The sequence below is a fragment of the Emys orbicularis genome, chromosome 2 (genome assembly GCF_028017835.1).
Source record: "Emys orbicularis isolate rEmyOrb1 chromosome 2, rEmyOrb1.hap1, whole genome shotgun sequence".
In the NCBI taxonomy this organism is placed as follows: domain Eukaryota; kingdom Metazoa; phylum Chordata; order Testudines; family Emydidae; genus Emys; species Emys orbicularis.
The window spans coordinates 83,364,131-83,508,309 of record NC_088684.1 but is presented as its reverse complement, the minus strand read 5'-3'; the positions used below and the strand labels follow the sequence as shown (position 1 = coordinate 83,508,309).

The 144,179-nt window shown below is 42.6% G+C and overlaps 1 protein-coding gene across 1 annotated transcript; it reads left to right on the top strand.

Annotated features, from left to right (window-relative positions):
- Nucleotides 1-26,651: 26,651 nt before the first annotated feature.
- GREB1L (GREB1 like retinoic acid receptor coactivator) lies at nt 26,652-140,473 on the top strand. The gene is made up of 32 exons (XM_065398316.1): nt 26,652-26,808; nt 27,064-27,261; nt 38,499-38,675; nt 41,477-41,653; nt 42,461-42,583; nt 50,764-50,898; nt 52,086-52,223; nt 52,591-52,710; nt 55,663-55,800; nt 57,533-57,718; nt 67,796-68,122; nt 69,082-69,210; nt 70,027-70,161; nt 86,045-86,242; nt 92,188-92,368; nt 94,520-94,712; nt 97,856-97,989; nt 100,115-100,454; nt 109,848-109,963; nt 110,384-110,628; nt 112,465-113,024; nt 113,525-113,627; nt 116,509-116,664; nt 116,868-117,007; nt 118,672-118,833; nt 119,162-119,366; nt 121,439-121,604; nt 122,757-122,984; nt 125,928-126,069; nt 127,328-127,528; nt 137,914-138,052; nt 140,310-140,473. Exons 1-32 carry the CDS (start codon nt 26,652-26,654, stop codon nt 140,471-140,473), a joined length of 5,913 nt encoding a protein of 1,970 aa, XP_065254388.1.
- The last annotated feature ends 3,706 nt before the right edge of the window (nt 140,474-144,179 follow it).

Sequence of the window (144,179 nt, the reverse complement as noted above, 5' to 3'; positions counted from 1 at the left end):
TGTATTTGCATGTAATGAATTATTTGCTTATCAAACGCAGCAATCTGAGTCAGACAGTAAACTGAAATGATCTGTACAACAAATCTTAAAATCATTATAGGTCTTTAAAATGTCACAAAGATTCAAAGGGAAAGCGGCCAATTTGCCTGGTAAATTAGCTGCAGTCAAGAACGTGTTACCTTCAGTAGCTTGTCTAAGTCTCAGCACTGTCATGGCTTCATTGCCTCAAATGTCACTTAAAGTAAGAGTAGTTTTTATAACTACACATAAAGGCAGGATGGCTTAATGAAGATGATTTCTTCATGTGTCAGAATGACCCCTTTGTTTCTCATCTGACTCTTTTGTTGCCTGCAGCTAATCTGCTTTTGGGTTATCAGATCCAGGGATCTGACAGTGCTGATTCTAGCAATGGCATTCATCTGGAATGCTGCCTTTTGTTTACTGGTTTTACCAGGCCTCAAATGCTTTCTTTGGTCATCTGGTGTCTCCACTAATGTGATTTGCACTCTCACGCTCTGCAGGTAGTCATGAGGTTTTATATGGGAATTAGACTATGGCCTGCCACCCTGGTTGCTAATGAATCCACAGGGTAGTCTGTTTTTGTTTTGCTTCCAACTTTCTTTTAAAAGACAAACTATATTCTGTTTGTGTTTTTATAATCTTCTCCTCATTGCTTTGGACTTTAACTTTTAGAGTAGATTTACCAGCTGTGTTGTAAGAAACGTAGTAAATTCCATTTCTTATAGAGCCATTTACTTTTGGTTCAAGGCTTATAAATGTATACAGAAAGATATACTGCTACTTTTAGATCTTCAGAGTTTCTTTATAACTATCATTTGTTTTAACAATAAATATCCCTCATACTTTTGGATATCTGATTATAATACTGGGAGATGGATCACTTAAAAAAAAAAAAGAATTTTGTATATCTAGACTAGAAAAGTGAATCTGTATAATACATAAGGAAATGGAAGTGTTTTAATAATTAGGTTGCAACTGAAGTCTTAGCATTCCATAAGCACATTTCAGGAAAGAGTAAAGTAAATATAAATAAATTTATATTGTTGTGCTAGGTTATGATCTTGAACCACCATAGACAAAAGAAGACAGCTGAGGGTAAACACAAGTATAGTTGGGTAATAATGGGCAAAATTACTAAGCTTTTTGTTGTAATAGTGGGGAAAAATTACTAGTGATTTTCTTTGTGGTTTGCTTAATTTGAAAAGAGAACAGGATTGAACGTAACACCTGAGATTTCATATATCAAATAGCAGATAGCAGATGTGCATTACGTAATGTTAGTAACTCCCCATCCCCTTCTTTTTCACATTAGGGAAGACAGCAGGCTCTCAAATGCTTAGGCCTGGTCTATACCTAAAACTTAGGCCTTGGCTACACTCGCGGATTCACAGCGTTGCCGCGGCAGCGCTGTGAAGCGCGAGTGTAGTCGCGCTGCAAGTACTCCACCTCTCCGAGGGGAATAGCTTGCAGCGCTGCGAGGGAGCATGCAGCGCTGCAGGCGCTGATTACACTGGCGCTTTACAGCGCTGCACTCGCTGCGCTCAGGGGGGGTGTTTTTTCACACCCCTGAGCGCAGCAAGTGCAGCGCTGTGAATTGCCAGTGTAGCCAAGGCCTTAGGTCAATCTAGTTATGTCGCTAGGTAGCTGAGAGATGCAGTTAAGCTGACCTAAGCCCCCATATAGAAATTGCTCTTCCATTGACCTAGCCACCGCCTCTCAAGGGGGCGGATTTACTCTAGCAATAGAAAATTCCTATAGCTTTGCTTCTGTAGAACTTGTAGAATAGATATAGCCTTAGGCAGGGCCGGCTCCAGGCACCAGCTTACCAAGCAGGTGCTTGGGGCGGCCACTTCGGAGAGGGGCGGCACATCCAGCTGTTCGGCGGCAATTCGGCGGACGGTCCCTCACTCCTGCTCGGAGCGAAGGACCTCCCACCAAATTGCCGCCGCAGATCGCGATCGCGGCTTTTTTTGTTTGTTTGTTTGTTTGTTTGGCTGCTTGGGGCAGCCAAAACCCTGGAGCTGGCCCTGGTCTTAGGTGTTACATTTGGAAGAAGGTCAGATGCTGAAGACAACATGGAGTCTGAGCCTACAAACCCTCACTCAGTCCCATTGATTTGAATGAAGCTACTAGAGTGATTAGGAGTTTTCAGGAGTAGGCCTACAAGTATGTAGAGGCTAGGACATGACTCCAAAGTACATCATGAGCACAATGTGGATAGTTTTAACTACCACCTTCATAATTTTAATTTTTCTCTCGATATATAGTATAATATTTACATTTTTTTTTCTGAACACAGAACTCTAAATGTTTTCACGATTAAAGACTGAGCATAACTGAGTGAACTATAAAGGGTATAGAACAGGCATGGCCAAACTGCAGCTCGTGAACCTTGTGTGGCTTTTTTACAGTTAGTGCGGCTCGCTGAGCCCCCCGCCCATCCCCCATTCTCTACCTACCAGACTGGGGGCGGGAGCTTGGGGCTTCTGCCCTGCAGCAAGGTTGTGGGGTTAGGGGCTTCGGCCCTGCAGGGGAGGGGGGTGTCTCAGGGCTTTAGCCCCGCAGGGAGGGATCAGGGCAGAAGCCCTGTGCCCCAGCAGGTGGTGTGTGTGTCTTGTGACTCTCAAACTTCTGAAGATTATTGTATGCAGTGGGTCAGTAAGTTTGGCCACCCCTGGTATGGAATCTTTCTTGTGAAAGACTTAGTATATGTAGGAATATAAATTCAACAGTAAGGTGGCAATAAAACTTCCCACTAGCCTAACTTAAATCTTGAGCCATGGTGGCGAGAGCAGCTATGGGGTTTGTTTGTTTTTTCTTTCTGCTTGTGTCTTTTTAGATTGAAAAATTTGAGATATCCATTTAAAAAAAAAAAACCCACCCTCAAAATCCAAAACTTTGTGCAAACAAATGGTCCTTTCTTACTCAAGGAACAAAATAATACAATAATGAACAATAAAAATAGGAGTTTGTTCTCTGACGGACCAGTCCTGTACCATTTAAATAAGTGGAAGTTTTGCCATTGACTTTAGTGGTATAAGATCTGGTTTTTAAAATGGAAGGATATATTGGAAAAAATAAGGGTTGGGGAAGTGTCATTCATAACCGACAGAATTTGTCCTTGATAGTTTGCCATATTTTTTATGCATCACAATTGACGACAGGAGCTGGAATTTCTGATCAAAGAATAGCAGCAACATTGTTCAGTGTTTGTTTTACTGAAGAAAAATGTTACTGTGTAAAGAATGCAGTTACAGGATGTATTTAATAATGAGGGTAGAACATATAAACTAAGAATAAATCGATTGAGTCATAGTGGCCTGACAGCTGCATAGAAGGTCCTTGTGACCTAGAGGTTTGTGACCCATGAAATTCCCACTTTCCTTGGAATAGGTAATCTATATTGAAATGCAGAAGTTTGAGGAATGCTTTGAAAGTTACATATTGCGTGGCCTGAAGCATCAAGTAAAAGTATAATTGGGATATGACTATTAAGTTGAAAGTGTATTATGCTAGTTGATGTTATGGTGGGGCTGGATTCTGACTTCACATAGGTGTTACACCAGTGTAATTCCATGACTTCAGTGAAGCAACAACCGATTCTCAGATGTGTGAGATCAGAATAAGGCCCATTATTTTTGTAGTCAAACTGCATGCTAAAATAATATAAACTTCAAACATGGTGGTTCATCCTGATGCTTGATTGCTTTTTTACTTTATTTTATGAGCTTGTGTGCCAAGGAGTTGAACCCAAAATTTTGCTTTATAAGTAGTTTGTGCATCTGACTGAAAGAGACAAATTATGCAAGTAAGGGCTTGAGTCAGAGTTGTTTATAAAATGGTATATATCCAAGGCTACGGGATTTTTCTTCTTAAATTGGCAGACAGTCCAGAGGCCAAAAGGAAGATAAATCACAACTGGCCCCCTCTCTCATTTTTGAAATGGTTCAACCCTGGGGTTTAGCTGAAGGACTTAAGGAGTTTTTGAAATGCAAATCGGTTGGTGAAGGGTAAACCTTTTCAGAGTTTCATTTTGATGGATTTTTTTTTCTGTGTGGATTTCTGGCACCGGCTGTGATCTGGGAAGGCCGAGGTTTTTTTGTTTTGTTTTTGATCAATCAAGCAAGAAGAACTTGCCATGGGGGCGTACATTCTCTGCATGCATATTGATCCTATTGTGTTTAAAAGTATTTAATTTAATCAAGGCTTTTTGAAACCCTCCCCAATAAGACTTGCATTAATGGAGCTGTCATTTCAAGGTCATGCTTCAGTGTCAGTAATTAGTATTAATGACAAAAGTTACCTGTAAGTGAAATGTTGTTAGCTGTTACATTTACTTCTTATTAGGTTGTTGGGCTAATTAGGGTGAGATCAGGTTTTTAAATAAATGCATTTTTTAAATGTTCTGTGTGACTAAAAATGGTGCACTGTCATCAGGTTAGAGATTAAGACTATCTTGATTGTTTTCAAGGCATCTTTTCAGTGGTATTGGCTCAAGTCAGGTATTGTTGTAAAGCACATTATTCATTTTACAATTGAGATTTTGCAGTATAACTAGGGAAACATATCTAGCCCCCTTTTTTAACTCAGACATGTTTTAATATGAAATGTATATTTGAAGAGAAGTTACCCAAAAGTGCAAACTGCCTGTGCCTTCCATCAGTTTCACTTGAGCTAAGGGAGGACAACTTACTTAGTGGCTCTTAATATATAACTGATTATTTCCCCCAACTAATACATTTTACCTATATGATGTGTAAAATTAAAACTTATGAACTATAACTAGTTCTTTGTTGGTAAATAGGTTGCCAAGTAAAATATTCTAAAAATTGTGAATGTGTGTAATACAAGCACGCACACATGCACTGGAATGAAAATAATTTGAAGTTTTATAAGTGGCCCATTGGCCATAAAGCCACTAAAATAAATTATGAACAAGCAAACCACTTCCACCCCCCCACACGCCCTCCCAGTGTTCTCTGTTTTTTGCAATAGGTTTGTCCCAATGTTTATTTTGTCAAGGTGGATGTGAGCTGCAAAATTCAGATTTGGATTTCACACACCCCAATATTCAGTGGTGTTTGGTTCCAGATATTTGGTTTGTCCTGTCATGCACAGTTTTGGATTCCCCCATTCTAGTCTCCTCCTTCTTCTTCCAGATAAAATGTCTGCAGAGTTCACTGCTGGGGTTTTTGGTTCAGTTCTATTGCTATTATTTATGACCATCTGTGTCTTTTTACACAATCTTTAAAATAAGTAATTTGGAAAAAATGGATGGCTTCTACAAAATTGTGATAAATGGCAAAATTGGAACCCAGTTCAGAGAGGGGATGCTACTCCACTGCATTTCTCCCCATTTCTTTCACCTATTGGGACACTCCTCCTCTTCCCCTCCCCTGCCGAGAGCTCTGCCTGGATCAAGATCTGTATGAGCTGTGGTGTAGATTGGGCAGGCCAGCGGGGTAAGACAACTGCATGGTTTATTCCATGCAGCCCCCTCCCCATCACACACACCAAAATGAAGTTTTTCTGCAAAGTTCCTCCTTACAAGGGAGCACTCAGTTGAAAGTGAGGCATTGGCCAACAATGGAAGCCTTGGCAACATGGCTCAATGGCACAACTCGGGGGGTGGAGGGAGCAGGGATCTTGGAGAGGATGTGGGAGCATGTGGGAAGGCAAACCCCACCATCAATGGACCTACTTGGGAGGAATTCTGTGAGGTGATAATCATTGGGTCTTCCTGCTCTTTGGGGTTCTGGACCATGGTTTTTACTGAAGAAAGACAATCTGGTCCTTTTGTTATTTAACTTTCCATACTTTGGATGCTCTTAATATGAAGAAATGAAACCATATTACATGGCACCCTATGTAGAAATGATTATTTATATTAGAGCTTGGGGTACCGAGGGCCCAATCCTGTATCAGGATCTGCTAATGCGGACCTTTGCATCTGCTGAAGTCAAAGGGACGCTGTATAAGTGTAGGGGGCTGTGCTTGGTGGATCCTGATGCAGGGTCAGAGCCTAAGGGCAGGTTTATACTTAAAACCCTGCAGTGGCAGCTGTGCTGCTGTAGCGCTTCAGTGAAGACACTACTACACTGACAGGAGAGCATCTCCCGTCGGCATAGTTAATCCACCTCCGCGAGAGGCATGTTGACAGGAGAAGACCTCCCATCAACATAGCGCTGTCACCAGCGGGGGGGACGGTTAGGTCAGTTATAATTACGTTGCTCAGGGGTGTGGATTTTTCACACCCCCGAGCGACATAGTTATATCAATATAAATTTGTAGTGTAGACCTGGCCTAAGAAAGTAGAATTTCCCAAGCATGACTCCAGTATTTATATAAAAAATAACAACAAAAGCCTCCCAACACATTGGGGAGGATGTATCTGATGGTATCTGTTTTATAAAATCTTGTTTTCTGCTCATTTAAAAAAAAATTGAGCTATGTTTGGCATGAAGCAAATTGCATCTGACAATTGAATTTATGGCAGTGTTTTGTGTTCAGCTTTTTTATTGTTTTCTCTTTACAGACAGCGTACCAATTGTAAATTGCCATACGACTAATAAATATGGTAAAGAAGTGCATATTGTAATAACATCTAATTTTTTCTCATGAGTTACTATTGATCACAAGATGTTGGGTTAATTGAGGCCCTGTCTTGATCTTTGTTCTGTTTCTATATGGTTTTTGTCTATAATACTCATGTGACCTCAGTAATTTTGTATTCTGCAGTCAAGGTTATTTGCCATTACTGGGTGAAAACTGAACATAAGATGCTTTTTAAAACCTTGATGCAAAGAAGGAAAAGATTTCCTTGCCTCCACACCATCCCTTTCATCAGAGACGAAAGATTGAGTGTTCATGTCATCTCTCTCATTAGTTTGTGGCTGGAAGATGTTAATATAACCTTTTTGTTGTTGTTGCAGAAGAGTTTTATAGCACCCCCCAGAATTGTTTTTATTTTTTCTCCTGAATTATAGTTTGTGTAGTGAATGCTGTGCTTATTTGATGAGTCAAATGTTTATATTCCAGATTGAAATTGCAAGATACATTACGGTCTGTCTTAGGAAATATCTCTTAAAATAATTATTCTTTGCTATTTTAATTGAAAAATCTGTGCTAAAATGTGCAGGGAAACGGAGTTAAAATGTTGTTGAGCTGTGGTGTTGAACTGTAGTTAGGGTGACCAGATGTCCCGATTTTTATATGGACATCTCCGATATTCGGGGCTTTTTCTTATATAGGCGCCTATTACCCCCCACACTCTGTCCCGATTTTTCATACTTGCTATCTGGGCACCCTAACTGTAGTAAACATGAGTTATTTGTGAACCACATATTTAATATTTCTGGGATTAAAATAGTTACTTGAAGAAGCAGCTCAATCTCTGTCTCACATGCGCGCGCTTCCTGTGCCTGTGAATTTTCCCCAGAACACAAGTTCCATAAAGATAAAAAGTCCCACAGAATTTAATTCATAGATGACTTGTCTGTAGAAATTTTAAACCATCCTGTAAAATTTAATTACCAAATAATTGTGTTCTTGCTATAGAACTCAATAGCATGAGTTCTATACATTTAAAAATTGTATAGAAAAGCCATCATTCTCTTAAATTTTGTATAGCTTTTAGAGCAATTTATATGGAATCCTATCTAGTTCCTGTTTAAATCTATTAGTTTCATCCCAGTTAAATGTTACAGGACTCTTCCATAAGAGTAAATAGTGAAAAGGCCATCGACAACAACAACGGGGGGTGAGGGGGAAGCACTCTTTTGTGCCTTTGATTGTGTCAGATTCCGTTTCTTTGCAGTCATTTTCTTTTTTCACTTGAGAGGGGTTTATGGTGTAGTGTCCGTCAGGACAACCCCGTCTTAAAGTTGCAGTTGTATTTCTCTCTTGAGTTTGTAGAGGTGATGTTATCTTTTGTTCACTCAGCAGTATGGTCATTCCTAAGAGCATCTGTCACTTGAGGCATTATAAGATGGATGGGTCTCAAGTGAACTGCTGGCTGAAGCAAATGGTGAAAATAAGAAAAGACAAGGGGGTTGGGGGCCTTCAGAGATCAGAGAGGACAGACAACAAGGAAACACTGTTAAAAATCAAGAGTAAGCCAAGCAATACTAGAAGAAAGAATCAAGATTGATCACATGTTGTCATATTCTAAGTGTCTTGGAAACTAAGATTCTTCTATGGCTGTAATGATGCGAGGAAGTCTTCTATATCATGGTAAACATTTATTTGCTTGGCTTTTAGATTTTATTTGGACATGGGGGATAGTCAAAACAGTGTGGTGGATTATCAGGAATAAATTGTGCTTTTTGTTATAGGTTTCATTCTAACTTTAGGAGAAATTTTAATTTTGCAATACTGAAAACAACAAAAAAACACCCTGCCCTCCTCCAAAAAACCCCCCAGCACATGCTGGTGACACGATTTTGTTTATTTTGGTGTGTCTGCCTATACTGGATGTGTGTACATGTATCAATCCCGCCTCCCCCCCCCCTCCGTTCTGTTATATTGAATGCTAATTTCATTTTGTGCAACAGCAGTAATCCAAAACCAAGAATATCAATAATTCTGTTTTTGGAGATGCAGATGAAGCTGTTGAATAAGCAGATTGCATCTCATAGTGTTTAATGTAAAAAGGAAACCGTTATAATACAAGTTCTCTGACTTAGTTGGACTAATTAGGTTTGACATTTTGAACTGAAAATGAAAAATGATTATATTTTTTTAAAGCAGCAAAGGTCCCAGTTTGAAGATCCAGTCAGATAAGGACAAAATGAGTTTTTACTTACAGAGGAGCCAGTATATGACAAGGGGTGGGGAGGGATCTAGGGGGATGTTGACTTGAAAAATGATTTTGTCACATTGTTTGGCGTTGGTCCATGAGGGGAAGCACGGGTTGAAAGGCAAAGAAATTAAGATGATTAGAAGCTTTAAAGCTTCACAAATGGTAGAGTATCTCCCTTCTCAATGGGTGTAAATAATAGATGAAAGACTAAGAGTGACAACAAAGGATCAGGGCATTTAAGAGGATGTGTGCAGCCTGAATAGAGGTCTGTGGCCTAGGGCCAAAGGTCTTAGCTTTGGGTGTAATTAGAAGAAAATACAAAAATGTCATTACTAGCAGGTGAAATGTTCAGCACGTGGCCAAAAAATAGCAATTTCAAACCCGAGAGCTGTTCGAATTGGATTATGGGCCTGTTAAAAATCATGAAATTCTTTGCGGAGTCTTATGGTTTGGTCAGAAATGATGTGGTTTAATCTTATTGACCATCTGTGATAGACTTACTGTTTGTAGCATGGTGAGGTAGTGCAGCTCAGAGTAAGAACCGTAGTTCAGGGGAATGTGTAGGATTTTTTTGTGTTGCAGTGAAACACATTTCTCCCGATTAAAATAAGAAATATCAGGTATAGCATTTTGATCTTTAACAGCCCATTCCTTTTTTAAGATTGTGGAAAAGAAGAAACAACTCAATTATATTGCTGGGGAAAGCTTTTATTTAATTTCAGAGAGATGTTTTTGTATTATCAATGTGCTTTCTAAAATCATTTTACACGTTACCTGACAATATTGGGCCAAGTTGTGTCATCCGCTTTAAGCAGAATATCCCACTTGCAACCAGTTAGGAAAGTTCTCCTTTAAAATCCGCTGTCACAGTGTGGCCCATTATTGTAAAGAAAATGAATTGTCTGGAGTGACTAGGAAGCACTTGTGTGTGAAATATAAGCCAGTCAACAAGAAGTCTATTTAAGGCTTTCTCCTCTGATAACAAATCTTACATACTATAATACATGTTTTAGAACATGACATTTTTACTTGCTGTTTGCTACAGCCCTGTTGCCATCCTCTTGGGCATTTTAAGTAAATTTATTTTGTGTTAAATAGAATTTTTGCTGAAATTATCTTTACAGAAGCAGTTTGCGTGTGGGGGAAGCGAGAAATCAGCAATCCATCCTTTGACTTAATTTTTCTCTGGAAATAATTTTTGATCATTACTGTATACCCTAAACAGATATAAAGATATATTATTAAAAGCAATATGTGTGAAAAGTAATCTCCTTAGGTTATCACTAAGTACCGATTGTTCTCTGCTTGGAGAATTTTCCTTTAAGTGATCATTTCTTGAAGTACTAGGTCCTAATCTGGTTACCATTGCAGTGAGTAGCAAAGTTCCATTTGACCTCAGTGGTGATGGATCCGATCCTTACTCTGCAAAAGGAACTGATTGTCTTTTGTTGTTTAATGGCATAGAAGGAGCCACAGACATACTGCAGAAAGTGCCATATAGATTATATGGCCACTTAAAAAAAAACAAAAACATTTTTCTTCTTTTTGTCAGCTTGTGCGTAAAGTGAAGAAAGTGCTGTAGGGTCTGTAAACGTATAATTAGGAACAGGATCTATCTGAGAAAATCTCTGTACTGACCAGTTTAGCCATATGTGAACCTTGATAGGCATGTTTTAATGTCGTGTTGAGGCAGGTTTTAATGTCTTGTTGCTAACTGTATAATATGTTGGATCTGAACTGCCATCAATTATTTTGTTTTTTCCCCCCTCATTATTTTGCAGGTGTTTAAGAACTTTAAACGACCTAGATAACGTGGCAGCAGATTTCCCTAAACTCTTAACTACAACCCTTAATCATGAATGCATTTCAAAAAGGTTAAAAGGAATACAAGAAGGTACTGTACTTACCACATTCATTATACAGAATATGTGATGTTTGTTTTTATATCCCTTTGTCTTCAATGTCCACTTTTTAAAATCTGTGTTTTGAGAAATAGGAACTGTAAAAAGCTGTTTTATTTCTGAACTATTGTTATGCACTTATTCCAACCCCCCACCCCAAAATCAATTCACTTAATTAAAAAATGTTCACTAGAAAAAGCTTATCAGTATTGCCAAATATGTTCTTTTCTACATATCAAAAATAGCCTCAACTTTATTATTTTGTTATAATTATTTGATTTCACTGCCATCCTTTGCTTGATGTTTGACCTCATAACTCTGCAAGTTTCCAACCCTGCTAGCCAAATGAACGCTTAGGAAGTTGTGTGCATATATATATTATATGTGTATATACTACACACACACACACACACACACACACACACACACACACACACACACACACTGTATGTTTTTTCTGCAATCTCAGAAGGGTTAAAACAATTTGGATGAAGAATTTGAGTTCTCTAGTTGAATTTTACAGTTTATAAAAATAGATGTGCACTTCCAATTGAGAGCTTCACAGTAGTATTTTCTGATGTTGCTGTGATTGGGAGAGGCTTGACTTATTCAAAATAGGACATTGGACTCCTATAGTTTCTTGTTGTATTTAAATGACCCAGCATTTCCAGGAGGCCAAAGATCTATTCCTGTTTTATGACCTGTTATATCCTTGGGGCAGGAGCTGCACTGAGGCCCAAAGAGCAAGAGGGTCATTGCCACAGTCCAGGTCCTAATTGTTGCTTCATGGTTACCACATAGATACCAAAACCTGCTCTCTGTAACATTGTAGCTGGGAACATCTGGAACATAGTAGTAGTCTGAGAGGAAAAAAAGCCTCTTGCATTTTGTTTCACCAGGTGCTAGGAGGAAGCAATATTAGACTTTTTGATATGGGAGGCAAATTCTGTGGCCCCTGAAGTTAGGCGACAACAATTGAAGAGGTCAAAGGACAGCTGAGTGGGGTCAATGAGACACCATGGGGTGTATTTTGTTACTTAGTAAAAGGAGCAGCATCCTAAAACCTTAAAGGATTCTCTTGAAAATCTATGTTGTGAAAAGGTTTTATGAGTCTGATGGCAAAAAGTGCTGATTTATCTACGGAATGCTTGCTTTTGTCTAAATGAAAGGATAATCCTTACCAAATGTTGTCAGCTATCATAGTGCAGTCATTACAGGTCTGAAAGGACCGTTTAAGTGTACTTTGGCTTCCCAAATGATTATCATTGTAATGTTTCTTTGTCTGAAAAGAATTCTGAACTATTTATTTTCTGAGCTTTTCTCTGTTGATATCAAAGTTAACACAGTGAGCAAAATATTTGAAAAAGCTGAAAGAAAATTTTTTATTAATAAACTAAAGATTTCTATTCCTTAGGGAGGTTTCTTAGCTTCTGTAAATTCTCTCTGTGTTTCTTCTAAGAGGAAAATCTTAAATTACCAGCATATAGTCTAGTCTAAACTGTAGCTGATTTTAATCCATTAATACTTGTTCAGTGAATGTTTAAACTTGTTAAACTAAGCTTTTATTTGTTTGTTTAATTTGTTCTGTGTACTTGAATAAAAGAGAAAAATAGTTTTTGACTAAGGAATGCCTATAATTTATTTGGCATTATCTTTTTTTTTTATTATCCACAAGTGATTAATTCTCAACACTTTTCACTGAAGCAGATAGGAAATCAATGTCAGAGTCAAGACCTTGTAAAATATAAGAAAAGAAAATGTAGTAAAGGTTGCCCTCTTTACAGGGAAGGAGGTGGAGGAAAGTATACCGTATATGCATGTGGTAGAAAAGGGTTTTGCCGCAGCTCACAACCCAAGGACTCAGATTTTGACCCTACCATCTTATACAAGCAATCATAGTCACAGTAGGAAGAAATAGGTGTTCAGGAGATAGGAGGTGATGGTATTGTTGTTATAACAACTATACTGTCTTGATCTTTACAAGAATACAGCAGAAAGAGTGGAGATGAAATAATCTGTGTAGCTGTGAAAGAATAGCAATCAAATAAATATATATAGTTTCATATAGAAAAAAGAAATGCTTGTCTTTTTTGTGAAGCACGGTTGTCCAAAAGGTTTAATTATTAAACTTTTAAAAGTAATGTATACAGATGCTTGGCACGATTTATGTCAAGGTTAAGGCACCTTTAAACAAATATCTTGGAAAAGAGTAAACCTACTAAAATGCAAATTGCCTATTAAACACAATCCCTGTGTAAATAACACTTAAGTTTGCTTCAAAACTGGCACATGCTATTAAATTTTCTTGATACTCCATTGTCTCCTGATGAGTTTAGGATGAGGTATATGTCTGAGGAGTGTGCAAAGGGGAGGCACAGCAAGTTGGAATGTCAGCCTTCACTTTGATTTTCCAGGCCTCCACCAATTAGTGTTGAATTTCTGTACAACAAAATAATGATGAAAAACTAGTCTATAGTAACAGATAAAAAAGTGTTATTTACACAAGAGAGTGGGCTGGATTTTAACATAGAAACTGGATGGACCTGACTTTTCCAGGCTTGTACCAGATTACCAGTGTCTCTAAATACAAAGCTAGAGTCTTACAAATAAATGTATAGGAACTTGTTAAGGAATACATATCCACCCAAGTTCACGTACCTATTTGAAAAGGCATAGATTAGAGAGACTGCACCAGTAGTTGTGCTAAGATCTTTAAAATTGTTTGTGACAATGACACTTAACATATATAAAATGGAGATCATATAGACCTCTGTTAAGTACTTAGCCATCCACTGATGAAAAGTGCTCCATAAGTATAAGGTATTAATTTTTTTAAATGGAGTTTGACCTGCTAGACAGAAAGTTTTTACAGGTAGCATTTATATTCTATTGTGTAAATATGCAAGGTAAAGTATGGTGAGGTATATTTTCTTCCTATTGGATGCTGACATTTAATGGAGGTTTTATCTTCATGAATCAAAGTGTGAATAGGGCCTATGTGTGGGAATTATGACTAAGTGATGCTGGAGTGGCAGCTACATTATGTCTAGATTGTAAATACCATTAAGAAATGTTACTTTTGGGAAAAATGAGTAGAAGACGCACAGCAAAATGTCTAAAGTAAATAATTTAGTCCTGTATAATTTTTTCTTCCTCTTATCTGCAAAACCCAAATGCACTAGTTATCGTAGTGAATGATGACTATTTATAATAGGAACAATACAAGCATTTGAGATTGTTTATTCATTCATATATTACATAAATTTGTTTGGTTTAATTTTTTAGTTAAAAACTCTCCCCCCCCATCATGAACCATTGTATGACATTTTATAGTTTAGAAAACAAATAAAAATCCTGAAAATAATTGTTTGTCTTGGGATTGTTGAGGTGGCCTTGCCTAAGAGAGGTAGCACAAATGCAGATGGCTACACTTTTTAAGAAGCTTCCCTGTATTTACTGTTTTAGTTTTAGTTTTGCCTCTGTGTCAGAAAAACTGGTCTCCTGTGACACCTTGGAAGGTTGCACAGTGCCTACTAATGATTTGCATCTTTGATCTCTCACAGCCTCTGGTAGTTCCAGATATTCTTGACAGATTTGTTTATTTTACAGAAGAATTTCTGGTATTTCTGGAAAAAAGAGAAAGTAAAGACTCAGCCTTGACACACGATAAATGCATGTTACATAGAAGAATAAATAAGAAAAAGCCAATAGAAAGAAATCCACAAAACATTCAGCATTTTCTGATCATTTCCACCAGAAAGTAATGAGAGAGAAGGATTTATTTAATAGAAATGAAATGAACCATGTGGCCACTCTTACTCAACAGTGTAAGGCTGTTTCACAGAAAATTGCTCATCCAGCATTAACCTTGACATAATTTTGAGTTTAGTGGTTTTTAAGATCTCTGTATACCCATATTTTCTTTGTTTGCTTTATTAGTGCACTGTTTTTGGCAAAGAAATGGCCATGAAAACAGATGTCCAATAATTTTATTTTGTTGTTTTGAGCAATGGCTGAATGTGCTTAAAAGACTTGTGATTTGTTAATATGCCTGTTGACTGCAGAAGACTATCACATACTAAAAGTAAAGAACAAAGTGTACTTTTTGTTCTGTTCATTTTTTTTTAATGAAGAATTTTGAAGAAAGATGATGTTTATGCATTTGAAGAGAATTGTCTTTGAACAGTTCTTATTTATAAGCAGTTGAGGATCCAGTCAGAACTGAATTTATAAGAAGTCTGGCACAAACACTTAGCCAAAGATGTATTTTCTAACTCCCTCAGTGATACTTTTTTGAAGCCTGATTAAAAACAAGGAGAAAAGTATTTATCAGCATTGCATTGTTTTTACACAAGGCTGTAAGGAATTGCTAATAAATTTGCTTACTTTTATCCAAGCCTGTTAGACGTGGCAATTTGATTTCTCTGAGCTGTTTGTATTTTTTTTTTTTTTATGTAAAGAATAACTTAGTGGATTTTTTGTTTGTTTGTTTTCAAATTTCTTTTTTGATGGGGAACATGAGAGAACAAACCTCGATTGTGTTTTTGGTAGAATTACACAATTAGCAGATGAAAAGGAGGTGTAAGATACAATGTGTCAGATCGTTAGGTGCAATATGGCCAGTTTGTGCCACACCTCACCTCTGGCCCACTTTGGCCACAAAATTTATCTAATTCTGCCTGGGAGAATAAATAACACCAGTGTAAGAATGATGCTGAAGTGGCATAAAGCCTGATACAGGAGCTCATGTGCCCCACAGCCACACCCTATCTGTTGTCCGCATAGTACGATAAAGCACGTGTGCTTAGAAAAGAATGAGTGTAGTTGAAATACCACTACTCCTGCTGATCCTGGGCTGCATTTTCAGTCCTTTGTGGCTATTACAGACCAGCCAAAGTCTGTAACATAAGGTACGTCTACACTGTATGCCATTGGTGGCAACATTTATGCAGTGTTTCTCAAATGCGGCCACCGTGGCCCCGTGTAGTCACCAGGGGCTTTTCTTGCGGCCACAGCCTCTTGGGCAGTGATTGGGGGGAGCAGCGGAGCCACAAACACCAGAGGAGCAGGCAGCCAGTGTGAGTTCCCCACCTTCCCAGGGACAGTGTGGGTCAGGCTTCTGGCTTCAGCTCTGGGGTGGCAGGCTCTGTCCTCCAGCTACACGGCAGCAGGCTCCATTCTACGGTTGTGGGGCTTCGGGCTGTGGCGCCAGTCCCGGGCTCACCACCCCATCGCCCCTGGGCCCCTGCTGTCTCCCTACCCACCTCCCCATCCAAGGCTTAATTTGTCCTCCGGCTTACCAGTTGAGTAAGTCTGTTGTTAAAAGTGGTATTTGTATGTTTGTTAATATCACTTTTCAGTATCTTCTAGCTATCAAGTCTGCTGCTGTGAGAAGTGATATTAACAAACATACAAATATCATTTTTCACAGAAGCAGACTTACTAACTACCAAGTCATAAAAAGAGCAACCCAAAAAAGCAAAAAACAAAGAACCAACCAAGAACAAAAGACAAGAACATGCAAAGCACCTTATTTGTGTTTCTATTCTGTTTAGATCCAGTAAAGAATACATACAACTGTACATTATTTTTGTTATTAGATCTGCAAAAAAACCCACATACTGACGCTCCCCGACTTACGTAAGTGTTCCGTTCAGGAACACCTTGGCGTAAGTCGAATTTTGCGTAAGTCAGGGACGTATACCCGACAATTCCCGCCGCCCCCCAAAAGCTTACAGAACTTTTTCCGTAAGTGCAGGTTTGCGTAAGTGCAGGTTTGACCCGGGGAGCGTCTGTAAATAAATTACACTGATTGGACCTGTATATGTGCATATTTATTTGTTTTTTTTTCTAAAGTTAATTAAGTATTTTAGGAAAAAGTGTGAGAGCAGCCACCAGCAAGAGTTCATGGCCACTCTGAGGCCACCAAAATTTTTGTTGTGAGAACCCCTGAGGGTATGTGTAGCTACAAGCTGCAGTGAAAAGTGAGCTGCAGCCACATGTGGTGTGTAGCTACATGTGTGCAGGGAAAGGCTCTGGCAGCCCCCTGCTGTCAGAGCTGTTCCCCACTGCAGCAGGGAAAGGCTCCATCAACACAGAGCTGCAGGAGCCTTTCCCTACTGTCTCCCCTCAGTCAGAGCCTTTCCCTGCTACTGGAGCCTTTTACTTCAGAGGGGAAGGACTCCGCCAGTGGGGAAACAACAGGACGCTATGCTATGCTATAGACTGGGAGGCACTGCTTGGTCATGTAGAGAGCCGTGTGAGGTAAATACCGTAACGTTCTGGCATGACTTTACTTACCTAAATAGTGCTTCATTGTCTACACTACTAGGGGTGTGTGAAGTGTATGTATTCTACCAAATCTTTGCAAGGAGTGTAGACGTACCCTTTGAGTAGCCCTCAGATCATAATCGTCTTAGTTTGCAACTAGGGAGATTTAGGTTAGCTATTGTGTGGGGGAAAACTTTCTACATCTAAGGAGAGTTAAACCCTGGAACAGACTAACTAAGGAGATTGTGAAATCCCTGTCATATGGAGGTTTTTAAGAACAGGTTAGACAAATCCCTGTCAGGGATGGTCTAGGTATGCTGGTCCTGCCTCAACACAGGGGGAAAAGGCTAGATGACCTCTTGAGGTCATTTCTATGATTCTGTATAAAATATAGTATGCACATAACTAGCTGTGTACTTTCATGTTACGATACTTAGTTATTCATTCATTCATTCATTTCATTGTCAAAATATTTGCATTAAAATTGAGCAAAACTCAGTAATCACTTCAATGCCTGTCTTGCCCTTTTAAGGACAACAGAATTCGGTCCAATGTTATACATTTAATTTTACTTTAAATCGGAAAGTACTCTGTATGTATGTGTGTCTTTAAGTTCTTTTAGCACCACATTGCTTCTGTTCAGACACAAGTACCATCCTTCACACAACCCCTGCCTAGTGTTTTTGCTCTATGAGAGCTTATGTTGAGTGTTCACATAAATAAACTAGTGGAGTTAATGTTTTTCTTTTCCTTCCTTCTATTGTTGTTGGGCCTATTTACTAAGGAAAACTGCATTCCATGAATCTTGCAATGTGCTTAATTCCTAAATCATCTCTATGCCATCTAGGAATGTCCGATCCCTCAGAATAACCAGCTGGTTGGTTACACCAGCTTTCCTGTCCCTTTCTGCCATGAGAGCAACACAGAGGGGTTGGAATGGGACCAAGGATATGGCCCCTGGTTTGATTGAGATCATAACCTGAAGTCCTGAAATCGGCAAAAATTCTCATCTTGTAATGTTTCCTGTCCAGGAAGTGGAAAGTACAGAAATCTCACTAGAAGATTCCCAGTTCAGTTTTGAAGACTCAAGCAGTTTAGATAAGATTATGAACTACATCTAACTTTATGCACAAGGCTCTATATGGGACTACCTAAACTACATAAAATTACTATAGAGCATAGTGACACATTTTCAAAATATAAAATGAAAACAAGCTGGAGCCACTGGTTGCCCACCACTGTGAACAATTTTACTGGACAAGACTTTGCTATTGAATTCTTTGCCTTTGTTGCTTATCATAGGACAGGGGTGTAGATTATTCTCTGTTATAGTGGACTCTATATGACCCCCATGCATTATAATTAGGTGAGAATCTACTGACCTTTGACCAAAACCGCACTGAAAAAGACTCTTCAAATGTTAGTGAGGTAAGAAAAATTCTGGTAATGAGAATACTCTCAAATTTGAGTGGTCCTCATGACCTGTTTCCTTAGTAAGCAAGTCTTTTTCCCAACTGCTAGGGACAAGGCTGGTTATCTCCTTTAGACGTAAAAGCCTCCACTTTTAGCTCTGACAAGGGCAAACTGTTTGCTAGCTGTATGTGTTTGTATGGTAAAAATAAAGAGAGAGAACCTAATGGTACACTACTGTAGGGAAAGAAAATGTTTTAAAAACAAAATCCCACCCAGAGCATCAAGTAAAAGGGATGGTACTGTATTGATGAAACCGTACAAATTACTAGATACAAACTAAACAGCAAATTCCAAATAATATGTTACAATCAGTTTTTGGTCTTCCTTTCCCTGTGAGCTTCCCTTTGAGGTATAAAAGTCGTAAATAGATCCAGAAGTAGCTCAGTGCTTTTGCCAACGAACCTTTCTTTCTTTTGAAAGGAAATTTTCCTTCAGGGTTGGACTAGATCAGATCCTCAGATTATGCATTTTAGAGAACACTGTTAAGTTATTAGGCTAAAAGCCAGGTAAGGACTTTGATATATCCAAGCAAGAGTGGAGTGTTTGTATCAGACTTTGCATTTGTTATCAGGGCAATTGTAAAATTGCTTAAAAAAAACAAACCCTAACTTCATCAAAAACCCCACCTCAATTCTTCTTCATAGTCTTTGAGGTCATGACCCACCCAGAGGCCAACCGGTGTGTATATCTAGTTTATACTGATGACCTGATTTATTCGGTAGCAGGTCCTTCACTTAATGCATGGCTTTACCCTGAAAAGTTACTGAGTAACATCACACTTTCCTATTCAACAGATCTCATTGTATGTGTGTGTTCAGAGGTATGCCTGCCTGCTTTTCTGACTAAAATAATTTAACTGCTTTTTACTCCTGCTGACACTGCAGAGCCAATACTGTAGAACTATGAATAGAACTCCGTATGCGTCACCATTAGTGTTGGCTACTAAATTACAATGTCTTACACCTATGCAAGCCTGTTGAAAGCAGTGGGACTGCACAGACCACACAGATGAGATCCTTGCTTGAAATGACAAGGCTCTTCTAAGAGTTGAAAGGAAGCTGGTCTGCAGTCATGGTGAGCAAGCCACTACATATTTTCCTGTGGTGTTCCAGGACAGTTTGGAGATACAGCCCTAGAAAATGAATCCTTTTGAAATGTTAAATGTTGTTAGCTCTAATTTTCCACCTTCATGAAAGACAAGGAAGCTGGAATGATGAAGGCTGCTGCAAATCATGGATTGTCCCCATGAGTAAATCAGTGTTTCGCTGTCATTGACTCCTAGTATTAAAAAGTTTCCTCATTAGGGAGCAGGTGATGGAATCTCAAACATAAATAAATAAATTAATGGAGATATCCCATCTCCTAGAACTGGAAGGGACCTTGAAAGGTCATCGAGTCCAGCCCCCTGCCTTCACTAGCAGGACCAAGTACTGATTTTGCCCCAGATCCCTAAGTGGCCCCCTTTGAAACATGAAACATGTCTGCTTCTGTTCCATTACAGGGCCTCAGTAGTGTGGTGCGAGCTCAAAGACCCCGTCCAGCTCTCCTGGACTGTTGGTGCAGGAATTAAGAGAAATCTTCCAGCTGCCTGTAAATGCTGTACAGTGAAGTTTTCAGCTATTGAATATTACACGAGAGAGATTGGTTCCATTCTGTTGTGCTTTTGCACTGTCCAGTGCTGGCAGGGTCCCAAGACCTCCCTTGTGCAACAGACAGCATAAAATAATCATGATGCTGTAGGACCTGGAGCACCAAAGCCATAGCCATATATTCTCATTCTAAGTATAAAATGTGTCTGAGGGAGAGAGGAATTTCAGCAAACCATGGATGAACTTGACTTGTATGCACTACTCCTCTTAAAGAATGGATTTCTGCTGATATTTTATCTTACAGGGATATATTAATTTTCAGGTTACAGGAGGCGAATTTGATCTTCCTGGAAATCATAGAGCTATACGAAGACCTTTTATTTTTCTTCAGAAATTCTCTACAATTCACCAAACCACTTTAAAGAAAACCATCTTTGAGCTCTTGTTTGTAACCAGTTACTCATTTTGTTCTCAGATTTCCGTCTCCCACCTTAACTTCCATAACGTCCCATAAATAAGCAATAGCACTCTTTTTCTTCTCTCATCTCTGGCCCTTGGCTTGTCTATCGGTCTCTTTTCACCAAATTACGTTTTCCTAAGCTGTTTCTCATATGCAATATTTTTTTGCCCTTTCCAGGTCAAAATCCACTCAGATATAAAGCTATAAGATCTTGCACAGGGTGACTGAAAGGACAGATGATTTTCCCTCTCCCCGGTCTCCCTTTCATTCCAGCTACCTCAATTCAACCTTTTATTCAATGGGATAGAGCACTTCAAATGAGACCTGGAAGAAAACACTGTAGCCCTCCTCTGAAAAGGTGTGATAGTGATGGACATAATCATTGCCTGGCAGATGGTGGTGATGGGGCAGAAGCAAAAAAAATTTTTTTTTCCCAAAGAAGTACGCTCCAGAATGACAGAGTTTGGGAGGTGAAGATGAACGCATACTTTAGAGGATGGAAGAAAATGCAGCACTTTTATGACTGTATCTTACTACAGGCAGTGTGGATAAGATTTGAGGCAACCAAAGCAAAAAAAAATTTCTACAAAACCTTTGGCTTCACTGGCATTTTTTCCATGGGCTTGCTAAGGTGTTAGAGAGCTTTCAGGCCCGTAAGAAGTTGTCCTCGCACAATGACGATCCTTGGTCTAGAGCAGGGGCTCTCAACAAAATTTTTGGTGGCCTCAGAGTGTGGCCACCAACTCTTGCTGGTGGCCACTCTGACAATTTCTCTTAAAATACTTAATTAACTTTAGGAAAAACAAATATGCACATATGCATGTCCAAATCATTGCAATTTATTTGTTTTTTTTCAGACTCAATAATAAAAATAATGTACAGTTATCTCTATTCTTTACTGGACCTAAACACAATAGAAACATCTCCCTGCCCCCATTCCCCGCTATGTCCCCCCATAACCCAGAACTCCCTTCTGCGCCCTTGCAGCCCAGGCTCACCCCGCTCCTTGCCTTTTGACTACGGTGCCCTGTGTGGTCACCCACCCGTAAGGGAGGGGAGGAAGAGCCCCGCAGCCCCACTGCCCCTGAGAAAGTGGGTCAGGTGCTGAGTCCAAGGTTCCTTCCCCACTACATACACCAGCCCCACGTGTCTGCAGAGATGCTGCCTGGAGGCCCCAGGAGGCTGCGCAGTGCAGGGTGCCGATCCCTTGCTGGTGGTGCCAACAAACTCCAAGGCAGCGCATCCAGGAGCAACAGCTGGGGGCTGCAGGGAGGGGCCGCTGCTTTGCCGCACTCCCCCACCTCATCTCCACCCAGGAGACTGTTGAAGCCACAGAAAAATCTGCTGGTGAGTGTATGCGGCCATGGTGGCTGCATGCAGGAAATGCTGGTCTAGTGGTCCTAACAGGAGCTTGACTGAACTGACTTGCTGTATAAATAGCAGTGTAAAATTCATGACTTTGTGAGAAGTACCACCTGCATAATATTTTTTTAAATGACAGCTGAGATTCTAGAGCTCAGTTCTGTGGCAAAGGGTGAATTCTGCAGCAGTTTCAGTGGCTGTGGAATTGGGGAGTGCTTGAGGCTCTGTATGTTAACATGATACATGTTCAACCGGGAGCCCTAAGACTCTTGTACTCCTGTATCTCAGAGACACGGTGTAATGGTGTCTAAGTTTTATATTTTCAATAGTAGAGACACTCTTCCCTACCCTTTAGTCATATTGTGCATTCTTCCATGCCAATGTGTAAATCATCCTCATTTTGGGCCACCTACACAAACATTCTTCTCCATTTCATTACTTCTGTATAAGCCAAGATACTTCCAGTATCTTCTTGTCCAGAGCTGTAGCCAGGATTGTACAGGGTCCAAGTGAAACTATCAACAACCCCCTGATAGGCATCGGGGTGGGGTTGTCTCTGCAGCAGCATTTTAAATCAGGCACATCAGACTGTTCTTGCTCCTTTTCCTCTTCCCTCCCCCAAATCCTGTTATTTTATCCTTCTCCCTGTCTCTTTACTGCACCATCCTGGCTGTAGTGTATCTGGAACCCATATGGCAAATTTTAATTAATTTTTAATTCCCCTGTTACAGTCTGATCTTTTCTCCCTTAGTCCTCCTGCTTTTTTTCACTCTGAAGCAAGCACCTCAAATTCACGCCAGGCAGATTCCAAATATTTGCTAGCTCTATACTGTGCTCTGGTTTTCCTTCTCTGCACCCAGCAAGCTAGTACTCCTATAACCCTTCAGCATCATTTTCTCCTCTCTTCTCCTGCTGCCAACAGAGGTGAACTAAGGCCATCCTTGCATGCAGGGCTGGCTCCAGGGTTGGCAGCCAAAAAAAAAAAAAAAGCAGCGATCTGCGGCGGCAATTCGGTGGGAGGTCCTTCGCTCCGAGCGGGAGTGAGGGACCGTCCGCCGAATTGCCGCCGAATCGCTGGACCTGCCGCCCCCCTCCGGAGTGGCCGCCCCAAGCACCTGCTTGCCAAGCTGGTGCCTGGAGCCGGCCCTGCTTGCATGATCTTTCATAAAGCTGTATTTCTCCCTTAGGCCTGCCAACATGTGTTGGGTGCTTGAGCGTAAGGGAGGGAGAGACATGGAGGAGCTGCCATCACCTCCTACTGATAGAGAAGAGCAACCTTAAAAAATGCTGAGAGTCACTACTCATTCTCAGCTCCCCTGCAGAGTTTGGGCATGTGACAACAGCCCTGCTTGTGTTTGTACTGTGCTTTAGAAGAGGTAAACTATTTTAAGTATTGAATATTATTAATATTATTATTACTGTTGTCTCTAGCAGTGTTGTGGTTCAGTCCTTGTGAATCACCCAGTTGTCAGCCCCATGAATTACTCACACATTATTTAAGGGGAAGAAAATAATATTTGCAACAGAACCATGCCTTTATTAGTATGTTCAGTAGAAGAAACACAAGGTTATTAATGTCCTGAATCACTTAAGATGCCATAGTTTTTGGGGGGAGCTCAAACAAATAATCTAAATTAGGCAAACTAACCTAGACAATGGCTTGTTGTGCAGGGTGCTGAAGGCTAGGACCTACCCAGACTCCCATTCCTTGCAGAGGCTTCCCTACTTCTTCTTTTCTGAGGAGCCCTGCCCTTTTAAAGTTCCCTTGAACTCCAAACAAGGCCCAGCTGTCCTAATTGCCTCAGGCTTTGTTAAGAAGTCAGCTGCCTTGTTATATCTTTCCTGCTCTAAGGGATTAACTCTTTGGGAGCTAGCTTCTCCCTTCTATCACAGCAGAAGCTACCCTGCTTAGTTCAGCCAAGCTCCTCCTATTAGTGCCGTTAGACCAAGAATTGTCAGTGGGCACCCCATTTGAGCTGGGAAGCCCTATATACTGTCCACCTGCCACAAAAAATTGAAAACAAGCCTCTCTCCTAACTCACTGTCTTGCAATGACCAGACCAACGTTTTAACATCTTGCAGTTCACAAACACCATCCTTTATCCACCATTCCATTATAAACCACAATGCCCAATCTGTCTTACCTACTTTCTCTCAGCAAACTAGAAATGCTGCTATACTTATATTAATCAGTCTCCTGATATAGTTCCATGACATCATCACCATCCACCAACAAGGCTATTTATGCAGACCCTACTGTACCTCATTTTCCACAATAACTTAAACAGACTATGACTGTTACAGGTAAAGGAGAGTTGTCCTGTGTATAAAATGCATTACTTGATTATTAATAATTTCCAGAATTTGAAAATAGTCATGATGCTTATCATAGATTCATATTTAACATAGTATAAGCATGGTTGGGAGCATGGGCAGAATTAAGCTTTAAAGCTGTTTTTTGGAAACTTACTTCTGAATTTTGAGACTTTCAGAAGTTCAGGTTTTTTTAATATACCATTCTAATAAAGTTCTTTTTGTTGAAATTATGTAGATACAAAAATATTGTACAAGTTAAAGATGATGTGCTTACAACATACATGACACACATTTTGGAAGCAAAGAAATGAAATATTAATCAGCTTAACTGTACATACTGGGTGAAGTCCTGCCCCTGTTGAAGTCAGTGGAGTTTTGCTATTGACTCTGTTGGAGTCAAGATTTCACCCACCATGTGTACAAACATATGCCACAGACAGGTCACAACAACCTTAGTTCTGCTCCAGTAAGGATGTCAACTTTCCAGCACCTCTTTCCCCACCCTACCTCCCTAACAATGTTTTACCATCACCATATGTATGCATGTTACTTTACAAATAGAATGAAGACAGCAGTCTGTCTTGGTACTTCTATGGACCCCATATCCTTCTCAAAGCACCTCACAATCTTTTTAATGTATTGACCCTCACAACGTTCCTGGGAGTTAGGGAATTGCTGTTATCCATATTTTATAGATGGGGTGCTGAGGCATAGAGAGACTGAGTGACTAGCCCAAGGTCACACAGGAAATCTGTGCTAGAGCAGGGAGTTGAACTCAGGTCTCCCAAGTTCTAGGCTAGTGCCTTACCACAGGACCATCCTCCATGTCTAAATGTCCTTCTTGACATAATAATTAATACTTTATATAGCGCTTTTCATCAGTAGTGTTTAAAGTGCTTTACAAAGGAGGTCCCATTATTATACTCATTTTACAGATGAAGAAACTGAGGCTAGAGAGGTTAAGTGGTTACCTACCAGGCCAGTGGCCAAGCTAGAAACAGAACCCAGGCCTCCTGAGTCCCAGTCCAGTGCTGTATCCAGTAGGCCACACTGCTTCCCTAGTCACAGAACTAGATGACATCAGGAAGGTGGAAGGGGAATAAGGTCGAGTGGTAGCTTGTTTTGCACTTGTTCCTTTTTTGTCTGATTAAATAAATAGCTAAAAGTTAACTTAGTTGGAATAAAATTCTACAATAATTCAGTCACCAGTATTGCCTATTATTAGAGGATGCTGAGTTGTCATTGTGTCTCTGGAATACATTGTGCTGTGAAGACCCAATCAAATGATAGAATTATAATTTGGCATGTCTTTCCCAATTCTCTGTAAAATCTTACTTGGCTGCTCTACTACTTAATGTTTACTTAATGAAAGAGTATTCAGCACCATTAGAGACAGCGGTGCAGTAGATAACAGCTGCAAACTAGCACTTAAGAATGCAGAACAAGTTATGGTTTAAAGTACAGTTTGTCCTTGACTAACTTCATGTATTTTAATACATTCACTATTGAATAAATGAGCGGAAAAATTAACACTTGAGAAATTTGATTGGTTAAATGTGTGCTAGTGAAAAATGTAATGTGTAGCTTAAAATAAAAACATTTCACAGCTTTGTCTGTATACTGTACTGATGTTTGTATTCATTGTGTGATGAAAACTTGTTATATCATTAGTTGTATGATTTAGATTGTCTAGTCATAATTATATTGATAACAATGTTGATAAGTACAGAAATACTATAAACCCTGCCACTTGCAGTGTATTAACCTTGAATCCTTTAAGAAAAAAGGTCAAGAATCCTTAGAATGAAAATACTGACCTTTCAGATACTTTAACTTGATGTTGGCAGTGACAACAGACCCAATAAGATGCCTGTGCGTACAATTGCTCTGGTAACATAACTTCTCCATAAATATAGTCATGCAGCCACACAGCTGGACAATTACTGAAATAAGCTAATTTGTAAATTCTGCATGTTCCTATATTCTCTATCACAACCAACCCTCTCAAATCCCAGAAGATACAGGTAAAGAGAATAAAAGCCGGATTGTGTACCTCGTGTACTAAAACTCAATTCACATCACTTTAGATGATTTTATCTACCCTCCATTAAATTCTGCATCAGGTAGACTCTTGAAGTTGTTGAGGTAAAATTTAAGGGGAATTAGTGTATAACCAATGTATTTGAGATGGGCTAACTGCAGTAAGTAGCTCTTACTGAAACAAGCAAATAATGGAGGCTTCCAAACCCAGACAGGAACAAACTGTACTATTTCAAGATGTTTTTTTCACTGCATTTTGCATTAACTACTAAATGCTACTGCTAATGTTGATCTTTCATGGGTACTATATGGGCTATTCATTCATTCATAAATGATCTGTTTGAACAAATGGTATCTGTGTATATATTTCCCTACCCCCTTAATAGCCAATCCCTCCCTTTTTTTAAATTTGGTAGATCATGGGGAATTCATATGCAGGGCAGCTGAAATCAGCCCGTTTTGAAGAAGCTCTTCACAACTCTATAGAAGCCTCTCTGAGATGCAGTAGTGTTGTCCCACGGCCAATCTTCTCTCAACTCTACCTGGACCCGGACCAACCTCCTTTCCTGCCAGAAGGTAACTATGCAAGTATGGCACACTTCAATTTGTCATTTTTTTTCTGTAAAGGGGCCCTCAAGCACTGGGGGACTGCGATTATAAAATATTACAGTTCAGTTCATTCTCTGACATAAAATCCATATGCCTTATGACATAAAATCCATCTTTTGTGCCTCTTAAAAGAAAGAGGGTTGTGATATTTTGTTTCCAAGTGTAGTATTGCTTTGAACTGCTGTGGATGTAGAGATGATTCTGTTTTTGTATTCTTTTCAGATGTGAAACCAAAGGTGGAAGAATTGGACAAAGAGTTGGTACATCGTTACACACAGAACGGTAGTCTGGATTTTTCTAATAACCAAACTGTTAATGAAATGGAAGACGAAGAGGAGGATGAAGACATGTCAGATTCAAGTAGTCCACCAATCCCATATTCACAAAAACCTGCCCCAGAAGGGTCTTGCACTACTGATGGTTAGTGCTTAAATCAGTTCTCACCATAATCTGTAGTGTTTAAGGTTAAAAACTAGTAATAATGGAAACTGATCAAATGAATATGCTGAATTGTGATATTGCCTGGTGACCAAGGGAATGATTTTTATAAAGGGACCAGTAGTGCAACCCTTACTTGCATGAGTAGTCCTGCTCAGAAATTTGGAACTGTGATCAAATTTTGGCTTTGGACCGAGACTGCATTTTCAGTTATAGCCCAAAACAGAATGTAATGTAACATTTTCAAACATAAATTTAACTAGAGGCTTTTTAAAGCATTCAAGCTATTTTTAAATGTTTTTAAAGTCTATAAAAATTATACCAGTTGACTTGCATGAATAACTAACATAGGCAGTCAGCCACAACCTTTTATATGACTTTGTAGAATTCCAAAAGATTTTAAAATAGCTGTTTAAAAATATAGCTAACAGTGATCGGGGCAATATTGAAATAAGAGGGTTTGATACAGAGTATAAAAAGGGATGTATTATTTGTGAGAAGTGGCTAAGGCTCATTATGGCCCTTATTTAGCTATAAGAGCCAAACAGTGAACAACTTCTTTACATTAGTGAGTATTTACTCAGATGAGTATTATCATGGACTTCGAAATGGGTGCTCGCATGAGTATCTGCTTACCAGTGTAACAGGTTCAGGGTCACCCCTAAACTTTTTAAAAGGATAAATGGAATTGTTGACAGTGCTAATTACTGAAAATATGAGCAGTAAGGAAATGATGTTGGATACTATGTGGATAGAATTGTTGGGGAGATAGAAGTTGTTAGGAGTAAATATTAAATAACTGGTTTACATTGTTATTGATATGATATCTTGCAGACCTAAAAATTCCTTAAAGAAAAGAACCTATTCATAACTATTATATAAACTTATTTATGTTAATGTTAAATTTCTGTTGGTTTGTTGGCCTCTTTGCAGTAGTTGTTATTAAATAGTCATTGTTTGCCAACAGCTACTATACACATCTGAAATTACCAGTTTTCTCCCTATACTTAGAACAGAATTTCTGTGGTAATTGGTGGCAAATGTTGACTTTTTAAAAAATTCTTATATATTGGTCCCTTCTGGATCAATCTGTCTTAGATGGGCATGCTTGTCCTCCAAAACAAAGGAACCCCAAAAGCCTTGAATCCAAAAACACTGGGCTGTTATCAGAAATTGGGGAAAGTTATTGAGAGAGGTTTGTTGTGATATAGTATTCACATTGGCTGGTGTTTTCAGAGGTTTTTTTGACTACTTTCAGATTTTAGACATGGGAATGGCACAGAAACTAATTTGGTCTCACTGGTTGATGGTCTTGTAGCAACAGACCAAGATCAAGTACCTGTGTTGATTCACTTAGATTTGTCACAGCATAGGATGCCATTTATCCTGATGATGCAGCACTGACATGTCTGTGTAACTTGGCAGAGATAGATACAGGGGCTTTGTTGTTTTTCCCCCAAGTGGACTCCGATAGCCTTTGAGCAATTGCTTCCCTGCTCCTAGGTTCTCTCATTGGAGTACACCGCTACCTCGATATAACGCGACCCGATATAACACGAATTCGGATATAACGCGGTAAAGCAGCGCTCCGGGGGGGCGGGGCTGCGCACTCTGGTGGATCAAATCAAGTTCAATATAACGCGGTTTCACCTATAACTGAAAATAGCAATATGGATATTTGGCTCAGGCGGAAGCTTGAGCTTGGGCTCTAGGGCAGTGGCTCTCAGACTTTTTTACTGGTGACCCCTTTCACATAGCAAGTCTGTGAGTGTGACCCTCCACCCCTTATAAATTAAAAATACGTTTTAATATATTTAACACCATTATAAATGCTGGAGGCAAAGCGAGGTTTGGGGTGGAGGCTGACAGCTCGTGACCCCCCATGTAATAACCTTGTGACCCCCTGAGGGGCCCCGACCCCCAGTTTGAGAACCTCTGCTCTAGGGCGTGGGGTGGGCTTCAGAGCCCAAACTCTAGCCTGAGCCATAATGTAAAAGCACCATCCACACAGCTATTTTAAAAACATTAGTGCAAGTGCTACTAGCACGGGTGTGTGGACCCGTGGTGGGAGGCTCACTCCCAGATGCTGTGTAGACGTACCCTATAAATACATCAAGGGGGTAAAAGACAGGGAGGGAGAAGAGCTATTTAAGCTAAATGGCAATGTTGGCACAACTGGGTATAAATTGGCCATGAATAAATTTAGGCTGGAAATTAGAAGAAAGTTTCTAAACATCAAAGGAGTGAGGCTCTGGAACAGCCTTCCAATAGGAGTACTGGGGGCAAACAATCTAACTAGTTTTAAAATGGATTGTGTTGAATTTATGAATGGAATGATATGACAGAGTTGTCCAGAATAGTAGCGGATTAGACTCAATGACCCAGGAGGTCCCTTTCAGTTCTATGCCTCATATTCCTATTAAGGGTTTTCCTGAAGGTGCTGGGTTGGTGGGGAGGGATTTTATTTTTTGATTGTTGCAAAAAGAGAGGGAAGAAATTTTAAAACATTGCTGACATTTCATAAGAGTAGTTGTAGACTGACAAATTCATTGATTCTAAAGCCAGAAGGAACCATAGTGATCGTCTGACCTTCTGTATAACACAGGCCATAGAATCCCCAAAATGATTCCATTTAAGCTAGAGCATATCTTTTTTTAAAATCCAATCGAAGTAAAAATTGTCAGTGATGGAGACTCCACCAAGACCCTTGGTAAATGGTTCCAATGGTTAATTACCCTCATTGTTAAAAATTTATACCTTATTTCCAGTCTGAATTTGCCCAGCTTCATCTTCATTGGCTCTTGTCTGCTAGATTGAAGAGCCCATTATCAAATATTTGTTCTCCATGTACATACTTATAAACTATGATTGAGTCACTCCTTAACTGTCTGTTAGACTCAAGTAGCCTCAAGCCTATCACTATAAGGCATGTTTTCTAATTATTCTCTTGGCTCTTCTCTGAACCCGCGCCAATTGATAGATTGTGTGTAATTATATGTATTGTAAGTGCATGGGTACCCAAACATGTTCATTTTCTACACCACGTCTAAACAAAGAAATTGACTCGGTGACCACCTTTCCTCCTATATGTGATCATACAGATCACCTAACCTTCCATTTTCCATTGCATGACGTCTCTGAACCAACTCAGCAGTTGCTTACAAAGAAAAGTAATAATAGGATTGAATTCAAAATAATAGATGAAAAATTGAAAGTTGAAGTCAGTGGGGCTGCTCAGGGTGCTCCAAGCTGAACGTGTACTGGATTGGGTCCTTGGTGCCTGAGTCTGCAATTCATGAGTTTTACTGATTATACAGCTACTTTGGGTTAAATGTCTCAGGGGTTGTACTTTATGTGGGGTGAAATCCTGGTCCTATTGAAGTTAATGGTAGTTGTGTCATTGATTTCAGTGAGGCCAGGATTTCACCCATGGTCATTTCATATTCCATATAACATCCTAATTTTTATTAAGAAATACATAATTCCCCAAATTCACATGGCTGAGTCGTAAATCAGTCAGAAACACATCAACTGGTTTGTATTGCCTTTGATAATGAATAAAATGCAAGTAACATTTTTGCTGAACATTCTTCTTAACTTGGCAGTAGAGGGAGGTCCTTTAACCTTCTTGTTGGAAGACCATTGTAGGGTGACAAGTCCACATAATTATTCTGTTTGTAAAAATAAAGCCTTTTTTAGCAATAAGCATAAGTGTTTCTTTTTGGTTTTTGGCAGAAGTTTTAGCTTCAAATGGATTTTTATAGCCCAGTTATAAACTTCTGTGAAGGTTACAATGGAAATACTGACCGCTTTTAGCATAATGACCTCAAATGTACAACTAGATAATACAGTAAACAGTTCTTAACCTCTTGATTGCCATGCCTTTAAAGCATGCTTGTCCTAATTTGTGGAATGGCATTATATGCAAGATGTGTGAAACACAATAGTAGCACCTTCCTTTTGTTAGTAAATCCTCAATTTACCTGGGGTCTAAAGGAGGTCAAAAGTAATTTCAGAGGCAATTAAGTAAGCAGGTACTTAACACCTGATCAGTTACTGTGAAGTTACAATAGTGAGTGACAGTGAACTACAGTTCATATGTAATTCCTGGAAGCTAATTTCTTATGCAAATATATTTTATACAGGTTTGTACCCCACACTAAGGCTGTTGTTTGTTACCTTTAGGTGAAAAACAAAAACAAAATAGAAGATCTTTGCTTTCAAAAGATTTTAGCACTTTTGCTTGTATTTCCACAGCTGTGCGGACAAGACAATTCCTGATTGGGCAGACAGGCCTGTTTAAATTAAGAAATGATTGTAGAATGCAAACATGCTTGCGTGAAGGAAAACATTTGAATTTTCTTCCAAAGAAATGCAGATGATGTCCCTAAGAGCTATTCATTATTCTTCTTTCCCATTGCTTTTGGCACTTTGCAAATTACTAATCAGGATTTAAGTGCCTGCTGCTTTTTAAAACAAAGCTGAGGATCCCATGGTCAAATCTTCTTCTTTTTTTTTTTTTTTTGGAGGGGGAAGGGAATCAAACAGCTCATTTGTATACTTTTTATTTTTTTTAATTATTTTCTAAACATTGTAAGGATTATAATGGTTGATTTTGTTGGCCAAGTGACAGGTAAAAGGTGTTTTTTTTTGTTTGTTTTTTGTTTTTTTTTAAGGGCTGTCGATTTAATCGCAGTTAACTCACGCGATTAACTCAAAAAATTAATTGTGATTAATCGCAGTTTTAATCGCAATGTTAAACAATAGAATACCAATTGAAATTTATTAAATATTGTGGATGTTTTTCTACATTTTCAAATATATTGATTTCAATTACAACACAGAATACAAAGTGTACAGTGCTCACTTTATATTATTATTATTATTATTACAAATATTTGCACTGTAAAAATGATAAACAAAAGAAATAGTATTTTTCAATTCACCTCATACAATACTGTAGAGCAATCTCTTTATCGTGAAAGTACAATTTACAATTGTAGATTTTTTGTTTGTTACGTAACTGCACTGAAAAACAAAACAGTGTAAAACTTTAGAGCCTACAAGTCCACTCAGTCCTACTTCTTGTTCAGCCAATCACTAAGACAAATAAATTTGTTTACATTTATGGGAGATAATACTGCTGACTTCTTATTTACAATGTCACCTGAAAGTGAGAACAAGCATTGGCATGGCAGTTTTGTAGCCGGCACTGCAAGGTATTTACGTGCCAGATATGCTAAACATTCGTATGCCTCTTCATGCTTCGGCCACCAACCAATTGTTTTATTTTTGAATGAGTTATTTTTTTGTACATAATTCTTCCTTTTTTAAGTTCAACTTTAATGATAAAGAGATTGTATTACAGTACTTGTATGAGGTGAATTGAAAAATACTATTTCTTTTGTTTTTATAGCACTAATATTTGTAATAAAAATAAAGTGAGCACTGTACACTTTGTGATCTGTGTTGTAATTGAAATCAATATATTTGAAAATGTAGAAAACATACAAAAATATTTAAATAAATGGCATTCTAATATTGTTTAACAGTGCGATTAATATTTTTAATCGCTTGACAGCCCTAGTTCCCCCCCCACTCTTCATGTGTACCTATACATAAACAGATACCTGTATCCATGCAAATAACAATAAAGGGCTAAATTTCCAAATCTGGCCTGTATTGGTGAATGCATCATTTTTATAGTACGAGTTGCAATCACTTGTGTAAACAACTTGTACGTACTGTCACTTGACAGAATTTTCATGTATAAATCCCTATATAAATGAGCGTATATATAGTGCAAATAGACTTGATATGAACCAAATCTAAAAAAAATTATGCATGCAAGTTACACAAGCATAAATTAGAGGTCAGATTTTGAAAATGTGTCCCTTATTGATGTTTACATGGATATAGACGTATCTATTTGATATTTAATTATCAACACAAAATCATGGAGGAAAAAAAATTAGCGCTCTGAACTTCTGGCTAGCCAGAAAAATAAAATGTTATGACTGGAATTTTTTGAGAAAACAATTAACAAAAATACTCCATACAAATGAATCGTTTTATTGCTAAGGAAGTGATCCTTGTATGGGTGGGAAAGAAGAATAATGGATGGCTCTTGGGGATACTGTCTACATTTTTTTGCAAGAAAATTCAAGATTTTTCTTCATAGAGCAGATATGTATTCTCTGATAATCTCTTACTTTAAACTAACAGAGAAGTACCTGGCCAAAATTATTAATCTACTCTTTCTGATTCGGCTATTGATCTGCAAACACAAAATCCCCTAAAGTCTTTGTAAATAAAAAATATTTTCTTTACAGACATGTCTCTAACAGCTATCTATTAAAGCTGCTCGCACAAATGGAAACCAACTATGGATCCCTTTAAAAGTTCAGCCTTAAAGAGTGTGAATTAAATGCATAAAACAAGAAAATCAGTCCTGAGTGCAACCTGTTGCTGTCATTTCTTCAACCTCCTCCCTGGCTCACCCTCAGCATAAAGACAAACTTTTAACATCAGCTCTGTTTTTTCATGGCTTTTAAAATTTTTAAGCTAGATGGTAAACCTTGTTTAAATGTTGGTTTTATGTTCAAATATCTTTCTGGTTTTTGCATTTGTGGAGCTATTTTTTTAGTAGCATAAACAAAAGATAATACAAGAGAACAATTATAAAGGTATGCGTGGTGACAGTATACTATACCAGTTCCATAAGAAGTGTTTGCAGTTTACTGTGGAACTTGTGAATATCAAAGTATATAGTAATGGCAGCTTCTCATCTATTATCTTGTGTAAATATTAGAAGACGTATCTACATTGTAGTATGTACCATTATAGGCTGTGTATGTACAGCATTTATATAATAGAATTTATTTATCCTAATTGAATAGGGAGCATGAAATTTATGTAGATAAAACAGCCTCTCTGATAAAACGATACTATTGTCTCTAGACTCTATAGTATCAGCCTCTCATACATAGGCTAGTTTCAATCTGTACTGCTAAGACAGTGGTCCCTAAACTTTTGAGGGTCCTGCTTCCCCTTACCCCTGTCAGTTCCCCCTCTACCCCACCAGGGCTGGGAGCAGGGCTGTGGCTCGGGAGGGTGGGGGACATGGACAGGGGTAAGGAGTAAGGGGGCAGAGGCTGAGGCTGCAGCTGGGGGTGGGTCTGGGGCCAGGAGCGGGGCAGTGGCTGGACTGTGGTAGGGGCTGGCAGCCAGGCCGTGGCCAGGTGTGGCTCTGCTCTGGTTTTGCCCTCAGCCTCGGCCTCAGGCCAGGAACAGAGACACAGCCAGTGGCTGAGGCTGGGGACGGGAGCCAGGGATGCGGCTGGGGGCCGGACCAGAGCAGGGGAGGGGACTGGGTGGCGCTCCCTCCCTGCTCCCCATGGGGGTTGGCCCAGGCTCCACCATGCCCCACCCCCCGGATGGTCCTCCATGCCCCCCCCAGGGGGCGCACCCCACAGTTTGGGGACCTCGGTGCTAAGATATTCTGGTGTAACACAGATGTGCCTTGGTGCAGTGGTACATGCTCAGAAGATGACTGTTAAAATGTTATGAACTATTCCTGGTTGCTTTTTCCCGTTGGGGTTCCTTCTAGGGCTTTGAGGATCTCCTGTTCTCTCCTTCACACTGAGACCTCATCAGAACTGATGGTATGAATCTGTCCTAAACACAGTTTAAATTGTGTTCCTGCTAATACCTTTTCAATGTGATTTGTTAGGCCTGTCTCAGTCAGGGTGTTGTGCATGCTATGTAATTTTATCCAAAAATTCCTACCAGTGCTAACCTGAGTTCAGTTGAATTAGTGTTAGAACATTAGTAGTCCTGCTTTAGGTGGGGTTTTAGCTGCTAACAAGATTTTTAGCACAGTGATGCCTACCTATTTTGGCAAGTCAGATTAAAACAGTGCTGAAAACTATTGACTGCCAAAACCCTGGGTACCCTAGATATCCTAGTGTTGCTAACAATAACACATTTTAGCATAAAGCACCAACAGTCAGTGTTAGTGCAGTTAGGAACTTTTTGATAAAATTTCCTAGTTAAGACCATACTAAAGAGTAATTGTTAAAACCCTATTTAAAACAATCACATCTGTTGTATCATAAGCCTTGTGTATAATAGCAAAATTACTCATTGCTGACCCCTGTTGTCATCAGTGGGAAATTTTGCCATTTTAGACCAAGGCATAGGCTGGTATTTTCAAAGGAACCAAAGAGTGTTAGGCACACTACTTCCATTGAATGTCAGTGGGATTTGAGTATCTAATGAACTAAGGCTTCTTTGAACATGTTAGCCATAATATTGCAATAGTATGTGCCACCCACAGCTGGGTAAGCAGGCACTTTACATTTTGAGTAAAATACAATTTACCCAGAAGAGCTCCTTTTATCTACAACCGGGTTACAACTCCACCTGTATGATGTCTACATTGATAACTCCCCTGATTACACTAAACTTGTTTATGCTGAAATATTACCTGTCTTCCATTTGACTCAGCAAAATAGGATTTTCCATCAAGCAATGGTGTAGTAATACTGAATAGGCTGTATGCTACCAGAATGCCTTCACCTGTGTGAACTTGTGCACTTATGTGAGTTAACACTGTGTGGAGGATGCCATTTTGGCACTACTTAAGGGTAAAGTTATCTAGATGCATGGATTTTTACAGGATCAGGGTGTACAGTATCAGGGCCGGCTCCAGGGTTTTTGCCGCCCCAAGCGGCGGGAAAAAAAAAAAAAAGCCGCGATAGGCGGCAGCTCAGCCGCACCGCTTTCTTCTTCGGCGGCAATTCGGTGGCAGGTCCTTCCCTCCGAGAGGGGAATGAGGGACCCGCTGCCGAATTGCCACCGAAGAGCCCGAAGTGCCGCCCCAAGCACCTGCTTGCTAAGCTGGTGCCTGGAGCCGGCCCTGTACAGTATTAAAGTACATATGCCTTTTAGTATTTACATCATAGATGGTAATACCTTGGATGTGGCTGTTAAAATTGAATTAATAATAAGGGTTTATAATAGTTTGCTACAGCCGATACAGTAGAGCCTTTTGAAACTGTGCTTTGGTAAACTATACTGTATATGCACAAATGGGCACTGGAAAAGGATTTTCAGGTTTACTTCGGTGCACACCAGGAAGGTTCTGCTACTGTGGCAGAGGAAAGACCATGCTCCCTGTCAGCCAATAGTGGAGAGCCCTGTCACCTGCCTACCCCATATTTGCTAATGCCCTGAAACAAAACTACTTACCACCTTCTGCTGCAGCTGACAGATGGGCGAGCTTTCCTGCATCTGTAGAAGTGAAAATTAGGTAGGGACGTACTAGCATAGAGCCAGATTAGCAAAATGGCTTATGAAGCTATTGTGTGTGCTCTACATTAGCAAGGCAACCTGTGCTGAAATTGTGTTAGCATGAGCCATTTATAAACGTGGCTTTATAATGCTTCCACTAACGGTTTCATTCCCTATGAAGAGAGAGACCCTTCCTGTGGAGGAGGAGAGGAGATGAAGATGGCTCCCTCTGGTGTCTGTCATCTCAGTCTTCAAAGCAGAACTAGAAGTTAATCAGGGAGAGAGTAGGACAAGATTTTGTTCTGTTGTAAATAGTTTGGGATCCATAATGGAGCTGCCCTGACTTATACCAGCAGAGGAAGTGGCCAGTCATTTTGATCCCTGTAAATCCAATACAGATGCAGGTTGACTGGCCCATGAATGGGTTTTTTATTTTTAAAGTTAAACACAAACACACACAACTCAACTTCACTATCATGTTAACCTACATTATGAACCAATGATAACATTACAAATTCCCTCTCTTTCTGATTTGTTCTTAACTCAGAAATTGCTTTTTATTTTTTTTTTAAATTGGAAATTTTGAAAATGCCTAAACAAACAAGTTGTGAATTTTGAAAAATGTCTTCAAGTCTGATATGGCTGAGTTTAGTTGTTTAGGCCAGGGGCAAACAAACCGCAACAGTCTTCTGAAAAACCCACTGCTGAACTGAGTTTTTACGTGCCTCTTTTTCTTCAAAGAAAACGTATAAACTTCTGAAAAATGGAATGCATCACATAAGCCAGTGGCTCTCAAACTTTTTTACTGGTGACCTCTTTCACATAGCAAGCCTCTGAGTGCGACCCCCCCCTTATACATTAAAAACACGTTTTTAATATATTTAATACCATTATAAATGCTGGAGGCACAGCAGGATTTGGGGTGGAGGTTGACAGCTCGTGACCCCCATGTAATAACCTTCCAACCCCCTGAGGGGTCCCGACCCCCAGTTTGAGAACCCCTGACATAAGCAGTAACAGTTTATAAACTTATCTATCTATCTATCTATAACCATCAATGTAATACACAGATGGAAAATAGAAACTGGAGCCCCTCCCAAAACTTCTATTTGAATAATAATCATTGAATTTTTTTTTTATTTGTGTCCTTGAGTATAAAGAGTTGGTGTAGGTATAATTTAGGGTCAAATTTCATAAACTACTGAAGGTGGTTATTTTTCTTAGTAAACACTGGATATATACAGTCTTTTTTGTTATTAATATGTTTGTTTGGCACCAAGACACAAAGTTAAAGACTGTCCCCTTTATAAAGCTTACAATCTAAAGAGAGATACAGAGAAGATAGAACTCCCTGGGAATAATTTAAGAGGTTTGTTTTGTTTTGTTTTTATGAACTCATAACTTTTTTTGTTTAGTTTCAAGTGACATGTGCGGTATAGATGGAAAGGAAACATGGGGTGAGTTTTGCACACCGTAGGGTTTTTTCATAAGTTTGAGTGTTTTAGTGTTTCTTCTATTTAAAACTGGGCTTGAACAGTGGAAAAGGTATCAGCTTCTTAGCCATTTGATTTCTGATCTCCATAGTTTTACTTACTTTCTCCAATCAGAAGCCTTTTAGGTAAATAATGGCTATTTATTTTCTCTGAAGCCCCCTGCCAGTGAATCTGTATCCTTATTAAGGACCTGATCCAAAGCCCACGCTGAGCTCAAGGGAAGTCTTTCCCCTGACCTCAGGGGGCTTTGGATTAGACCCTAAATGATGATACATTTACACAATGTAAGTATTTTCTAAAAAAAAAAAAAAAATTAAATTAGATAATAACGGGAAACATCTTCCTTGGCTGCTTTGCATAGCTGAAACAAACAAAAGAGAAAGTGACCGCAAATCACTCATAAAAGTTTAATCACATATCTTTTCTTTTCAGGTTTTTGTCAAGCAGGCAAGGATTTGCGGTTAGTATCGCTGTGCGTGGAACAAATTGATATCCCAGCAGGCTTCCTGCTGGTAGGAGCCAAGTCTCCAAATCTTCCTGAGCATATTTTAGTCTGTGCTGTCGACAAGCGGTTTTTGCCAGATGATCATGGAAAAAATGCACTTTTAGGTAAATGGTTTTCATTATTATTCTTGGTACAACAATTGATAACTAAAGGTTGGTTTAAAGTTATACTAAGTTGACTCAATAAATGAATTTTTCTTAGTAGTATGTTGAAGAGAGTTCTGTATTAATGAAACTAAATCTATAACTGAACTTCTTTGAAAAGCAAGTTCAAAATAAGGCCCTGGTCCTGCAATTAACTGCGTGGGGCTCTACGTAGGTACAGGAGTCCACCTGCATGAAGTCTGTTGCAGCTCTGGGGCATAAATGTGAAACATAGTCCATTTTTAACCTCCAGTCAGTGAGTAAAAATTTCATTTCATGAATAAGCAGACACAGATTATATTTATAATAATTAAAAGATTAATCAACACAGTAACGTTTCTTGGTAATTGGAAACGCGCATCTGCACACCTGCCTTGCCTGCTTGGCTTATGACTGCTGGGTAAACAGACCAATAAAAATGATGTGGGGTTGTTGGTTTTTTGGCACCATCAATCGCCATCTTGAATCTCCTCTCTCTCTTCCCCATTGCTGGGGTGCCTGGAATACATTGAGGTGGACTTTTCAATAGACAAGAAATTACGCTAAAGCTTTAACGGATTTATTTAGCTAAAACTCTAGTCCAGGCCATCATTATCTTACATCCTAACTATTGCAGCTTCCTCGTTTTTGTCCTTGACAAATGCCATATTGTTCGCCTGTAATCCATTCAAAATGCTACTGCCAATATCATCATCTTGGCTCGTTGGTCCAATCACATTACCCTACCTGCCCTTTCCCCCGTTGTATCCCTCCTCTGGCTCCGCCTTTTCCACTTCCGTGTTACAAATTACTTGTCTTTCCTTTTAAGACTTTACCTTCATAGTTTAGCCTCTTCTTGCCTATCATCTCTTATTTGGTAATGAGCCAACAACTCATCTCTGCTCTGCCAGTGAGCTACTAAAATTAAAAAATTAAAAGTCTATGGGACTGGGTAATAATATATACAAGAGGTTTAAAATAATTGTCTCAGGAGCTCTCTGAGCCCCTGTTATTGATTTTTTAAATAAATCATGGAACACTGGGGAAAAGAAATAATATTGTGCAGTATTTAAAAAGGTAAATAGGATGATCCAGGTAGCTCACAGGCAAGTTAGCTTGACTGGGCAAAATCATGGAAAGTAATCAGTAAAGAATTAAAAGATGGCAATATAATTTAATGCCAATCAACATGGTTTTATGGAAAATAGGTCTTGTCAAAGAAACTGGATTTTGTTTTTTGATGAGATTACAAGTTTGGTTGATAAACTTAACTGTTGACGTAGACATCTGTAAGGCATTTGGCATAGTATCTCATGACACTGATTTTAAAAATTAGCATTATGCAAAAATCAGTGTAGCATCTATTAAATGGATAGATAGCTCTCAAAAAGTAATTAATGGGGAATCATCATCAAATAGAAGTTTCTAATGGAGTCTTACAGGCCGGGGTGCTGGAACAATTTTTATAGTGGAAGTGCTGAGAGCCATTGAACCAAATTGTAAACCCTGTATATAATGGAAACCACTTCAAGCCAGGGGGTGCAGCCGCACCCCCAGCACCCCTAGTTCCAGCACCTCTGCTTACAGGGACCTGTTCTTGGCCCCGTGCTCTTCAATATCTTTATCAGTGATTTAAAAGAAAATATAAACGTGTTGATGGTAAAATCTGCAAGTGATGCAAAAATTAGTGGATTGGCAAATAATAATGACATGACAGTTGTACAGAACAATCTTGATTGGTAAACTGGGCTTATTCAAACATGTGTTTTAATAAAGCCAAATGCAAGGTCATATGGTTAGAAATAAACTGCTAGCCTTCCCCATCCCTTACTCAGAAGCCAATTCTACTTGTGCACAGTTCTCATTGGCCTCAGTGAAAATTACATAGCCCTAATTCTGTAGTCCTACCATACAAACCCTAGTTCAAACATGTAATTCAGCTCTCTCCACAAAATAATTTAGTTTCTCTACTATCAAATGGTCTTCTGCCCAGTTTTTGGCTGTATTCCTAATCTGTTAAATTTAATAAAAGCTCTGAATTTCTGTCTGAGTAGAACTAAGGATTTTGGATTAAGTGATTTCTTATTTGTGCCCTTTTAAGACCCTAATAAGGGGGAAAAACATAAGTCATGAGAAAATAATCAGGACATGTGTTACACTTTTACATTTGAGAACTTAATAATGCAAAGATATTACTTAGCGTGCGCCCCACCCCCACCCACCCACATTTTGAAGGCTCCCTCTTCAGGAAGACCAAAGGGGAATTTCAGAGTGCCCTGGGAGTAAGGCTGCCTTAGGCAGCATTAACTTTATACAGAATGCTGTGGATCAGTTACAGTTTTGGGAAAGGAAGCATGCTTCTTGGAGCCGATCCTCCACTATGTGCTAGGGGTGGGGGTGAAAGGTACCGACATGGAGGGGGTTGGATCACTCTGTGTAATCGCTTTCTCAGTCTTCATGTACCTATCATGCTTGCTTCTGAGAATTTGCTCCCTTCTGAGGAACTGTAGAGTGTGAAAGATTGGGGGTTAGCTTTTGGGCCTAAATTAGTAACAGCTGGAGAGAAGGCATTTTCAAACAAAGTGCTGAGGCAGCAAAAGTCTGTCTCTGTTGTCTGTCTGTCTTCCTGTCATTCATGTGCTGTGTGTGAAGCTTACAGTAGATGTCTGAATGGGTGTATCCAGCTAGTAGATTCAGGTAAGGCTTAAAATGGCCTAATTCCCAGTATATGTCAAAAGGAATTTATTTTGTTTGTGTACCTTTTCCTCCCCCCTTTCCTGCAGGGTTTTCTGGGAATTGTATAGGCTGTGGAGAAAGGGGATTTCGATACTTCACAGAATTTTCCAACCACATTAACCTGAAACTAACCACTCAGCCAAAGAAGCAGAAGCACTTAAAGTACTACCTAGTAAGAAGCTCCCAAGGTGTACTGTCAAAGGGACCCCTTATCTGCTGGAAAGGTAAAAAAAAAATCACCCATTTGCTAGAAGCATACTTACAGATTTTAGAACGTTTTTATGTAGTGTTAGGTGAACCTTAAAAGTTTTCGGTTTAAGTATTTAAAAAGCTAGGGGGCGAAATCCTGGCCTCATTGAACTGAATGGCAAAACTCTCACTGCTTTCAGTGGAGCCAGGATTTCACCCAAGAGGCTAAAGATTTAGGTAAAAAGAGAGTTTCCCACCCATTTCTCTTCTATCCCCTCCCCACCACATCCCCAGAGGAGGCCTCAAATCCCCCCTTCTGCAGAAATAAAGCAGTCCATCAGCCTGATAACCCCTTCCTATGTCTCGGTGTTTTCTTCCGGGTCTGGCAAAGTGGCTCTCAGTCTATTCTCCAGCCGTAGTTCCTGGACTGCTCTGCTGATCTAATCACTTACAAATTCATGCTAGCACCTGTAGAAAAACTAACTCCACAAAGTGCACTCTAAGATAAAAGCTGGGGACACTGATCTCTGGGGAATGGAAAGAGGGATCACGTGTACTCAGGTTTTGCTATCTTGTTTTGCACCCTGGGTGCACCTTGAGTGAATATCTTCAGCTTTAAGTTGAGGGCCCCTTGTTATGAATGTTATGGGGAAGGTTTTTGTAACTAAATACTTAAATTAGGTTGGTTGAATCCTGGGAGATGTTTTAGCTGAACTTTGCTATTTGTTGCATGTCATACTGTATGTGCTTTTAATATTTGTCAATGTTTAACACCATTGCACTAAACTGTTGCATTGAAAGCCAGGCCTTGTTAATATGTACTGTAGCTGCTTCACTTCCAGAATGTAGAAGCAGACAATCATCTGCTGCTAGCCATTCTGCTAAACCAAATTCTTCAGTGTCACCATCCACGACCCCAGAGAGCGGAAGAGCTAATGGATACAAATCAGGGTTCACTCAGACAGGTAGGGGCTGAAAGTGCTGTATGCTGTAGAAATGACCAGTGGGGGTGGTAAAGTACCTCACATGTTTCATAGGATTGCAAAGTAGATTTTTAGCATGTATCAATTTTCAGGTTAAAGATAGAAAACATATTTCAAAATTTATACTGTGAATATTAAGGACCAGATGAGACGGGGATAAGTTTAGCTCTTAATAGTAGCTTGAAAAGTGTTAATGTTTTTTTTTAATCCATTTGATTAGTTATCTTTTTTATTTTTTTTTTATTTTTTTTTTTTTTTTTACTGATGTCCCACATGTTGTAAAATACTCACTTATAGTGAGCATCCTTAACAGAATGGGTACCTTGAATTGACATCTTTTTCCTCACTGGAGAAAAAAGTAGCCTTCTGTTTTTGATGTTTGACTCCCACTATTGTAGTGTGGTAAAAGTAATGATAAACATCAGTGATTTGCTAAGTGAGTTAAGACACATCATAGCCATATTGCCAAATCTTTGAAATTATTACCTCTTGGAGTTGTGCATTGATTTAAGTAGAAATAAACAAGTTTTCTAATAACCATAACAGATTTACCTAGAAGGGCTTTCCTTCTGGACTCAAAAGGTGATTTTTCTTTGGTGTGCTTTGTAGGTTGTTGCATTTTTGAAGCTGATTTATCTATTGCAGTTCATGTGCTTTTGTTTATTTGATAGATTTTGGAAACATGAGGCTTTTATTCAGATGAGCTATGATTGAATAGAGTGCACATCCCTGCTGTCTCTGAATGATGTAAAAACAGAACAGGATTTGTCACGTCTAAAAATCTGAGTTATCCAGGAATTTTAATTGGCCACATATATTTTAGAACATAGGCTTATATGGAGGGATCTGAAGAGCAAAATTTTAAAAAAAAACCTTGTTTCAATAATTCTTTTGCTTACAAGGAATGCTGAAAATAAATGAACAATAAAAATTGAACATTAGCATTCCTATTGGTGTTGCAAATATTAGTCAGTGTGTTCAGGGACACTTTGACTGAGATGTTGGGGTTTATTCCTACGTAGGAGACTATATTTCTAATCTGGAATGAGAATGTTGTCGTGTCCTGGGCTCCAGGTCCTTGCGTGAAAAATGAGCAGGCACATGAGAATCCCATTTTATTTGGCATAACAAATAATCTAATATTTACACAGCTTTGTCTGGGTTGCAGCTGACAAGTTAATAGATACACCTTTTATAGACTGCTTTCTCCTTATCAACTCACCATGATTTTCTTTCTGCTTGTCCTTTTGTATCACTATTTGTTCTCTCAGGTCACAGTTATCAAACCCTTTTTATCTCCTACCATTGTTACCTTCCAGTGAAGATAGTGCCACATTCAAAATACAAATTCCACTTGACAAGGGGGAAAAAGCCCCACCATATTTGTTTGTAGTGTATAAGTACTGTTGCAAACCACCTGTGATGAAAGTTCAGGTTTCTCCCTGGAAGTCTCCATAGCTAGTCATACACTAAGGTGAACTACCTTTCTCTGTTGCTTTCAGGTAGGTGTACTGAAACTAGGTTGCTTTCTGAAATTGTTCCTTTTATCACCATTTTTCTTTCCTAAGGTATGGACTTGAGTTCTTCCCTCTGTCTAGCTTTGTAACTAAAGTACAAGGCCCTAGCTACCTTAGAAGTTATATAACTGTTATACAAATAGCTCTATACAGAGGTTAAAAGAACATTAAGGTTGCAAAGTCAAGCACGTCAAAGGTAGGAAATGCCAGAGTTGAGGTTGCCTTAGTATGGTCCCGTTGTGTGCATTCTGAATACAATAAGTGGAATTGTATATTTTTATATTTTTGACATAATATCAATGCTTACTTGTAAGCATTTTTTCAGTTTTTATCCATTTATTTTCAGAGTTGTGGGAAATTATGGAGAAGGTCAAGCAATAATTATTTCATGACAGGAGACATTGAGATTCAAAAATGTAAAGCTTTATAACTGTTAAAACACAAATTGTCAACATCATATGTCAAAGTGTACAAAATAAATATCCTTAAATCAAACTCTAATAAGTTCTCAAGCAACATTTTTCTTTCTTTACCTGTGTGTAAATTTTGATTATTATCCATGGAAATACCTTTTCATTGATTTGTGTGTGCACGGGGAAATTGACATTTACCGCCATTTACCAATAAAAATCTAATTCTTCAAAGACTAATTATGATAAGTCTTTAATTATATGATCACATACTGTTTTTTCCACAGGACCACTTCCTCACTGAGTGTATAGGCTGGATTGTGCTCAATGAGTAGCTATCCAATATTTTTTCTCCTCATTGTTTACTGAGTGGCCCCAGACCTTATTTACTGCACACTATTCAAACTCCTCTCTGAGGACAGAATTATTAATTTCCTCATAGGAAATTTTCTGTGATGCCCATCACAAGAATATCCAAGTGCTTCACAAATATTAATTAATTTGTCTCAACAAAACCCTTGTGACATGAAGGTGTGGTATTATCCCCAATTTACAGATGGACAGCTGAGGCACTGAGAGGCTATGGTCAAAATTTGAATTTGAGATGTGTAGGACCTGATAATACTTAGTATTATGTAGCACTTTATATAGTGAAGCACTGCTTCCATTGACTTCATTTGTAGGTGTGAGTGGTCAGCACTTCTGCAGATCGAGCCCTACAATCTGAAGTTGGGCATGCAGAAAATAAGGAATGCACAATTAGCTACCTCCTGTGAGAAGTTTGGATTAAGTGACTTGCCCAACATCACAAAGGGACCCTGTTGCAGAGACATGGATAGAATCTCAGAGACCGAATCCAGTTCTCCAGGGCAGTGTTCCATGAGACCATTCTTTCTCTTCCTATAGTCCTCTGCCTTGTTCATTATGCACCTTCAAACTTCTACAACAAATGAGACAGGAGTTCTATAGACAACAGCCTCTTTTCACTACACAGCCCTGATTCATCCCCAGAGTAGGTCCATCCTGTGCATTGAGTGAGGCAAGAGTCTTGTGGGAAAATCAGTATGTGATCATCTTAATCCTAGTCTTGCTCCTCATCCAGTCTGGCTCCCCCTCCACTCTCTCTTCTTGTCCCAGAGTCTTTGCCCAGCCAGTTCTAGTTCTCCCACCACATCCCAACTCCTTGCCAGCTCCGTCTCTTTCCCCCCCCACCATTGGTTCCTAGTCCTTCTCCCCAGCTCCTTATCAGATCTCTGTGTTTCCCCCATTCTCACTCCCTGCCCCGACTGGCTTTCAGTTCAGTCTTCTTGCCCAACCAGTCCCAGCCTCTCCTCCCCTGATGCCCAATACCAATCTCCTAGTCCAGCCAACCTCAGTCTCCCCCTCTAACTCCTAGTCTCTGTTTCTCTCCAACCCTTCCAGTCCCAGTCTCATCAGACTCCTTGTCTCAGTCTACTCTCCCTTCCCTCCAGTCCATCTTTTGCCCTCTCTGCATTAAAAGCAGATGGCTTCCTCCTCCATGCCTCCTGGGTTGTCATGGAGCGGACAGGATAGATAAGCTCCTTGCTTTCAGCTCCAGTGCCCAGCCAAGCCTACCTTGGCCTACAGTACCTCATAGCAGCCATTACAGGGAAAGTCCTAATGAGCCCCTGTAGCCTGATCCTGGACAATTTTCAGTCACCCTGTGGGGATAGTGCATGCACCATCCTGTCACCATGGATGAGCTAGGAGTGGATAGAGCATGCACATTTGCTCTGTGGGGATGGTACTTGCATAGATCCAGTCAGCACTAGGAGTTGGGAGGGGATGGAGCATGCTCAGTGAGGTTAGAATTTTGGAGATTTTAGGTGCAAATATTCAAGAAGTCTCTAATAAGCATGTGCGAACTGCAGTTTTTCATACAGGTATAACTGGGCCAAATTTGGGAGGATTTTCATAAGGATGGCAAAAGGCACATCTTTGACACAAAGGACACTCTCCTGCCAAATTTCAAGACACTTCTTCAAAGCATAGGGGTGCTAACGCTTTGCAGAGGAAAGGTCTCCGGAATTTTTTAATATGGGAAAAATGTATTTTCCTTTGGTTTTGTTCTTGGAAATGGCTGATCTGTTTTTGCTGAAAGTTTCCAAAACCATTCAGCCAGAGGCAGACACCTAGCATGGAAAATTTCAACCCAAGCAGTGAGTTTCATAAAGTTATAAGCAACTGACTATAGGGTCTTAAAATGGGAAGTGTAGGGCAACCTTAATGGGCGTTGCTACCAGCCCTTTATACAATACACTTTTGTGGTTTTGTGTGAGTGCATATGAAAATACACACAAATCCACAATTGTGTATATATAGGTTATAGACTATGCATATATTAATATTAATTAGAGACAAACAACTTCCATATGCTTCTACACTGCCCACTTGAAGGAGGCATTGGCAGATGCATTTGCCACGGTGTATTTAATAATAGACTATCAGGTTTCACCAGAGCCTCTGACCTTGTGTTAACTGGTCAGCCATTTGGCATATTTCCTGTGAAAATGGGACAAGTCATTCTGCTGGAGTGGAGTCAGAGATCCTGTGACCATTCTCAACCTTGATTATTCCAGCTGGCAAAATAGTCTCTCTCCTCCTCCCATCGTTCCCAGAGTGGTGTGGTGTGTTTCAAGGTATATCAGTTTGGCAGATCAGGTTGGTAATGTCCTTGCCTTCTGTTTTCTTTCTGTTTGAGTATGGAGACATGTGTAGGTGGAACCTAGCATAAACTGCTTACTTTTTACAGATTAATTTATCCAGTGAAATCCAGTAAACATTCTTTCAGAAGAGTTCATCCTTCTGTTGTAAGAATTTAGAGCTGCCTGTGTCCAAAGCGTAGAATTTGATCTGAATAAAGTTGCAGATATTAAATGTCTAATGGTTAGAGCAGGGGGTCTTGAAGTCTGGAGATCTGGGTTCTGCTCCTGATTCGGCTGCTGATTTGTTATATAATCTGGGGCAATTCATTTAAACTCTCTGTTCTACAGTTTTCCCACCTATAAAATGGGAATAATAATACTTATCCACCTTTGTGAAGTGCTTTGAGGGAAGTGTGTTTTAGTAGTTTGAACACAAGAAGTGGTATCAGGAACCCTTGAATTCTGATCCCGGCTCTGATACAGACTCTTTCTGTTGCTGCGGGGAAGTCACTTAACCTCTCTGCTTCAGCTTCCCTGTCTATAAAATGGGACAATCATGTTTACTTGCCTATCCCATTGAGCTATTGTGAAGAACAGTTAGATAATATTTGAAAAGCATTTTGAATGTGAAAAATGCTATATAGGTTATGTAAGTGTTAAGCATGATGAAGAGTTGTTTTTAGTAGTAGTATTATCATCATCCTTCAGTATTACATCATGGGGATTTTATTTTATGCAAATAGCCTTCACAACATACAAGATCTGTAAGCATAAAAAGGAGAAAGATACTGTCTAAAATTTACCATGACTCTCGTATAAATCCTGATTATGATCCAACTTTGTATGTTTGGGTAGTCAGGAGTTTTGTTAAACCCTCCACAGAATTCCTGTATTTTAGGTGCTCAAAATATACTTCTCCTTCTTTAACTTCCTTTAAAATTCTCACAGTGCCTAAAAGCACTGGTCGTGATATCTTGCACTACTAATGCATTCTTGAGGTACTCATTCATGCCCTTAGGGACCACTCCAAGTGCTCCAGTAATTGCTGGGATCATCTAGTTTTCCATAATCGTTCCACTTTGTGGCTCAATTCTTCATACTTCACATCTTCTGCTCTTGTTTCTTTTTTATATTTCTGTCTGCTGGTATGACAATATCAATTAACATGGTCTCGCTTGTCTTCTTTTCTACAGCTATGTCCAGCCTGTTTTCCTGCTCTGTTCAGTTTGTGACAATTGCCAGATCCCATAAAATCTTAGCTTCTTCGTTCTATAGAGCACTTTTGATTTGATGGTCATAATACCACATGGTTTGTTTAATTCCATACTTGCCACAGAGTTTCCAGCGCAGACACTTGGTGACCTCATTGTGTTTGTTCATATATTGTCTCGCAGCCAGGCTCCTGCAGACGCTCTGCATCTTTTCCTTTTCAGAACATATTCTGCAGTTTGGTGTGCAGTTCTATTGGTCAATTTTGTTTAGAACATAATTAAGCCTTAAGGACTGCGCTCATGCTCATAATGAGGCTTCTTGTCTCTCTTTTGAGGTATCCTTTAACAAACTCATGGCTTGTAGATCTTCTATTGCTAATGGATTTGCTTGTTCTCTGCCACTGTCCATGCAATGATTGCTATGTAAATCTTTCGAGTCATTCTTTGACAATTTGCTTTCTCCTTTCTTTCTTGGATTGGGATGCACACTTAGCTACGGCTTATTATCATGACCAGATGATCTTTTACTGAGACTGACTCCTCATATATTTTGATGTTGTCATTCATTGTCACTTTCCTCCTCCACACATAGCAAACCTTTTTCCATTATCACATCATTGAACGTACATCCTGCCCATGTCTTGACTGATGCTCATCACTCTGCATCCCTAGGAGCTTTTTTGTTTGGATGTTAAATTTTTTCTTATCTTGATTCCATTTGATCATTCTGGCAGTGTACCATACTGCTTGTATTGTCCACATATTAATGGCTTGGATCAAATTCTTCAAGTTGAGTTTTGTTCTTAGATTAGTTCTTATTCATCTGTAGTATCCTTTCCTCACTTGTTCATAGGGATCATGCTGAGAGAGATCTTGGATAGTACCTTCGTTAACTTCTATGCCATTTGATTGTACCCATTTTGTCCTCTTTACAGATGTTGGCACACATTTAGCCAAGCCAACCTGTAGCTTTATATGTTCATCAAATTTTTCTACATGTGTATCTTCTTTTGTGACAGTCCATATAGTATCAGATCATCCATATATATCAAATTATTAACTGTTTGTTGCTCTTTGCTAATATGATAAACAAAATCTCAACTGTCGCCAGGGCCGGCTCTGGCTTTTTTGCCGCCCCAGGCAAAAAAGCCTCCGGCCGCCCCCCCCCCCCCCCGCGGGGGGGGGGCGGAGCCGGGGGGGGGGGGGCGGCGAGCCCCGGCGGGGGCTCGGCTCTCCCCCCGGCGGCCGGGGGCAGGGCGCGGGCGGAGGGCGGCGAGCCCCGGCGGGGGCTCGGCTCTCCCCCCGGCGGCCGGGGGGAGGGCGCCGGAGGGGAGGACGGCCGGAGCCCTGGGAGGAGGGCGGCCTCCCCCCGGCGGCCGGGGGCAGGGCGCGGGGGGGAGGGCGGCGAGCCCCGGCGGGGGCTCCGCTCTCCCCCCGGCGGCCGGGGGCAGGGCGCGGGCGGAGGGCGGCGAGCCCCGGCGGGGGCTCGGCTCTCCCCCCGGCGGCCGGGGGGAGGGCGCCGGAGGGGAGGACGGCCGGAGCCCTGGGAGGAGGGCGGCCTCCCCCCGGCGGCCGGGGGCAGGGCGCGGGGGGGGAGGGCGGCGAGCCCCGGCGGGGGCTCCGCTCTCCCCCCGGCGGCCGGGGGGAGGGCGCCGGAGGGGAGGACGGCCGGAGCCCTGGGAGGAGGGCGGCGAGCCCCGGCGGGGGCTCCGCTCTCCCCCCGGCGGCCGGGGGCAGGGCGCGGGGGGGGAGGGCGGCGAGCCCCGGCGGGGGCAGGGCGGCCGGAGCCCTGGGAGGAGGGCAGCGAGCCCCGGCGGGGGCTCAGCTCCCCCCCCCCCCCCGCGGCCAGAGCGCCGGGGGCTCGGCGGCCGGGGAGAGGGCGCCGGAGGGGAGGGCGGCCGGAGCCCTGGGAGGAGGGCGGCGAGCCCCGGCGGGGGCTCGGCTCTCCCCCCCCGCGGTCAGAGCGCCGGGGGCAGGGCGGCGAGCCCCGGCTGGGGCTCAGCTCTCCCCCCCCCCCCCCCCCCCCCGGCGGCCAGAGCGCAGGGCGGCGAGCCCCGGCTGTGGCCCCGCTCTCCCCGGCGGCCCGAGCGCCGCGCCGCCCCCCTCCAGGTGCCGCCCCAAGCACCAGCTTGGGTGCCTGGTGCCTGGAGCCGGCCCTGACTGTCGCTTTCTCTCTTGTTTTCACTCTCTCTTTCTCTCTTTCTTGCTTTCTATCATTGGATGAAAAACAGTATATAAATTTAAGGTAGTACTAGTTATTTGTAAGATAAGTCCTTCTGTGATGACTTCTTAGGGGTGTACCGATATGTCTATAGATATTTTCAAATAGTTATTTAATCAAACAATTTTTTTTGTCAGACTCCTCAGTATTCAGTCCAGCAAAATCATCTTCTGCTGTTCATATAAGTGGAACTCAAGACCTATCCCGGAACAAGAACATAGTGAAACCACTGGCTTTGTCTGTGCAGCTTGTAGGAAAGACATTTGCCACAGGTAATAATTTACTTTACAGAAAGCCAAGTGGGGTAACGAGCTGTCTGTCTAGTAGTGGGTACATTTGTTATCCATACCCCAAAACTTGTGCACCGCTTCAATACTCTGTGCATGCACATCTTGCACTGCCATCGGTATCCCAACCTTGGATAGTGTCCTGGTTCTCAAACTTGACAGTTTGGTCACTGTACTTTAAAGGGGACCAATTATTTCCCTGGCTGAGCTCCATAAGAGAGAGAACAACCCCATGGAGTCAACCTTGCATGACATGGCACCTTTAAATAGCTCTCAGTCAAAGAGGTAAGAATCCTAATCTGTCTACATGTTGTTGTCCATGAATGACTTATGTAGCTTCTTCAGAGATGTTGCATGAAATTTACCTTCCTTTTAAAGGAGGGCTAGTGTTAGTACTCTTTCATTGCTTGAATTGTGAATCCTTAATAACAATGGGATATCTAGACACCTCATTTGGACAATGAAATCAGTAATCAGGCATATAAACTAGGTATTAATACTGGCTCCAAATTTGAGAATTGCCAATTTTAAGACACTTGTGCAGGATTATGATGTCCTGTTGGGTGACTGTGGTTGAAGATAGGACTCTGTAGGTAAAGTAAGGCCCCCTTTTATTGCAGAATTATGTAATTTTAAATTGAATTGCTCCCACCTTCACTGCCCACTAATATGATATAACTTTGTGGTAAACATTCAAACAAATAATAGGAGTCAGAAGAAGAAATCTAAAATTTACCAAGCCAAATGTAAATCTCTCCTTGCTGCCTATTGAAAAATTTGTATCTCTCGTCACTTTTAGCCTAAGCAGTGAGGTAAAAGATGTATAAAGAGGCCGGAGATCTCTAGAAGCTAAATTAATGACAAACATATTTATCATTTTCAGTTTTCAATAAGGATGCTTCAAAATTCGTACTGGATTTTATTGTTGTGTTTCTGGCTTTGTTTTGTTTTAGTTCTCCCTCTCCCCCCCCCGCCCCCCGAAATACAGAAGCCCTACTTAAAGATCAAAATTTTGCTGCCAGTGCCTGAGTTATTCTCCACTGGTTGCCCCAGGATTAAAGTTGACTCAGTCACCAATCTTGTTCTGTTCTTGCTTTACATTCTGAAATATGTTTTATTTTGTTTTAAAGATTGTCTAAAGCTGCTCTCTTTGTGTATTTTGTTGTATTCAGCTCCACTTACACTGCGTAACAGCGATGTTGCAAATGGAAACAGTAGTGGAGGAAGAAATAATGTGTTGAGCTCTACATTCTCTCGACCTATGCCTCACTCAACTTCCCCCAGCCCTGGCTGTTTTTCAGTAGATCAAGGTAAAAGAAAATCTGTGTTTTTTATTATTTTATTTTAAACTCTTTACTACATAAGCTGTTGAGCCTGAAAACTGTAACTTTGCTTTCTTTTCCACCATAGCTGTTTCCGCAACTCTTCCCTTGAGATGTAGTGTGTTGCTGGCATAAGTGTTGATGATAATGATACACACCTCATTATAGATATTAGTGTTTCTCAGATCAGAATGTGGCCTGATGTAAAATTGAGAGCAACTCTAAACTCAGTAGAACTATGCCAACATAAAAACAGTGTGAGGTCAAAATCCAGCCCAGAGTTTGTGTATCTGAATGTAAATGGTAAGTGGGAAGAAGTGTATTTTGAATTATCTTTTCCTTTATTTCTCCTCAGCATCAATGTCTAGTTCTGGGCCACCAAAGAAACGACACCGGGGATGGTCTCCTGGGTCACCAGTCCCACCTTCTGGTTTAGTTGTACCTGTTCCGACAATTCGGCCTCTTACAAGAACAGGTAAAACTTTAATAATTATGTGAATTTTCATGACTAAAACTTCTGCTCATCCAGCTCAGTGGCATGATAGTGCTTCTCTGAACTGTTGGGCAGGACATATCATTACTTCTATTGAAAGTAATGACCTCAGGTCTCACTCGGGTTGGGGTCCGGTTTTGCTAGGCACTATATAACACGTGTGATGACATGGTCCCTGCCCCAGATAGCTTACAATCTAATTTAAAATTAGCATGACAGTTAATGGGGAGCGGGAGAAGTGAGGATGAGGATAGTAGTACTACAAACACATGGTTAACCATCCAACTCGGTGCTTCCAAAATTGTTTGTTATAGGTATGTGTGTGTGTGTGTGTATATATGTGTGTATGTGTGTGTGTGTGTATATATGTGTGTGTGTGTATATATATAGATATAGATGCAATTTCCATTGGCCCTCACCTTGAGATTGTAACTTCCCAGAGTGGCAGAGCATGATGCGGATGCTCCGCTCCTGCATGGAAGGGAGGGTCTTGCATAGCTTAATTTTGGTCACTGCGAACAAAATGGCATTGATGACAATCCCATCCTTAGCTCAAAGGATGATGACCACGATATAGGGCGTTGAAAGTGAGGGGATTGAGAATCCTTAGGACTCCATCAAGAACGTGTAATGTTGGCATCCATATTGAGATAAGAGTTAGGGTTAAATAAAAAGGTATATTAACTACTTATATATTCTAATGTGGTAGTTTAAAACCTATAACTGCTTACCACAGTAATACTTGTCAGCTATAGCAGTCAAGGTGTTTTGCAAAGGAAAGTAAGTATTGTTTTTCCCCATTTTACAGAAAGGGAAACAAGAAATTAAGACCCCAATTTTTAGAACTGCCGATGATTTTTGGGTGCCTCAATTTCTGGGTCTTCAGTTTGGGATACCTTGGGCCTGACTTTCAGAGAGGTTGAGCATCCACAGTGGGGTCAATGGGTGGCGGGTGGCTCAGCACCTCTGAAAGCATGGCCCTCTGTGTGTCTACATGGGCACTCAAAATCAGTAGCCATTTCTGAAGATCTTGTCTTAAATGACTTGCTGAAGGTAATACAGAAAGTTAGAACCCTGATCTCGACTCCCAAACTCATGACCTCTCTCTCGATCACTCAGTCCTTTTGTGGTAACCATGAATACACTTTTACTGGCAAAACACATGAGCAACATTTTTAACTTGTCATTTAAACATGGAAGTTTTCAAACCAGTTGCATGTGGTCAGAAGCCATCTTCTCTTTTGTTGTTGCCAGTTTACTTGCATAGATCTACTCCATGCCCATGTTGCATTTGTTCCCAGAGAGAAAGTTCTGAATTAAACAGACTTCTAGAAACAGATAAGTTCCCACAATTAAAAAAAGTTGAATTTCTTTAACACCTTTCATCAGAGGATTGAAAAATTCATCATGAACAATTTAAGGAAGTCTCATAATATCCCAATGAGGTAGGAATTATACTGACAGATTATAATACTGAGGCACTGTGCTTTCTTTTCTTGTTTTGAAAGCTGCTGTTGCTCCTTCATAACTGAAGTGTAGTTTTCATCTTTCTATACCTTCAGAATGGTATAAAGTGGTATGCAAACAGCTTTGAGATTTTGGTCTACATATTGTAGGTCAAAAGTTAGTGAGGTCTCTTCCTTCTTTGTGCTCAGGGCCGGCTCCAGGCACCAGCAAACCAAGCAGGTGCTTGGGGCGGCACATTTTCAGGGGCGGCATTCCAGCCAGCCCCCCCCCCCTTTTTTTGGGGGGGGGGGCGCTTGGGTGGCAAAAGCCTAGAGCCGGCCCTGGCAGCAGCAGCGCGTCCTGCACCGGGGGCGCCCTGGGGCCGTTGCGGTTCGCGTCGGGGAGCAGCGCCTGCACCTTCTGGCCGGGCGGGCTCTGAGCGCGGGACACTCAGGCTGGGGGCTGCCCCTCGGGGCACACGGAGCCGCCCCCCAGCGCCGCAGCCAGGGCTGGGCAAAGCAGCCAGAGCCGCCCAGGGACTGCGGCAAAGCGGCCAGGAGCAGCAGCAGCAGGAGCAGGGCCATAGAGGGCGGGGCGCTGCCGTGCGGGGCCCGCATCCCGCTCTCCGGGGCTCCGCTCCCTCTGGGGCTGCCCTGCCCCGGCTCATCAGCCCCCTGCCAGAGCGGTCCCCCGGCTCTGTCCTCCCCGGTCCCGGCCGGTCCTGGAGGCGGGAGCCCCAGCTGGAGGAACCCTGGGCTGAGGCGCGGCCCGGGAGCCCGCTGCTTACCCCAACCCTGTCAGCGCTGGACTGGCTGGAGGTGAGGGGGGAGTGGGTGGAGTCAGCGCTGGTGGGGGGAAGCCCAGCGCTGGGGCGGCAGGGGGTGCAGGTGGGGTAGGGGGGAGAGCCCAGGGTTCGGGCGGCAGGGGGTGCGGGTGGGGTGGGGGAAAGAGCCCAGCGCTGGGGCGGCAGGGGGTGCGGGTGGGGTGGGGGGGAGAGCCCAGGGTTGGGGCGGCAGGGAGTGCGGGTGGGTGGGGGGGAGAGCCCAGTGCTGGGGCGGCAGGGGGTGCGGGTGGGGTGGGGGGGAGAGCCCAGGGCTGGGGTGGGGGGCAGCCAAACATTTTTTTGCGTGGGGCGGCAAAAAACCTAGAGCTGACCCTGTTTGTGCTGACAGGGGTAGCATTGAAAAGTGACCTTTGTGAACACTTTTTCTAGTACTTGGCTTTGTTACAATATGCATATTCAAACCTGGATTTTTCCTCTCCCTCTCCCTGAAACAATACAGTAGTTAGAAAAAAGTTTTATTTTAGTGGTGGGGCCAGGGAAGGATATTGGGTCTTAATTTAAATTCTTTAAAACTGTAATAGGAAATGCAAAGGTATTTTGAATTTTATTGCAGTTAGTGATTTGCAGGAGTGTTGTTTGTTCATAGGGCCAAATCACAGTATGAGCCTTTTGGTAATGGAAGTTTTTCTTTCTTTATTTTATAGATCCTCTTTTGTCAGTCCCAGTTCCTCAATCCATGTTAACTGGAATTTTACAGCCTCAACCCATCCCTGCAGGGGAGACTGTAATAGTTCCTGAAAACCTGCTGAATAACTCAGGAATCAGACCAGTGATTCTTATAGGTAAGCTTTACATTGTGATAAGGAATACTGTACCTCTTGAATAACTGCATGTTCCCCCTGGGATTTGAGGTTTTTTGAGGTAATGAAATTCACTTTTGTGATCAACCCATAAGTACAACAGAAGGTGACTGTGTTTCATAAGCCTTTCAGCAGCCTCTTGTGTTAATTGTGCAATATTTATGATGAGAAGTTGGGTGATTTTTGTCAAGACCTGACATACAAAAGGGTCCTGGCCAGATCAGATTAGACCCTAAATTTGGGTTTTGTATAAACAAGCCTTTTACAAAACCTAAGAATAGACGTATTTCCTTGGAATTAAAACAACTTTCCAATACAAACAGTTTTCCCAGACAAATAAACATTCCTCTACAGTGTTTACAACCAAACCTTATAGCCCTGTGCTACTGCCTGAAACGGAGAAAGTGAAATTGATGTTGAACTGACCAATCAAAACAGACTAGCTTCCCCCCACCCCATGTCTAAACTAGGAAAAATGGAAAAAGTAAGCAGCCAGCATGAATAATAAAATATAAATTAGAATGTTAAAATATTTCACCTGTATAAGGTGTGTTGTTAGTAATATACTATGTGTAAGGACATTGCTGTTACATTAAAAATATGACTTTTAATGTGAAAGTGTCCCTTTGAGGTGTGTTACTGCAAAATAATAATAATTAAAGAAAATTTACTCAAATTGGTAAGTTGTGCCACTACTTGATGCGGTAATTCCATCATTGTTCAGTTCAGTGCAATATTACCCCTTTGTATAAAGCACCCTGCATATTAGGGAACCATATATACCCATATGACCCCTGGAATTAATTATCATAAATTAAGTAGTGGAAAATTGCTCTAAGTCCTTAGTGACACAACTGGCCTTTATACATAGTTCCACTCGAGTTAATGGGGCTATCTACGTGAATAAAGATTGCAAGGTTAGGATTACAGTTAATTTGTATTTTTTTTTATTTTATGGAAGTGCAGCCTAGAGAAAGTCTAGGCCTTAGCATACAGTTCTATAATTTCCATAACTTCATTTCCTTATTAAAGATGAGGCTCCTGGCAAGTTGGCAGCGCAGTCCTCAGGTGGGCCCAATGTTAGTGTCCCTGGGAAAAACTGTCTTATTGGTAGTATAGTACCAGATATACCAGGATTGAAAAATGTACATGAGAAAAAAGTAGTCTGTTTCTATCTTTGTCATTCTTAACCTTACCAAAAAGATTCTATCATTAATTGATGTCTTAATTAAACCATTCATGAAAATAACATTTTTTTATCTGCATTTAAATGTTAAGATGTTCATCAAAACAGTACAGAGTACGGCAGTGTCTGAAGCACATTTGTTCTATTTGTGCTGCTTTTATCAGGTTAAGATTTCTGTACTGCAGTTCTGCAGATTTTGCACACTAAATTATTGGTAATGTGAGTTTTATGCATTTAAAGGTCATGGTAACAACTGAGCAGATTACTTAGTAATTATTTATTCAAAGACAAATATCAATCTTGGTGCTGGGCAGACCATCACAGTAACTTTTGGTAAATTGATATTGACATATATAGGGTAATACACTATTGGCATACTTGATTTCTTCTGTAGACAGTAATAATGTCAGTTTGGTCACTGTCGTCCCATCTTTTGCTATGTAGCATTAAACAGAAGTTAGGGAACATAACTATTGCAAGATTTTGTATAATAGCTTGTTTTGAGTATTTTTATTTTTGTTTTTGAAGGTTATGGCACTTTACCCTATTTCTATGGCAATGTTGGTGATATTGTAGTAAGTCCCTTGCTGGTGAATTGCTACAAGATTCCACAGCTGGAGAACAAGGATTTGGATCTTTTGGGATTGACTGGCGCTCAATTACTAAGTGTGGAGAACATGATTCTTTTAACGATACAGTATCTTGTCCGGTTAGGTAAGCCATTTCTCATATTCATTCCAGTTTTTATTGTTTATGACTTTTGTTTTCTCCCTTCATCTCCAATATGTCCTACCTCTTGCTGGTAGCCAGTTTTCTGTCTATCTTGCAGCTGGAATAGATGACTAGTTTCTATCTAGAGTCAGTGCCAGTGCTATTTTGTAAATCTGCCTGAAAAGGAGGTGAATTTGAAGGGTGATATTGTTCTCTGTCCTCCCTGTGACCAAGGTCACCTTTGTGAAAATCAAATATCATTCTGCATTGCAAATCTTTCATTTGCTTAGGGAATCATTTAATTCTAAAATGTGTTTTAGAAAACCTTCTGTTTTCACAACCGTTTCTAAGAGCTCCCAGTGCCCTTTTTGATTCAGAGTTTCATGACAGATGCGTTGTCACCATTGTTTTGGGGACTGCAGCATTTAAATGAAAACTACCTCTGTTGTGCAAACTAAAGCAATTTATTTAGTACACAACAAATTCTTGTTTTCTTGAATGTTTTTAATATGTGCTCTAGACAGAATTTAGGGCAGTCAAGTGAGTTGCAGATTTTCTAACCCTTTGTGGATAGACACTTTCCCTACATTAGTGTAATATGTAGTGAACATAAACATAAGATATTAAAGGCATAGAGAATAGTGTGGGCAAGTGCTGTGTAAGCCTTCTCTCACAGCTGTGTCAGTCTTGACCTGCAGCTTCCCTTTCATTTTAGTCCTGGGTCGCCCTTGAACGGAGACTGCCAATCACAGTGAGATGCATGGTGATTTTGTAATAGGGACACATGGCCTTTTCTACACTAGATAAATGTTTCCCCCAGCATGCATGTAACAACATGGCATGCATTCACACACACTTATATTCACAGCAGTGCACAAGTGATGATGATGCCATAATTGGGAATAGACTTGTCTTGAGCAAGTCTAGCAACTATATGGTTTGCCACTGTGCCGTCCTGTGCTGTTGCAGTACCATTATTAAGGCTACGGTTTTGTCATGGAGGTCGCGGAAGTCCCGGAATCTGTGACTTCCAAAGACGTCCGTGACTTCAGCCCTGGTGGCTGGAAGCTACAGGGTTCCGCCACCTCCTGCAGTGGCAGGGAGCTGTAAGGTACCCCTGCTGCCTGAGGCAGCAGGCCCCCAAGCTCTTAGCTACCATGTGCAGCAGAGGTACCCCACAGCTCCCAGCTGCTGCAGGCTGGGGGGAGGGGTACCCTGCAGCTCCCCGGCCACGGCAGTGGGGCAGGGGGACCCTGGCAGCTCCCCACTGCAGCGGTGGTAGGGGGACTCCCACAGCAACTGCCCAGTCCCTTCCCATTTTATCATGGATATTTTTAGTAAAAGTCACGGACAGGTCACAGGCAATAAAGAAAAATTCACGGAAACCCGTGACCTGTCCGTGGCTTTTATTAAAAATATCCATGACAAAAATCTTAGCCTTAACTATTATGAATGGGAAGCTCGCATAATAGCCCCAACAGCACATATAATCCTCTCACTATTGTCCAACAGTGCACCAGTCACTGCATAGGTGGCCTGTCTGCTTTACTTTCTGCTCTCTATGGGCTATTAGTTTTAATTGTCCACTCACTGTTTGGTTGAAGCTGTCATGGGCTTTCCCTTTTTGAGCTAAGTGCTTGTATGTTGATCCTCTGTCCCCATGCCCCTCAGGGATGAGCATCTGACATATCTAGCACGCCCTTCTAGAAAACAAACTTAATTCCAAGGCTTTTCCTCCTACATGGATAAGAACTTTGGAAAATGCAGCATAATGCTTTGTGATCTCAGAAAGGACTCTGTAAATTGACTCGAGAAAATTCTTAGTTTTTTTCATGGGAAAGGTTCTTTTATTCCCTGCCAAAACTTTACAATTCTTTGTGTATGTATTGTTAGATGAAGTTTGCGAATTTTCTGGGAGGTGCCAGGTTGTTGGTTTTGGTTGCAGTTTTTTTTAAACCCCTCTCTACCTTTTCCCAGACTGGGAGGCTGCAGCCGCTCCCTCTGCCCCCAGGAGATACCTGTCATATGTGCTCTTTGGATCCTATGTAAGAAATTGTATCGTCACTGAGGCTCCCATGCTTTGGCTGCCAGGGAACCACATCCTAGGATTGACTATGCTTTAAAATGTGTTTTATAAAATGACATTCAATTGAAACATTAAATCCTATTGGTTTTTTTATATTCCTTTAGTTATGAGAACCAAAAATTATGTAACTGGTTAAAGTTCATTCATGCTACGTGGTTAGTTCTGTCAGAGTTCTCTCTATTGTTTGTATACAGTAGGGAATAAAAAGGTAGTTGCACAGCTGTTTCTCCCAATGACTTATGATATAGGGCAGGGGTTCTCAAACTGGGGGTTGGGACCCCTCAGGGGATCGCGAGGTTATTATAGGGGGGGTCGCGAGCTGTCAGCCTCCACCCCAAACCCCACTTTGCATCCAGCATTTATAATGGTGTTAAATATATAAAAAAGTGTTTTTAATTTATAAGGGGGAGGGTCGCACTCAGAGGCTTGATATGTGAAAGGGGTCACCAGTACAAAAGTTTGAGAATCACTGATTTAGGGCATCGATCAGCTAGTAATTTGAACTTTACAGGCCCAATCCCACAAACACATGCATAAGAAACTTTTCTCATGTAGTTCCATTGACTTCCAGGGAGACAAAGGACTAAAATGACATGGAAGTTGCAGATCAAGACTGATACAACTAAGAGAGGAAGTTAAAGTAGTACTTGATTTCAGTGAAACTACTCACCTGAGTAAAGATTCTCAAGTGCATAAATGTTTGCAAGACCACATCCTATATAGATATTAGGCCATTTTATAAATAATAAATTATCTAAATCATCATTGGGAAATTTACAGAAGGCTGGACTAGTATTCTTTATAGACCAGGATGGTCTTTCATTGTGGTTGACCTATTTGTAAAGGTGTATTACTGGCTATCAGAAAATCTTTTGTACTGCATTGTGAAGCCAGATGGCGCACACAGTGCTTTGGGGAACAAGCCTTTTTCTGGGGCTTCTTTCCTTATCCAAAAATCCAGTAGAAAAAGATAACCTTTCCATGGATGTTTTGAACCATCTTATAGAGCTTGATAGAAAATTCTCTCGCTGCTATACAGTTCTACAGGATGCTGGAAAAAGACTATTTTTTCCATTAAATTATGAATATTTTTAGCATAATTTTCTTATAGCTCTATTGGATGATTCCCTTCTAAATTCTGTAGGATTTTCCCATAAAACGTAATGTGGAATTTTCCCTTTCTTGATGTCAGGAATTAACGATAAGGGAAATTTTGGACCACTGGTAAAATAATTTTTTACTGGATCCTTGAAAAGTGTCTAAAAGAAGATGATTTCATTGAGAATGTTCATTGTTTCATCTAGAGCAAATTGATTTCGAAAGAGTAAGAAGCAGAGAGGTCTGGGAAATAGATAGAAGAATGCCACATCCAGAGACTGCCTTAGTTTTATTGGCCTTGTTATTGGTACAGAACATTTTTTGCACAGTTCTACTGCTAACAACTATCTTTTGAATCTTGGATTTCTGATCACACTGCCACTTCTTATTCTTGCAATAATTAACCAGGATCCACCACCTGGAGCTTCATAGATTCCAAGGTCAGAAGAGACCATTGTGATCATTTAGTCCGACTTCCTGTATAGCACAGTCCATAGGACTTCCTCAGAACAATTCCTAGAGCAGATCTTTTAGAATCTACTTGGTAAGTTGTTCCAGTGGTTAATTAAGAACATAAGAAGGGCCATACTGGGTCAGACCAAAGGTCCATCTAGCCCAGTATCCTGTCTTCTGACAGTGGCCAATGCCAGGTGCCCTAGAGGGAATGAACAGAACAGGTAATCATCAAATGATCCATTCCTGGTCGCCCATTCCAAGTTTCTGACAAACAGAGGCTAGGGACACCATCCCTGCCCATCCTGGCTAATATCCATTGATGGACGTATCCTCCATTAATTTATTTACTTCTTTTTGAACCCTGTCATAGTCTTACCTTCACAACATCCTCTGGCAAGGAGTTCCACAGGTTGACTGTACATTGTGTGAAAAAATACTTCTTTTTGTTTGTTTTAAACCTGCTACCTATTAATTGCATTTGGTGACCCCTCGTTCTTGTATTATGAGAAGGCGTAAATAACACTTCCTTATTTACTTTCTCCACACCAGTCATGATTCTGTAGACCTCTATCATATCCCCCCTTCCTTGTCTCTTTTCCAAGATGAAAAGTCCCAGTCTTATTAATCTCTCCTCATATGGCAGCCATTCCATACCCCTAATCATTTGTGTTGCCCTTTTCTGAACCTTTTCCAATTCCAATATATCTTTTTTGAGATTGGGCGATCATATCTGCATGCAGTATTCAAGATGTGGGCGTACCATGGATTTATCTATCCCTTTCTTAATAATTCCCAACATTCTGTTAGCTTTTTTGACTGTCGCGGCATATTGAGTTGGTGTTTTCAGAGAACTATCCACAATGACTCCAAGATCTTTCTTGAGTGGTAACAGCTAATTTAGAACCCATCATTTTATATGTATAGTTGGGAATATGTTTTCCAGTGTTTATTACTTTGCATTTATCAACATCAAATTTCATCTGCCATTTTGTTGCCCAGTCACCCAGTTTTGAGAGATCCTTTTGTAGCTCTTCCCAGTCTGCCTGGGATTTAACTATCTTGAGTAGTTTTGTATCATCTGCAAATTTTGCCACTTCTCTGTTTACCCTTTATTCCAGATCATTTATGGATATGTTGACTAGGACTGTTAATTACTCTTACTGTTAAAAAATTTACACTTTATTTCCAGTCTGAATTTGTCTAGCTTCAACTTCCAGCCATTGAATTATGTTGTACCTGTCTCTACTAGACTGAAGAGCCCATTATTGAATATTTGTTTCCCATGTAGATACTTGTAGGCTGTTATGAAGTCCACCTCTTAACTTTCTCTTTGTTAAGCTAAACAGATTGAGCTCCTTGAGTCTGTTACTATAAGGCATGCTTTCTAATCCTTTAATCGTTGTGGCTCTTCTCTGAACCTGCTCCAATTTATCAACATCCTTCTTGAATTGTAGACACCAGAACTGAACACGCTATTCCAGCAGCAGTTGCACTAGTGCCAAATAAAGAAGTAAAATAACCTCTCTTGTGTTTACTACTCCTGGTGTTTTTCATAGTCAGTAACTCGGCGGGCATGTGTTACTTGGATCAGCACAGGAACACTGTCTTAACATTTTTGATGTCCTTAGAAAAAAGAGAGCCAGTGTCTTCGTGGTTTTGTTTAGGGTTCCGGTTCCTCTTTACTGATGCTTGGGATGATTTATGATTCATTACCTTGGTGCAGATGGTGTAGCTGTTTACTTTGGCAGGTTGCCATCTAACATTCTCTCTTGTTTGGCATTCTTGTCGTAAAATTTCTTCTGTTCCAGTAACTCTTCTATTATTACTTCAGAATTAATTGCTTTTGGCTCAAGAAACTTGTTAGGCATTGTCACCAGGGGCGGCTCCAGGCACCAGCGCAGCAAGCGCGTGCCTGTGGCGGCAAGCTGCGGGGGGCAGCCTGCCGGTCCCTGTGAGGGCGGCAGTCAGGCTGCCTTCGGCAGCATGCCTGCGGGAGGTCCGCCGATCCCGCGGATTCGGTGGCAATTCGGCGGCGGGTACGCTGAAGCTGCGGGACCGGCGGACCTCCCACAGGCATGCCGCCGAATCAGTGTGACCAGCGGACCTCCCGCAGGCGCGCCACTGAAAGCTACCTGACTGCCGTGCTTGGGGTGGCAAAACACATAGAGCCACCCCTGATTGTCATTATGGTTTTTGCCCTATTGCCTATGAGTCTCTCTGAACGGGGGACCCAAACAAAGTATTGTGAGTTGTGTGGTAATATGCTGTGGCCCTCTGGAATCCTCAGGTTTTTTTTAACCAAGTTATTTGCTCTTTATGGTGATTTTTCTGCTAGCTCATTTGACTGTCCATAGGAAGGGCTTTATATAATGTGCCTGAACTGATACTGCAAAGAGTATTGCAAAAGTGAGCCATTTGTGGTTGTGGGCCAGTTTCCATTGTTGATTCATTTATAGAAAACTGAAACTTACAGTGAGTTGTTGTTATATTGCTATATTGTGCAATACCTCAATTTAAAAAAAAACCTGAGCAGTAATCCGTGAATAAGTTGTAATCTTTTCAGACCAAAAGTGATCAGGAAACCTGTGTGGTTTCAGTGGTTCCTTTGCATTCTTTTTGCAGTATTTATTACAGATTTCACATTTGGATACCTTGTCTTTGATGGCAGCATTCATGGGTGACAAGTGTGAGGCATCTTTGAGCTCTTTTATTACACCATACAATACCCAGATGGGCACTGTGGGTTATACTTACTTACTATTTCCAACCTCATGTTTTGTGGTATTATGATACAATGCCCTTTGAACAGAATCTCATCATATGTAGCAATTTAATCTCTTTAGTTCCAGTAAATTGTGTGTTTGTTTGTTTTTTTAAATTCTAGGAGATACCTGGATTTTTTTGCTGGCCACCTGTTTAGAATTATTCTCTCAAGCTATTGTTTGGTTGAATTATTTTGTGTTTCTCAGCTGTGCTTGCCAAACTTATTTCAGAAATTGGTAGCACCTGAATCAATTTACTTCAAACCCTTCTTCCTGCTGCTCTCTACTTTCTTTGGTTACAGGCACTCTTGAAAGCATGTCCACATTAAGAAACTTACCAAATTTGAATTTCACAGTTAATGAAATTTTTAAAATGCATGTTATCGTTTTCTGAAGTTTAAATGGTGTTTTGCACAGTGGTTTCTGTACTGAGGGTTCCAACGTCTCGTCTGTTTTTACCTTGACAATTTTCTGTGCACAAACGTATTCATGAAGATGTTCACAACCAAAATCAATATCTAACATTTGTTTTTCCATCTGATCATAGTTCTGTTGAATATTGATCAGTGTTTTGGAAGCATGTGCCACTAGATTATCACCATGAAGAAATATGGCCTAGAGCAGGGGTTCTCAAACTGGGGTCGGGACCCCTCAGGGGGTCGCTAGGTTATTATATGGGGGGTCGCGAGCTGTCAGCCTGCACCCCAAACCCTGCTTTGCATCCAGCATTTATAATGGTGTTAAATATATAAAAAATGTTTTTAATTTATGAGGGGGGGGGGTCACACTCAGAGGCTTGCTATGTGAAAGGGGTCACCAGTACAAAAGTTTGAGAACCACGAACCTAGAGACCATGTGATCACACATCAGTTGTGATAATAGGCTCTTTGTTAATCTGTGACTATTTCCATATTGGTGCCTCTTTGATAATGTATTTAATTCTGAAAAGTTTTTCTCTTAATCATCCAAGTACAGTTCTGTCTTGTTCTTAAGCACCATTCTAAGTGGAACGCTTAACATATGGCAAATTGGGGAGGAATTTGATAGGGTATATTAACATCACTTCGAATCTCGGTAAGGCCTCCTTGCTTTGGGGTCTTTCCGTTTATAGAATTACTTCCATCTTTCTTGGGTTTGCTTGAACTTCTTTGCCCTCCAAAGTTTGTGTCCTACCTAACGGATCTCATTCAGCCAATCTTGTTTTGTAGCTGGTTAGTTTTAGGTTTTTTTTCTGTGGTATGTTGCAGATATTATGTAGTCTCTCATTATGTACTCCTGAGGAAATTCTGCATCACTACACTTGCGCAGAATTCATGTACCCTGCAGATTTCTTTGCTTCCCCGCAGAAAAATGACTGACAGGGAAGCAAAGGAAAAGGCACAAGAGCAGTCACGTGCCGATCCCCGGCAGTGCAGGCAGGTTTGTTCGGGCACCCAGAGCAGCTGGTAGAGATGTAAATCACCGCCGGGGTGGGGGGGCTGGGCAGTCATGTGTGAGAGAGAAAGACATACATTCTGATCCTATTGCTCGCTATTGTGGCACACTTTGCATGGAGGGGAAGGGCTTTGGGGTGTTTCTGAGGAGGTAAACGTGGGGCAGGCTCTGTTCCCCTCAGAGCAGAATGTAGCAGCCTGCCTGCTTAGTGAATTGTTCCTATTGTCTTTGTGAATTCCTCCAGGAGTATAGAACAGGTATAAAAGTTTTAAGGCTCCTTTACATTGCCAGAGTGGCATAAAGGACAGTATGGCCTTATAAATGCTTATGGTGCTTTAGTGATTAGAACTGGTCTGAATTTTTGGACTGAAAAAAATTCCTATGAAAATGTGCTCCATGAGCTGTTTGCTACTGACCTTTCTGGAGATGGTCAGTAGCCAATATAAATTGTGAGTTTGATTCCCCAGCCCTCATTTGGTCTTCAGTTGCCTATGATGTAACACTGAGCATATGGCTGCATATATTTGTTGACTAATAACTAGAAATAAAGGGTCAAACCTAGCTACATTACTATTAGGCAAGACAGTTTGGGGATTTCCTCCAGTGCTCCCCACTCCTATTCTCCATCCATTGTATTGTAGTTTAAATAAATTACTGAAATAATTGAAACAAGAGTAATTATATTGCATTATTTTGACAAATAAAATATGCAGAATATTAAAATATTGTGTGCAGAATTTTTAATTTTTTGGTGCAGAATTCCCCCAGGAGGACTTATGGTGATCATTCCCCCCGCTCTTCCCCCCCACCTCCCCGCCAGTTCAACAATTTTTTCATCAGATCATTACCAGTTATTTTCCCCCAAACCAGCTCTTCAAAGATCTGAGATGTGATACTTTGGTATATCTCAGTAATTGAGTCAGTTCTGAAGGGAAGATATAAACATAGATCTACCAAAAGGGGGAATACAGAAGATAACTCAGTTAATGTAACTGCCCACATTCTGGATATAATACAATATTAATGCGGTATGCACTATGTCTAACATATATGTATTGGCTAGCAGTGGTGATAGACTGGTTATAGGCTTTTGTCATGAAAAACTGCTTCCAGATTTTTGCGATTGACACTAACAATTCCTTTCTCCACTTCTCAGAAAACCATTCCATTTCCTTTCCTCTCCCCACCTTACCCCAAGTTTTTTTGCCTTCAAATAACCATAAAGTGAAGTTGGACATTTTACATATTTTTGTTGTCTAATGGCTGCTCTTTGGTATTGAAGGTCAAAATGCTGAAATACCAAATCTGTATCTGTGAATCTATCTTCTGAGGCACTGGGGAGGAATTTTGGCACAGTATGGCTATTTCTTGTTCTACGTTTATGAATATTGTTTTGCCAATTCTAGGATATCCTTGGGAAGTGCTCATTAGATTTATTTTAGTGAGGCAAATATTAATAAAAGTGGATAACTCTAGGGATCGATACTGACGTGTAAAGCCTTACACCTCTAACTCAGCAGTTCAAATTCATGATATAAATTTTGAAAGTCCAGCAAACGAGTTCCAGCGTTATATATACAGCTCTTAAGATTAGAAGTGGGAAGTTTTGTTACATTACATTACTGAAAAAATCAGAATCAAATATACAGTTATTTCCATGGTCACTTTACTTGTGGAGATACTGGGGAAAAAACAAACTGCTGGACCTTCTGATAACTTTGGCAAGCTGTATGGTCAAGATTAAGGTTTGAGAGTGAGCACTGAGATTTTTTGATCTCTGGACTGCTGGAGGCTAGATGTATCTAGTTTACAATTTTCTGATTATTGAGGGCAAAGAAGCTGGGGAGGAGATGACATTTTTGTTATCTAAAAAACAAAATGGCTTCTACAATGAAGAATGAGAATATGCTCACACTGGTAAGTATCCATTTAAAAAATGTGAAAAATGCTATATAATGATAAAAGAATGTCCTAACTAGATGAAAGCAACAGAGGGTCCTGTGGCACCTTTAAGACTAACAGAAGTATTGGAGCATAAGCTTTCGTGGGTCTGATGAAGTGGGCATTCACCCACGAAAGCTTATGCTCCAATACTTCTGTTAGTCTTAAAGGTGCCACAGGACCCTCTGTTGCTTTTTACAGATTCAGACTAACACGGCTACCCTTCTGATACCTAACTAGATGAACAAATGATTGATCTTGGTGTGACAACTTTTTGATGACAGATGATATTTTTTAATTTAGGTCCTGACCAGATACCTCTCAGGGAGGAATTTGAACAGATCATGCTGAAAGCTATGCAGGAGTTCACACTGAGAGAGCGATCCTTGCAGATGAGTGGTCAGTGTATCTCCGTGTCACCAGGTCAACTCCCTTGGCTTGCTAGGTTAATCACCAGTGTATCTCGGGACCTGGTGCATGTGGTTGTTACCCAGAATTCTCTGGCTGAAGGCATTTCAGAAACGCTGAGATCTCTCAACGAAATGAAACATCAGCAAAGGCTACCAGATTATGTTGTTGCAATCTGTGCATCAAAGAATAGAGGAAATGAGTTCTGTGTAGTAGTCTTAGGTGAGTAACTTTACAATATGACGTGGTTACATGTGCAGTTGCATTATGCATTTTGTTCAAGTGGTTCATCTTTAACCTCTCCTTAATAGTTTTTGTTCCCCTTTTACACCTGTGCAATAATATTTCTCTTTCTCCTTTTACCACTAGGACTTTGCGTAGTAGTGTCTAAAGGGACATTGGCTGGTGAGGGAAGAATAGCTGCATGCTTTCCAGCAGCTCCTCCCTGAAGCAGATTCACTAGCCTTACAGAGTCCCTGTACTTGGGATACCTGAAAACTTGCTCTTTTGTATGGTTGCCTTGGGGAATGGCCCCAAGGTGTCCCTTATGCAAAATAGTGTGCATATCTTTCCCTAGTTTACATGGCAGCTATACTATTTTTACATTGTAATGCTGACCACCTGATCCAAATGACTAGACTACAATTATTTTGTATAACAATATAAAATATAGGGCACTGTTTCTGCCAGGCTGATTTTTCCACGACAGGCCTTTATAATAAAGTTGTGGGCGGATGTGTATGTGTATGCCTGAAAAAAGATGAATTTTTGACTACACTCCTCCCTTTCTTATGTAAACAAATTAGCCTTGTCCCATTTTTTTTCACTCTGGTGGACAACTTCCTCTTCACATTTTACCAGAATTTTCCATCCCTTCTGAGGAGCAAGTATTTATACGGTATATCTCCTTTTGCTACAGAATAGCTCATGGACCAACATGACTGTGAACAGTAGCTTGCAAAGAATGTGCTAAAATGACAGAATATATTCTCCAGTGTCCTATCAGAATAGACTTGACTGTGTTTCTTGTTGATACCCCCTGATCTCTTCTGCAAAAGGCAGTAGAGACCCAAGGCTGAAGATTAGTAGAGCACGTCACTTCCATACGGCCATTACGTACTGGGGAGTTTATAATGAGAATGCACTGTATTTAACCTCGATCTGTCCTTTCTGTTCTCTAGGTCAGTATCAGTCTAGAGCATTGGCAGAAAGCATGCTGACAACCAGTGAGTTTTTAAAAGAGATCAGTTATGAGCTCATCACAGGAAAAGTTAGTTTCTTGGCATCACATTTCAAAAACACGTCTTTAGGTGAGTGAGTTTAAGGATCTGAAGTTTCTACGGATGAATCTAACGGATGAATCTCCTGATTCTTTTGTGCATCTTCTTCTGTTCAGGGGTTAATGTAAGGGGCAGGGAGCGAAATGCAGCTCACCATCCTCTATTAAAAGCTGAGGAAGAGCTCCCCTCCTCTCACTGCCTTGGTGTAGTGAGCATGGAGGAGTGCTCTTTCTCTCCTCCTCGGCTGGGCAGTGAGAGCTCCCCATCCTGTTTCAATCTATTTTAACCACTTCATAAGCTGAATCTGATTGTAGGGCAGCCATAGTTGCATGGGGCTTCTGTGCAGGGCCGGCTCCAGGCACCAGCCCAGCAAGCAGGTGCTTGGGGTGGCCAAGGGGAATGGGCGGCACGTCGGGCTGTTCGGCGGCAATTCGGAGGCAGGTCCCTCTCGGAGGGAAGCACCTGCCACCGAATTCCCGCCGAAGAAGAAAGCGGCGCGGTGGAGCTGCCGCTGGAGTGCCGCCGATTGCAATTGCGGTTGCAGCTTTTTTTTTTTTTCGCCGCTTGGGGTGGCAAAAACCCTGGAGCCGGTCCTGCTTCTGTGTGCTAATCAGTCAACATATTTGCAGGGTATCTGTGATCATCAAATATTACTGCAAGCTGTAAAGGAGCAACTATGAAACATCCAACTGTGGTTTTCTTTTGGAGTTGAACTTTTTACAAGTGCCCAGTCACTAGAAAAGCTGAGGATAGCCAATGACATATTGGAACATGTGTTATAAAGATTTTCATCACTCATCTTTAATTCCTTCCAGACATATTTTATTTTTTTAAATTCTTAAATAGGTGATGATTTGGACAAGTTGCTAGAGAAAATGAAGCAGCAACGAGGGGACAATGTTGTAATCCCTTTCAGTGGAGATGTTAATGAATGTGTGTCATCTCAGGAGGCAGCTGCCATGGTTTCAACACAAGACTCGGGTAATGTTTTTCTTTGCTGGATTTCATAAAATGCATGTGCCACAAAGTAGTCTGAGGACACTGTTCAGCCAGGCCAAAATTGTTAGTATCACTGGCTGAACGCAAAAAGGAAAACCACAGCAATAATCTTGGCCAAGGGTCTTTCGTAATAGCTTTTTGTGCTATAGTAAAGTTTCCTCTTTCTACCTTTGACAGTTCTTAAGCTAAAATAACTTTGCTCTAAGTTTGTTCTACAAACTAACTGGAGCAAACAGAAATTCCTATTTATGGCTGACTCTCTGGACTGATCACACCCTGTTATGCCTGGAGAGGAAGTATGGTCTGAGCTTAAAGCACAAGAGATTTGTGTTGTGTTTCTGATTGTGTCCAGACTGCTTGTGTGACCTTGTGCAAGTGTCTTAGCCAACTTAGCCATGATACACCTTAGTTTCCATATGTGTAAAATGCTGATTATACCTACCACAGAGAGGTGCTATGAGGTTTAATCAATGTTTGGAAGGTGCTTTAAGTTTCTTGTATCAAAAGTGCTCTAGAAGTACAAATACCACTATTATTTAATTATGTTGTTTAGTGTGATATGTAATATATAGTCAAAATGGATGAGCTGAGGATGGATTCGCTGCCTTAATGTTGAATTTAATTACCTCTTACCTTTTCAGAACATTACCATTCAACATAACATTTTATGATTTACTTTCATTTTTATATAATAGTATTGGCAAAATAAGTAAAACTGATTTTCTATGAGTTCTGAGATTCCTTTGGGGCCAGTAACAAGGCAAGTGATGGATAAATTTGAAACCTTGATGAGGTCTTGCCTTCACTGGGAAAAAAAGGTGTGTTCTTAACTCAAGCAAGCTAACAAGGTAAAATCGTAGCAAAGACAAAGCAGTTTGTAGCCTGAGCAGAGCACAGCAGTTCAAGTTAACAAGTAGGCTGCCATGCACACCTTTCTTTCCTAGTAAAGACAATACCTTAAAAGTTCAACTCGGGTTTTATTTGAAGAATGAGCAAAGTTTTGGTCCAATTCTTATTTGTGGTTACAGTTCGTGTGCAGTAATTTGTCTTTGTGAAGAGATACACCTTTACACTGGTATGGAGGAAGCTAGAGAGCTCTTCTGGGCCTGTTTCAAGCTAATAAGATGCACCTGCAAGGGTTGTTCAGCCTGGAGGGGAAGGAGCTTAAAAGGGGGGAACTTACCACAGGAAGGGGCGGTGAACAGGAAGAAGGCTCCACCACCCAGAGACTGCTGGTAACAGAGATAGTCTAGCTGAGGAGAAGACAGCCACGAGATGCACCGCGAAGACAGCACGAGATGCACTAATAATAAAGCAATATGCCCCAGGAAGAGGGGTAGAAGGTAAACCCCACGAAGGGGCAATAAACTCTGACAGACTGAGCCCTTACCCCTGTATCTCTAGAGGCTGCCTGAGAGACTGGTCCTAGTGCCAACCAGATCCTCTTCTCTTGCAAGGGGAAGGGAAGAGGAGGAGCCAACTCCCTGTCCATGGGCAGTTGCCCTCAGAGAGCTCCCCCAAGGCTGCCAACTGGGGGAGAAGAGAGGGTAAACAAAGGACAGTGAGACCTGGGGGGAGTCAGGGAGCCCCACCATCTCCACAAATGGGGGAGAACGTGGGTAAACTATTCCTGATACAAGGGGTCAAAAAAGAGGGGGAGCCTTTGAGGTGTTTGAGCTCAGCTGCTTCACACACATTGGAACTGGAGCGTAGTATAAATGGGTAGCGGAGAGGCAGCAGCAGCAGCAAGGCATTCAACAACAGCAGTTGCTGCAGCTGTGCACCGCCCAGCAGTGGGTTAAAGCCACCCAAAACAATATCTGCTGAGGAAACTGATGACCCAGCAGCAAGAGTTCCCAAAGGAAATGTTACAGCAGATAGTACCAACCCTATGCCCATAAGGGGAGACGGGAGCTTCACGCTTCCACTGAAGGGGTCCCTCCACCTGCACCAGTAAAGCTCACCAAGATGGGACTGGAGGATGACCTCGAAGCCTTTTTACTCATGTTTGAGAGGGTGGCACTGGCAGCCCAGTGGCCTCTGGAACAATTGGCTCCAATCCTGGCCCCTTACTTGATGGGTCCAGCACAGTCCACCTCCTGTAATCTGGATTTGGAGCGGGTGAAAGATTACAAGCAAGTGAAGTCCACCATCTTGGACTATGTGGATATTTCAGAAGAAACCCACCGCCAGTGGTTTATGGCCAAGAGATACCCCAAGGGGGCATGATCCCGAATGGTAGCACAACGGCTGAAAGAACACTGCTGGAAGTGGCTCCACCCAGAGGAACACTCAGGGTATGTCTACACTACGAGAGTAGTTCGATTTTACTTAAATCGAATATGTGGAATCGATATTACAAAGTCGAACGTGTGTATCCACACTAAGGACAGTAATTCGACTTTGTGAGTCCACACTAATGGGGCAAGCGTCGACATTGGAAGCGGGGCACTGTGGGCAGCTATCCCGCAGTCCCCGCTGCCCATTGGAATTCTGGGTCGAGCCCCCAATGCCTGCTGGGGAAAAAAATGTGTCGAGGGTGGTTTTGGGTAACTGTCGTCATCCAACCGTCACTCCCGCCCTCCCTCCCTGAAAGTGCCGGCGGGCAATCAGTTCGCGCACTTTTCTGGTCAGTGACAGCGCGGACGCCACAGCACTGCGAGCATGGAGCCCGTTGCGACCATCGCTGCAGTTATGGCCGTTGTCAACACCTCGCACCTTATCGTACACCTTTTCCAGAGGCAGATGCTGAGAAATCGGGCGAGGAGGCTACGGCAGCGCGGTGAGGACATTAAGTCTGAGAGGGGCACAGACCTCTCGCAAAGCACGGGACACCGCACCGTGAACATCATGGTGGCAATGGGTCATGTTGATGCTGTGGAACGGCGATTCTGGGCCCAGGAAACAAGCACGGACTGGTGGGACCGCATAGTGCTGCAGGTCTGGGATGAATTACAGTGGCTGCGAAACTTTCGGATGCGGAAGGGAACTTTCCTAGAACTTTGTGAGTTGCTGTCCCCTGCCCTGAAGCGCAAGGACACCCGGATGCGAGCAGCCCTGACTGTCCAGAAGCGAGTATAGCCCTCTGGAAGCTTGGAACGCCAGACAGCTACCGGTCAGTCGCGAACCACTTTGGCATGGGCAAATCTACCGTGGGGGTTGCTGTGATGCAAGTAGCCAACGCAATCGTTGAGCTACTGCTGTCAAAGGTAGTGACCCTTGGAAACGTGCAGGTCATCATAGATGGCTTCGCCGCGATGGGATTCCCAAACTGCGGTGGGGCTATAGATGGAACACACATCCCTATCCTGGGACCGGACCACCAGGCCAGCCAGTACATTAACCGAAAGGGCTACTTTTCAATGGTGCTGCAAGCACTAGTGGACCATAGGGGACGTTTTACCAACATCAACGTCGGATGGCCGGGCAAGGTTCATGACGCTCGTGTTTTCAGGAACTCTGGTCTGTTTAGACGGCTGCAGGAAGGTATTTACTTCCCGGACCACAAAATAACTGTTGGGGATGTGGAGATGCCTATAGTGATCCTCGGGGACCCAGCCTACCCGCTAATGCCCTGGCTCATGAAGCCCTATACAGGCGCCCTGGACACTGAAAAAGAACTCTTCAACTACCGGCTGAGCAAGTGCAGAATGGTGGTTGAGTGTGCTTTTGGACGTCTCAAGGGGAGATGGAGAAGCTTACTGACTCGCTCTGATCTCAGCGAAACCAATATCCCCATTGTTATTGCAGCTTGCTGTGTGCTCCACAATCTCTGTGAGAGCAAGGGGGAGACCTTTATGGCGGGGTGGGAGGTTGAGGCAAATAGCCTGGCTGCTGATTACGCCCAGCCAGACAGCCGTGCGATTAGAAGAGCCCAGCAGGACGCGCTGTGCATCCGGGAGGCTTTGAAAGCTAGGTTCCTCAGTGAGCAGGGTAACCAGTGACTTTTAAGTTTGTTTAAAGAGAAGCTGAACCTGCCCCAGTTTCTTTACGCGGTTAATGTTGACTATCCTCTCCAGCTACATACCCTGTTCACCCCGTCCCCCCCCCTTCCAACCCACGTTTAAAAATAAAATAAATGGAACTTTGTTAATGAACCCCGTTTTCTTTATTACGGGTTTCGCGGTAAACTGTTGAAACTGGGACGCAGACTGTGGTGGGGAGCGGGCGTAGTGATGGAAAGGACGCTTCTAAACTCGAGGAATGACAGGCTCCTGCTCCTAGAGGGGTCTGCAGTGGTGGACTGTTTGTTTCAACGGAGCCTGCCACTCCTCCTTTTCGGGACTCTGTGTGTGTGGGCTATGGGACTTTGTGGCGGGGGAGGGTAGTTAGAGAGAGACTGCAGCGGGGCTCTGTCCTCCTGCCTCCAGTCCTGCAGAACATCCACAAGGCGCCGAAGCGTGTCCGTTTGCTCCCTCATTAGTCCAAGCAGCGTTTGAGTCGCCTGCTGGTCTTCCTGACGCCACCTCTCCTCCCGTTCAATGTTTGATCGATGGTATTGCGACATGTTCTCCCTCCACTGGGTCTGCTGGGCCGCCTCGGCTCGGGAGCAGCCCATAAGTTCTGAGAACATGTCGTCCCGTGTCCTCTTCTTCCTACGCCTAATCTGCGCTAGCCTCTGGGAGGGGGATGCCAGGGTAGGTCGGGAGACAGTCGCAGCTGTGGGATGGGAAAAAGGGAGTGAATTCCTCAAAAAGATAATTTTTTGTGAACAATGAACATAGTCTTTCTCTGTGAACAAGACCATGCACAGCACCTATCACATGCGCACTCAGGACAAGGTTGAATTTTCGGCCTTCGCATTCAGTGCCTGGGGTCTTGCAGTGGAGATCAGACAAGCGGGGCAGGACAGCGGAATTCGGGTAGCAGGCTGACATGGTAAGCCGTAGACTTTTGGCTGCTTAAAACTTAAATTATAGCAGTGCCCTCCTTTCACGTTCAAAGCAATGCTCCTAGCGTTGGCCAGTTCCTGCTGCCGGCAATCCGGCAAGCATGAACTCTGCCCCTGTCCCACCCCCTCGCGGCTGTCCCCGGGAAAGATCCCTGTATGCTGCCCCTCTCCCGCCTCCACCGCGTGGCTGTAAACCGCCGGTTACAGTTCTGTAAAGGAACAGGCAAGCAGTCCCAATAGTAACATTCCCCTAATTCTAAGCAGGTCACCATGAGCGACATCACTCTGCTGAGGATTTCTGAGACAGAGAAAGAACGCATGCTGCGTGAAAGCCAGCAAAAACCAGGGCCGTATGTCGCCATGTTCTGCAAGGCAATGATACCAGAGTACTTGATGATAGCCTGGCGCGGAAAAGTTTCCTACCACGGAGGATACAATAAGGCCGCTCTCCCCAGGAACCTCATGCAAAGGCTTTCCAATTACCTCCAGGAGAGCTTCGTGGAGATGTCCCATGAGGATTTCAGCTCTATCCCCGGACATATAGACCTTATTTTCCAGTAGCTGCACTGGCAAGGACTGAAAAGTAGAGCGCCTAGGGCAAACTAATCATGATAAACCGGACATTGTTAGATTCTTTTGCAGTAGTTGCACTGCCAAGGACTTAAAAGTTAAGCGCCTAGGGCAAACCAATCATGAAAAACCCATTGTTAATGTTCCTGTTCTGTTCAAAATAAATGTTTACATGTTTAAAACACTTACCGACTGATCCTTCCCCTGATTCAGGGTCCGGGTTAACGCCTGGGGACGGTTGGTAGGGGATCTCTGTGAGGGTGATGAAGAGATCCTGGCTGTCGGGGAAATCAGCGTTGTAAGCGCTGTCGACTGCCTCGTCCTCCTCATCTCCTTCCTCATCTTCCCCGTCCGCTAACATCTCCGAGGAAGCGGCCGTCGACAATATCCCATCCTCTGAGTCCACGGTCAGTGGTGGGGTAGTGGTGGCGGCCGCACCTAGAATGGAATGCAGTGCCTCGTAGAAACGGCATGTCTGAGGCTGGGATCCGGAGCGTCCATTTGCCTCTTTGGTCTTCTGGTACCCTTGTCTCAGCTCTTTGATTTTCACGCGGCACTGCGTTGCATCCCGGCTGTATCCTCTCTCTGTCATGGCTTTTGAGATCTTCTCGTAGATCTTTGCATTCCGTCTTTTCGATCGCAGCTCGGAAAGCACGGACTCATCGCCCCACACAGCGATCAGATCCAAGACTTCCCGATCAGTCCATGCTGGGGCCCTCTTTCTATTCTGAGATTGCATGGTCACCTCTGCTGGAGAGCTCTGCATCGTTGCCAGTGCTGCTGAGCTCGCCACGATGTCCAAACAGGAAATGAGATTCAAACTGGCCAGACAGGAAAAGGAATTCAAATGTTCCTGGGGCTTTTCCTGTGTGGCTGGTCAGAGCATCCGAGCTCGGACTGCTGTCCAGAGCGTCAACAGAGTGGTGCACTGTGGGATAGCTCCCGGAGCTATTAGCGTCGAATTCCATCCACACCTACCCTAATTCGACATGGCCATGTCGAATTTAGCGCTACTCCCCTCGTTGGGGAGGAGTACAGAAATCGAATTTAGGAGACCTCTATGTCGAACTAAATAGCTTCGTTGTGTGGACGGGTGCAGGGTTAATTCGATTTAACGCTGCTAAATTCGACATAACCTCCTAGTGTAGACCAGGCCTTAGGGACCTAAGTAGCTGAGGCCATTGTAACGGAGGAGTTTATAAAGATTATTGCCCGTGGGGGACAGGGAGCAGGTACTACAACATCACCCTATCAAAAGCAGTCAGGTTAATGGAGGACTTTGTAGAAGCCGAAGGGTCACTAAAGGCAGAATCAACCCAGACATCAGTAGGGCAAGGGACCTGGGAGGGGGATGAGCCAGAGTCCACAGCAGCGTACCACAGGGAGTCAGTCCTAAAGGGGGGCTGCTAAGGGGGACCACCAGGTACCCCAGACAACTGAAGCATGGCTCACAGATGGAGGTCCAGCTGGCACCCCGCAGGCAGGCTTCCCTAAACCTAGGAAAGAGGCTGGCAACCCAGCCCATTAACCTGCTAGTCTTGTGGACAGACAGGGCACATAAAGAGGGAGTGAATGCTGATGGAATGTGAATATGCCCAGGGCTGGACAGTGGAAACCCAGGGCTGGGGGAAAAAAAACTCCCCCTAAGTTGATTGTACCTGTGATGGTCCAAGGGAAGCTGATTCAAGGACTCTTGGACTCTGGCTGCAGACACATGGTGGTCCAGACCTCCATGGTGGGAAGTGACGCTACTCTTAAGAACATGATTCACCTTCAATGTATCCATTGCGATGTCAAGTCCTACCCCAGCCAGCAGCTACAGCTGATGGTGGGAGCCCATACTGCAGTCATAACCGTAACCTTCGCAGAAAAGTTGGCCTACCCTGTGATCATAGGCTGAGACTGGCGCTTTTGGGGGGGAGGGCAGGTCATTAATACCCAGCTCTCCGGTGCAAACAAGAACAGGGGTCAAGTGGGGACACCAGCTCCCCAGAGATTGGTAAGTCTTGGAGAAGCTGACAACCCTGGGGAAGGGATGTCCCTAGCAACACAGCCACAGACCCCCACAGGGGAGGAAGAGGCAGGCCATCAGGACCTGGAAGCTCTCCTACGGGACATGAATTTCTTGTTAGGAACAACACTATATTAAACTGTGCACATGAGCAACTGGCCCCCATAAATGGAGAAGTGACAGAGCCTCAGAGAGGTGAACGATACCTACACTTTGCGCTCAAGAAGGGGCGCTTGTATTGAATCGAGAAGATTCAGCAAACTGGGTTGGTGAGGAACCAGCTGCTAGTACCACACCAGTACCGCCAGGCCACGTTGCAGCTGGCGCATGATATCCCCTGTGCAGGACACCTGGGATGAGAAAAGACATTGGCTTGCATATTAGCCCAATTCTATTGGCCAGGCGCACACCATGAAGTGAGAGAATACTGTTCTCCTGCCCAGAGTGTCAGCTAATCAGCAGCAGGGGGACCCCTAAAGCACCCTTAGCCCTTCTGCCCTTGATTGAGACCCCCTTGGAAAGGATAGGGGTGGACATTGTCGGACCTCTAGAAAAAACTGCAGCAGGGCATCTGCACATACTTGTGATTGTTGACTATGCAACCAGGTATCTGGAAGCTGTTCCTCTCCGCTCCCCAGAAATGACAGCCATAGCTCCACAGCTCTTGAAGCTCTTCTCACAGGTAGGGTTTCCCTGCAAAATATTAAGAGACCAAGGGTCTAACTTCACTTCACAACTGATGCAAGAATTATGCTCCCTTCTAAAGGTCAAGTCCTTGAAGACCTCGGTGTACCACCCGAGACCAACCGTTTAATAGAGTGGTTTAATAAGACACTGAAAGAGATGTTGAAGTGCTTTGTCAATGACAACCCCAAGCAGTGGGACCGACCACTCCCACTACTCCTATTTGCCATAAGGGAGGTCCTGCAAGCCTCTGTGGGGTTCTCTCCATTTGAGTTGCTCGATGGTTGCCAACCGCGGTGCATCTTGGACTACAAGAAGGCTGGGAAGAAGACGATATGGGGGCCTTAAGTACGACCCAATATATCTTGCAGTTAAGGGTGCAACTCGGAAACTTAGGGGGGGTTGCCAGGGAGAATTTGAGGAAGGCCTAGCACACCCAGGAACAAAATTACAATAGGGAGACATAACTATGGACTTTTCAGCTGGGTGACCATGTTCTACTACTACTGCCCACAGCTGAGTCCAAATTAATAGCCTGTAGACTGAGATCAGACTATCTGAGCGGAGGAAGGAAATCAAGGTCTACCACGTGAACCTTCTCAAACCTTGGAGGGCGCAGGAAGCCCTGCTGATAACTCCTATTCCAGCAGAGCCAGAATTGAGGCCCCAGGTGCCCAGTGATGAAGCTCCAGCAACAATACCGGGGGTGAAGTGCTGTCCCCTGCACAAAGGAAACATCTCCTCTAACTAATCGGGGACTTTGCAGCAGTGTTCTCCAACCGTCCATGGAGAACGTGGTTGGTTCAACATCACCTAGGGACAACCCCAGGCCAGATAGTCCGAGAGAACCCTAGACCATTGCCACAAAAGATGTGGGATACGATCTGAGAGGAAGTACAAGTGATGCTGGAGATGGGAGTGATTATAGAATCCAGAAATGAATGGAGGAGCCCCATAGTTCTCGTTCCCAAACCAGATGGTATGGTTCGGTTCTGCATCAACTTCAGGAAGGTCAGTGCCATCCCAAAATTCAACACCTACCCAATGCCAAGGGTGGACGAGTTATTAGAATGGCTGGGAAGCACCTGAGCACTATCGATCTGACCAAAAGGTTACTGGCAGATCCCCTTATCCCCTTCCCGCAAGAGAAAACTGCTTTCTCCACCCCTTTTGGGCATTTCCAATTTAAGACCATGCCTTTTGGCCTCCATGGAGCTACTGTTACCTTCCAACAACTTATGAATAAGATCCCCAACTCCCACCATCAGTATGCAGCAGCCTACATTGATGATATTGTCGTCTACAGTCCCACCGGGGAAAATCACTTTCAGCATTTAAGAGCGGTGTTTAAAAGCCCTACAGGAGGCAGAAATTATGGCCAACCTGGCAAAATATAGAGTGGCTATGAGTAAAGTAACCTATTTGGGGTACCACATAGGACATAGCTTGGTGAAGCTGGTGGTCAGTAAGATGCAGGCCTTCAAAGCATGTCCTGTCCCCCAGACAGAACCAGTCAGATGTTTTCTTGGCCTTGCAGGATATTACTGGTGGTTTATCCCCATCTTTGCCTCAGTCATGCCCCCCCTTATGAATCTCATAAAAAGCAATAACCCTAAGAAGATCCATTGGGATGAGAAACATGAGGAAGTGTTCAGGGAACTGGAAACATGACTATGCCAGGCACACATGCTCTTTAGCCATGATTTTTCTTGGGAATTCATACTATGCACAGATGCTTCTGACATCTGCACCGTCCTCTCTGAAGACTTGGAAGGGGAAGAACACCCAGTTCTATACCTAAGTAGGAAGCTATTCCCTAGGGAAAAGGTATACTCCATTATTGAAAAGGAGGCATTAGCTATCAAATGGATGGTAGATGCCCACAGCTATTACCTGTTGGGTAGCCCCTTTTCCCTGAACATTGATCACATGCCTCTATGCTGGATCCAGACCACGAGGGATATGAACCCTCATATAATGAAGTGATACCTTGCACTACAACCTGATAGTTTCCAAGTACACCACCAGGCGGGAAAGGACCATGCTAACACCGATTTCTTTTCATGGGAGATTGGGGATGGAGACAACCCACCCCTGAACAGCCTTCCTGTCTTGAGGGGTGGGGTATGTGAAGGGACACACCCTCAGTGTATGGAGGAGACTAACCAACTCCTCTGGGCCAGTTCCACACTAATGAGATGCACCTGCAAGGCTTGTTCAGCCTGGAGGGGGAGGATCTTAAAACGGGAGAACTTACTACAGGAAGGGGCGGTGAACGTGAAGAAGGCCACCGCACCCAGAGACTGCTGGTAATAGAGGTAGTCCAGCCGAGGAGGAGGCAGTTGTGAGACACACTGCTCCCAAAGCTGTCCTGACAGACAACAAAGCAATATGCCCCAGCAAGAGGGGTAGAAGATGAACCCTGCGAAGAGGCAATAGACTCTGAAAGATTGAGCCCTTAGAGCTGAATTTCTAGGGGGTGCCTGAGAGACTGGTCCTCGTGCCAACCAGATCCTCCTCTGTTGCAAGGGGAAGGAGAGAGGAGCAGCCAACCCCCTGCCCGCAGGCAGGTGCTCTCAGAGAGCTCCCTGAAGGGCCACCAACTGAGGGAGAAGAGAAGGGTAAACAATTGACAGTGGGACCTGGGGTGGTCCAGGGAGCCCCGTCTCTCCCACCCCTTTTTAAATCTCAGTATTTAGTTAACTAATTGTTTCTAACTGTTCAGAGTTTATTTTTGGTTTTTAAATTGTACATTTAGGGCCAAATCTTTTCTCAGTTTTTAATTAGCCTTTACTCAGGCAGAACTCTTATTGAAGGCAGTGGTAATCACCCTGATATCTGCTGGGAGAGCAATACAGCGGTGCACAGAAAATCCAGGAAGTTTTTGGAAAGTGTAGGGGACAATTTCCTGGTGCAAGTGCTGGAGGAACCAACTAGGGGCAGAGCTTTTCTTGACCTGCTGCTCACAAACAGGGAAGAATTAGTAGGGGAAGCAAAAGTGGATGGGAACCTGGGAGGCAGTGACCATGAGATGGTCGAGTTCAGGATCCTGACACAAGGAAGAAAGGAGAGCAGCAGAATACGGACCCTGGACTTCAGAAAAGCAGACTTTGACTCCCTCAGGGAACAGATGGGCAGGATCCCCTGGGAGAATAACATGAAAGGGGTCCAGGAGAGCTGGCTGTATTTTAAAGAATCCTTATTGTGGTTGCAGGAACAAACCATCCCGACGTGTAGAAAGAATAGTAAATATGGCAGGCGACCAGCTTGGCTTAACAGTGAAATCCTTGCTGACCTTAAACGCAAAAAAGAAGCTTACAAGAAGTGGAAGATTGGACAAATGACCAGGGAGGAGTATAAAAATATTGCTCAGGCATGCAAGAGTGAAATCAGGAAGGCCACATCGCATTTGGAGTTGCAGCTAGCAAGAGATGTTAAGAGTAACAAGAAGGGTTTCTTCAGGTATGTTAGCAACAAGAAGAAAGTCAAGGAAAGTGTGGGCCCCTTACTGAATGAGGGAGGCAACCTAGTGACCGAGGATGTGGAAAAAGCTAATGTACTCAATGCTTTTTTTGCCTCTGTCTTCACAAACAAGGTCAGCTCCCAGACTGCTGGACTGGGCAGCACAGTATGGGGAGGAGGTGACCAGCCCTCCGTGGAGAAAGAAGTGGTTCGGGACTATTTAGAAAAACTGGATGAGCACAAATCCATGGGGCCGGATGCGCTGCATCCGAGGGTGCTAAAGGAGTTGGCGGATGTGATTGCGGAGCCATTGGCCATCATCTTTGAAAACTCATGGCGATCGGGGGAGGTCCCAGATGACTGGAAAAAGGCTAATGTAGTACCCATCTTTAAAAAAGGGAAGAAGGAGGATCCGGGGAACTACAGGCCAGTCAGCCTCACCTCAGTCCCTGGAAAAATCATGGAGCAGGTCCTCATGGAATCAATTATGAAACACTTAGAGGAGAGGAAAGTGATCCGGAACAGTCAGCATGGATTCACCAAGGGGAAGTCGTGCCTGACTAACCTAATTGCCTTCTATGATGAGATAACTGGCTCTGTGGATGAGGGGAAAGCAGTGGATGTGTTATTCCTTGACTTTAGCAAAGCTTTTGATACGGTCTCCCACAGTATTCTTGCCGCCAAGTTAAAGAAGTATGGGCTGGATGAATGGACTGTAAGGTGGATAGAAAGCTGGCTAGATCGTCGGGCTCAACGGGTAGTGATCAATGGCTCCATGTCTAGTTGGCAGCCGGTTTCAAGCGGAGTGCCCCAAGGGTCAGTCCTGGGGCCGGTTTTGTTTAATATCTTTATTAATGATCTGGAGGATGGTGTGGACTGCACTCTCAGCAAGTTTGCAGATGACACTAAACTGGGAGGTGTGGTAGATACGCTGGAGGGTAGGGATCAGATACAGAGGGACCTAGACAAATTAGAGGATTGGGCCAAAAGAAGCCTGATGAGGTTCAACAAGGACAAGTGCAGAGTCCTGCACTTAGGACGGAAGAATCCTATGCACTGCTACAGACTAGGGACCGAATGGCTAGGTAGCAGTTCTGCAGAAAAGGACCTAGGGGTCACAGTGGACGAGAAGCTGGATATGACTCAACAGTGTGCTCTTGTTGCCAAGAAGGCTAATGGCATTTTGGGCTGTATAAGTAGGGGCATTGCCAGCAGATCAAGGAACGTGATCGTTCCCCTTTATGCGACATTGGTGAGGCCTCATCTGGAGTACTGTGTCCAGTTTTGGGCCCCACACCACAAGAAGGATGTGGAAATATTGGAAAGAGTCCAGCGGAGGGCAACAAAAATGATTAGGGGTCTGGAGCACATGACTTATGAGGAGAGGCTGAGGGAACTGGGATTGTTTAGTCTCCAGAAGAGAAGAAAGGGGGGATTTGAGAGCTGCTTTCAACTACCTGAGGGGGGGTTCCAAAGAGGATGGAGCTCAGCTGTTCTCAGTGGTGGCAGATGACAGAACAAGGAGCAATGGTCTCAAGTTGCAGTGGGGGAGGTCTAGGTTGGATATTAGGAAACACTATTTCACTAGGAGGGTGGTGAAGCACTGGAATGCGTTACCTAGGGAGGTGGTGGAATCTCCTTCCTTGGAGGTTTTTAAGGCCCGGCTTGACAAAGCCCTGGCTGGGATGATTTAGTTGGGAATTGGTCCTGCTTTGAGCAGGGGGTTGGACTAGATGACCTCCTGAGGTCCCTTCCAACCCTGATATTCTATGATTCTATGAGTATATAAGAACATAAGAATGGCCATACTGAGTCAGACCAATGGTCCATCTAGCCCAGTGTCCTGTCTTCCGACAGTAGCCTGTACCAGACACTTCACAGGACAATTATCAAGTGATCCATCCCTTCTTGTCTAGTCCCAGCTTCTATATCGTGGTGATATGATATTTTTCTGTCTTATTATATATCCCTTTCCTAATCGTTGCTAATAGTCTGTTTGCTTTTTTGACTGCCACCACACATTGAACAGATTTTTTTAGAGAACTATCCATGATGACTCCAAGGTCTTTTTTGAGTGGTAACAGCTAATTTAGACCCCATAATTTTATATGTATAGTTGGGATTATGTTTTCCAATGTGCATTACTTTGTACTGATCAACATTGAATTTCATCTGCTGTTTTCTTGCCTGGACATCCAGTTTTGTGAGATCCCCTTTTTAACACTTTGCACTTTGGACTTAACTTTCTTAATTAATTTTGTATTGTCTGCACATTTTGCCATGTTACTGTTTACCCCCCTTTCCAGATGATTTATGACTATGTTGCACAGCGCTGGTCCCAGTACAGACCCGTGGGGGATCCCACGATTTCTCTCTCTTCTCTTGGAAAACTGACTATTCCTGCCATTTGTTTCCTCTCTCTCAACCGGTTACAGATCCGTGAGAGAACCGTCCCTCTTATCCCACGACTGCTTCGTTTACTTAAGAGCCTTTGGTGTAGGCTCTTTTCAAAGACTTTCTGAAAGTCCAAGTACAGTATATCAGCTGGATCAGCCTTGTCCATATGCTTGTTAACTCCCTCAAAGAATTCTAATAGGTTGGTGACCCTTCCCCAACATATCATGTTCATTTGTGTCTAATAATTCTGTTCTTTACTATAGTTTCAGCTAATTCACCTGGTACTGAAATTAGGATAATTGGCCTATAATTGGCCAGTATTGCCCCTGGAGCCTTTTAAAAAAAATCAGCATTACATTAGCTATCCTCCAGTCATCTGGTAGAGAGACTTATTTAAGTGATAGGTTGCATACCACAATTAATAGTTCTGCAATTTCATATTTGACTTCCTTCTGAACTCTTGGGTGAACACCATCTGGTCCTGGTGACTTATTACTGTTTAGTTTATCAATTTGTTCCAAAACCTCCTCTGACACTTCAGTCTGGGACAGTTCCTCAGATCTGTCACCTAAAAAGAATGGCTCAGGTGTGAGAATCTCCCTCCTATCCTCTGCAGTGAACAGTGATGCAAAGAATTCATTTAGTAAAGACTGAATAAAATGTGAGGCGCCAGTCTGCCCCACTTATGCACGTTGTGTAGTGCCTTACTCCACAAGTAGCTCCATTGAAATCAATAACATAAGGGTGGCAGAATTGGCACTCAATATTTGGCCCAAAATATCTTCAAATTGTTACTTAAAATACAAAGATGTTAGTTGTATATTGCTTAAAATAAATGAACTATTACTATATATTATCTTTTTAAATGGTTTTATTTTTTTTTTTAAATAATTTTCTCCCAGGCACATCTTTGAGCCAAGTTTTCCATCCATCAGCACTGGTTTTTGTAATAGGAAAACTGACAGAGCCATAACTAAAATGTTACTACAAGGTTAAATTTGGTAGTAGTACGTTAAGAGTTTAGTTTATTCAGGACTAGTGAAGTGTATATAAAAGTGCATAGAATATACCCACTAACTATTTTTAAGTGTAGGACTATACCTGTTCTTTGGCAGATGTGAACATTGACACGTGCTTAGAGAAAACATTTCTCTAAATGATAAACTCCAGGCCCCAAAGTTTCTGTAGCTAACTTTGACGCAACTCCTTCCGTAAGGCTTCCATGTACATCCATGACTAAGCTGCCTTAAAATCAGGACTTCTGCTCCACCTCTTGATTGAAGGTCTCACTCACCTTTCATTCCAGTCCATTTCTATAAACAAGTGGCCAGCGTGATGCTGCCATGGTCACACACCCGAGAAGGTAAGTTCTCACCAATTGGCTTGCCACCCAGTAAATGAGAATTTTGTGTTGTCACAGCAGAGCAGTAGAGGTGTCATTCCATGGGGCCAGAGCACAGCAGCCTCAGCAGTGTATGGCTGCTCCACATAAGTTGGCATGTTCAAGGAACTGTATGTGGCAAGAGAAGGTTAGAACTACATGCATTGCGTCCCTTAATGGTTGCAATTCAGGCACTGAGGTTAGGCACTGAGGTTTCACTGAGTTGCAGCCTTGTAAAGCTTCAAAGCACTTCATGCAATGAAAAAATTGCCACTACCCTGCAGAGAGCATCTTGTATGTAACCAAATTTTGATCTGAAAAGTAGATTCTGTGGTGGTGATGTGCACCAGTTTCACCATAAATCTAGGATTTATTCTGTTGAGTGGCTTTGATGATGTAAGCCAGAGTATTTTGAAGGCTGCTGTTTAATGTAAAATAATTTAAATTTTGATGCCATTTTTTTTACTAGATTTGGATATTGACACCTTCCAAATTTATCAGCCGCAGCTTACAGTTGCCAGAAAGCTCTTGTCCCAGGTATGTGCTATAGCAGACAGTGGCAATCAAAGCCTGGATCTGGGCCACTTCAGCAAAGTAGACTTCATCATTATAGTCCCTCGTTCAGAGGTTCTGGTCCAGCAAACCCTTCAACGGATTCGACAATCAGGTAAAGGGATGGGGAGGAAAGCAGTGTATTAAATCAAAACTGGGTATCTATGTACCCCTGTATATAGTGCTAGAGTAAACTGTTTAAAAATTTATTCTGGAGGTCCCAGCTTTGTTCAGTTATTTAGTGTCACATGTAAGTTCTAAAGAGTCTACATTCACAAAATTGGACCAACTGCGTTTACTGTGTAGGTGGCAAGAGGCATTGCCATATTTACCTAAAGACTGGATGAGCTATGACCTGAGGCAACATCTAGCAGTTGAAACGAGAAAACAGGGATGAACAAATGGCTTTTCATTTTGCCCTCACAATAGTATATTCATAGGAACACAGGCATTGCCATACTAATAGTAGTCTGTCTAGTCCAGTGTCCTGTGCCTGGCAATTGCCAATAGCAGATATTTCAGAGGAAGATGCAAGAAACCCCTTAGTGGATAATTAATGGAATAACCTGCCTATTGAGGTTTCTTCCTCCCCCTATCAGTTAGTGGTTGGCTTATACTCTGAAGCAAGAGGGTTTATATCCTTTTTTTAAAACTGTCATATTTAGTATAACTATGGATTCTCTATATAAATGGCTAATAATTTTTTAATCTTATTAAGCTCTCGGCCTCTGTCTTGTTGCAATGAGTTCCATGGGATAATTATGCATTCTGCTAAAAAAGTTCTTTTATCAATTTTAAACATGTTGCCTTTCAATTAATTTGATATTCCCTTGCTCTTGCTCTCGTATAATGAAAAGGTAAAGAGGAACTTCCAATGCAACTTCTCGATACATTTTTTTATATGCCTACCACAGAATCATCGAAATATGTAGGACTGGAAAGGGGTCATCTAGTCCAGTTCCCCCCCACGCTGAGGCTGGATCAAATATACCTAGACCATCCCTGACAGGTGTTTGTCTAACCTGTTCTTAAAAACCTCCAGTGATGGGGATTTCACAATCTCCCTCGGTAACTTATTCCAGTATTTAACCATCCATATAGTTAAGAGTTTTTCCTAATATCTAACCTAAATCTCCCTTGCTACAGATTAAGCCCATTACTTCTTGTCCTACCTTCAGTGGACATGGAGAACAATTGTTCACAGTCCTGTTTATAACAGCCCTTGACATATTTGAGGATTGTTTTCAAGTCATTGTCCTCCTCTCCCCGTTCCCCCAGTCTTCTTTTCTCAGGACTAAACATGACCAATTTTTTTTAACCTTTCCTCACAGGTCAAGTTTTCTAAACCTTTTATCATTTTTGTTGCTCTCCTCTGGACTCTTTTCAGTATGTCCATATCTTCTTTAAAGTGCGGTGCCCCAGAACAGGCACTGTAACTGAGGCCGAGTGAAGTGAGAGGTTACCTTCTGTGTCTTACATACCACACTCCTGTTAATACACCCCAGAATACTTTGCTTTTTTTGCCACTGCATCATATTGTTGCCTCCCATTAAATCTGTGATACATTGTAACTTCCAGTTCCTTTTCTGCAGTGCTACAGCCTAGGAAATTATTTCCTGTTTTGTAGTTGTGCATTTGATTTTTCCTTCATTTTTTCCTAAGCGTAACACTTTGCATTTGTCTTTTGAATTTCATCTCGTGGATTTCAGATCAATTCTCCAATTTATCAAGGTCATTTTGAATTCTAATCCTATCCTCCAAAGTGCTCTAGCAACCTCTCCCAGCTTGGTGTCATCTCCAAAATGTATAAGCACACTCTCCACTCCATTGTCCAAGTCGTTAATGAAAATATTGACTAGTATCAGACCCAGGACAGACCCTTGTGGGAGCCCTCTAGATATGTCGTCCTGGTTTGACAGCGAATCATGATAACTACTCTGTTGTTTTTTAATTAGTTGTGAACCCACCTTATAGAATTTCATCTAGACCACATTTCCCTAGTTTGCTTATGAGACTATCATGTGGAACTGTGTCAAGTGTTCCTGAAATCAAGTCTTCTAGTTTATTTTCCCCATAAAAACTAAAACAGTCCCAGTCTTTTCAGCATCTCCTGATAAAGAAAGCCTCCCATACATCTAATTTGGTTGTCCATCTCTGCATCCCTTATCTTTCTTGATATTTTTGAGATAAGGTGACAACAACTAAACACATTATTTGAAAAGAGGGTGCCTCATTGATTTATATAATGGCATTACTATTTTCTCTTCCATTCCTCATACAGTCTAACACTATGTTTCCTATTTTGCTGCTCCTGTGCACTGAGCAGAGGTTCTCTCTCAGCTGTTCTTTATGCTCAGGTTGAATATAATAATTCCCAGGACAGCTTACAGGGATTGCAGGCATGGTGCTTCTGTACTTCCTGTCGGTTGGAGTAGGCTGGAGGAATATGCCAGCAATTTTAGTTTTACCTGTGGGCAATAGAAAAGATTGACCCAATATTGGCAAGAGGCATCTGTAAACTTACGAATTTTTGAAGGGGATACCCAAGTATCTTTTTCTCAGGTATCCATCTAGTGGGAAGAATGTATTAGCCAAGTACAGGGAAACTAAACTTAGTGTCACTGAGTCTGACCCAACTCAATGCCATATTGAAGATTCTTATATAGATCTAAATGATTTTTTTCTAGTAATGTTATGAGTCTCTGGTCTGCTCATAAATCCATCCCCTTCTTGGAGGAAATCTAGAAGTGGGGAAATAACTTTTACTCACCACCGTGAAAGTAAATCTATCCCACTAACGCCTTGTCTACACTACAGAGTTTGGTTGAAAAAAGGCAGCTTTTGTCGAAAGAACAGCAGAGGTGTACACACTGCAATGCTACTTTTGCAGACAAAACTCTCTTGTTTTGCCAACAAAATAAAATCACATTGACGAGAGGCACAGATCTTTTTGTGGCCAAGTCATATTGACAAAGTGTCAGTGTAGACACCGCACTTAGTTTTGTCACAGTAAATGGCCTCCAGGAGCTGTCTCTCAATGCCTATCCTGACCATTCTGATCAGCAGTTCAAACTCCACTGTCTTGCTGCCAGGTAAACAAGCATCCACCCTTTAAAGGCCCAGGACTTTTTGAAATTCCACTTCCTGTTTGCTCGGCGTGGAGAGCCCACATCGCATCTTCCCAGCTGACCATGGTGGCTCCACGCAACAAATGCTCTCCCTCTTGGACCACTGTGAAGCAGTTGGATCTGCTGAGTATATGGGGAGAGGAGGCTGTCTAGTCCCAGCTTTGCTCCAGTTATAGAAACTTCGATACCTACGGGCAGATTTTCCATGGGTTTTGTGAGAAGGGCTATGAACGGGACACGGTGTAGTGCCAAGCAAAGATAAAGGAGCAGAGGCAGGCGTACCAGAAGGCAAGAGAGGTGAACCGTTGCTCTGGTGCTGTGGCCAGAGCTGCTGCTTCTCTCAGGAGCTGGATGCCATACTTGGCAGTGATCCACCTCCACCACCAAGGACCCTTCGGAGGGGCTGGAGGCAGCAGACAGTGGACCTAACCCTGAGGACAAAGTTGTGGATGACGAGGTGGAGTTGGAGGATGTTGTGGAGCCCACGAAAGGGTCGTGTGATGTTGTGGCAAGTCAGTAACTCTTTTCCACTCCGGAGGGATCTAGTGCATTCCAGCACTCCGTCTTCGGTGAGCATAATGCAGGAGAGGAGACCGCTGGTAAGTGATCTTTTTGAGTTGATGCTGTTTGGTTATATGATGTACAGCTGTCCTTTGCTCTGTATACTGTAGAGGTGGGTGAATGGATAGAAATGTGCAAGACTACTGTGTTTTAGTGTGCTTCACATTCCCCTGTGCAGCTAAGCAGTGCAGCAGAACAGTGTGTTGATGCACACCGAGATTTCAGAGGAATCTTCCAGAGAAATCTTTAGAAAACTTTCCTGGAGGAACTTAGCAATCACTTGTGCAAAGTGGCACACAGGCGAGCAGCATAGGGACCAGGTCTGAAGTTGCACGCATGCAGGAGATGCACCCTTTCATCCTTGCTTACCCTCAGGAGTGAGATATTGGCTTCAAAGTGGTGGTAGAATTTACAGTATTGTCCTGTTGCCTTCACTGATCCCCTGAAAACATCACCTATATCCTTTGCCCCATCTTAAACACCTGGGCCGAACTCACCATGTTTAGGGTGTTCACTGAGATGTGTGCATGCCAAGGGACAGTGAGAAAGTGATTAGTATGTTAAAAGAGGTGTATTTTACTATAATGATTCAATGCTGTACGTGAACTAACAATCATGCGTCTATGTATTGCTTCTTGTGCTTCTGCAGATGTGGCCTTCAGGGGAACCTCCTACACACTGGAGAAGTGCCTCTGCCAGATGAGAAAGCAACCAAGGCAGAGCAAGGAGGACATGTTCCGAGAGGTGATCCAATCCTCTGAGTCAGAAAAAAAGAGAACACAAGGAGTTAAGAGAAATGGAAAGGCGGGACAGAAAGGACAGTGAGGAGCACATTATAAAGGCCCAGGAGCAGATGATAAGTGATGGAGGAGCAAACAGAGATGTTGAAGTCCCTAATCACGCTCCAGGCAGAACAAATGCATGCTCGCCCACCCCTGCAGCCAAATCAGAACTGTTTCCCCTGTTCTCCCCAAACTCTTCACGCACATTCCTTGCAACTTCCTGGAACATCTTGGTATCCCGTCACTCCACCCCTTAGGACAACTTCCAAAATGATAGCTGGATTTACTCACAGCTATGACAGCCTCCCCTGCCCAAAACTGTTATCTCCCTACACCAACTCTTTTATGTGTGTTAATTGGTGTTTAATAAAAACAAACTCTCTGAAAGATAACCAATCTTTATTTGTGTCCTACACATAGTGATTGCTGCTGGTATTAAAACATACATGCATTTTAATAATTTGCTTACTACAAATCCCACTCAGGAATCATCACAAGTTTTAGGCAAAATAAGAAAACAGAAATTAATGAAGCATGGCAGATTGCTTTATAGAAATACACATTACTGGAGCTCATTATCAAAATGTTGCCTCAAAGCCTCCCTGAGTCAAATTGCCCACCGTTGTGCCCCTCTAATAGCCCTGGTAACTGGCTGCTCAAAATCAGCAACCAGGTGATCTGCCTCAGCGCTCCACCCCTGGGGAAACTTTTCATTCCTAGCCTCACAAAGATTAAGGAGTGTGCAGCAGGCTCCTATGACCATGGGGAATGCTTTCCTCATTAAGATTTTTTTAATCTGCCAAACGTACAATCCATGGTCATTCTGCATCTTCTCAGCCTATTGTTGAAGTGCTCCTTGCTGCTGTCCCTTTATCCACTTCTACAGTATACAGAGCAAAGAACAGCTGTACATCATATAACCAAGCAGCATCAACTCAAAAAGATCACTTACCGGGGGTCTCCTCTCCTGCATCATGCTCACTGGAGATGGAGTGCTGAGATGGGCTAGACCCCTCCGGAGTGGAAAAGAATTCCTGACTCAACGCAACACTGCACGACCCTTTTGTGGGCTCCACAAATGTCCTCCAACTCCACCTCCTCGTCCACAAGTTTTTCCTCAGGGTTAGGTCCACTGTCCGCTGCCTCCAGACCCTCCGAAGTGTCCTTGGTGGTGGAGGTAGGATCACCACCAAGGATGGTGTCCAGCTCCTGATAGAAGTGGCAGCTCTTGGGTGCAGCACCGGAGTGGCGGTTTGCCTCTCTTGCCTTCTGGTACGTCTGCCTTAGCCCCTTTATCTTCACTCGGCACTGCACCATGTCCCATTCATAGCTCTTCTCACAAAACCCACAGGAAATCTGCCCATAGGTTGATATGACTTTTCCACAAAAAACTCTCTGCCTCTCGTCAAGGTGATTTTATTTTATCAGCAAAACAGGAGAGTTCTGTCGGCAAAAGTAGCACTATAGTGTGTACATATCTCCACTGTTCTGTCGACAAAAAGCAACTTTTGTTGACGACACTCTGTAGTGTAGACAAGGCCTTATTTGTAGATAAAGGCAAAGGAATTTTCTTTTTTTCTTTTTGGAAGGTGTTCTTGTTGACTTGGGCCTAGAAGAGAATGGGACAGCCTATCAGAGAGCTGAGAAATATGTAGTACGGCTAGACAATGAGATCCAAACAAAGTTTGAAGTTTTTATGAGACGGGTGAAGCAGAATCCATACACCTTGTTTGTGCTGGTTCACGACAATGCCCACGTAGATTTAACAAGGTAAGTGCTTCACAATAGCAAGGCAAAAATTTATTCTACTGTATATTAATACTCAGGATTTTTAATAAAACAAAATTATGATCTCAGCCTGATGCTTCCTTGTGCCCCAGCCATTTAAAGATTCATAAACAGAAGTCATCATCTTTGTCCATCCTAGATATTTCTTAAAACTATCATTCAGATTCGATGTAAGGTGGGGTCAACTTTAGATTTTTAAATCCCTAGCAAGAATGCTCCTAGGGATCCCCCGTCATCCTTTTCTCTGCATAGCCATTCTCATCCAACTTCTCATGTCTTTCCCAGTCCCATTTCTTTCTCATCTGTAACTGAGCAGAGTAGAAGAGAGACTGATAATCTTCCTTCCCTCCCCCACCCCCATCCTACCTTTAGCCACAAACCAATACTCTAGAACAAAGGAAAGGGCGAGTTCCCCCACCACCACCAAATCAGATCATCAGGGAGGAAACTGGTCTCCATTCTTCTACCTGTACATCACTGCACAAACAAACCACTTACTGTAATGCCCAGTGGCCAGGGCAGGCTTAGGAGGCAATCCAGAGCAGTAGTCCAGTGTGCCTGGGTGGTCAGGTAGCCGGCAGGTCAATCTGTATTAGAGGCAGTCTGGTGCAACGGTCAGAGTTCTTGGATGGGTCAGCAGCTGGAAAATCCAATCCATGGGGCTGGGTCAGTGGGTTGGGAAGGTGAGATCAGATGAGGTGGTGAGGCAGCAGGGGAAGTGAAGCAAGGCAAGGTGGTCTGGTGAGCAACCAGTTGGCACTAGTTTATTGCTCAGACAGCTGCTTCTTCCTCTGTATAGGTCGGGTACACAATAAGAGTGCTGCCTGTCCATCCAATCAGAGGTTTGGGATGTGACTCCTTTGGGCTTGTAGGCCTTTAGTATGAAGGCTGTTGGTCGCGGGAACCTGTTTAGGACATCGCTGTGGTATAGCAGCTAAGGCTGCTACTTAAGGACCTGCTGGGCCTGGGTTCAGTACCAAGGTCCTGACATACCCAAACCTTCCCCATGTTAGTGAGCACAGTAGTTAATGTTGTTTAAGCCTGAGTATTTGTTTTGTTTTTATTTGAGTAGCCTTACAGAAAATATAACTATTTGCCACAGAGAGATAATGAGGGTCATTTGTTTTCTCTTCCTTTAAATACAACCCTGGTTACTTTAAGGTGAGAATTCTTAATATCAAAACAATGATAAAGCATCATGAGCATGGAGGGTAAGTGTCAATGTTTAATCTGAGTGGCACAAAACACAGAGACTTTCTCTCCATGTGAAGTCCCGTCATCACGTCTTTTGGGAAATGAAGGCTATAAATTATACTGCCTTGCTCCATGCAAGAATCATCAAAAATTCTTACTTGCATAAAGACAGAGAGAATTTGACCCATGAGAGCAAAATATATTCCTTCTTGTTTCACTGCTCAAGTATCCAGGTACAGTCTGTATGGTTTTGGGACACATTCGGACTGTAGAATTTTAGTAAACAAAATGCACTCTATTTTTTTCTCAAAACCAAATTAGTATTATATTTTTATTGTGGTGCCAAATATGGAATTCTCCTATATCCTATTAGGTTTGTTGAGACAAGTGAGTGTTATGTCCACCTACCAGCAAGTGGAGACAGGAAATCAAACACATTTTATGCCCTCAAAGTCCCCTATATAAGGACTATATAGTAATATATATATGCCCTCAAAGTCCCCTATATAAGTACTCCTGTTCTTTTTGCGGATACAGACTAACACGGCTGCTACTCTGAAACTTATATAAGGACTGTTTCTGGTTGAGCAATCCAGTTAATTTTTGTCCCTGCTCCCCCACCTCTCTGCCCCCTCCCCATTCATGTAACAGCCTGGTCCAGCTGAGACACATCCTTCTCTTTTTAGCTTGTTTTTAACTTTTTCCTATGTTCTAATCCTTTAAATTGGCAGGCTGATTTAGTTGCTTCCCAGTGGGGGACTTCGCTCCATTATTTCTCCCGCACTTTTGGGCTTCTCTATATAGAACACCTTGCTGATGTTCCTTTTCAGAGTCTGATGACCTGGGGCTTTTGGGTCCCTGTTCATCTAGAGATTTTAATGTTACCAGTTGAATCTGAAGGTGACAATAAAGCCGTTCTGTGTGTTTTTATTTCCACAGTGCCGTCTCAAGTTCTCTAACACATGGTGAACCCAGTCATGGACTGGCTGATAGAGTTATTAACTGCAGGGAAGTCACTGAAGCTTTCAATCTCCTGGTCCTCCAAGTCAGCTCTTTCCCCTATGCCCTGCAGACACAGCAGTCCAGAATAAGCTCCAACAATGAGGTACATTGGATACAATTTGACAATATGGTAAGTGTGTAACTGTTAAGCTAAGAGTTGTAGTATACTCTTACATTTGCCACATTCTAGAATCATAGAATCATAGAATCATAGAATATCAGGGTTGGAAGGGACCTCAAGAGGTCATCTAGTCCAACCCCCTGCTCAAAGCAGGACCAATTCCCAACTAAATCATCCCAGCCAGGGCTTTGTCAAGCCGGGCCTTAAAAACCTCCAAGGAAGGAGACTCCACCACCTCCCTAGGTAACGCATTCCAGTGCTTCACCACCCTCCTAGTGAAATAGTGTTTCCTAATATCCAACCTGGACCTCCCCCACTGCAACTTGAGACCATTGCTCCTTGTTCTGTCATCTGCCACCACTGAGAACAGCCGAGCTCCATCCTCTTTGGAACCCCCCTTCAGGTAGTTGAAGGCTGCTATCAAATCCCCCCTCATTCTTCTCTTCTGGAGACTAAACAATCCCAGTTCCCTCAGCCTCTCCTCATAAGTCATGTGCTCCAGACCCCTAATCATTTTTGTTGCCCTCCGCTGGACTCTTTCCAATTTTTCCACATCCTTCTTGTAGTGTGGGGCCCAAAATTGGACACAGTATTCCAGATGAGGCCTCACCAATGTCGAATAAAGGGGAACGATCACGTTCCTCGATCTGCTGGCAATGCCCCTACTTATACAGCCCAAAATGCCGTTAGCCTTCTTGGCAACAAGAGCACACTGTTGACTCATATCCAGCTTCTCGTCCACTGTGACCCCTAGGTCCTTTTCTGCAGAACTGCTACCTAGCCATTCGGTCCCTAGTCTGTAGCAGTGCATGGGATTCTTCCGTCCTAAGTGCAGGACTCTGCACTTATCCTTGTTGAACCTCATCAGGTTTTTTTTGGCCCAATCCTCTAATTTGTCTAGGTCCCTCTGTATCCGATCCCTACCCTCTAGTGTATCTACCACGCCTCCTAGTTTAGTGTCATCTGCAAACTTGCTGAGAGTGCAGTCCACACCATCCTCCAGATCATTAATAAAGATATTAAACAAAACTGGCCCCAGGACCGACCCTTGGGGCACTCCGCTTGAAACCGGCTGCCAACTAGACATGGAGCCATTGATCACTACCCGTTGAGCCCGACGATCTAGCCAGCTTTCTATCCACCTTACAGTCCATTCATCCAGCCCATATTTCTTTAACTTGGCGGCAAGAATACTGTGGGAGACTGTATCAAAAGCTTTGCTAAAGTCAAGGAAGAATGTGTAACCCAGGGCTTGTCTTCACTACCCGCCTGGATCGGCGGGTAGAAATAGATCTCTCGGGGATCGAATTATCGCGTCTCGTCGGGACGCGACAATCGATCCCCGAATCGACGCATGTACTCCACCAGCCCAGGTAGGAGTAAGCGCCGTCGATGAGGGAGCCACCGTGGTCGATTTGCCGCCGTCCTCACAGTGGGGTAAGTCGGATCGGATACGTCGAATTCAGCTACGCTATTCGCATAGCTGAATTTGCGTATCTTAAATCGACCACCTCCCCACCCCGTGTAGACCTAGCCTCAGATATATAAACAGAAACCTGTGGAGAAATCTCTTTTCCATGCTGGAAATTGTTTACTACCTGAAGTTATAGTGGAGTCCCAGCCTTTTTCTCCATGGGGCCATCGGAGGCCGAGGTGGCACTGATATTTAGACTTAGAAACAGAACATTTTCCTTTGCCCTGATAAAGGTCTATTACAGGGATGAGCAAACTCCGAGTTTGAAATTTGTTGAACCTCCTGAACTAATTTTAGGTATAAAAAGGCTGGCAGAACTAATATTTTGGTGAACCTTATACACTATAGGTATGGCCTATACTGCACTATACCCTTTTATTATTATTCTGGATCCATGTACATAATGACAAATTCCTATATATTAATTACACTGTACCTGCATTGCATGAGAAATAACTGCAGTGCATTTACATCCGTAAATGCTCAGTGTATACTCATTACATAGTTCTGTCACTTGAAAAATACCAATATTACAGACCTATATAAGCTAAGAATATGTATTTCTTAGGCCAGGTCTACACTACAGACCTATATTGGTATAAATACATCACTTAGGGGTGTGAGAAAACCGACCTAACCCTCAGTGTAGACAGCGCTATGTCAGTGGGAGAACTTCTCCGATCAACATAGCTATTGCCTCTCAGGGAGGTGGATTGACTATGCTGACTGGAGAAGCTTTCCTGGTGGCGTAGTAGCGTCTTCGCTAAAGCACTAGAGTGGCTCAGCTGCACTGGTGCAGCTGTAGCACTGTACGTGAAGGCAAGCCCTTAGTTATTAGAGCTGAATGACCACCAGTAGGCCAATGATAGCGTGAGTTTAAAGCAAACTGATTTTGCCCATAACCAATCTATAGTCATGACACTAGTGCTTACTATTAATGTCATCCTAGTATCCTGCCCTTGTATGCAGGCAATCACCATAATGCTAGTAAGTAATGCTTATATCAAGGAGACTTCCTGACATTAGCTTTTCTGGGAGGAACTGTATCTAGAATTAAAACTAAAAGCACCTTAAAGGGGAAAAAAATACAAAAGACAGCAACCCATGATTAAGCTTGTTTTGTAATAGGTAAGTCATCCCTGATCCCATAGGAACACAGGAATGTCCATACAGGATCAGGCCCAGGGTCCATCTAGTCCATTATCCTGTCTCTAACACTGGCCAGCACCAGGTCCTTCAGAGAAGGTGTAAGAACCCCTCCAGTAGACATAGGTGGGATAATGTTCCCCCTCATTTCATCTTATGCTGATCTCTAATAAAGACTGGCTTAAGCCCTGTTCATGAGGGTTAATATCCCCTCCAAAATTTGTATTAGCATTAATTATGATAATTCTGAATATTCTTTTAATCCATAATATTAAATCCCAAGTATTTCCTGCTAAGACTAGGAATAATGTTCTGGAAAAATTTGTCTGTGTCTCTCTGTCTAACAAACTTAATCAAATGTTAAATTAGCAGCAAATATTTAACATTTTGTTTTCGATGGAAGAAGTCATTACTGGGAAGAATGAAAATCAAAGATATTTTCTCAGGAAAAATACTTTCTGTTTCATAATACAGGATAAATGTAAATTGTCTCTAACTTTCATTATGTTTGTGATATCTTTGTTTGGAACAGGAGGAAATGGGCAGCGAGGAGAAGCTGTATTTTGGCTTGAATGAATACAGCAAATCTCTACAATGGGGAATCACTAGTCCTCTGCTGAGATGTGATGAAAACTTTGAAAAAATGGTGAACACACTCTTAGAAAGGTAAATAATAAGAGTTTTGAATTGTGCCTAACCATGACCCAAGCTTACATGCCATATCACAAATGGACAGAGACACAATGTCACAGTGTAACTGGTTATCAAGAAACGGTTAGGTAGCATTCTGAACAAACACTTTAATTTGTTAATTGGATATCTTTTAAGTGCCATATATTAAAAACTGGCTGCCTCACTTCCCCCTCTTGCCTCAAAAATTTACAGGGGCAAATGTGAGTGCAATTTAGCTGTCCAATTTTGAAAATTTAGTCCATACATGCACTTCTTATAATTGGTATTCAGTCACTCTGTCATAAATGGAATCGGATCAATGTGCAACACTAGGTATTTGGTAGAAGGATCGAAGTTCACACAGATATTTTCTTCATATTCTTCAATTTTATCTAGTGTAATCCTCTAGGAAGTTAGAATAATGGATCCTGTTTGAAGTTTGCATTGTCTCACCTCTCTTACATGTGCATAACGTGGAATAAATAAAATGTAGATGTTATAACTTTTTTGACATTTCAGTTACAGGGTTCCGAAAATGCACCAGTTACTTAAACGCATTTTGGCTTAAGAATGATGCTTTTGGAATTTGGACAGCCCCTTGATACTGGAATTCCAGGAGTTTGTTCCATTTTTTTTATTTTGTAATGAATTTAATGATTGTGTCAGATTGATAGCCTTACAAACTGAAGTCCTCTGCTTATCCAGGTAATTGATATGGCATAAGCAGTGTGGTCCAGGCTTGCCCACTCTGTTTTACCATTTTGCCTTAGTCCTGATCTAGAAGGCTGAGTGGGTAATTCATTTTCTATGCTGTGTCTTCTCTGCAGAGAGTGACAAGAAGTTTGCCAGATGTGGACACTATCCACTAGCAAATGAACTGAGAATTTCAATAAATTTCATATGGGTCACAGAACGGCCTCTTGATGGTGACAACTTTTGGTGTTTGCTGACCAGGACCTGACTGGCAATAGCTCCATATTCCCTTATAGAGAACAAAGCAATCCAGTTCCACAGGGCCAAGGCTAGATGTGTTGTAACATATAGATAAGAGAAGCTAAGTACAGGAACTAAGGCAGTACTATCATTTTCAACACTGCTGATCTCATCAATGCAGCATGCTGTCTGTATATGTTGTCATTTGTGATTGTTCAAACCAACTTTTATTCCTATTACATTTCCATGTTTATTAAATATAGTAGTAGATTGTTACAATGACTAGACATAGGATTGTTTTCTTTTAGTTGAGTAGGTTTTCACTTTTTCTTAGTATTTGGTCCTACTTGTTTGGATTTATAGTCACTGAATTTAGCTCCAACATGAGAAAAAGACTGTTATCGTTTTGCTTGCAAGCCAAACTGTTAGTTTGCCCTTGGCTGAGCTCCAACAAAGTGTGCAACATTGTTAAGTCTAGTCTTTTTGTGAGTGGTGTAAGTTTATATCCCCCCACCCCCACCCCCCCCGCCTTAAAACTTCTTTCTTCCACAAAACTTGATAGAAGGGAGAAAAAAAAAAACCTTGGACAATTAAGTGAGACTGGATCATCAGCTTGTGCTATATGTGTTTGTCCTGATACTTAGGCCTGGTCTACACTACCCCCCAAATTCGAACTAAGGTACGCAACTTCAGCTACGTGAATAACGTAGCTGAAGTCGACATACCTTAGTTCGAACTTACCGCGGTTCAGACGCGGTCCACACGCGGCAGGCAGGCTCCCCGTCGACTCCGCAGTACTCCTCTCGCCGAGCTGGAGTACAGCAGTCGACGGCGAGCGCTTCCGGGATCGATTTATCGCGTCCAGACCAGACGCGATAAATCGAACCCGGAAGTTCGATTGCCAGCTGTCGAACTACCGCGGTAGTGTAGACCTGGCCTAACAGTGTCTGAATTAGACTGTGCCTTCTTCTGTAGTTGTACATGCCATGTATGCCTATAAAAATAGCATAATGCACTTACCGCTCATAATTGTTAATAGAGGTTGAGGCTTTCAGTATTTATGTACTACACATAAAATGAGCTCCTTTTTCTTGCCATCCAGGCCTGCCTATGTCAGAGCTGACTTTCATGTGATCATTTTGTTGAACATATTTACTGACCAACATATAACTGTGTTCCTCTGAAGGTACCCCAGGCTGCACAGCATGGTGATTCGCTGCTACCTTCTTATTCAGCAGTATTCTGAAGCCCTGATGGCTCTCACAACCATGGCCTCCCTTAGAGACCACAGCACCCCCGAGACACTCAGCATAATGGATGACCTCATCACTTCACCAGGAAAGAATAGGAATGGTTGTGGCCATATGCTTATCATTAGAGTTCCCTCCGTGCAGTTAGCAATGCTAGCAAGAGAGAGGTTACAAGAAGTGAGAGACAAATTAGGTCTGCAGTATCGTTTTGAGATCCTTCTTGGGAACCCAGCTTCAGAATTTGCTGTTGCTAAGCACTTTGTGACACGATTAAAGGTTAGTGGGAATTAAATGTTTCTGTGCAAGATTGTAACTTGTATAAATGATGTCGTACAGATTAAAGCCCTGTCAGGGACTAATTTTTAATCCCATCCCACCACTTAATACCTTCTCCCACCCACTCCCACATAGTTTGTTGAATTTTTATCTCATTCCCACAACTATGGCAGTGCGATCTGTGGGATCCCAGTCCCACTGCAGGGCTCTAGTCAAAATCTTGTGTGTACCTACACATTTATGGACATATGTGTTAGTTCTTACGTGGAAAAGGGGCATATTTAATATGGTTTGTTCGGTGTGGGTGTAGTCTACTTTTGGTCATCATAACCATTTTAGGGTGCAGGAAAAAATATTAAGTTGTTGTTGGTCCTAGAAGTAAAAGATAGCATGTTATCTAACTTTTCCAAGTTGAATAACAAACCGTATGAAACAATCTTCATTAAAAACCAGATAGGTTACTTCCTTGACTCTCTGAGAGACGAGCTTAAATCCCACTACGTGAACTAATTCTGTTCTGTCCATTTATGTGTCATCTACTCTGTCCTTACAACTGTTGTCTACCCTGCCTATAGCTGGTAAAGTATTCTGATAGGCATAGAATTAATTCTTTTCTCAGTCCATTGCACGACAAAGGCCTCTTCTTTGCAACTTGATGTTCACCAGACGAAAAACGTTGGTTAGGAACTTGATTTCTTTAGCTAGTATGTATTTGCGAGTACAGAACACTGTTTAGCTACTACGTATTTACAAGTGCATGATGCTACTAGCAAAGTCTATCTCCCACACTGACTTTACCAGCCATATTGAAACTACCGGAGAGTGACTACCTTTTATAGAATAGTAGGTATATAAATTGGAAAGGAATTTCCTAGTTATCCGGTCCGAGTAGGGTGACCAGATGTTCTGATTTTATAGGGACAGTCCTGATTTTTGGACCCTAACCCTAACCCTAACCCCCCACCCCCTGTCCCGATTTTTCACACTTGCTGTCTGGTCACCCTAGGTCCGAGTCCCTGCTTTAAGCTCAAAGATTCTTCTTCTGACTTGTTTTACTTTCAAGACCTTCAGTGATACACAGTATAGCGGGGTGGTCACCCGCTCCTGGCCTGAAAGGGTTAACAACAGCCCTGGGAGAGGAAGAACAGCCTTGGCAGGGGAAAAAGCTGGGCTGATTGGGGAAGCAGCCGCAGCTGGGCCACACCCCAATCAGGCCACAGCTGGCCTGTATAAAAAGGCTGTGAGCCAGAGGCCAAACAGTCTCTCTGCATTCAGAGAGAGAAGGGCCTGGCTGCAGGGAGCTAGAGACAGGGTACCTGAGTGGAGCAGGGCTGGGGAAAGGCAGAGGAGCTGGGGAGCTCCAGCCTGGAAAGCCCCAGGCTGCGGCCTAGCATTAGGCCAACAGGTACTGGGGGTTGCAGAGGACAGCCCAGGGGTAGGCACAGGCAGCAGGTCCAAACCCAACCTTGCCTGTGATGCGTGGCGTTTACTGCAGTCTGCCCCAGGGAGTGGGGCTAGATGGTGACTGGCAGTAGCCTTACACTGAGGTGAGGTGGGGTTAGTGGGTGGGGGTTCCCCTGGGAGGGGGAGACCCAGAACTGTGGGGGTACTGCCAGGGGGCAGAACCCAGAAAAAGGGGCACCGGGGTCCCGGGAGGGATACGGGGCCAGTGGCAAGGCGGATCACCAGCCTGCAGGGGGCGCTCCAGGACATTGGAAGAGCTAATTCCCATGGACGACCAGCAGGAGGCGCCGCAGCGGTGAGTCCGCACGGTCACACACAGCCATATACAATTGGATCCTAAGGACCACATTTGCCATTCTAGCCAAGTTGCTCTTGGCACACGAAGAGAAACCGGGAGTAAAGGTGGCTTTAAACACTCAGACTGCTTTAACCTGTGCCTGGCTGCAACAGCCTTTTTGAGGGGCTGTTCTTGAGAAAAAATTAGCAGAAGTGCAGTTCATGCTAGTTGCAACCTTTACCTTTCACAATACATTCCCAGCAGCTGCAATGGGGACAACGTAGGGCTGCTTCAGTAGCTCAGTGCCACCCAGGGAACACCCTTATGCCAGGGTATTTCCTAGAGGCTGGTTCTACCCCCTTTAAAGCCCTGTAATAGCGATCCTACACAACCTGTGTCATGGGAATTCTCTATTGGCCCATTGCCATTTATTTATAGCCCTGTGTGCCACAGCAGCACATGGGCCTCAGTAGGAATCAAAATCAAAACTGCTAATGTGGCAGCTGATGCTTGGGGAATCCTTGTAGCTGTATCAAATTGAGTGGAGAACCACAGTCAGTGGAGAACAAAAAGACCAGGCTTGAGAACCTCCGAATGACTTTCTCACTCCTCTCCCACGTGGCGGAAGACAAAATGTCTTTGGAAGCCAACAAAACTTCAGGGCCTCAAATTTGCTTTCTTGTTTCATGTCGGGTGCTTGGAAAAACCAGCACTGAAGTGTGCACATGAGGGCAGTAAACATGCACTCCCTCCACCTGCTCCCAAATCACTAACTCTAATTCATTCCAAACTTGAAGGATATGTCTACACAGCAAAGAAAAACCTGGTGCTGGCCCATCCTGGCTGACTCAGGCTCATGGGGTTTGGGCTGCGGAGCTGTTTCATTGCTGTGCAGACTTCCAGGCCTGTGCTGGAGCCCAAGCTCTGGGACCTTCCCACTTCCCAGGGTCCTAGAGCTGCAGCCTGAGCCCAGATGTCTACAGGGCAATGAAACCGCCTCACAGCCTGAGCCCGAGTCAGCTGGCACGGGCCAGTCGCAGGTGTCTAGTTGCTGCGTAGACATATCCTATCCTGGCTGGGGATATAAGAGATGGAGGGTGTTTCCCTGCCTGCCCCCATATGTATGAATGCAGGGCTCCTGAGCACATCCTATTCACAGCCAAGCATTGTTGCCCCTCCCCCACTTTCCTCCTACACTAATTTGTCCATTGTTGCAATTGATGTAAAATCAAACATATGTCTTTTAGCCATTTTGATATCACAGTCTCTTCTTTTCTTCTCCTTTAAATCTTGATGTATCTTTCATGTGCCTTCTTCAGCAGCTTTTTTCCCTTATTCTGTTTTTCTGTATTTAATAACTTTTTATTATTTTACACCTTTTCTTTCTAATACCATTCTTCTTTCTCTTCAGTTCCCTTGTTCTTTGCTGACTTTTCCTCTCTCCAACTTCATTTTGTTTCTCTCTTCATATTTGGTACTTCACTCTTAAAATTTTAATACAGAGAAAAGGAAAGGATTAATAAAGAAAAAAAAGAAGCAGATACCTTCTCCCTTTGTCCTCCACTCTGATGGTTGTCTCTATTCTCCCCCCCCCCCCCCCGCGCGCACACACTCTGGTTTCCCTGGTGTTTGTGGGGCGAGGGGAGGCAAGAAAGGGGGAGAAGAGAGATTGGAGAAAGTTCCTTAGGATATGTATATCTGCGCTTCCACAATATCTCACTCATTTCTGTTGGGGGGAGGGAGCAGGGAGAGGATCCTGTCTGTTGGGAGGCCTCAGTTCACAGTGGAGACGAGTGCTTTCTTTACTCCATCCTTGAGGAGAACTGTACGTGCAGGGGTCAGGGTGGGTCACCTTCCTGGCATCAGCGTGAGTGCTGTCTCACACCACTCATCTTCCCTCTGGTGGTGATCAGCTGTGCAGATGTGTTGGGTAGCTATCAAATGTAATGCCTAGTATTAGACAAAACAGTCCCCTGTGTATGTGAGATTTGAAACATCTTTCAGGTGAATGGTAAATTTCTTTGTTTACAGTCTTTCCTGCTGGCGAATGGTTGCTTCAGCAGTTATTAGTTTTCTAACATCTGCGGTCCATTCTTTGTCGTCTCTGAGGAGCTAGTCTGTGAGCATTCCCCAGAACTAGAGCATATTTCAGTAACAATCATATAGTAAAATGGCATCGCTCCATATGCAATGTTGATACACACATTTTAACAGGACAATGATGTTCAGTAGATTGAGTTTCAAATGATACCTCACAAGGCGTACTATGTACAAAATATATCATAACCATATAAAAGTGGTGAACATGGGGCACAGGGTGTCAGAGTCCCATTCTCTCCAACTTTACTACAGAAGGTTCTCATCATAGATGCCTCCATGTTTGGATGGGGTGCACACCTGGGTGAACACTTGGGTCAAGGGATATGGTCAGGAAATGAAGCCAAAATGAACATAAACCAGCTCAAACTGAGCGCAGTGCGGGAGGCTTCCAGACAGTTTCTCCCTTTCATACATTCTCGTCACAGTATTCTATATAAGCAAACAGGGAGGAGCAATCCACACCCTCTCTGTATAGAAGATGTAAAACTCTGGAACTGGTGTATTCAACATAAGATAACTCTGTCACGCACTGGGAGTACACAGTGCCCCAGGGGAGAGCTTCAGAAGGTGCTTCTCCCAGGACCACATGTGGGAGCTTCGTAACTCAGTGATACAGACAGTATTCCATTTTTGGTGTCCCACAAGAACAGAATGTGTGAACTACTGCTCTAGGCGAGCCTTTGGTCAGAACTCCATGGGAGTCGCTCTTCTGGTTCCCTGATTAGGCAATCAATGTACATCTTTCCCCCATCCCCTTATTACTTCAAGTCCTGAGGAAAATCTGGCAGGACATGGCGTGGGTCATACCGATCGCTCCCAACTGGCCCTGGTACTGCTGGTTTCCGAGTCTCCTTAGTTGTCGGCTCATCCGAACATCACCTTCCAGACCTTTTGATGCAATGCAAAGGCAGAATTGGTCAATTCAGTCCAGGCTCATTATAGCTGACAGCCTATTTGGATGGGCATCAAGCCTCGAGAGCGCATATTTGAGAGATATCTAGGCTATTCTCAACAGTAGTAGAAAGGAGTCTACTAGAAAATGTTGTGCAGTCAAGTGGAAATTATTTTCTATCTGGGCTTATAATCACCACCCTTTTCCAGCAGAATCAGACGTCTTTGCTATCCTGGACTACCTTCTATCCCTAAAGGCCAGAGGACTCTCTTTTCGCTCAGTGACTACTTACTTGGCAGCTATCAGCACTGATCGATAACTGCTCCAGTTTTGCCTATCCTGTAACGATCCACTTCCACACAGGCTTCCTTCAGACATTGCCACCTGTAAGCAAAACCAACTCCAACGTGGGACCTTTAATTTCGTTTTATCAGTGCTCACAAAAGCTCTGTTTGAACCATTGGCAACCGGCTTGCTATGCCATCTCTCCATAAAAGTCGTCTTTTTAATAGCCACTGTGGAGAACTAGGAGCTCTTATGGCAGATCCACCATACACGGTCTTACACAAAGATAGCATCATATTAAGACTGCATCCTAAATTTATACCCAGAGTCATTTTGGACATTCTCCTCATTCAAACCATTAACTTACCTACCTTCTTTCTAAAACTACACACTTCTAATTAAGACATGTCTACCATCCGTGGACATTTGCAGAGCAGTGGCTTTCTGTCTGCAGAGAGCAAAACCATTCAGATAATTACCAAGGTTATTTGTTACAGCTACTACTCTCATCCATTCTGCTAAGGTATCATCCCAAAAGCTTTCTAAATGGATCTCTGGATGCATCCTGCTGTGCTGTGAGATAGTAGCCAATACTAGCCCACCACAGGGTGTGAGAGCTCACTCTACCAGAGCCCAGACAACTTCAATAGCCTCGTTGAAAGATGTTCCTTTTGGCAAAATCTGCAAAACTGCTAAATGGAACTTGATGCTTACCTTTTCCAGACGTTATGCCATAGTTCAGGCCTCGGCAGCGGATGCTTGTCTGGGTACCACTGTAATTGTTTGTTTCCTACTTGTGCTCGCACTCACTTCCACAATAGATGCGGTTCATCAGTCACCCAGAGTGGAACACACAGAGGGACCAGCACTTGAAGAAGAAAGGGATGTTATTTACCTGTTCTGTAACCAGAGTTGTTTGAGATGTGTGGTCCCTATTTGTATTGCACCACCTGCCCTCCTTCCCCTCTGCTTGGGATCATGACTTGATTTGCGGTAGAGAAGGAACTGGAGAGGCGATTGGTTCACGTTGCCCCTTATGCCCTCAGATCAGAGCATTAAGAGGTGAGTGGCTCAGGTGCGAATCAATGAACACTGCTGAAAACTGATCTCAGGCACATGGTGCACATGTGTACCCAGAGTGGAATATAGATAGGGACCATGCATCTTGAAGAACTCTGGTTACAGAACAGGTAAGTAGCCTCCTTTTGGGGGGGGGTTGAGTGAGAGAGCAGCTTTGGGATATTGAGTTCCCTCTTTTAAGAGCTATGAGTGAAATTCTAGCTTCATCAAAGTCAATATGATCTTTGCCGTTGACTTCACTGGGATCAGGAAGGACTAGTTTGTGAAGTAGCTTTTAGTGGCACCAGCTTGGAGGGTCCTGTTAACTCTGCCCTTCTCCTAAGCATCAAGGTACCAGTGCTTAGCAACGCAGCACAGGATTGGCAGTAGCTGTGTGCTGGTGATCTGGTGCTACTCTTGTTACTACTTATATCACTTTTCAGTCCTAGCCTCAGTGATTTGGTCTGCTCTTTGATTTCTCACCTTGGAAGGAAACAAACCAAACAAAGCCCAAAGACATAAACCCATTGGATTTGATCTTGTTGGTGAGGTTTTTAAGCCAGATGGTGTTGCATTCCTTTCCGTGGTCCCAGTTTCCAGTGATCTTTCCTGCACTTTCTCAGAAACCTCAAAAGTTGGTTATGTGCTACAGGGTAAATAATCTCCTTGCTCTGTACATCTGTGAATCCTGCTGAATAGGACAGTACATGGCAGTACATTCAACCTGCTAACTGAGCTAATACAGAGAGGTGGGTAGGTAGTCAGAACAATTTGTATTGTTTCAAAAAATATGCTACATAGAGGGTGCAGAAAGCAGCAGGCTGATGGGATAGGGAAAGTAAATAAAACTAGAGTAGAAGAGATGTGCTACCCCTAGTCCTGAGGGAAAAAAATTAGTCATAGGTTTTTCACAGTGGAAAATTTTAAAAAGCAGGACATCATACTGAGTCATTGATCTGCTATAGAGTGTTTCCTTTTTAAGCCTGTTCTTTTTGCCTGAGAAGAAATGACTCATAATACATGACATTTGCGAAGGAAGAGAGAGAGCGAATATATACAGAAGGAGAGTAGAGAAAAGCTGAGTGGAAAATGTCATTGAAAAGTTCCTCCTTGCTATTCGCCTGTTCCACAGAGCTTGCTTATAACTAGGTGCCCTCTGAAGATACATCTACGCAAGTTAATATCAGCCTTGCAGATTTCTGCCAGCCCCCTAGCTCCAGGAGTATAATCCCTTTTTTTTAATGAGCAATTACAATATTATTGGGTTGATTTTTTTTGTTTGTTTTTTTAATCATTGTACTCATGGTTCAGTCAGCAAAGCAGATTTTGTGCCTCAGCTGGTAAATTTCCATGAAGATTTGCATGGCTAAGTTATAAATATCTCATTCAGAGTTGATTCTTGATCCATTATTAAGGAGATGCAGGAAACGCTTTAATAATGTTCTGCAGTATTAATAAGTATTGATTCTAAAGCATCAAGGCTTAATTTTCATTTGTCCTTCCACAGTGAGAAAGATCTTCATCTTTAAAATCACCCAGAATAGAACATTTTGAGTCTCCAGCTAGTGTATGAAGAAAAGACACATTGGTTCAGAGGTTCCTAGCTGATAATGTCTGATTGGCCAGTGATCTAACTGACCTAAGTTGTCAATTTTCTCAAATGGTACCCTTAGCATATTGGCAGTAGGAGCTAGATTTTAGCCTTCACTTTTGAACTTAGTCATTATAATGTGATTTCAGCATTTGCAGAGGCAGAATGGTTCTTTTTCTCTTCTAGTTAAAGCAGTTGCCTTTGACTTGTAATAAATAATAGATGCTGAAATTAGTATGCCTTGTATATTTTTCTTTTCTTTTTATTTTAATACAGCGATTTCATCCCCTATATATCAGTGCACCTTATACCAAGATGGCTTTGTACATGAGCAAACAGCATCACTTGTGTAAATACAACTTGGGAACTAATATCTGTAAACTTCTGTTGTAGAACCTTAAAAATAACTTTTTTGGTGGTGGCACTGTGGATTTTCTCCACCTCTCTCTATAAACAATAGCTAGTTACTATCCAGACAATATACACCCACTAGATTATAAAAACTTTATGCTAGGTTTTACTTTTGGCCTGGCTTCCTTTTAACCGTTGCTTTAGAGCTGTAAAGCCTATACGGTCACATCCTGCTTCCATCCTCAAGGAGTTCAGGGCACACAGTATGCAGCAGAACCAGTAAGATTCTGCTGCATGACGTGAAGCGAGATCCTGGGAGGCTGCACCCAACACACATGACAGAGCTGTGCTCTGCAGGGATCATTTTGCCCCATTTTACAAGGGGATTGGGGGATGAGTGGAGCTGGGGCTGAAACTACCAGCCATTCCACTCTGTGGAGGGAGAGTGGGAAGCCCCAAAGGCTCAGTCATGGAGTGATCTGCATGTGAGAATTCCTTGCCCCTAAGTCCGTGCATAAAATCTAGGATTTGCCCCATAGGGGAACTTATATCGGCATAGAAACGTCTCTTAGGGATGTATAAAACAAAATGCTGACCTAGCCCCCAGTGTAGACAGTGCTAGGTTGACAGAAGAATTTTTTGTCGACCTAGATACCACATCTTGGAGAGGTGGATTACTTACGCCTCCCATCAGCATAGGTAGTGTCCACGCTAAAGCAGTACAGTGGTTGCAGATGTGCCACTGTAGTGTTTGTAAAAAGAACAGGAGTACTTGTGTCGCCTTAGAGACTAACAAATTTATTTGGGCATAAGCTTTCGTGGGCTAAAACCCACTTCATCGGATGCATGCAGTGGAAAATAAAGTAGGAAGATATATATACACAGAGAACATGAAAAAATGGGTGTTGCCATACCAGCTATAACGAGACTAATCAATTAAGGTGGGCCATTATCAGCAGGAGGGAAAAAAAGTTTGCTTTTAGTGTACTTCTGTTCCCTTAAGTAGAAGAGTAAAACAAAAATGGAAGTAGTTCTTAATCCTTTTTCATACAGTAAGGGAAATTATTCCCCTTGGCCATAAACTGCTTTCAGATAGCTTATGTCTGTTCAAACAGGAAATCTAAGATGTTAACTGTAGGTGTGCTGATTCACTGACAGATGCCAAACCCAGGTGTACGGTACTAACTCTGTTTATTGCTTGGCTGGCAGTTGGCTACCATGCAAAATTCACAATTGCCCTTAGATTGTCCCCCCCGTTGGATGTTGATATAATGAATAATGTGCAGAGAACAAAAAAAGGGCCCACAATACTGGGTTAAAATTTAAAGTTTAAAAAATGGAACCCAGACTTGATTTAATATTCTCTTTTTGCAGGCTTGGAGGGGAAATGAACAGGAGGATTGGGTCCCTCGTACCTATCAGGATTTAGAAGGCCTGCCTTGTATTGTTATCCTGACTGGCAAGGACACCCTAGGAGAAACTTTTCCCAGGTACTATCTGAACTGTTGTACAGTGCAAATGTCTGAAAAACAATCAACACGTTTGTAAGAACAAATGTAAAACTTTCAGTTGCTGATTGGAAATAACAATCTTGCTGTTAATGTTGCATGAAAGATGCTGTTTTAGAAGACTTTCTTTTTGGTAAAGTTTTTCCTTGGTGAAAAGAAAAAGTTGCTTTGTGACAGATAAAGTACTAGTGGGAGGTTCTACATTGTATCATGAACTGAACAGCTATACTAAGCATCAAAGAACATAGCTCATGTGCTGAGTGTTTTTAAACTAATTAGATTTCCAGTGATTAATGGAATTGCAAATAGACATTGTATAAGCCATTTAAAATTAATACTGAGAGTGACTCTTTAAAGGCCAGAAAATATAAAACATCCTCTTTCTTGGGTTTGTTTTTCTAGGTCATTGAAATACTGTGACCTCCGACTAATTGACTCAAGCTATTTAACTCGTACTGCCTTAGAGCAAGAAGTAGGTCTGGCATGCTGCTATGTCTCAAAGGAGGCAATTCGAGGGTCTATTGTAGCTCTTGACCTGAGTGAGAAGGAGCACGAGAAGGCTAATATTAGTGAGAATGACTCTGATGAACTGTTGATAGACTTGGAGAGACCTCAGAGTAACAGCAGTGCGGTCACTGGAACCTCAGGTCAGTCATTGCTTTTACAGTTGCTCTGGAGTGTAATGCTTGACCCAGATTTTGTAAGAATTTGAACACAAACATTGAAGCATCAAGTAAAATGTCAGTGATTAGCTGCATTTGATTTCAGATTAGAAAATAAAGATGTGGTTTGCAACATCTTACATACCCGAGTGTTTCAAGTAAAAAGTTTCACACCGAAAGGCCCCTCTGTGTTCTCCCAGGCTTTCCCTGACTAGGGTGAGGGGAAGGAACTAGGTTGGGAAGTTTAGTTAATGTAGCCTTGTGGGCCAATTGTGATTATTTTAAATATAATTTTACTTGTCGCTACACCTTGAGTTTTTGGGGAATCTGAAGATCTTAAACATCCAAATAAATAAATAAAATTACCAGTGTAAAATATTAGGAACAGCACAGTGTTCAATAACTGTGGGGATATAGATGTGTGCTACAAAGGATGGACATTTGTTTGTTTAGAGCATCAGAACATTTAGAGCTGGCCCTGAATATAGGCACAAGGCACAGGGATCCTTCCCTCTTACAGTTTGGATGATGGATATGTGTTGCTGTGTGTAAACCCTGCACTGACAGACAAGGGGCTAGGCAGGCTCTGTGCTAAAGTAACCTCACCCCTCTGGCCCTGCCAATCATGCATGGTAGGTAACAAGGCTTTAAAAGGAGGAAGGTGCAGTCAGCAAAAGGGAAGCCCTGAGAAGGGAGTGTCTCCTGAAGCAGAAGGAGGAACTCCCATGCCAGAGATCCCCCTGAGCTCTGTGAGGAGTCCAGTGAACCCAGAGGTAAGCCTGGTTAGGGAGAAACTGACCTGGCTACCTGCCGTAAAGACTCCAGTAAAGCTGCTACCAAGGCGTCCCTGACCTTTTTTGCTTTTTGTTGAATCCAGGAGGGACTTGTCCTGAGTCTGAACTTTTGCTTTTCCCCACCCTTAACAAAGTAGGCAAGGGTGATGCCCACTGCAAGGACTAAGAGGCTCAGGCCTGAACTGGGCCAACCCTGTGGAGGTATCTGGGTGTGGAAAGAGGCCTCAACCCAGCTACGGGAGGCACTCCAGAGGAACATTTTACAGGGTGAAATTTAGAAACTTTTCCCATGGCAAAAATCTCAACCCTCCCTACCCTGTGTCCTTCTTCTACTTCCATACCCTTCTCCCTATCTGTTTTCCTGCCTTTAGTCAGTTGAGTGGGGCCTTTGCCAACTATTGAGTCTTCCCCACATATGCTAACTTTAAGGCTGACTTGCCTTTTCTAGTCCCGAAATGTGAGCATGGCCCATAGGAGAGAATGTTTTCTGGTGTTCAGAAGGCAGTCAGGGCCGCCCAGAGGTGGGGGGCAAATGGGGCAATTTGTCCCGGGCCCCGGCCCGGTGGCGGTCCAGGTTTTTGGCGGCATTTCGGCGGCAGGGGGCCCTTCAGTGCTGCCGAAGACGGGGAGCAACTGAAGGGCCCCCCGCTGCCGAAATGCCGCCAAAGACCCGGACCTCTGTCAGGCGAATACAAGCGCCGCAGCTCCCCCACTTTGCCCCAGGCCCCCTGAATCCTCTGGGCGGCCCTGAAGGCAGTGCTACTGATACCTTTGACTTGGTAGAAGGGTTTTTTCCCTTGGTTATGGTGAAGGTATATAGGTCCAGATCCCTCAGCTGATGCATAACCCTGTAAATCTATTGACTTCAGTAGAGTTACATGAACTTCAACCGGTCGAGTATTTCTAGGCACCATAGAAATATTTACAGTGTTAAAGTTGCATCAGACAGCATTCACTCCTTAGTTGTATTTGCTAAGCAGTTTCAATGGGTTTTTTTGTTTGTTTATTTCCTGCTTCATTCCACCAGGTTCCATAGCTGAAAATGGCGTGAGCTCCTCCAGTGCTGCAGACAAATCTCAGAAGCAACCAGCATCTCTTAACTTTCAGAATGTGGCAGTTAGTTCAGTCGATGAAGGTACTTATCCAAGATTCACTGCTGGAGAGACCTTGAAACAAGAATGTGACTCTCTGGGTAACCAGATGGCAAGCAGCACCACTTCTAAATTATCATCTTCCTCCATAACCCGGACATTCCGGTGGCCCAGCCAGTCTGTCAAAGAGTGCAAGACCCTGCATGCAGCACTGCCACGCATTGTCATCTTGTCTAAAGCTGCCTATTGTCTCCTTGGCTCACAGAAAAGTGGGCACTTGCCTTCCTCGTCTTCTCTTCTGCCTCATGCCGATGTGTCTTGGCTGAGCTCTTTGAGACCTTTGCTTCCCAAAGACATGAACGGTGAGGAGCAGTCTCTGTACTATAGGCAATGGACCACAGCCAGGCAACACCATGCAGATTACAACAATCAGAGCGAAACTGCAGGCTCTAAGAGTTTTCACCCGCGACGGCTGCTTCTGACAGGACCCCCACAGGTAAGAGAGCTGTCCCCATCTTGGTAGTCATGTTAGTATAGAGTTTTAGGGAAGGTGAAGAGGGCCAAAGTTAGCTAAAAACTGAGGGCACTGTTCTAGTCTTTAAAAGTACATGTCAAGACACAAGCAGCAATGGGTCCCAAGACTGCTTTCAGGGGCATGCATTTGGAATTATCCTCCAAAAGATGCTTTCATATCTGCTCACAAGCCATGGCTGGCATAAAGCTACCTTAAAAAGATCCAACAGATAAATGGTTACCTGCTATCCCATTGAAGTTGGTGGGATTGCACCAGTGTAAATGAGAGCAAAATTTGTCCCACTGTTGATGGTGTATTACTGCTATAGGCTGGTATGTGTTCCTGTTTGGCAGTGTCAAGCAGAATTGACCCAGGGCTGGAATAGCAAAACAGAAGGAAAAAACCCAAACATATCTGTCTAAAATGTAACCCAGCTTTAATACTAGATTTTCTGAGGGTTTTGTTTTGTTTTGTTGCTTCAGGTGGGAAAAACTGGCTCTTACTTGCAGTTCCTTAGGATTCTCTTTCGCATGCTGATCAGATTACTGGAGGTAGATGTGTATGATGAAGAAGAGATTAATACCAGTAAGTACTAAATAGTAGTTCTCAGTACCTCATGTGCAGAAATTCTCTTTAATAAAATAGAATGGAGCTACTATAAGGTGGGTGCATAACTGGTTGGAAAACCATTCCCAGAGAGTAGTTATCAGTGGTTCACAGTCAAGCTAGAAGGGCATATCAAGTGGGGTCTCTCAGGGATCAGTTCTGGGTCAGGTCTGTTCAGTATCTTTGTCAGTGATTTAGATAATGGCATAGAGAGTACACTTATAAAGTTTGCGGATGATACCAAGCTGGGAGGGTTGCAAGTACTTCGGAGGATAGGATTAAAATTCAAAATGATCTGGACAAACTGGAGAAATAGGATTAAATTCAAGGACAAATGCAAAGTACTCCACTTAGGAAGGAACAATCAGTTGCGCGCACACACAAAATGGGAAATGACTGCTTAAGAAGGAATACTTCAGAAAGGGATCTGGGAGTCATAGTGGATCACAATATAAATACGAGTCACTGTTGCAAAAAAAGCAAATGTCATTCTGGGATGTGTTATCACAGTGGTCTCCAACCTTTTTATTCACAAGATCACTTTTTGAATTTAAATGCAACCCAGGATCTACCCCACCCCTTCCCTGAGGCCCTGCCCCGCTCACTCCATCCCTCCTCTCTCTGTTGCTCGCTCCCTCCTCCCTCATTCAGTTCCCCGTTCCCGGCCAATGGGAGCTGCAGGGGCAGTGCTTGCAGGCAGGAGCAGTGTGTGGAGACCCCTGCCCATGTCGTCCCCCCTTCCCCCAGGGGCCTCAGGGGTATGCTGTCCGCTTCCGGGAGCAGTGTGGGGCCGGGGAAGGCAGGGAGCCTGCCTTAACCCCACTGCGCTGCTGGACTTTTAGCGGCTGGAGATCGTGATCTACCAGTTCATGACCACTGTGTTAGCAGGAGTGTTGTAAACAAGACACAAGAAGTAATTCTTCCACTCTACTTCATGCTGATTAAGCCTCAGCTGGAGTATTGTGTCCAGTTCTGTGTGCCACATTTTAGGAAAGATGTGGATCAATTGGAAAAAGTTCAGAGAAGAGCAACAAAAATTATTAAAGATCTAGAAAACATGACCTATGAGGAAAGATTGGAAAAAATGGTGTTTGTTTAGTCTGGAGAAGAGAAAACTGAGAGGGGACATAACAGTTTTCAAGTACATAAAAGGTTGTTACAAGGAGGAGGGAGAAAAATTGTTCTCTTTAACCTCTGAGGATAGGACAAGAAGCAATTGGCTTAAATTGCAGCAAGTGCGGTTTAGACTGGACATTAGGAAAAACTTCCTAACTGTCAGGATAGTTAAGCACTGGAATAAATTGCCTAGGGAGCCTGTGGAACCTCCATCATCGGAGATTTTAAAGAGCAGGTTAGAGTAGACAAACACCTGTCAGGGATAGTCTATATAATACTTAGTTCTGCCTTGAGTGTAGGGGACTGGACCTCTAGAGGTCCCTTCCAGTCCCACAGTTCTACAATTCTATGAAAAGAAAATTAGAGAGACTTGGTGCTTGAGGTAATATCTTTTATTGGACCAGCTTCTATTGGTGAGCGAGACAAGTTTTCAGGCTTACACAGAGCTCTTCTTTAGGTCAACAGAAGTTGGTTCAATAAAAGGTACTACCTCACCTACCTTATCTCTCTAATATCCTGGGACCAACATGGCTACAACAACACTGCATAAAATAAACCTACCTTTTTTGGGAGCATAAAGGCATTCTGTACATTAAAACTGGCATTACCATGTTACTGGTGTGTCATTTTAACTTGTATGTTAATATGTAGCTAGATTTCCAGCAGGTCTCTAAACACACTCTTCTCTTTTATTATGCTAGATATAATTTTTAATGGATCAACTGAACACTTCTTTATGTAGAAAAGCTACAACTGGACAACATTGCAAAGGCAAAATAGATCAAAGTCATGAAGAGGCAGTATCTGTCTATTATGTCCATACCTACTGGTTTTTAAAATATTTTTCTTTCTTTCCTTCATTCTCTGTCTGTCTGTCTTCTTTTAGCAATCAAGCTCAATTAAATAATGCAGCTTTTTTCTCTACAAATTTGATATTGTTGATGGATTTTTGTTATAAATTAGATACATAACCTCTCCTAGGAATTTGGTAACACCGTGAGTTTACAAGTTTTGTGTTGGAGGAAAAAATGGTAATGAGAAACTCTGTTGACTATCAGGTGACACAAATCCATTAATTTTCATATTGTAGGAACTAGACTGGGGAAGTATGAACCTATTAAAGAAACAAGTTCTATTTAGGATATTGCTTTATGTGGTGAATAACAAACAGCGTTGTGGTTATGAGACATCCCCTTGGGTGTCTCCTGAGGTGTGAGCCTTAACACCAATGTACCAGCACTCAAAAAGTGTAGCTCTCTACTAACCACTCAATAGGGTAGGGTTTGATTCTGCTCAAAAACTGGTATATTTGAGTTAAAACAATTGTAATGCCCAGTAGTTTGGAGCTTTTGGGGCATGGTTATCCCCTGATTACATGAGAAGGAAAGATAGAAGTTGATGACTAAATCAAAGAGAGGCTGGGGAATTGACTATATCTCCTGGACAGATACCACTCTTAATTTTGTTATTCAAAACCTAGATGCCATAGGGATCAGTACTTTAGAAATTCTGGTGGGTGAAAGGAATAGAAGCCTTGACACTGAGATTCAGACCTGCTTAGTTTCCAAGGAATTTTCATTTTTTTAAAATGGCTTAGTCTGAGTTAATATTTTAGTTTTGGTTTGTATGTTTGACATAGAGACTTCTTTTATTTTTGAATCCCTGTTCAATTGCACAAATATACAAACATCAAAGAAACACATTTCACATACTCTCTTCCATTGCTTCACAAAATGTATTCCAGGTTCTACAGAAAGTAGTGAGATCACCCAGTCTAGCAATGACCATTGGCCTGACATTGAGATCTTCAGTAAAATAACTTTTGACCTGAGTGTGCATGATACCAAGTATGGTTCTATGAGTCCAGTGTACACAGAACAACTGTCAAGAGTAAAACAAGGTCAGTGAAAGTTCTTTCCATTTTCCTGCTTCGAACGAGAGATTTTACGTTGGTTTGACTAGGCATAATGCTCAGGAAAGGCCTAACCTACAAAACACTATAGATGTGCTCAGGTTTTCTCTAAAGTGGTTACAGAATTACATTCTATCTGCATGTTTGTTGGCTATCTTAAAATTCATGTCATTTATCTTCTTTGTACACAGAAGCAAACAAAGAAACCAAAGTTGAGGAGCCCAGAAAGAGAGAGACCGTGTCCATGATGTTGACCAAATATTCAGCTTATAATACATTTCACCACTGTGAGCAGTGCCATCAGTACATGGATATTAATCCTGCAGCACAGGTTGGTGTCTGTGATGGGACTAGCTGCACCTTTAACCCCTCTGTGGTCTTTCAGAGTGCAGCCCCACAGGTATTGAGGCTTGAGTCTTAACCTTTCCTGGGGAAGAATCATGCGATTCTCCTACTTTCAGATCAGGCCCTGGGCTTACAGCCCCCTGTGGATCAACTGAAGTTATTCAGCAGATGCATCTGGGCGTGGCACTTAGTTCTTCCCTTTGGGAGTCTGTGAATACCATAGTGAATAGAGTGACCAGACAGCCTTTTCAAAACAAAATATTGTTTAATTATAACAGTAGGAATAAAGCATGAGAACGGAAAAAACATTATTAATACAACAAAATGTCTACATGCATGTTTAACTTACCTAAGCCATGACACCTGCTGTGTGCCTGCAGTCAAAACAGCTGTATGCTCAGTCAGGTATTTGCTTATGCAAATAATATTCATGCACCTAAATACCAGTTTGTGCATGCCTGAATTGCACATATAGTTGTGATAATGACACACAAAACTAGTCACACAATAAAGAGAAGTCATTCAGCTGGCCTCCCTTTGGCCCTGATTCGGCAAAGCACTTAGGTATGTGCTTAAACTGCATGCACATGATTAAGTCCCATGGACTTCAGAGATACTTAAGCCCATACTTAAAGTTGAATAAATGTTCAAGTGCTTTGCTGAATGAAACGCAAGAGAAAGTGAAACACTTATGAAGAATTTAAAATGAAGAATGAAAAGGATATTAACTCATGCTGATGATCACCATTTTATTGTAGCAGTTCTGACTAACAGTTTAAGGAATGAGTTAAAGCCATCAATTGCTAAACAGGGAGGCATAATTTAAAATGGAAGAAGGTCACCAAGCTTTATCTGCAGAAAGTGCTTTTAGGTTTACTCCTTTGCTTTTCAGACAACTTGTAGGCAGACTGATTTAGTTCATAATTTCTAGTTGATTAAGGTAGGAAGGGCTCCATTGACTGCACCCTGACTAGCTTGGAATACGTGGATATATTGTGTATAAATTATAATGTGTTCTGTTGGGGTGTTTACAGTACTGAGCTGTTGTGATTTTCTGAAGTGTCATCATATTGTGAAACTGGCAGTAATTTAAAGGTAATCTATTTTACATACCTGTGTAATGTGAGTTCCAAAGAGTTTCTGAGAGCTTGGCCTTTTACATACTTCGTGATAGAAACATGTTTCTGTAGGTTGTATGTTTATAAGAAGCGTGTATAGGCCTGTGGCATTCACACTCTCTCTCTCTCTCTCTCTCTCTCATATATGTATGTGTGTATATATTTTTAATGTCCTGAACAGACTTTGATAGGGTAGGTTGTTTCCTGACTCATTTTCCAGTGCTCTGTGTACATTTGTGAGTAATTTCTAACACTGACTTCAGCAGGAGCACAACTGGGCCACAGGAAGGTGATTATATTATTAGACTGACAAGCTGCATACCTAATTAATTCTGCTGGATAAGGGGAAACTGTGACTATAACAAAGCCACCTTCAGTTGCCAAAGGAAAATATATTTGCCATTCATTTCCAGCTGCTTCCATCATTTCAAAATGCAATTGAAATTGCCATGCCACATGTTTGTGTAGGTGTGTGGCCTCCTTATCTGATTAGTGTGTTGACTGTTTTCTCCTGCAATTCCCTTGAATACAGATGACTGACTCCACCCTGCATGCATTTACGTTCTCCTCCTCAATGTTAGGAGAAGAGGTTCAGCTTCATTTTATAATCCCCAAGTCCAAGGAGAACCACTTTGTCTTCAGCAAGCAGGGAAAACACCTGGAAAGCATGCGTCTCCCTCTTGTGTCGGACAAGGTGGGTGTATGCCTCTCGCATCCTCTTTCTGGCTGCCTACCATGAATCTAGTTGGCTTGTATGAAAAAAATCCCTATTTGTCTGATGTCTTCTCATGACCTTTGTGTTGGACTCTCCTGAGACTGTGAGCTTCCTGGGGCAAGGACCATCCCTTCTTGACTAACTTGACAGCAACTAGCATGTCGTAGGTGCTACAATAAATAATAATAATAAATAATTTTTACTTGGGCTATTGTGTTCTTTCTGATGGAAAGAGTCAATCGGGACCAACCGGCTAACATACTAATCTTTCTAGAGTTTAACTATTTCCTGTTTGATCTTTCAGCAGAATTTGAATGCGGTAAAGAGTCCTATCTTCACTCCTTCAAGCGGCCGCCATGAGCATGGCCTCTTGAACCTTTACCATGCTATGGAAGGCATCAGTCACCTTCACCTGCTAGTGGTCAAGGAGTATGAAATGCCACTGTACCGTAAATACTGGCCCAACCACATCATGCTGGTCCTGCCAGGCATGTTCAACAATGCTGGAGTCGGTAAGAGGCACTAACAATGTGTTAGGTTGAAAGCAGGGTTTCTCTAACTTAGGCTACATCTACACTACGGGGGGGGTCGATTTAAGACACGCAAATTCAGCTACGCGAATAGCGTAGCTGAATTCGACGTATCAGATCCGACTTACCCTGTTGTGAGGACGGCGGCAAAATCGACTGCCGCGGCTCCCAGTCGACGGCGCTTACTCCCACCTCCGCTGGTGGAGTAAGCGCGTCGATTCGGGGATCGATTGTCGCGTCCTGACGAGACGCGATAAGTCAATCCCCAAGAGATCGATTTCTACCCGCCGATTCAGGCGGGTAGTGTAGACCTAGCCTGAGAGCTCAACACCTGCCTCTCCTGGTCATGATCACATAAAACATGTGATAACTACAGCAGTCGCATACATGTGATTGTTTAGAAAGGGATATTAGTGAAGTATTTAATATCTTTTAACTCCCTTTAATGCGATAATTGTTTTATCCTTTTTGAACACAGTTAATCTAGCTATCTGCTTCCGCTCTTCGTCTCTTCTCTCCCCAATCACACTCTTCTCTGTTCTCCTCTCTCTGTTTGCTCCTAGCACTTGCTTCTGTGCTCCCTGGTCCCTTTCTCAATCTATGTCTTTATATTTTTTCCTGTGGCCTGTTTTTTTCTTTGCCCCTGCATGTTTTCCTGCTGCTCAGTCATCTTCCTTCCATACTCCACAGAACCATCTGTCCAGTTGCCTTCTCACGTGGTCATTCTTAATCTGCCAGCAGCTCCTGTTCCACCAGTGATTCAGTTTCCTATTAATCAACAGCTTTTGGAAAGATCACAGTTTGAGAACTGCTGATTTGTAGGCAAATTGCATTCATTTTTCTCAGCACTGCAGCCTGAATGTCTAGTCCAGTCACTTTACAAGGGATGTCACTATTTAACAAGATGAAACTGCAGCTGTAGGTTCAGGAAAGTCAATTGTAGTTGAACTTTGGGTCCGGTCCTATAGAGGTTAAACTCTTCCCACAAGAGATTGAGTTTCCTCAACTCACACAAGGTGAAGTCCATGGGTGGCATGTATAAGAGGCTGGGGCAGGCGACCCAAGAAAAGGCTGGTCATGCAGGTGGGCAAATGCCATGGATGCGATGCGGGTCACCTCTCTTGGAGGCCTGCTGGCTCTCTGCCTTTGGAGCACTGGAAGTGAAGCTCCCTAGAAGTGGGGGAGCCACAGGTGCCCAGACCGTGGCTCCGCTCCTGTTCTGCCTCTTGCCCCGAGGTCCACCGTGGAGAGGAGCGGGTGGGCCTCGGGGGAAGTGGTGCAGAAGAGCGGGTGCCGGGGGGGCCTCGGAGGAAGAGGCACAGAGGAGTGAGCACTGGGTGGGGGGAGCTTGGAGGAAGAAGCAGAGAGGAGCAAGCAGTGGGCAGGGGGCATTGGGGAGGGGGCAGAACAGGGGGCGGGAAGAGGTGGCGTGAGGGCGGGCCTCAGGAGAAGAAGTGGAGTGGGGGCGGAGCCAGTGGTGGAGTGGTCGGGTCTCCAGTGGCACCCCCCCACACACACACACTTCTAGGGAGCTTCCGGCGCTTGTGTGTAAGCCTCCCCAAACTGAAGACTCACACGCTGCCTGTGGTCAAGCCACTGTCCTCTCTTGGTTCAAAGTACTCTTAAAATGCCCCATTTTTCTTGATGTCCACACGTGTAATAAAAATAGAAAAATCAACAACACTATATCATCTTCTCTGGTTTTCCAGTGTGTTCTACCTTCTCTGTATCTGTCTTTTACATATTTCCTATCCCAAAGAGTGTATAGTCTTTCTTTTTGTAGATTGTGCAGTGCCAAACACATTATTGGTACTAATAAATAATATTTGAAGATGCCACTTACCCCTCCTGGGTGGGCCTGGATTGGCAAATACATTTGAAAATGTATACGTGGTAAGACATGTTTCTTACCTTGTAACTTTCAAGGTGCTGTGCTGTATAATATTGGTGGCTTTCTTTTTTAATATTATATCTTTTTTGTATGAAAACAGAAGCTGCAGTAAAGTTCTCATTCGTGTCCTACAGAAGTTGTTCTGTGCCATGTATTCTCACAGGTGCTGCCAGATTCCTTATTAAGGAACTTTCCTACCACAATCTAGAACTAGAGAGAAACCGCTTGGAAGAACTAGGAGTCAAACGTCAGTGTGTCTGGCCGTTCATTGTTGTCATGGATGACTCTTGTGTCTTATGGAACATTCACAGTGTCCAAGAACAGTCCAGGTAAATTAGCTTTTCACAAACAATGGGACAGTCAGGTCCCAGCCAAAGCCACAGCCCACCCCAAACTTTTGCAATATTCTAATCTGGATGCACACTTTGCAGCTTGAGCCCATCTCTAGCAATTGGTGATAACTAAAAAATTGGCTACTTAAAAGAGTCAAAGCAGAATCTCAAAATTATACTCTGCTTATCACTTAGGATATGTCTACACTGCAATCAGAGATGTGACTGCAGCACATGTAGACATACCCGAATTAGTTTTGGTCTAGCTAGCTCAGATAACAATAGCAGCACAGACTGTACAAGCCCGCCCTGGACCCCAGGCATGTACTCAAGCAGCTAATCCAGGCTGCCACAGCTTCACTGCGATTGTTATTTGAGCTAAGTAGGTTAAAGTTAGCTCAGGAATGTCTACAGATGCTGCAGTCACACCTCTGATTGCAGTGTAGACATACCTTAGTCATGATTCAAAGCTGTTACTATTTTGTGCATATTACAGATAGCTTCAAAATTAACAATTGTATGTCATTTTGTCTCCAATTATCTCATCTCAATTAGTGTTTCCTGTCCATCAGCTAGTGTTGTGATTGACTCGATCACTTTCTCTGCTCTCTTGTAAAACTGATTAGTTTTTGACATAGAGTTTACCCAGACCTTTCTACCAATTGACTTGCCAGTGGGAAAGAACATTTTGGTTGTTTGTTTTTATCAGCTTGATTATTCTGGGTTGTTGTTTTTTTGTTGTTTCTCAGTTAAAATTCTTTATTTTGGGATTCTTAATTTTCTAGAAGACATTATGCCATGTCACTCAATTCTTTTTACCTTCTTCTCCCACACTGCACCTTATTTAGGAAATGCCTTTCCTGAATTAATTCATAAGGCTACTTCCTTCTGCCTCTCCATATATCTCACCAGTAATACCCACCACTCCTGGAAAGTCTGTATGCTTATGATGACTGGATTGAGGGGTAGAGGTGGGGGTGGCACTTAATTAGCTATTTATAATAATGTAAATGTTCCATGTGTGTCCATGAATACACAGTTATGTATTTGTACAGCACTTAGCAAAAAAGGATCCTGATCTAAACCTTACACAATAATATAGTAGCAGAGATCTAAAACACATATGTGATACATGATTACATTTCATAGCCCGTCCATGGAGCCAGGGAGTACCAATAAGAATGTGTCTTTGAAGAGTGTTCTACAGCACATTGAAGCCACACCAAAAATTGTTCATTATGCAATACTGGGTATTCAGAAATGGAACAGCAAGTTGAATTCCAGGGGATCAAAACCTCCATTCTCCAGGTGCCATGTGCATGACTTCATACTGCTCAACGTAGACCTGACCCAGAACGTGCAATATGATCTAAACAGGTATGCAAAAGCGATTTAACAAATACAGTAAAAAATCTCACTGCCAGCTAATAGTCATGTTTCATAGCCATAGTAAAAACAGAGAATGGTACTTTCATGGCTGTGAGGTCATGGCCTCAAAATACTACTTTTAAAAACCACAGGATGATGTGTGCAGCATTGTAATAAGACTGCAGTATCCAAATGAAAGTCAACTGTATGATTGGTTGAGTTACTTCTGATGTCACATTTCTGTTGCATCAAAATGAGCTGTTCAGAGTGAGAGTTAGCCCCCCCCCCCCACGAAACAGGAAATGCATACAAAAAATAAGCATGCATAGGGAACAAATGGATGTTTTGTATATGATTTTAACAAAAAACAGTTGTATGTGATTTCAAGAAATAAACCACAAAAATCTAAAAATACAGATTATGAGTAAGTGTTATGTTGCCATCACAAAACATCCGTGCACGAACCTACTACTACATTGTGAAAAGTGGTCACCCAGAAAGAGAGTCTGTATTAAAAGAACTCCTGCAGTACCTCACCCAATATGCACACACATTACAGTGCAGTAGCTTTGCAGCTGTGGGTTACTATGATGTTATCAGAACTGCTTGATATGTTTCTTTTAGCCTCTTATCTCCCAGTTCTCTGTGTATTATCAGTACCTATTCATGAATGGTAAAAGCCCCATTGACTGTGGGGTTAGGAAGAAGGGAAGTGCTGGTCACTATGGCATTAGAAAACTTCAGTCTTTCATTGGATCACATAATTCCATTGTATAACTTTCATCATGGGACATTTCCTCTAGCATTATACCTCTTGGGGAGATTTTAGCTTTCTAATTCCAAACTCTTCATGGAGTGCTGAGCGAAAAAATGTCCTGCAATGAAACATGCCTAACAAATTACAGCACGACAGTTCGTGTATAACATGACAGGCCCCTGTATTTCATAACTGTGTTCTGCTTGCTGTAACAGCAAGGGAATATACTGTATATTTTAAAAGCCAAATAAATCTTAGGCACAAGGTTACTTGGACAAAAATCAGGAAAGGGACTCTTCCTGTTATGATTGGTTATTTCTTTGCCAATCAGTTAGCAACCAGGATTCTCTAGTATTATGAAGCATGGCTAGTGTAGCGCTCAGATCACTGGGAAATCCTGATTGGCCAGTGAGGTTTGTTTTCATACAGGTTTGATGTTCCATTCTAGCACTCCTTAAAGAAAAACTGTACCCCAAAACTGGAATGATTTATAATGAATTAATTTATCCCTGGGGTGGAGGAGAGAAAGGAGTGTTCTCTGTTATGGTACAAGAGGAGCAGCTGACCAAGGTTGTGAACGTTTGTGATCATTCTTCCTATTCTCCATTCTGATACGCCCTTGCATAGTGCTGGTGCAATTCAGTAGGACTTAGCACTACCCGCAGAGAAAGAAAAACAGTCAGTGCATGGAATCTAGATGCAGGGCTTCCACCTCCCCTCCAGGTGCTGTTTTTGTATTACGTAAGGATTCATCTGAGTGGAGACTGGAAAAACTGAGTCAGGATAGTGAGCACCAGGGTTAGGATGGAAAGAAAGACAGACTGGGAGAAAGACAGACGGTGGGTGAGAAAGAAGAGAAAAGGCAAGGTTGAGGGAAGAAGCTACAGGAGTTTAAAAAAAAAAAACCCACAGAGAAGACTTAAAATACAAGAGAGAAACAGGAAGAAATCAGAAGAGGAGAGGCAGAAAATCCATCCTGCTAGGGACAGCACCTTTTGTCAGTCACAGGAAGCCCTGCTTCCAGAAATGTATCGGCAAGTGGCAGGAATACGTAGAGAAGCGCAGCTCACCTGACTCAAAGTAATTGAGACAACAGACATGAAGGGAGGGAAGGCTGTTGTATTCCTTATGGAACTAAATTGCTTCCAAATTTTATCGGTCATTGTTTTACAGAGAAAACGTCTGCTCCCTCACCTTTATTTCCCACTTTCCATCAGTGTTTGGAATTAAAAACCTATAGCAAATTCACTTTCTCCGGTATTTGCCATTTCTCTCCCTTTCTTTCCCCTCACCAGAAGGCATCAATTCCATTCTACAATTCTCCCTAAGAGCTTTGTCACAAGTTCCCATCAGGATTTGAAGCAGAATCCAACTCCCCCTGCTAAATAAGACTAGATTTTATATTTCCTTCACTTTGAGCGTCCCACTGACTCTAAGGTGGCCTGTCCTGGTCTCTACCTCCATCAGCAATCCAAACTGTCTCTCTATGTGGTGACCAAGTTCTAGCTTGCATGGTTCATGGTATGGATGCCAGAGCAACTTACTTCACAGTATCTCATTTGTATTACTTATGGTGCAAGAATTTTATACTTTTAATTTTATATGAATTTTATTTGTAAATGAGACTCTTCACCCAGTGGCAGGGACGAACTTGAAGTAGTAGAATGTCTTATTTATTAATTCCAGTATGGTCTCCTATGATTAGTACCTGTACTGCTATGTGCATAAAGCAGCCAAACACAAAAACAATTCACCTGGATAATACGTCTTATAGAAGGGATCCATTCTGAAATAGAGACAGATCAATGCTCTGGGTGAACAATATCTGGCCAAAAGTAAAATGTGTTTGAAGTCAGTAAATGGGGGGAGAGGAGGAAGACTATCTGAACTATATACTTTAAAAAATAAGACTTACTTTTCTCCTTATTGAAGTCAGTCTGCAAGGGCCTGTTAGCAATTTGAATGTTAAGTGCTCTGTAGAAGGTTTGTATAAGAGTTGTATTGTTTTTTCTAGCAAAGTAATCGGTGAGATAGTCCAAGAGTTGGTGCCTAGAGTGTATTTAACAGTATATGGAATACATCACAGACCATTTATACAAAGAATACAATTTATAATGTATTGCAAGGACTAAAATGGGATTGGATACCCTTTGCAGACACACAATCAGTTTAGTGAATCTGTGTTTAATATCTAGGTACTTCTGTGAAGATGTAGATTTTAACCTGAGAACAAACAGCAGTGGCCTTCTCATCTGCCGCTTTAACAACTTCAGTCTCATGAAGAAACACATCCAGGTTGGGGGGCAAAAGGACTTTGCCATTAAGCCAAAAATCATGGTGAGTTTTGCATGTTTGAAAAAGAGAGCTATGTGCAGGAGACAAAACTGGTACTTTGCCATTGTTTCCATGAAGGTCAAAATTTGGATGTTTACTTAGCGTGTCGGAGAAAGTCTGTTCTGTGTTTGTACAGCATCTAGCGCTATGGCTGGACCTGCTATGTTCTATCTCAATGCAAGTAGTAATAAATATTCATAATTTCTCCATTACTAGCAGTAATCCTGGGAGTCTATCACAACTCCTCCATTATAATGGAGACACCAAGAACAAACTGGGATTTGAAAGCTGATTAAATAATTTCTATTTAATTCATGGATTTCTTTGGCTGAGTAAGGCTTGAATTAGGAACTCTCAAATCTGAAGTCTAATCAGAAGTGGATAAGTTTTTCTAAACTCAAGTTTAAAGGTTTTCTAAATTCATGTGGAATAGATAAATTATATTTAGTTTAGTTCCAGTCTCTAGTCATTTGTGGTGATCTTCAGTCATTGCTGTTGTTAATAAGAAGAAACATTTTACACAGGCTTTGAAATGTCAAAGTACTCTGGAAATCCACCTGCAAACTCTGGCTATTGCAGAATGTGCTGCTTGCTACTAAATGGTGTTTCATGCACTGTTCGTTTTACCTGTGCTCAATGAACTGTATCAGCTTTCAGATGAGGTATAATTCAAGGTGTTGGTTTTAATCTAGAAATCCTATCTTGCTCTGGTTTCCTGACTCCTTTAAACTTTCTCTTGCTACTGTTCATACCTAGTCCTGTAGTTCAGATCAGATGGGAGGACACTGGAGCTAACACCCCCTGGATCTGAATGCTTAGGGATAGTGGCTAATTATTCTCTGTGCATCCAACAGAGTTGGAACTAGTTGACTAATTTTACTGTGTGCCATTCTGTATATAATGGGCCTTTTTGCCTAATGGGCCATAAGGGGAGAGTTGAATCTCTGAGATTGTGTGGGTGGTGTAGGGGGTTGAGGGGCATTATAGTAAATAGTGTTGCTTTTGAATTTAAATTATTGTATTTTTATTTTCTGTCCTTATGCATTGAGATATTCACAAATGTACTTAACAATCAAAGAACAAATAAATCACAGTTTCTGCTATTTCCATGTGGCACCACTGGGTTGCATGTTCTGGGGTTTTCCAGCTTATTTAGCAAATGGGAATTACAGTAACATAGCCAAGAAGGCAAACTGTACATTCAGTGAAGATGCAACCTACAGAGTGTTGGTTGAAAGAGGTTCCATCATTTTCATTGTAGGTATCGGAGAGCATGGCCCCAATAATGCCTCTTCAGTATGTCTGTGCCCCAGACAGTGAACACACGTTGCTGGCAGCCCCAGCTCAGTTCCTTCTGGAGAAATTCCTTCAGCATGCAACATACAAACTCTTTCCAAAGGCCATCCATAACTTCAAGAACCCTGTACTGGCCATTGACTGCTACCTGAACATTGGACCCGAGGTACAAAATATTTCTAGGGGTAAATGGGATCTCTAGCAAATACAAACTGTTATATTTCTTACTTCTAATTTTTTAAAACTTTCTTTTTGTATGATGACTCCTTAGAATCATCGGGGTGGGTATTGAACCCAGGACTTTGATTTAAAACCATGAGTCTCTATTACTCGAACTAAAGGGCTAATTCTATTAGCTTGGAAGGAGTAGCAGCAAACCTCTTATGTTGCCTGGACACTGGGAGCATGGGGTCCAAAGATCCATGCTGTGCTAATAGATTTCAAGGCCAGAAGGGACCATTGTGATCATCTTAGAGTGACCTCCTGTATAACAGAGGCCATAGTACTTCCCCAAAATAATTCCTAGAGCATATCTTAAAAAAAAAAAAAAAAAAGGTCAAACCTTGATTTAAAAATTGTCAGTGATGGAGAATCCACCACAACCCTTGGTAAATTGTTCCAGTGGTTAATTACTCTCACTATTAAAAAATTTATGCCTTATTTACAGTCTGAATTTATCTAGCTTCAGCTTCCAGCCATTGGAACATATACCTTTCTCTGCTAGATTGAAGAGCCCATTATTAAATATGTGTTTCCCATGTAGGTACTTAGAGACTGTAATCAAGACATCCCTTAACCTTCTCTTTGTTGAACAAAATAGATGGAGTTCCTTGAGTCTATCACTATACAGCAGGATTTCTAATCCTTTAATCGTTCTTGTGGCTCTTCTCTGAACCCTCTCCAATTGATCAACTTCCTTCTTGAATTGTGAGCACCAGAACTAGACACAGTATTCCAGCAATGGTCGCGCTAATGCCAAATACAGAGATGAAATAATCTCTCTACTTCTATTCGAGATTCCCCTGTTAATGCATCCAAGGATTACATTAGCCCTTTTGACCAGTGCATCACACTGGGAGCTCATGTACAGCTGATTATCTACCGTGACCCCAAATCTTTTTCAGAGTCACTGCTTCTCACGGTAGAGTTCCCCCCCCCCCCCCCAATCATGTAAGTATGGCTTACATTCCTTGTTCCTAGATGTATACATTTAACCACATTAAAATACACATTGTTTGCTTGTGTCCAGCTGACCAAATAATCCAGATTGCTCTGTATCAGCTCTCTTTATTATTTACCACTCCCCCAATTTTATGTCAACCGCAAACATTATCAGAAATTATTTTGTTTTTTTCCAGGTCATTGATAAAAATGTAAATAGTTTAGGGCAGCGGTTCTCAAACTTTAACAACCTGAGGACCCCCGTTTTGATTTAAAATTTTTCGCAGACCCCCCGCTCAGCCCCAGGTCCCACCTCTGCCCCACCCCTTCCTGCCCCTGCCCCACCCTTGCCCCTCCTCTTCCTTGTTTGTTTCCACTCCCTCCCCGAGCGTGCCCTGTCCCCGCTCCTCCCACTCCCTCCCAGCGCCTCCTTCACGCTGCTAAACAGCTGTTCTTCTTCGAGTGCTTGCTCATGTCCATTCCAATAGGTGTGTGCACACGCCACGTGCATGATCGTTGGAAGGTTTTACCTAGGGGAGCCCCCTGAAGTGGCGCCTTCATGGCAGTATAAATAGTCCCTTGCTGACCCACCACCTGCTCAGTTCCTTCTTACCGCCAGTGACGATCATTGGAACAACTTGTCTCTTGCTTCAGCAAGTGCTTTCCTTGTGTTTTTTTTCCTGTACATAGTTGTTAATCATTATCATAGTAGTTTATAAGTTTCTTAGTTAGCTAGTGAGTAAGTTTAAGTTGGGGGGGTTCCCCCCCCGCTAAGTTTTCCCCCGTCCGGGGCATGCCGTGGCCCCAGGGGTTCAAGCCATGTGATAGGTGTGGTAAGCCTATGCCCAGGGCGGATCCGCACGCTGCTTGTCTGAAGTGCCTGGGAAAGGGACATTTGCAAGACAAGTGTAGTATTTGCAGAGGCTTCAAGCCCAGAACCAAAAGAAAGAGACACTATTGGCTGAAAAACTCCTTTTAATGGAGTCCGCTCTCCTGCCTCAACTGGCACAAGAGGCAGCTTCGGCCTCAGTGCGGGGCACTAAGGAAGGACTCGCACTGCTCCCCGGCACGGAAGGCAGGCTCATCTGTGCAACACCAATCACAATCCCTGATGCCGCATAAGAAGAAAAAGGCAGAGAGGGGGCCGTTCCCCCACCAAGAAGAGCACACAGGACACCAGTGCGGTGCGTCCCACGCTGGGACACCAGAAGGCTGGTCCATCGGTCCCGACACCTTTGACTCCGGCCTTGAGGGGAGGTCTGTTGAGTCTGGTGTCAGTGGACTCCCTGGTCTGGGAGGTGTTGGAGGAGGACCTGGACCTTCCCTCCACAGCAGATACTTTTGAGGCCGCGCGGGACTTGATTGCCATGACGGCACAGTGCCCCACCTCGCATTCCCAGGCACTGGTTCAGGTGCAGACACCACTTCGGGCACCGATGGCAGCATCACCTATCCAGCAACCAGGCAACCCCACCATTTTGCGGCGCCATTCCCCATCGCCTCGGTACCGCTCCTCGGCACCCTCGGGGTCTGCCCCTCCCTAGTCGGGCTTGGCCTATTCCTCTGAGTCAGAGGTGTAGTCGTCTGTGTCCCGACACAGCTGGTACCACTCAAGATCTCAGCACCGGGCTCGGCACCATAGAGCGGAGAATCCCTCGGTACCGATGGTATCCTAGCCACCCCAGTGGCAGGGGCTGGCACATTGGCCCTTTTGGACACCTTGGGCCTATCACCAGGCTCAAGGGCATAGTTCCAGGGTGGCATCAGTAGTTTCCATTGCCTGAGCTCCCCCCTTCCCCCTCCCCCCCCCCCCCGCGCAACATCGGTCACCCCTGACACATCCAGGGCTCCTGAGAACCCACCCCGGGGTCACGCCCGTGGCTCCCACACCAGTCGCAGCTGTGGTGGATGTCCCTGAGCACGTCACCAGGGAACCAGAGGGGCAGGAAGACCCTGTCCCACCTTGAGCCTCATCATCTTCCTTGCCGGACAAGGCAGTAGCAGGCACTACTACGTCCCTCCCAGCAATGGACATAAAGAACCTCCTTAGGAGGGTGGCCCAGAACTGCAACATGCAAACTGAGGTGGTTGTGAAAGACTCCGACCCGATGGTCGACATACTCGCCCTGGAGGGTCCCTCCAAGGTGGCACTGCCACATATAAAAACTATTCAAAACTCCACGAAGGTGCTCTGGCAGACCCCGGCCTCTGTACCACCTATGGCCATCTTCATCCCACAAAAGGGGTATGAGCACCTTTTCAACCACTCCCAACTGGGGACCCTGGTGGTTGATGCAGCAAACCACAGAGAGCGGCAGGGACAACCGGGGCCTGCCCCCAAAAACAAGGACGCCAAGAAGCTGGACCTCTTCGGTCGAAAGGTATACTCAACTGGGGGGCTCCAGCTTCGAATTTCCAACCCGCAGGCAGTACTTAGCCACTACACATACAATTCTTGGAACGCCCTCTCCAAGTTTCAGGAACTGCTCCCGTCGGAGTCACGACAGGAATTTGCTGTAGTCCTAAAGGAGGGCAGAGTGGTGGCTAGAACCTCCCTCCAAGCTGCTTTGGACTCCACCGACTTGGTGGCACAGACTGTGGCTATGGCCATTACAATGAGACGTAGCTCATGGCTACAAGTCTCGGGACTCCCGGTGGAGGTCCAGAATACCATACAGGACCTTCCATTTGACGCTGTGAGGCTGTTCGCTGACAAGACGGACTTGAGACTGCACAGTCTCTGGGACTCACGAGCAACCCTGAAATCACTGGGAATTCACACGCCAACACTCCAGAGAAAGCCCTTCAAGCCCCAGCTCCCCACCTCACGTTTCTATCCAGGGCACCGTAGGCACGCCTATAGTCGACGGAGGGGCAGAAACAACAGGAGGCGTCCTCCGCAGTCCTTCTCCAGCCAGGGCCAGGGCTCCTCCACGCAGCCCCCCGGCTCGAAGCCAAACTTTTGAAAGTGCGCCCGAGGATGGAGCACCAGCCCAAGTCTTGGATCCTTTTCCTCCCTTTGTGAATCGTCTGCCCCAATTCTACCAGGCATGGGCACAGATTACTTCAGATCGCTGGGTCCTGAGCACAGAGGGGGTGGGATATTCTGTCCAATTCTGTGCCCTCCTGCCCTCCCACCCACCTTCCTTGTCCCTCTTCAGGGACCCCTCTCACGAGCACCTCCTTCTACAGGAGGTGCAATAGTTCCTCACTCTAGGGGTGATAGAGGAGGTTCCTCAGGATTTCAGGGGCAGAGGATTCTACTCCCGATATTTCCTCATCCCCAAGGCCAAAGGGGGACTCAGGCCTATCCTGTATCTGCAAAATGAATCTCAAAATGTTTATAAGAAAACTGAAGTTTCATATGGTCTCTCTGGCCGCCGCCATTCCTTCCCCAGATCCGGGGGACTGGTATTGGACCTGAAGGATGCGCACTTCCATATATCGATTATTCAGGCACACAGACGATTCCTGAGAGTCATGGTCAGCAGGCGACACTATCAGTTCACTGTACTCCCGTTTGGGCTTTCAACAGCCCCTCCTGTGTTCACAAAGTGCATGGCAGTTGTGGCAGCCTTCCTCTGCAAATGCAGGGTACAGGTTTTCCCGTACCTTGACGACTGGCTCATCAAGGGCGATTCTCGAGTACAAGTGCAAAAGCACATGGCGTTGGCACGTGCCACTTTCAGCAGGCTGGGGCTCATCCTGAACGGGCCCAAGTCTACCCTAGCCCAAACCCCCAAAATAGAATTTATTGGGGCTCTCCTGGACTCCACTCGAGCCAGAGCTTCCCTGCCTGAGTCTCGGTTCCAAAGCATCAGGGGCATCATCGAGAGCCTCCGCCAGTTTCCTAAAATTACAGCCAGAAACTGCATGAAGCTTCTGGGACATATGGCGGCCTGCACGTACATAGTACAACACGCCAGATTGCGCCTTCACCCCCTCCAGGCTTGGTTGGCGAGGGTATACAGACCTAGCCGGGACCCTCCAGACAGACTCGTTACCCTCCTGCCCCTCATTCTCGAGTCCCTCAGCTGGTGGCTACAACCTCAGGTGGTCTCTGCAGGAGTGCCCTTTGCCAAGCCTCAGCCCTCATTGTCGCTGGTCACGGATGCATCGGAGATGGGCTGGGGAGCACACCTGGGCGGTATCAGAACTCAAGGCCTGTGGTCACAACCAGAACTATCGCTGCTTATCAACGTCAGAGAGCGGAGAGCCGTTCAACTGGCTTCCCCAGACGTTCCAGGCCCATCTTCAGGGCAAGTGTGTGTCAGTGATGACTGACAACACCACAGCGATGTTCCATATAAACAAACAGGGTGGTGCTCGCTCCTCTCCCCTGTGCCTGGATGCTCTCTGACTGTGGGACTTCTGCATCGCACACTCCATCCAGCTACAGGCCTCGTATCTGCCAGAACGAACTAGCGGACCACCTCAGCTGCTCGTTCAACACTTAGAAGTGGTCACTCAGAGCGGACATGGCCCTTTCCATCTTCCAGAGGTGGGGCTATCCCCACGTGGACCTGTTTGTGATGCAGAGCAACAGGAAGTGCCACCTGTTCTGCTCCTTTCAGAACCATTGCCATGGCTCCATAGCGTGGATGGGTCACCTGTTATATGCATTCCCATCCTTCCCTCTCATACACAAGGTCCTCCTCAAGGTCCGGCAGGACAGGGCTTCAGTGATCCTCATAGCACCAGTGTGACCCTGCCAGCACTGGTTCACCACGCTGCTGAACCTATCAGTAGACAGGCCAGTAGCCCTTCCTATGCTCCCGGACCTCATCACGCAGGACCCCAGTCAACTACAGCACTCCAACCTGGAGTCCCTCCACCTCATGGCATGGAAACTCCATGGCTGAACCTGCTTGAACTACAGTGTTCGGGACCTGTTAGGGAAGTCCTGTTGGGGAGCAGGAAACCCTCCACTCACACAACGTACCTGGCGAAGTGGAAGCGTTTCTCCATTTGGTTCCTACAGAAAGGTACGTCAGCAAGCGCCTATTCCCATTGTGCTAGACTACCTTCTCTACCTGAAACAACAGGGGTTGGCGATATCACCTGGCTGCCATCTCGGCCTTCCACCCAGCTGTGGTGGGTAGGTCGGTCTTTGGACATCCCATGGTTGGTCATTTTCTCAAGGGCTTGGATAGGCTTTATCCACAGGTGCAGCAGCCCATTTCCCAATGAGATCTCAACCTGGTTCCCTCCAGACTGATGGGGGGCCCCCCTTCGAGCCCATGGTGACCTGCTCTCTGTCCTACCTGTCCTGGAACGTGGTTTTTCTGGTGGCCATAACCTCAGACAGAAGGATCTCTAAACTCAGAATGCTGATTTCCGAGCCCCCCTACACGGGTTTTTATAAAGACAAGCTGCAGCTATGCCCTCACCCAGTGTTCCTACCCAAGGTAGTCTCCCACTTTCATGTAAACCAGGACATATTTCTACTGGTATTCTTTTCTAGGCCTCATGCCAGCAACAGAGCGAGAGTACTCCATTCTCTGGACGTCAGGTGTGCCCTAGCCTTCCTTCTACATTGAACATACACAGCCATTTTGTAAGTCACCACAGCTCTTTATTGCAGTCGCTGAAAGGATGAAAGGGCTTCCCATCTCATCTCAGTGCATTTCGTCGTGAATCACGTCCTGCATCAGATCGTGCTATGACCTGGCATTGATGGCACATTCCACAAAAGCGCAGGCTGCTGCTTCTTCTATTCCTCGCGCAAGACCCTATTCAGAACATATGCAAGGCAGCAATGTGGTCTTCCATCCACACCTTCACGCCACACTATGCCATCACTCAACAGGCAAGAGACGATGAGGCCTTTGGCAGGGAGTACTTCAGTCAGCAACTCGGTGAACTCCGACCCTTCCTCCGTGGAAACTGCTTGGGAGTCACCTATTGGAATGGACATGAGCAAGCACTTGAAGAAGAAAAAATGGTTACTTACCATCTCGTAACTGTTCTTCGAGGTGTGTTGCTCATGTCCATTCCAAATCCCGCCCGCTTGCCCTCTGTTGGAGTATTCCATCAAGAAGGAACTGAGCAGGCGGGACTATATACACCGCCATGAAGGTGCCACTCCAGGGGGCTTCACAGCTGACCCGACGGGTACCGCTAGGGTAAAATCTTCCAACGATTGTGCACGTGGCGTGCACACACACCTATTGGAATTGACATGAGCGACACATCTTGAAGAACAACAATTACAAGATGGTAAGTAACCATTTTTTCCCCTGCGTGCAGGAGGTGCTGGGAGAGAGGGGGAGGAGTTGATCAGCAGGGCCCACGGACCTCCTGGAATACCCTCGCAGACCCCCAGTGGTCTGCGGACCCCATTTTGAAAAACACTGGTTTAGGGCAATCCCTGCAGGACCCCACTAGAAACACACGTGTTCAGTGATGATTCCGTTTACACTTACAGTACATTTGAGACCTATCAGTTAGCCAGTTTTTAATTCATTTAATGTGTTCCACTATAATTTTATATCGTTCTAATTTTTTTATCAAAATGGCATGTTGTCAAATGCCTTACAGAACTCTAAATATATTACATTAACACTATTATCTTTATCAACAAACCTGTGATCTCATAAAAAAAAAAATCAAGTTCGTTTGACCGGATTTATTTTCCATAAACCCATGTTGATTGGCATTAATTGGATTACTCTCCTTTAATTCTTTTTTAATCAAGTCCCATATGAGCCACTCTGTTATCTTGCCTGGGATTGATGTCAGTCTGGTAGTCCTATAATTATCTGGGCCATCCCATTTGTCCTCTTTATATATTGGCACAACATTAACTTTCTTCTAGTCTTTGGAACTTCCCTAGTGTTCCAAGACTCATTGAAAAACATCATTAGTAGTCCAGCAAGCTCCTCAGCCAGATTTTGTAAAACTTTTGGATGCAAGTTATCCAGATCTCCTGATTTAACAATGTTTAACTTGAGTACATGCTGTTTAACATCTTCCTGAGATACTAGTGAAATGGAAAGAGTGTTATCATATGATATGACTACATCATCTCTTTTATTCCAAAGACAGAATAGAAGTATTTATTGAACACTTCTGCCTTTTCTGCATTATTATTGGTAATTCTACCATTTCCATCTAGTAATGAACTAATACCATTGTTAAGATTGTTTAAAGTATATCAGGAACATAAAGAATCTTATTGTCTATAATTCTGCTCGCCATAGATTTCTCCTTGCTTGCTTGCTTCCCTTATCAATTTTCTACAGTTCTTAGTAATGAATATAAATCAGAAGCTATCAACTTTCCCTTTCTTTCATTCATATATATATATATATATATATATATATATATATATATATATATATATATATATATATATATATATATATATTTATATTTATATATTTATAGCAGCCTTCACTTCCCTGGTAAGCTAGATCTGTTTTTTAAACAGTATGGCCTTTTTCCTCGATTGTGGCTTTTTGGGCTTCCAGTAAAGTGTTCTTAAACAAGTCCCAATTATCATTCACATTTTTCTGAATAAATTCTTCCTCCCAGCTGATCTGGCTCATAATTGTGTTCAGCTTTGTGAAACTGGCCCTTTCAAAGTACCAAATATATATAGATCACTGGTCTGGACTTTATTCTGTTTGGACATTATAAATGTGATCAAGTCGTGATCACTTGTACATAAGCTTCCATTAATTTTTAGTTCTGTTATCAGTTCCTCTTCATCTGTCAAGACAAGGCCTAATGTAGAATTTCCTTGTGTTGGATGCAACACCTTTTGAGTCACGAGATTCTCATCCATAATGTTTAGAAATTCCAAGGATCTTTTTAATACCTCCAGCATATATTACTCAAATTGAAGTTCCCATGATCACACTGTTTTTTTCCATACACATTATAGATAGGTGTGTAAGGAGGCAGACATCCTGTTCCCTAGTGTGATTTGGTGGTTTGAGGCAGACAGCAACTAATGCCCCGTCTTATGCTTTACCTGTTAGGATATTGATCCATAAGCATTCAAGATCATGTTCTTCTGAATTATCAGTGACTCGGAAACAAGTAATACCATTTTTGACAGTGCCACACTATATTCCCATTTGCCCACTTGATACTTCCTAAATAGGTTAGAACCATGGATTTTAACATTCCAATCATAGGAATCATCCTACCAAATTTCAGTAATACCAACTACATTGAATTTATGCTAATAAATGAACAATTCCAGTTCCTTTCGTTTATTACCCTGGCTCCTAGCATTGGTGTAGAGGCTATCGAAGAGTTTCTTCTCTTCATGTCCTTTGGTTTCTTGATTGATTTTTGTTCCCAATATCTGGATTTTGTGCTCACTGAATGCTCATGTCATCCCTCTTCTCCTCTTCCACCCTCCCCCCGTTTTTGTTATTAGGTTAAGATAGCCATCCTCAATCTTTTTGTAATCTATCACATATAATAATGTAAGAATTTGTTTGCAGTGAAAGCCCTTGTTCTTGGATGCCAGTTTGCCATTTAGCTATCTGTACAGACCCTGATATTCATCCATGTACTTTTTAAGACATGCATCCCCCAAATCTTTACTACTTTTTATCATGTGTTTCTGATTCACATTTGTTGCCACTTTGTTCTTGCTTGGCCAGTTTTTGATATTACACTGCTGCACTAGCCTGATTGCTCACTCCAACAAAGCACAGTGTAATTATCCTCCTCTTTAATGTACCCCTCCCTACACCACTTCTGCATTTTCCTTCTTAATAGGATATACTTCAAATGCCATGTCATTGGAACAAATGAAATATTACCATCATTGTATGATTATCACACAAGCACAGACCTCAGAGATTTAGATCAAGTCAGCAAAGTAATGGAGAAGCATGGGGTTAAATTAGACTACAGTGGGCCCTTTCTATTTGCTAGAGTCTGATGCAATAGTTTTAAATCTCACCTTAGCTGCAGGCATCACTTTTCTTCTGGAAATCATCCCATCAGAAGACCTAGGATTGAATGCCAAGGCTAGTCTATGCACCATTTTATTGGCATTACAGATGAATCTTTTGAATTAAAATAAGGAAAAATCCCATTACTGTGTAAAGCTTTTTTAGTAAAGGGAAGGGATTAAAAGGAGAGAATGAGTAAGATTCACAGCAGAGATTTTCTGGCTAGGGACTTGGAAAGGTAACAAATGAGCTAAGGACTTTCTGTGGCTCTAATTAGAATTCAGTCAGGAAGATTGCCTAATAGAACCCCCAAATGTGCAAACTGTATCCAAGATTGTGGATTTTTTTGGTTTTTTAAACTCAAGTCAACCAACTCTGGCCTCTTGTAGTTATTTTATGTTCAGCCTCCATATTAGGTCCCTCCTGGGGGGGTTTCTTAAAACATTCTTTCTGTTTTGCTTTTTGGTTTCAGGTGGCGATCTGCTATGTGAGCTCCCGCCCACACTCCATCAATGTCAACTGTGAGGGGGTGTTTTTCAGTGGACTCCTGTTGTACCTCTGTGACTCTTTCGTAGGTGCAGACCTTCTTAAGAAGTTCAAATTCCTGAAAGGTAATGATTTCTCCACTGGGTATCTCTGTTGCTTTTAGTACAAAATAATAGCTCACAAGCAAAATGAAATATAGAGGATGAAATGAATCCATACATTTCTCCATCTTCATAATCAGTGCTGGTGTTGCTCCAACAAGGAATGCATTCTGACTGCTCTTTCGATTTGTATAGAGCTCCCACCATCATAATAACAAGGCTATAGTGAAGAAAAGCCTTGATAAATAGCACTAACAGCAGTGGCGTCAAATGGAAATAGGTATGGTATCTGTCGAATGCAGTCAGTGCAGCATGCAGCTGAGTACTTCACTAACATATGATTTGGAAATAGAGTTCAGAACACAGACATTGCCATAATGGATGGGACAAGCAGTTCATCTATTCCAAACTATTATCGTGCCTTTGATGGTAGTGAATATCCAGTGCCCTGGAGAAGGTGCAAGAAATCCTGCAGTGAACAATAATAGAGTAACCTGCTCATTGAGGCAGTTTCTTCCTGCCTCTGTTAGTGGTTGTCTTATGCCCTAATACTGAGGGTTTATATTACTAATTTTGTGTAAAAGAGAAAAAAAAACCCTTGTCTAATGCAATTGTGGATGATGTTGCTCTCCATATAAATGTCTCATTCTTCTAACCTATTGGCCTCAGTGATATCTTGCAGCAATGAGTTCTGAGGGCTAAATATGCATTACATAGAAAAGTATTTCCTTTAATCAGTTTTTAATGTATTGCCTTTCAGTTTCATTGAATGTGCACTTGTTCTTGTGTTATGAGCTAGGATGAGGAGGAGGGTTTGACTCCTCCCCCCCCCAAGAAAATTCATTATTCATTTCTAAACAGTCACACTCTTTTCAGTCTCCTCATTTGGATGTCTTTCCATGTCTTTAAACATTTTCATTGCCTACTCTCTGCATACCTTCTATTTCTGCTATATTCCTGTGAGACCAGAACTGAACCACAGTATTACAGGTGAGGTGTAGCATCAATTCCTATGGTACATTTTCAGTGGCTAGATTGTGCCCCCGTAGATTTGAGCACAAAAGGGATACTTAGCATGAAGCTTTACCCCTCAAAGTATTATTTCCTAGCCCGTTCTTTCATATCCTGATCTTTTTTGTATTTTTAAGCAGTGATCTTTACTGAGCTGTCCACAGTGACATGCAGGTCTTTTTTCATGAGTGATTACAGTTTAACTCAGAACCCAGTAATGTGTTAAATTTGCTTTTGTCAGCACTGAATTTCCTCTCTCATCATGCTGCCGATGCACCTAGCTTTGTTTAGCCTCCTCTGAAGTTCCTCACAGGCTTCTCTACTGTTGATTCACCTCAGTAGTTTTGCATCATCTGCACATTTTGCCACCTGGCTGTGGATCTGTGAGTTTTCTTTAAGAATGGCAGTCATGTGGTGTGTGTGTGTTTTGTTTTTGCTAAGGCTGGATAGCATCTACCATGTCATGGGCATGACAAGAAACAATATCAAACAGCACCAATCTTGGGGCACCCCCTTGTTAGCCTCTTGCTATGTCAAAAATAAACCATTTGTTCCTAATCTGTTGTCTTTCTCTTCGTCAGTACTTAATCCATGGCAGTACTTTGCCTGTCAGCATATGACTACTTAGTTTCCTTAACAGCCTTTTGTGTGGGACTTTAGGAAAGGACTTTTGAAAGTCCAAATTAACCATGTCTTCACTGCTATTTTAACCCAAGTTAGCTAACCTAAGTTAAGAACACACCATTTTCTGCAGTGTAGATATATGCACAGCAGGGCACTGATCCCTGACTCGTTCCGTAGGAGCTACTGCAATATAAATAAATAAATAATGCCCCCTTAGCTGCCCTGAATCCTCATTCATTTGAAGTTGCTTTGTCAGACAGACATCTTGTGCATGATTTCAGGCTTGGACTGTAGAGAGAGACTTCTCTCTCCCCTCCTCCCAAATCCCTATTTCATTGGAAACTGCTGAATGTCAAACACATTTTGTAATACTTTCTTCCCACTGTTTACGTACCTGTATTCTTTTCAGTCATTTTTGCAGAGATGTTTGCCCACTCTCTCATGGCTAACTTTCCATATCTGAGACTGATCATACTGGGTACACTGTTCATGTCAGACACCTTAATGGACACTTGGGAGCTTATGACGGTTTTGTGTGGGAAAGGCCTCCAAGTAGTAGTTTTTATTGTTTTTGTCTTTTTGAAAATGAGGCAAGAAAATTGAAGTCTTACATGTTACTAAAGCTGTATCTTGTTTTTAATTTAAGGTGCCACCTTGTGTGTCATATGCCAAGACAGAAGCTCTTTACGTCAAACAATAGTCCGTTTAGAGCTGGAAGACGAGTGGCAGTTTCGTCTCCGAGATGAGTTTCAGACTGCCAACAGCATTGATGACAAACCACTCTATTTTCTCACTGGACGCCACATATAAACTTGATAGGAGACCAAATAACAAAGGAAAAGAAGAGAACTTGAGAGGTTTCTTTGTTTGGTTGGCTTTTGGGGGGAGAGGGGAGGGGACAGAAGAAACAACCAAGTACAATCACTGTGGAGCAAAGTGCAACCAATATTTATCTAGTCTACTCTAAAGGAGTCCCCAAAATTCTAAAGTAGGCTTTGTTTCTAGGCATATGTTTATCACTTCACTTATGATTACAGGCGCTTGGATTCAAGTTAATTCCACATTAGTCACAGTTAATGAAACTAACACCACAGCCTACAAGCTGTTTCCTGTGATGTGGGAGGAGGACATATTTTGGTTGATGAAGAGTTCTCTTGGGGTTTTTTGTACTATGCTAAGCTGGGGAAGAAACTGACTTCAGCATCCACTAGCCTGAAGGCATAACACCAGACTCACACCATTGAAGATAATATGCTGAGGAGACTCCTCCGTTTCTCTTCAGATCTGTACTTCGGTACAGTAATACTCAGGGGTTTGAAATTACAAAGTAACTTAGATATTTGTATTAAAAGTAGTCTTGTTCTCTCTCTGTGCAGTGTTACTTTAAAACTTGTAATTGTTTATGTATTGAAACTGTGTCTTTGGCAAAATTTCCACAGGAGTTAGAAGTTTACTACTTAAACCTGAACAAATCAGTAAATGCTTGGCAGGCATGGAGCACGCACGCAGGTTCTCCTAGTAACATTCTTTCACCCTCTTTTAACAAAAATTCTACTCCACAATTAAAGTCACTGGCTGGCCAGCATAACGAAGAGAAAAAGATTTCTTATGCACATTGTCTCTTTAGTTAGAGCAGCTAAACACCAGCAAAATGACTTCAGATAGTTATAGCGTCAGAGGTTTTAAAAATTGTGAAAAATCCCATTTTAGCTGGTACACTTTACTTGTACATCAAAAACTTTAAGTCTAGGTTTGATTGAATGCAGTTTGCTCCAAGTATCCTTCCTCATTCACCTGCAATAGTGTGTAGAGTTCTGAGGTGAGATTTTTGTTGCTGCTGCTGCTTTTGAGAACTTAGGTACCCTGCCCAGAAGTGAATCATAAAATAGGAAGACAATGTTCAAGAGTGTGGCAGCCGATATGAACTGAATTTTATATCTAAAGTGAGCTAAAATGGGGTGAGGCACAATGGTTTGGGGCTTTTCCGTAGCCCACTGAAAATCACTTCACAAGTGAGCTTGAATCAATCGCAAGAGAATCTGCCCATAATCAAAAAGGTCTGTTTGAATACAGTACCTAGAACAGGTTGGTCCTTTCATTTTGAATATTAAACTTTTGTAAATATGGCTGTAGTGATTATGCATTATTCTGGTCTAAAACACATTACTGTGTTCTCTTAAAATAACTGCTGTTCTGTTATAGAATTAACCTGGTGCACTAGCACTTGGTTTCAGGGTTATAGGTGTTCACCAGATTTACTAATGCAGTTAACATTTTTAGAAGTATTCACTGTTTTATATTGGTTACTCAATTGAGATTTCAATATTTTATAAAAGGTACCCTTCCCCCACACATTCTCCTCTCTCCACCTCCTTAGTTGAAGAAAAAAAATGCAACCTCCTTTATAAGATGGTAAAAAAAAATCAATATTCACTTCATGGTGTTTTTATGAAGTTCTTAACACATCCTTTATATGTGACCTGCAAGTCAACTGAGAAGGGCCTGCCAAAACTGCATTTTGAACAAAGTGTTAATCAAGCAACTTTTTTATCTTGTGAAAAGATGAATGTTTACAGATAATGAAAAACATAATATATTAGACTGAAGCTAAAAAAGGAAAATAATGGTTTGCATATCTGTTGATTTTAATATAGCTTAACTGTGAGGCTGTCAATGTAGCATATTTCAAATGAACAACCCTTTTCTTTTTCTTTAGATTTAAATATTTTTAAGTGTCCTTCATATAGCCTTATGTTTTAAAATATATCTTAATTTTAATTTAGCCGGCGGGGATACAGAGGTATATTTTGAAACTTTTCATTACACCTGAATACATTTCAGTACTTCTGGTTTGCCAGAAGGGCTTAGGGCTGATTGAATAACTTTTGAATTTTAGTTTGAGGTAAAAAATTTAGAAATGTTACCTGTAGTCTGCAAGTCGGAGGATATAAAATGTTCAAAAGTGATTTGCTTTATGTTTGTGTACATGATGTTTGCACTAAGTTCTTAAAATTCCAGGTGCTAAGACTATTTTGATGATGATTATTTAGCCCTGTGGTAAAGTGGTGCGAAATTGTCCTGATGGTTGAGAACTAAATCAGAAAGCTAGTGTATCTGCCTTCCATTATCAAACAAGCAATTGGTTTCTATAACACTTTTATTCTCCAGTGGAGAGGGAAGGTTTTTGGCAACACTTTCTTTTGAAGACTATATCACTATAAATCTTTACTTAAAATAATCCAGGGTCAGTCTGCTTGAAAACTACAGCTCATAGTCCTTGAATACGTGAGGAGACCATACTTTGACATCTAGAGTACAACTGTTCTGTTTTGGTTTTAAGCCTCATCATCAAGGGCACTCTTATGAATGTATTAAATAGGCCAGCATTATATTTTACCTGTTGACATGTAAAATCTGGACATGATTAACAGTTCACAGGTTAATATTGAATGTAAACTAAGATTTGAATGAAAATCCTATTCAGATGCATCTTGCTGTAATTAATGCAATTGCTTTTTGTGACTTTTGGAAGGGGGTTAAAATGTTGCTTTTAGTGTAAAATTTTCTTAACCAAAACATGGTGAATTTAGCTTCACTAGTCAGTCTACCTCACATTTTATTGTTTATTAATTGAAATTGTCTGCAGTTGTGGTTACAATATGTTTATGATGTGCTTTCATTAAATTTGATGAACATATTAAATTGCCATTCAAGAGACTGCATTTTCTTTAGATTTGTTGTATAACAGGTTGGGTATTTAATTTTGACTATAACATGTCCCTGTACTACCTTTTTAATATAATCTTGAATTTGCTCCCTATTGAGCAGTTGTGCAGTCAATAACTTTCAATATCTGAGCAAAGCACTCTCTTCCAAAAATGCCATGATCTTTCACAATTGGTAGTGATTGTGTTATATAGTGCTAAAACTGGTAGGATATGTTTCAGAGTAGCAGTTATGTTAGTCTGTATCCACAAAAAGAACGGGAGGACTTGTGGTACCTTAGAGACTAACAAATTTATTTGAGCATAAGCTTTCGTGGGCTACAGCCCACTTAAATCAGATGCATAGAATGGAACATATAGTAAGAAGATATACAGTATATACATACAGAGAACATGAAAAGGTGGAAGTTGCCCTACCAACTCTAAGAGGCTAATTAATTAAGATGAGCTATTATCAGCAGGAGAAAAAAAAACGTTTGTAGTGATAATCAAGGTGGCCCATTTCGGACAGCTGACAAGAAGGTGTGAGGATACTTAACATGGGGAAATAGATTCAATTTGTGTAATGACCCAGCCACTCCCAGTCTCTATTCAAGCCCAAGTTAATGGTATCTAGTTTGCAAATTAATTCCAGTTCAGCAGTTTCTCGTTGGAGTCTGTTTTTGAAGCTTTTCTGTTGCAAAATTGCCACCTTTAAGTCTGTTACTGAGTGACCAGAGAGGTTGAAGTGTTCTCCTACTGGTTTGTACTGAATGTTATGATTCCTGATGTCAGATTTGTGTCCATTTATT

Coding starts and splice junctions, on each gene's coding strand:
- GREB1L (XM_065398316.1), top strand. CDS start 26,652: ATGGGGAATTCATATGCAGGGCAGCTGAAATCAGCCCGTTTTGAAGAA. Junction 118,834..119,161: donor TCCCTCTTGTGTCGGACAAG/GTGGGTGTATGC, acceptor ATCTTTCAGCAG/AATTTGAATGCGGTAAAGAG. Junction 127,529..137,913: donor ACCTGAACATTGGACCCGAG/GTACAAAATATT, acceptor TTTTGGTTTCAG/GTGGCGATCTGCTATGTGAG.